The sequence below is a fragment of the Hevea brasiliensis genome, chromosome 14 (assembly GCF_030052815.1).
Source record: "Hevea brasiliensis isolate MT/VB/25A 57/8 chromosome 14, ASM3005281v1, whole genome shotgun sequence".
Classification (NCBI taxonomy): Eukaryota; Viridiplantae; Streptophyta; class Magnoliopsida; order Malpighiales; family Euphorbiaceae; genus Hevea; species Hevea brasiliensis.
The window spans coordinates 55,865,311-56,009,489 of record NC_079506.1 but is presented as its reverse complement, the minus strand read 5'-3'; positions in this window follow the sequence as shown (position 1 = coordinate 56,009,489).

The following is a 144,179-nucleotide window of genomic DNA, read 5'->3' as shown; positions in this document are numbered from 1 at the left end:
CCTATACAAATTCAGGTATCAAAACTGGCTGAACCAAAAGTGACCTAAAAATGACCTAAAGTTACCATTTTGGTGCATTCTGTTCAGCATTGGTAAATTGACCATAATTTGGTCTACACAACTCAGAATGACCTGAAATTTTGCCCTGCGTGCAATAAGACATAGACCTACAAGTTTGTAGTTTGGACCAAAACCCGAAAATCGAGGGAACTAGGTCATCCGGCTAGGTCAAATTAGTATACCGAAATCCGACAAATTGCAATAAAATGCAATATACTTGAAAATGAATTTGGTAACATGCACCAACACTAAAAGGCTATAAAATGTGACATATTGGTAACATTAAACCTAATTCGCCTAGAGTGCATCTAGGGTCAACATTTTAGGTTGACTAAGGAAAATAATAGAATTCAATAAATTAATTATTAAGCCTTATTGTTAGAGATAGTTTAAATGAGTACTGAAACACTTCAAATTGTGTGTTTCAGTTAGCAAAGAGATAGTTTAAATGAGTACTAAAACACTTCAAATTATGTGTTTCAGTTAGCAAAGACTCAGGGAAGGGGAAAGAAACACTGAGTCAGGGCCAAGAGGCATTTATCAGAGGTTTGTGCACAACAGTTATTTCTTTTGAATTTTTCAATTGAAATAAATTATGACTATTTGTATGTTATTATTTTAAATTGTGAAAAATTATTTGAATGATATTTGACGGATACTTATTGATTGAAAAACATTGTAAATGGTTTGAAACCACAGCTATCATGTATATTGATTGAATTCCTCGCTAGCTTGTCTAGTGGGACGAATTGACTTTGAATTCCCTCTCTGGCTGAAGTGTTGAGGTGTGTGCCTATTGAGGACGAATAGAATGAGTACTCATATTATTGCTAGCTAGCTATGTTATTCCTTACTAGCCATCGGCTTTTGGGACGAATTGGACTTTGGAACATGATTAAGCTGTGTGTATGATTTATTGATATTTATTGTGATATTGTGAAATGGAGTTTAAATTCTTTATGACATTCATTGTCTTTGAATTTAACTATGGTTTAAGTATCTACTATTTATACGACTTATGATTTATGATTTAAAGTTACATTTTGTTAATGTTGTGCACCACTGAGACATTGCTCAGCGATAGCTTTTCATTGTTATCGCAAGTAGACAGATTGACAGGGTAGCAGACTAGGCTGCTAGTGCTACATTGAGAGTCCATCGGGTATATTGAGTATACCATATTTTACATTTTGTATTGTAATGTATGTTCACTGTATGTATATATTGTTCTTGGTTTTGAGTAGTTATAAATTAAAATTGTACATTGAAGTTGTAAACTAAATTTGTAAGTTATTTTGGCTTGTAAATATTGTGATATCATTCTTTTATTTCAGTTTTTGAAAACACTAGAAAATTATTATGGATTTGAGTTGGCAAATATTGAGAAACTTATTGTGTTGATTGGATATTGGAGTTTGAGGATTGAACAAAATATTGGAAGTGCTTTTTACAGGTTTTTGAAGAACTGTTTTATTCAAATATAGATGGCACTTTGCCAAAATTTTTACAGAAATTATTAATTCTTCAAATGTGTTATCTGGTTTCACTTCAGTTAAAAAAATTTTTTTTTAACACCTGTCAATGGTGCTCACCACTGTAAAAAGAAGTAAGAAAAGGTTTAAAATTCCTTATAGTATATTTAATGGGTTATCAGGGCGAAGTTTGGTAATTCATTAGGTATACTACGGGATCATGTTATACCTTACAGAGGGGTAGAGTGTGACACACATCCCTACATAGGCTAGCCGAATTTTCCTTTGGTCCTTCAACCATGTTTTCTTTTCATGTTAAGTTAAAATCTAAGTTAATTAGACTAAACATAATCAGTAGACTATAAATTCCAAGTTTAGATGACTAACCTCAATCTTTGATGTCCAATTCTTCAATTCTCTTCTTTTTTCCTTTTCTTTGCTTCTTCAATCTTCTTTCCAAAGCTCAAAAACAACTTTTAACTAAGGAGTCTAGAATTTCTATGGCTGAATTTAGGGTTTCTTCAAGCTCAAAATGAGCTTTAATGGAGGTGAAGTGAGGGAGAGAGGAGTGGGGTGGCACACTTGAGTTAAGGAAGAAGAAAATGATTTTTCTTTTCTTTTTTTAGGTATTTTATGTCTTTTAAAATTGCTTTTGACTTGGTCAATTTAGGTAAAAAAAATAAAATTAGTTTTGACATCATGATGATGTCATAAAGGTGATGTAATAAACTTTTTCAATTTTCTTTTTCTTTTGTACTTATTTTTTCATTAGTTTTTTAATTTAATTATTGATCCCAAAATTTTATTTTCTCTGATTTTATTGGATAGTTAGGTCAAGAGTCAGCTTTAGGGGTGAATTGACCAAATTGCCCCTTGCCGGTTCCATCCAGTTTGAAAATAATTCAATATTTCTTTCGGATCCCTGACCTAATTATTTGACCTGCTTAACAATTCTTTTTTGTGATTTTCTCTTTTCCACTGTGTTTGCAATAGTCCTAAGGACCGCGGTGTCACATTTTACAGTTCAAAATTCAAGTTTAAATCGACCTCGCAGTCCTTCCCGAGAAGGTCACCCATCGCTGTGACACTCGGCTCATTTAACTTCTTGTGTTCTGTTTTTCTTCTTTATACTTAACTAATTGACAATTACTTATTATTTGTGTTCAGGGCTTATCTAGTTGTCTTAGATGTGGTTCTACTCCCCTTAATTATCCAGACTGACACCGGTCACCGGAACAGTAAAATATACTAGGTTATGCAAATAGGGGTGTTACAATTCTCCCCCCCATAAAATAATTTCGTCCTCGAAATTTTACCTGGTATCAGTCTCTAAACAGTTGTGGGTGCTGTCTCCTCATGTCCTATTCACGCTCCCAAGTAGCTTCCTGGCCTGAATGATGGTTCCTTAGCACTTTAACCAATACTATTTACTCATCGATTGCTCACCTCGTGTGCCAAGTTTCTTATGAGCTTCTGTCATAAGTTAAATTCAAATTCATTTCAATTTTAAAGGTAAGCAAAGCTATGTGCTAGTGGATCCACTCTTTTTAGGATCTCGTACGATCCTATGGGTGAGAACTCAATTTTACTATTTTCTTATCAAATCTCTTAATCATTTGATGCAACCTTTAGTTTAGTTTAGAATATTTTAGTCTTTTCTTGCTGTTTTTTTAGCAATTATTTTCCTTTGTAGTCTCTTTTTTTTTTTTTTTTTAAATGACCTTGTTAGTCATATATGAACTGCTTATCTCTTTCTTGGCCATAGGCCCATAACCATTATCTTACCATCTCCATTTATGGCCATGGCCCATGTGCTATTTTGCACTATCTTGTTTGCTTTTGTTTAACTTATTTCCTTCTTAATAAAATAGTCCGGGATATCATTACGCGTCTTAAGTAGGTTGTTTGCCTTGGTGGCAATTCCTCATCTAGTGTTTTTCTCATTTCTTACTGTTTTATTTATTTCTCCTTTTTTCATTTCACAACTTAACTTTAATCATTTTATTCTTCAATCTTATCCTCTTCCTTAACTTGACTATCAAGTCATGATTTAGCACCTCCTATCATTCCTAATAAATCTGCTATACTTCAATATTGCTTTGATTTGGTCCTCTGACCATTCTAGTCAACATTTTAACTAATATTCATAATTTTTTTTATTTCATTTGCACCAACTATTCTAATTTTTACTTCCATAATTTTTTTTATCTATTGATATTCTATAGCTTATTTTGCACTGATGTGTAGTCATTACTTTCTTTTGTACTGAACTATAACCTTTCAATATTCTAACTTTAGAGTTTTAAACCCCAGGTTAGGACTTTCAAACTCCTTTCCAATAAGAAAATTTTATCTTATCATAACTATACCAAAACAGATGCCATTTGCAACTATTCTTATTTTTGTGTACTATTGTGTAGTACGTAGCTCTACACAATAAATCCCAAGTCAGTACTATAATCTGCAGCTTACAGCATAACATCAAGAATATTATATAGTTACTACGGTACATCCCAATGGATCAAATTTCCTCTTATCTTATTTCTTTCAAATCCACTAATATCTTAAACTTATTTTGATTATGGTACCCACTGACATCTATCAGCAGTAATACCTTTACCCGCATCTAAGGTAGCTATATTACTATAACTTACTTTTAGGTTCTCTTGCCTTACCTAATTAGGCTTACTAATTAACTTTACAAATTTTTGTGTGCTAGCAAATACTTTTCACTGACAAACTCTTTCCAAATTAATTTTTAAAAGATTAGTCACTAACATATCAAAATTAATTTTTTTTTTTACACATATACATATCTTAGTTAAGAATCGAGAAAATACTAGCAACCATGTCAGAAGTCTCATCCTCGTCCCTCTGTCGTATAGTATATACTCTCACTAGAGCATCACCTTGTCCTGGTTGATTCACAGTACTCTGACTTCCAGGTGTACTACCCCTACCTCTGCCTCTGCCTCTGCCTCCACCAACTGCTGGTGAACTCTTCGGGGTAGAAACTTGGGCTGATCCTTCTAACGTGGTAAATGATCCATAACGACGTTGACTTACACAATCCTTAATAAAATGACCAGTCCCTCCATAATTAAAACATGCTCCTATAGCTCAATAACATACTCCACTATGTGGTTTATCACAAGTCTCACAAAGTCGATCCGACAGTGTATTTCTGTGTGTCTGCTGATCGGATCGGGGTGGTTTTTGTATAAAAAATCTACCTCTACCCGATTCGCGTGAGCTATATCCTCTAAAATGTTTTCTCTTCCCTAACTACTTTCTGTAGTTTGACCAGTAGCTTTTTCTGTTTTCTCTTTCTCTTCTATACTCTTTTTCACTGCCCTTTCTGATTCCATCCTTTCCAGTTCCAGGGCTTGTGAAATCAATTCAGAAAAATTCTGGTGTTGGAACCCCACCACTTGCATTTTCAAGCTAGGCCTTAACCCAGCCTCAAACCTCTTACACCGGTCTCTGGGGTGGGTGACCAAACTTTTGGCATAGTGGCTTAGTCGAGAGAAATCCCACTCATACTCTACTACAGTTCTGTCCCCTTGCTTCAAACTTAAAAACTCTTACAGCTTCATGTCTACATAAGTATTGGGGACCCACTTTTGCCAAAATTCTCTCAAAAAATCTGCCCACATGAGGACTGGTGGCTCTACCAGGCTGTGGGGGATGGTCTTCCACCACTCATATGCATCCCCTTGCAGAAAGTGATACTGAATATTCGAACTTCAACTATTCTACACACTGCAGCTTTCTGAAAACCCGTTCCATTCTCTCTAACCACTGTTCTGCCTCCAGTGGATCCACAGTACCCTTAAACTCAGTGGCCCCAAATTTCATTAATTTTTCATATTGCCGAGCCGAGGGCTGTGGTTGTGCTGCAGGTACTTGCATCTGCGCTTGAGGTGGCACATTTCCCGCAATTTGTTGAAAAAACATAGCCACCTGCTCTGATACCATCAAACATTTGAACAGTTATATTTACCGATAAAATATTTCAAATTCACAGTTCAAAATTTATTTTAAAACCAGGCTCTAATACCACTAAACATGTCACACCCTACCCCTTAGTAAGATGTAACATGATGCCGTAGTACATCTAATGATTTACCGTACTTCGCCTACCAGTAACCCATTAAATATACTGCAAGGGATTTTAAAACCATTTTCTTACTTTTCGGAAGTGGTGAGTGTTTGGTAGAAATTAAAAACATTTAATTAAAGTTTGAAAACTAGTTAAGATTTTTATCCATATTTATTTTTCCGTAAATTTTATAAAAATTTCGGCAGAGTGCCATCTATATTTGGAGAAAACAGTTATTCAAAGGCCTGAAAAAAACACTTCCAAATAATTTCATTTCATAGCCTCAATCTCCAATAATATCTTAACAATACATTCAACCACAATTAAAATCAAAATTCACTTTTCAAAATATTGTTAAAATAATTCCATTCATAACGTGGCATTAAAATTAATTTTACATACACAATCTTAATATACAGAAAGAAAATCCAAAATAATACTTTTACAATTTTATCTGTACATCTGCTCAAATTACATTAATACAGATGACATTAAACTATTTACATCAAAATAAATTACAAGAGTATAACTGAATACCCGTACAAAAGCCTCCTTGTAGTGCTAAAAATCAGTAGCTCATTCTATTGCTTTTTACTTGTCTCTATCTGCGACAGCAAAGAAAGCTATCACTGAGTATAAAAATACTCAGTGGTGCACAATAAAATACAAAATGCATAATATAAAACATTTATGAACAATTCATAATTCAAAAATCTCGCAATCACATTTCACAATTTTTTAAATCACAATTTAAATATTTCACAATCACATTTCACAAATTATCAAAACTCATTATAGCACAAATTTTCAAATCATAATTATAGCAAATCATAATTTTCAAAGCTTAATATAACATAAATTTGATCAAATAATTTAATAATCATAGTATTGCCAATCAATAACACAACTTAGGCCATGACACAAAATTTCTAAACATACCGTGTTGTACACCACGACAAGGCAAACTCACCCCACTAATCGAAATCAATGAGGGAGGTGGCTAGCTAGCTAATGAGTACTCATCCAAACTCACCTCCTGACTGGGAAGTCAAAGAGGGAGGATCATAGTCAAACTCACCCCATAAATGGAAGAGGAACATAATAAGGGACTGCCATGCCAAGTGTGAATCAAAACAATTTAAAACTATGATGTTCAATTATAATTGATACAACAATTAAACAAACTTCATTTCAAATCTCCATTTCTAAAGTAGGTAACACACAAATTCTCAAATAAAATTTCTAAGGCCATAACCAAATTCAAAATCATATTGTTCAAATATTTCATACAAATCAATAAATAATTTTCATTCCAAATTTCCATTGTAAAATAGGCAACACAACATTCTCGAAATTCATAATGAATAAAACACATTCACAATGTATAACAAATCAATTTTCATTGTGAAAACTATAATTTAAAAATTTTTGTGCACAAACCTAACGTGAGTCCCCTCTAGGCCTTGACTCAGTCCCTCAGACTTTCCGGGTCTTTTTCAGCTGAAACACAAAATTTATAGTGTCTTAGTAGCTTTGCTTCATAATAATTCCAATAATTAATTCCTATAGCTTAAACTTCATCCTTGAATATTTTCATGTTGAGGTTACTATTCATGATACTATTCAAGTCAAAATATTGACTTTCTTATGCTTAAAAGGTATGAGAACTCCAACTATCCTCACTTATCACATTTTGGTCACCAATTTGTTAGTTTTGGTTGTTTTCTCAAAACTTAGGTCTTTTAAGCAAAATTGCAAATTTTCAGTTTTGGCGTGCTATGTTGCACTGTTCCATTGATCATGTTGCTGTTAGAATTTGGCTAAGTTTTCTTCATAGAAATTATTCCTTATTGTCTTAACTTTATTTCCCTTTTTGAATCACTCCATTTGGAGTTTTGTAGCTCAAGTTATAGCCATTTGAATCATGGCTGCCGGATTGGACTTACCTAGATTTTCTGGGCAGCAAAACTGGTTCTGGCAGTTTTAAGTCACCAAATTTGGGTGGCTAAATGACTTGGTTAAGGGAAAAAATTGGGTTTGTGTTCTTAATGAAAGTTTTAGTTATATATCTCAGCTTTCCACTGGTAAAATTTCAAGTCATTTGGACCTGCCTAGCCTAAATTATGGCCAAATAAACAGATACTATTCATTTGGTCATTTTTGTACAGGGCAAAACACTCAATTCCGGATTTGGCCAATCTGTTCACTATGCTATGGTTACTTTTTGGGCATGATTCCTGAATGAAAAATGTGTCATTTTGTGTCTAGTTTCATTCCCAATTGGCCTCACACCAATTGGGTTGGTAAATTTTCAGTTTTGGTCCCTGAAAGGGACCTTGGTCCTGCTGCCTGCATAATGTCCCTAAGCAATCCGAATTTAAACCTAATTCTAACACTTCCAACATACCACAATTGGTCACTAATGACCATTTTTCAGCTCAAACTAGGTCAAAGACACAATTTGACCAATTCTTAAAATTTCATCTCCCAAACCCTAGGTCCAAAACCCTAACTCACTAGTTTAGTTACATTTTACTAAATCAAAACATATAAACATAATTTTTCAACTCATTCAAGCTTTCTAACATGTTTAATTCAATCAAACTCATGCAAATCACATCCTTACAAAGGCTGGCCAAATTTTCCTTTAGTCTTTCAACCATGTTTTCTTTTCATGTTAAGTTAAAATCTAAGTTAATTAGACTAAACATAATCACTAGACTATAAATTCCAAGTTTAGATGACTAACCTCAATCTTTGATGTCAATTCTTCAATTCTCTTCTTTTTTCCTTTTCTTTTCTTCTTCAATCTTCTTTCCAAAGCTCAAAAACAACTTTTAACTAAGGAGTCTACAATTTTCTATGGTTGAATTTAGGGTTTCTTCAAGCTCAAAATGAGCTTTAATGGAGGTGAAGTGATGGAGAGAGGAGTGGGGCAGCACACTTGAGTTAAGAAAGAAGAAAATGAATTTTCTTTTCTTTTTTTAGGTATTTTATGTCTTTTAAAATTGCTTTTGACTTGGTCAATTTAGGTAGGAAAAATAAAATTAGTTTTGACATCATGATGATGTCATAAAGGTGATGTAATAAACTTTTTCAATTTTCTTTTTCTTTTGTACTTATTTTTCCATTAGTTCTTTAATTTAATTATTAATCCCAAAATTTTCTTTTCTCTGATTTTATTGGACAGTTAGGTCAAGTGTAACACCCTCCCTGTAGCAACTCCGTACATTCTACTGTTCCGGTGACCGGTGTCGGTCCGGACAGCTAGAACGTCCGGAAAAATATTTAAATCAAAGTGAGGGACCATAATTAACTCAAATATTAATAAGAAAAATTTAGTAAAAATTTTAGAAATAAAATACAACTAAGTCACACGAGCCGGTGCCCAAGCGATGGGTAACCCAGAGGGAAGTTGCGGTTCTCGCAACGAGGAGCCCTAGACCCAGAGAAAAATTCATAAAATAATTTTTGGGACTCCAGAGAAGGGTCATTGAGGTTCCAATGGCATTAGAATGCCAAGAAAATATTTAGAAAAATTTTTCAATCGGTACAGACAATTTTGACCCGTTAAGCCAAACGGAGGGCATTTTGGTCATTTCGCCTTCAGAGACGATTTTTGGCCGACTTGTCCATTTGAGTAAATAATTATTATGATCTAAAATATGAATAAATATTGTTAAAAATTAAATTGAAAATGAGTAGAGAAGAGAAGAAAAGAAAATGAAAGAAAATGCTAATTATGACATCATATGATGTCATTTAAATTTCCTCCACCAATCACAATTTGTTAAACTTATTAAAAGAGATAAAAGAGACCAAAAATATGAAAAACCAATCTGCATCTTCAACCTTGGGCAGCCTAAAAAACGTTGAGAGAGAGAGAGAGAAGAGGTTCCACCATTAAAGCTCCTTTAAGCTTCATTTCTCTCTTGTTTCCACTACTAAACCCTAACCCCTTTCATTAAACCTTGACCATATCACTTGGGGAAGCTTTTGGCAGCCAAGAAGAAGAAGGAAAGTGAAGTTTTAGCTTGAAGAAATCTGCCCTACAAGAGGTTAAAGTGAGGTTAGTGCTATCCTTTCACTCTCACTCCTTTAATCCTTGTTAAAGCATCATTTTAAGTTAAGAAATTGTAAGAGTTTGAAGTAAGTTATATGTGTTAGGGCATCTTTAATTTTTGGCAGCCCTAAGGAAGGATGAGGTTGATTGTTTTAATGAATTTAGAATGGATAGAAATGATGTTTAAGGTATGAATATGCATGGATGTTGAATTAGTGTGCTAATTGAGATTTATGGATAATTTAAATTGGACATTAGGGTTTTGAGAAGTAAAACTTGGATTTAGCTTATGGAATTGTGAAAGAACATTATAAGGGTCAATTAGTGACCATTTTAGGTATGTTGACCATGAATTGGACTGAAAAATAGTATAGCCAAGTGAATGTGTAGGCTGCCTTGTTAGTGCAGCAGAGGGACTAAAAATTCAATCCACTTGCACTGCCATAACTTTGGCTGTGTAGGTCCAATTGGTGTTTGGCCAATTGGAAATGAAACTAGGCTTATAATGACACATTTTTGCTGAAGAAACTATGCCCAAAAGACCAAAGCAAGTGGACCAAAACTTGGCCCCAATCCGGATACCCTGCAATAGCCCCTGCAGAAATGACCAAATGAACAGTAACTGTTCATTTGGCCATAACTCACTGTAGATTTGGTCAATTGACCTGAAATTTTTACAGCAAAAAGTTAAGACATAGAAAAACAACTTTCATGAAGAAACCTACCCCAAATTATGACCAAAACCTAACCCAAATGGCAGTCACAGTTACTGTTTAAACCTACAACTCTGCAGATTTTCATTTGAGCAGTAATGTTTGGATGGCTATAACTCTCTCTAGAAAACTCGGATTTAGGCGATTCTTGAACCGATGAAAACCTAAGGCATAGTAGAACATTTCATATGAAGAAAGTTAGATCAAATTATGAACTTAACATGATCAAATTACTGACCAAAGTTGGACCAAAAATCTGCCAGACCCAAAATCTCAGCATGAACAGTGCACGTGAACAGTAAACTTATTTTGGCCATAACTTGAGCTACAAAACTCCAAATGGAGTGATTCAAAAAAGGAAATTCAACTAGACAAAATAAGGAACAACTTTCATGTTTACCATTTCCTCAAATTCCTACTGCAATAATGCCCAATGGAATAGTAAAGTTGAGTTAGCAAAATTGAAAATTTTGCTTCTCTTGGTTTAAGCTTAGAAATGGTATTAATGCTTAATGCCAACAAGTTTTAAATGAAAAATGTGGTATGTTTGAAGTGCCAAAGTCAATGTACATATTTTCTATACAAAAGTCAACATTTTTGTTGACCAATGAGGTGAATAGTGTCACCAAAACCAAAAATTGGCAATTTTGCCAAAATGACCTAAGCTTTGAGAAAGTGACCAAAACCAACAAGTTTTGAATACAAAATGTGGTATGTTGTGTCACGACCCAACCTATGGGCCGGACCGGCACTAGGACCTGGGTCAGCCTAAAGCCCCCGAGGCCCGTAGTAAGCCTTAACTATTCATTAACCCAACTCTAAGGCCCATTTGGGCCCAATATCAAGAAAACAAACGGACAGAGTCCAGCCATAAAATGGACTTTCCAACGGGGAGTTTTCGACTCACCCGACCTGTAAACACAATAAACAATCCATTGGGGAGCTCAGCTCACCCTCCACATACTCATCAACATAATAATAAATGGGAGCTCAGCTCCCTCATCCAATCCATCAAACAGACTTAAAATATTAAGTTTACAGGTCCAACATGAATATAATATTACAGACCAATTTCAAATAATTACTGCTAACACATGCGGAAATTCTAGGAGTAATTAAAATTACACAATATTGATAAACAACCTGCGAGGTAAAAAGGCAGGTTAACCCAGAACAAAATATCCTCCTGTGGCCTGTAAAAATTTTTGAACAGGAGTGAGCGTTCGACTCAGAGAGTAAAATATCAATCTTAACTATAATCTCTATAACTATCTCAAACTAATGCAACCTTGTAGAGTGAAATGCAACATACACAACATTTTCACATCATAACATCAAAAGGTAATTTGGAGCACTCACACACTCGTAGTATCAATCATAACATATGGGAGCCGATCCCCATACGCCTCTCTTAAATCCAACCCGTGCCAATTACTCAAGCTCGGACTTCCACTTAATAACCAAATCGAGGGTCCCAAATAATTACTCAAGCCGTGACTACCCTCGAAGGAACGGGTCCCACGAATTACTCAAGCCGTGACTACCCGTCCTATCCATAGTCCACACCACATCACACGCACGCCAACGCACGACACCGCTTCCAAATTACCACAACAACATCCATGGTACATCAACAGTTATGAATGCAACATAAATCGTGCCTAGAGTTTAACTACATAAATATATGCATATAAGTGATGCATGGGCATGCTGAACATATAATAATATCGAAATTATAATTAAAATTAATATTTTACTCACAGACTTGACGACAAATTACTGTGGCGGCTGGGCGGAGGAAGAAGGCTGTCCCGGCTCACCTGACAATCATATTACATTTATTTAATACAATCTGACTCAATACAAATAAAGAAAAAGACCAATTACGTCCTAAGTCGTGCCGAAAATCCGGCAGAGTCTCCCCTATACCTAGGACCTACCCAACCTGCAAAAGGGCTAAAAACGCACTTCTATGCTCACAATCCATACATCAACAGTTCAATCATATCACACAGCCCCTCCTGGGCCCATCAAATCAATCATCCATCACAATACGCAAAATTTCAATTTAGTCCTTATTATTGATCATTTTTGCAAAAACTGCCCAAACAAGTCCATCTTAATCAACACCTACCTCCATATATAACTAGTAGGAACCAACACATGCCCATATACCCATACACAGTACAAGTATGAAAGCAGTATCAAACTCAAACTACCTATATACAAGATAACTGTGCTATCTCAGGTCTAAAGATTATATGCACTGATATGATTTATGACAAAACATTGACAAGAGTAAACTCCATGTGCTTGTCATAAGTGTCACTGGTTCGGCCTACTTATCATTTATAAGTGCCTATCATGTTTGTTATATGGCATGAGACTCACAATTCCATCTTATTTATATCTCATATAAATAACTTGGGAACAAACATGAATACAATCTTTCTGGATAAGTCATGTCCTTATTATGAAGTATCCTCGATTGTGAACCTATTTATGATACTTTGTGCTAGAAATATTGTCACTCATATTCTTAACAACTTAAGAATAATATTTCTAACAAAATATCAATGGACCTTTTCTATTACACATAAATATATTATGTAAACGGAAAAGTGGAAATGCCTTTTCTTAATAAAAATATGTACAAGATACACACTAAATGATATGTTCTAGGGCATACTACTAACATTGAGGATGTGTGTAATCTGCCCAAAGTGACTTTAAAGTGAAGTGGTATATGGTTTTGGTAATATACGAAAACAGAATTGGTAAGGGAAGTGGACATATAGTAAGGTGAATGTGTCATTGATGTATGTTTAAGTAAGGTAATTAAGGGCAGTATGCATTTTAGCCTATAACTTTAAATATGCAACTTCAATTGGTATGAGACCAATTGAAAGTGAAACTAGGCACAAAATGTGCCAACTTTCATTAAGAAAGCATACCAAAATTCTGCTTGCAAGGTGACATGAAAAATGACCAATTCGGATTAAGTGCAAGTGAAATTTGAAAACTGACCAATTGGCCAGCAGTTAGTGTATAGGCCATAACTCACTCAAAACAGGTCCAATTGACTTGAAATGTTAACCATGAATAGTTAAGATCCATACCTACAAGTCTTATGAAGACACCAAAACCCATAAATGACCATAAGCAAGTCAAACAGCTTGCACAAGTTCGGGTCCAAAAACTGGCCGAACCAAAGTTGACCAAAATTGACCTAAAATGACCAAATTTGATGCCATTTGACCAGCAATAGTAAAATGACCATAACTTGGTCTACATAACTCAAATTGACCTAAAATTTTGCCCCGCGTTCCGTAAGGTATAGATCTACAAGTTTGTAGTTTTGACCAAAACCCAAAAACAGAGGGAACTAGGTCGTTCGGCTAGGTCAAACTAGTATACTGAAATCCAGCAAGTTGCATTAAAATGCACTAAATAAGGAAATGAGTTTGGTAAAACGTACCAACCCTAAAACCCTATCGAATGTGACATATTAATGACACTAAAACCTAAATTACCTAGAACACATCGAGGGTCGGTATATTAGGTGATTAAGCAAATAATAGCTTTCAGTGAATTATTTATCAAACATTATCGATAGAGACAGTTTAATTTAGTACTGAAACACTTCAAATTGTGTTTCTCAGTTAGTAAAGACTCAGAAAAAGGGAAGGAAACACTGAGTCCAGACCAGGAGATAGTCATCAGAGGTTTGTGCACAACTAGTTTTCAACTGATTTTACTCTGAATAGATTTCATATGATTAATTGTATGTTATTGTTTTAAATTGTGTTTGTGCACAACTAGTTTTTAACTGATTTTTTTTTGAATATTTCATATGATTAAATGACATATTTTTCTTATGTATTATGTTTAACAAGCATTGGATTTAATTCAATGATTATTGAAATTGTTATAGTATGTATGAATTTAGCTTTGTGAAATGGTATTTCCATAAGTATTAAGCATTGGTATGGATTGAATAAATTATGTTTTGGAAAATTGTGATAGAACATGTTTTGAATTGTGATGGTAATTTTTCATGGAAAAATACAAATTTATGATTTGAATTGTGTTGAGCATAAAAATTATTGGATATTGGAATTGACTTTGAATCGAATTATATTGTGATTTATGCTCACTAAAAGAATTGTGATATTGTTTCATATCTCACTATAGATGCTTGACTAGGTTATTACCTGTCTCTCTCATTTGTTGAGAAGACAATGGAGTTAGTTGTGTTTTGATTACCATGGTACATGCACAGGCTTAGATTTTCCTCTGATTTGAGGTTAGATCTAAGTTTATTTTATCGTTATGGCCCTTGTGGAAGATTCATTATTGTGATGGTACTGTGCACGATGATTCGACCTCCCCGACCATAGGGAGTTAGAATCACATCGAAGATGGCCCTATCGGATTAGTCTTGCATAGTTAGTGAGATAAAGAATGATTTGTGAGATACAGCATGGTTTTTGAGATACAACATGGTTTTTAGATAAAGATTGATTTTTGAGATAAAGAATGATTTTCGAGATACAGAATAGCTTTTGAATGGTAAAGAATTGTGATTTCAATTATAGTTTATGTATAATTGATTTTGTTGGAATTACTTAAATGGTTAGTCAAGATTTGATAAATTGAATTTTGTGATCAAAGTCATTTATACAAATGATTTACATTATTGGCAATGAATATTTTGAGTTTTGGAATTTGATGAGTATTCAGATTTCCAAATTATTTACTGTAAATTTTATCAATGTATATTGTACTATGTTTTAAATTATAGTTGTGCACCACTGAGTTCACCACTCAGCGATAGCTTTGTATGTCGTCGCAGTAAGAAGAGCATAGAGCAAAGGAGTAAGTTTCTTTGAAGACACTTTCGCAATGTACCTCGGTATATTATAGGTATACCTATGTACATAGGTCTGATGTATGCATGTAATAATATGTATGTAAATTATTTGAGCAGTTGTAAATTAAAATTGTACATTGAAGTTGTAAAGTGAATTATGAGTTATTTTGACTTGTAAAATTTGTATTATATTTCTTTTATCTCATCCTTTGAAAATACTGGAAAATTGTTATGGATTGAGTTGAGAAAAATATTGTGTTGAATTTCGTTGGAGTTGAGATTTGAAAAAAAAAATATTGAAGTGCTTTTTACAGGTTTTCTGAAGAACTGTTTTATCCAAAATACAGATGGCACTCTGCCAAAATTTTTACAGAAATTCCGAATAAGTCAAATGTGTTAGTTCTATCACTTCAGTTCACAAAAGTTTTTAACACCTGTAAATAGTGCTCACCACTGTGAAAGAAGTAAGAAAAGTTTTAAAAATCCCTTGTAGTGTATTTAATGGGTTATCAGTAGACGGAGTTGATAATTCATTAGGTATACTACGGGATCATGTCATGCCTTACAGAGGGGTAGGGTGTGACATGTTTAAGTGGTATCAAAGCAATGGTTTTAAAGTGAATTTCGAACTGTGAATTTGAAATCTTTTTGTCAGAACTACAACTGCTCAAATGTTTGATACATATAGTACATTTATATCATAAATGTGAACTAATGGAGAGGAATCTCCTTGTATTGGTTGTATAGGAATAGAAAATTCTGTGAAAAGAATGGAAGAGAAGAATGAGACAATAGAACAATCTGTGATGGCAGAAGTACAAGTTGAGGCCCCAACTCCACAAAGTGTCGAAGGCCTGACTGTACCAGTTTTACCAGTACAAATTACTGCACAAATGGCCCAGCAAATGGCCACTTTCTTTCAATAAATGGCTGATAATCTGTCAGCCCAAGCCCAATCTGCACTCCAACCCCCACAAGGGCAGTGTGAAATGGAAAAGAGGGAGAAACCTATGGGTCAGAGTTCGAACAGTAATTTGGGGAAGCGAAAAGAATTGGAGGAACCCCGAGCTCAGAAATATGATAGAGGCGAATCATCAGGGCAGAGACCACTAAGATCTAGTCGTCGAGCAACCAGAAGTTCCTATCCTGCCCGTTTTCTGCCATGTTTGTGGTAAGCTACATGGAGGTATTTGTCGTAAGGCCTATAGAGCCTGTTACAATTGTGGAAAACTTGGACACTTTGCTAAAGATTGTGCTAAACCACCTCGACCGCTCTCCGAGTTCACTGCAGTCGATCGAGTCAAGATAGAAATTGAGTTGGTACTCCTCACCACTATAACACAGTGAATCAACCCGAATATAGTAGCGCACCAGTCAGAGCGTCCACTATGTGCCAAGGAGAAAGAGCAGAAACTTCAGATGTAGCTGCTGGTAAGTTCTTAATTTTTGAAAGAAACAATTAGTTATTATTTGATCCCAACACTACTTAATTGTGTGTTAGTGTCAGAACTATATGTTCTGTTGTTATTCCTTTACATGGGAACGAATTTTGATGTATTAGTGACTAGTCCTGTAACATCCCTAAGTTCGGTAGTGCGTTCTACTGTTCCGGTGACCAGTGCTGTTCGGACAGCTAGGATGCCTAGAACTACACTTCGTTATGTGTGAGGAGACATAAAATAATGAAATACAAGAAAAGAAAATTCAATAAAAACAAAGGAAAAATAATAGCAAAGAAATGTAACCAAGTTAAGCGAGCCGAGAACCCTAGCGATGGTGATCAGACTGAAGTCACACAGGCCGTTGACTAGCTCTCGGATCATGGGAACCCCGAAAATATTTTTAGGACTTAAAGAGACATCAATTGAAGTATAAATATCATTAGAAATATCAAAGAAAAATTAAATAATTAGTACAAAGAAAAGTGAGAAATCGAAAAACAGACAAAACCTTGCAGACTAAAAATCGAATGCAACCCGAACAGGGGCATTATGGTCATTTGACATCCCGAATTGTCTTTTGACCTAAATGTCCATAACAAAATAAATAATATTACACTTAGAAAATAAAATGAAAAATTAGTTTAGTGGTATCTAATGCAAATAACCAAAAGTGGAGTGAAAGTGTGTAATTAGCACATTAAACATATTAAATGAATTAACTAATGTGAGTGGACCACTAAGGGATTTTAAAATGTATTAAGTGGGCAGATTGCTCCACTAAAATATCATCTTCAACATTAGAAACCTCCATTGCCGTGAATGAAAAGCTCCCAAAACCTCCATGGCCATTTTTCTTCAAGCTTGATCCACTCCTTCATTTCACCTCTAATCACCTAGGTAGCTTCATTAAAAATTGTCCCCACATCACAAGGAAGAGTTTGATACCAAAATCAAGAAGTTTAGTGAAGGTTTAACAAGTCCCAACCAAAGGTAAGTTTGTATTTTTGAACATTGCTTTGTTAAACTTTGTATACTTGTTATGGATGTTTGAATTGTGAAGAAAATTTTCAAGTTTGAGGAGTTCTTGATATATCAATTTTGGACAGCCATGGAATTGTATGTTTAATGAAATATTCATACATATATTTGATGAGAAATTATTTGATTAGGGTGATTTAATGTCCTAGTAAATTATTCCACATGTATATGGTGATTGTGCACTTGGAATGGAAATTGATGAATTGTAGGACACTTTGACATTGTGGAACAATTCGGCAGCCTTGAGGCTTCTTTGATAAATGTATGTGTTCATGAAGATATGGGCAGAATTGTGGCATTGAGGATTGATGAGTGTGTATGTAAATTGGTTGTGTAAAGTATGTGTAAGAATTAGAAATGTCCATCTGTATGTATTATTTTATTTGGACTTTATGAATTGGAGTTTTATTTGGTGTATTGAGGATGTTTGTAATCTGCCCAAAATGACTTTAAAATGAAGTGGCATATGGTTTTGGTAATGTACCAAAACAGAATGGGTAAGAGAGATGGACTTAGAGTAAGGTAAATGTGTAATTGATACATGTATAAACAATGTAATTAAGGACAGCCTACATTTTAGCCTATAACTTTAAATGTGTAACTTCAATTGGTATGAGACCAATTGGAGGTGAAACTAGGCACAAAATGTGCCAACTTTCATTAAGAAAACATACCAAAATTCTGCTTGCAAGGTGACATGAAAAATGACCAATTTGGATTAAGTGCAAGTGAAACCTGAAAACTGACCAATTGGGCAGCAGTTAGTGTATAGGCCATAACTCACTCAAAACAGGTCCAATTGACCTGAAATTTTAACCATGAATAGTTAAGATCCATACCTACAAGTATTATGAAGATACCAAAGCCCAGAAATGACCATAAGCAAGTCAAACAGCTTGCACAAGTTCGGGTCCAAAAACTGGCCGAACCAAAGTTGACCAAATTGACCTAAAATGACCTAATTTGATGCCATTTGACCAGCAATAGTAAAATGACCATAACTTGGTCTACATAACTCAGAATGACCAAAAAGTTTGCCCCGCGTTCCGTAAGACATAGATCTACAAGTTTGTTGTTTTGACCAAAACCCGAAAACCGAGGGAACTAGGTCGTCCGGCTAGGTCAAACTAGTATCCCGGAATCTAGCAAGTTGTATTAAAATGCACTAAACAAGGAAATGAGTTTGGTAAAACGTACCAACCCTAAAATACTATCGAATGTGACATATTAGTGACACTAAAACCTAGTTTACCTAGAACGCATCGAGGGTCGGTATATTAGGTGATTAAGCAAATAATAGCTTTCAGTGAATTACTTATCAAACATTGTCGATAGAGACAGTTTAAATGAGTACTGAAATACTTCAAATTGTGTTTCTCAGTTAGTAAAGACTCAGGAAAAGGGAAGGAAACACTGAGTCCAGACCAGGAGACAGTCATCAGAGGTTTGTGCACAACTAGTTTTCAACTGATTTTACTCTGAATAATATTTCATATTATTAATTGTATGTTATTGTTTTAAATTGTGTTTGTGCACAACTAGTTTTTAACTGATTTTGTTTTAAATATTTCATATGATTAAATGACATATTTTTTTTTTATGTATTATGTTCAGCAAGCATTGGATTTAATTCAATGATTATTGAAATTGTTATAGTATGTATGAATTTAGCTTTGTGAAATGGTATTTCCACAGGTATTAAGCATTGTTATGGATTGAATAAATTATGTTTTGAAAAATTGTGATAGAACATATTTTGAATTGTGATGGTAATTTTCATAGAAAAATGAAAATTTATGATTTGAATTGTGATGAGCATAAAAATTATTGGATATTGGAATTGACTTTGAATTGAATTATATTGTGATTTATGCTCACTAAAAGGATTGTAATATTGTTTTATATCTCACTATAGATGCTTGACTAGGTTATTACCCGTCTCTCTCATTTGTTGAGAAGACAATGGAGTTAGTTGTGTTTTAATTACCATGGTACGTGCACAGGCTTAGATTTTCCTCTGATTTGAGGTTAGATCTAAGTTTATTTTATCGTTATGGCCCTTGCGGAAGATTCATTATTGTGATGGTACTGTGCACGATGATTCAACCTCCCCGACCATAGGGAGTTAGAATCTGATTCGACCTCCCCGACCATAGGGAGTTAGAATCACCCCGAAAATGGCCCTATCGGATTAGTCTTGCATAGTTAGTGAGATAAAGAATGATTTGTGAGATACAGCATGGTTTTTGAGCTACAGCATGGTTTTTGAGATACAACATGATTTTCGAGATAAAGAATGGCTTTTGAGATAAAGAATGGCTTTTGAGATAAAGAATGATTTTCGAGATATAGAATGGCTTTTGAATGGTAAAGAATTGTGATTTCAATTATGGTTTATGTATAATTGATTTTGTTGGAATTACTTAAATGGTTAGTCACGATTTGATAAATTGAATTTTGTGATCAAAGTCATTTATACAAATGATTTACATTATTGGCAATGAATATTTTGAGTTTTGGAATTTGATGAGTATTCAGATTTCCAAATTATTTACTGTAAATTTTGTCAATGTATATTGTACTATGTTTTAAATTATAGTTGTGCACCACTCAGCGATAGCTTTGTATGCTGTCGCAGGTAAGAAGAGCATAGAGCAGTGAGTAAGTTTCTTTGAAGACACTTTCAGACCAGCTCCAGGTATATTATAGGTATACCCATGTACATAGGTCTGATGTATGCATGTAATAATATGTATGTAAATTATTTGAGCAGTTGTAAATTAAAATTGTACATTGAAGTTGTAAATTAAAATTGTACATTGAAGTTGTAAAGTGAATTATGAGTTATTTTGACTTGTAAAATTTGTATTATATTTCTTTTATCTCATCCTTTGAAAATACTAAAAAATTGTTGTGGATTGAGTTGAGAAAAATATTGTGTTGAATTTCGTTGGAGTTGAGATTTAAAAAAAAAAAATATTGAAGTGCTTTTTAGAGGTTTTCTGAAGAACTGTTTTATCCAAAATACAGATGGCACTCTACCAAAATTTTTACAGAAATTCCAAATAAGTCAAATGTGTTAGTTCTATCACTTCAGTTCACAAAAGTTTTTAACACCTGTAAATAGTGCTCACCACTGTGAAAGAAGTAAGAAAAGTTTTAAAAATCCCTTGTAGTGTATTTAATGGGTTATCAGTAGACGGAGTTGATAATTCATTAGGTATACTACGGGATCATGTCATGCCTTACAGAGGGGTAGGGTGTGACAAGTCCTTTAGGATAATAACTATAATAACAAGTATGATTGACATTACTTTTGGAAGAATTGTTAGCTAAAAGTATTTTCTAACATACCATAAATTATAAAGCTAAATGGCGAGCCTACTTAATGTAAGGCAAGAGGACGTGAAAGTGAGTTACAGTAACATAATTGCTCTAGATGAGGGCAAAGATGTTACTGTTAGTAATTGTCAAAGGAAATTGTAATCAGAATTGGTTTAGGATATTAGTGGATTCGAGAAAGATAAGAAAACCTAGTCCATGAGGTTATAACATAGTCACTATGTAATGTTCTCGATGTTTGTATCGTAAGCTGTAGATTGCAGTACCAACACGGGATTATTGTGTAGAGCTACGTGCTTCCTCATGGTATAATAAAGTAAGAATATTTGTAAGTAATCTATAAATTGATACAGTTGCACCCGAATAGAGTACTATTACTGGAAATAAATGTGAAAATTTTAGTCAGAAATGCAAAACTTCAGAACTAGCCTATCAAACGACTACACTTGTAAGGTAGCTAGAGTCAGTGACTCAGTTATATTAATGTGAATTACAGTACCCGAAGAATTGCTATAAGCTTAGAGATATCAGTACGACTTATCATCCTCAAACGGATGGACAATTGAAACAAGTAATTCAGGTAAATTCGAAAACTCATTGAGTTCCTATAAATAATGAAATGAAATGATAATAATAACATATAAAATGTGATAAGCCCTCAAGAATATATTGAGAACTTGTGTCATTGAATTCGAGAGGAGATGAGACAGATACATCCCACTAACGGAATTTGTATACATTAATAAGTGTCAAGCTAGCATACGAGTGGCACCCTATGAAACATAGTAAGGGAACAGATAACTATGGATTTTGTGATGAAACTTCCGAGGACACAGAATAGTCAAGATGCAGTATAGGTCATAATTGACAGACTAACCAAGTCTGCTCACTTTTTGCCAGTTCGAATGGACTTTAGCCTGGAAAGATTGGCCAGATTGTACATATATGAGATTGTAAAATTGCATGGAGTGCCAGTATCGATTGTGTCTGACAGAGATCCTAGGTTCACTTCTAGATTCTGGGGTAGTCTTCAGAGAGCCCTAGGAACTAGATTGAACTTCAAAGACAAAGATTCCACCGATGCATGCGATGGCCACAAAGGGTAATTCAGATATTGGAGGATATGCTACGGGCTTGTGTGATTGAATTTGAAGGTAGTTGGGATACACACTTGCCTTTGATTGAGTTTGCTTATAACAACAGCTACCAATCAAGCATTGGGATGCCTCCATATGAAGCTTTGTATGGTAGAAAGTGCAGAACTCCCTTATGTTAGGATGAAGTAGGTGAAAGGAAGATGATTGAGCCAGAAATTGTTCAGCAGACGGAGGAAAATATTAGATTGATCAGAGATAGACTCAGGGCTGCATCAGACCGTCAGAAGCCCTATGTTGATCTAAAGAGAAGAGATATTGAGTATGCAGTGGGTGATAAGGTATTCCTCAAAGTTTCTCCTTGGAAGAGGATTGTGAGATTTGGCAAAAGGGGAAACTAAGTCCTCGTTTCATTGGACCATATGAAGTTCTGGAAAGAGTGGGTCCTTTGGCATATCGGTTAGCATTACCTCTAGAGCTAGCAAGGATACACAGCGTCTTCCATGTGTCCATGTTAAGAAGGTACAGATCCGACCCATCTCATGTACTATCAGTTGAAGAGATTGAAGTAAATCCAGACCTCTCATATAAGGAAGAACCCATAAAAATTCTGACTTATGAGGTAAAGCAGCTGAGGAATAACAGATACACCAGGTTAAAGTGCTGTGGAACCATCATTCAGGCCAGGAAGCTACTTGGGAACGTGAAGAGGATATGAGGAGACAGCACCCACAGCTATTCAGAGACTAATGCCAGGTAAAATTTCGAGACGAAATTTATTTAAGGGGGGGAGAATTGTAACACCCCTATGTTTGATAGTGCGTTCTCTATTCGGTGACCGGTCTTTGTCCTGGACAGCTAGGATGCCTAGAACTACACTTCGTTATGAGTGAGGAGACATAAAATAATGAAATACAAGAAAAGAAAATACAAGAAAAACAAAGGAAAAATAATAGCAAAGAAATGTTGTAACACCCTCCCAGCAACTCCGTACATTCTACTGTTTCGGTGACCGGTGTCGGTCCGGATAGCTAGAACGTCCGGAAAAATATTTAAACTAAAGTCAGGAACCATAATTAACTCAAATATTAAAAATAAAAATTTAGTAAAAATTTTAGAAATAAAATACAACCGAGTTAAACGAGCCGGTGCCCAAGCGATGGGTAACCAGAGGAAAGTTGCGGTTCTCGCAACTAGGAGCCCTAGACCCGGGGAAAAATTCATAAAATAATTTTTGGGACTCCAGAGAAGGGTCATTGAGGTTCCTATGGCATTAGAATGCCAAGAAAATATTTAGAAAAATTTTTCAATCGGTACAGACAATTTTGACCCGTTAAGCCAAACGGAGGGCATTTTGGTCATTTCGCCTTCATAGGTGATTTTTGGCCGACTTGTCCAGTTAAGTAAATAATTATTATGACTCAAAATATGAATAAATATTGCTAAAAATTAAATTGAAATGTGGTAGAAAAGAAAAGAAAAGAAAAATAGTGGAAATTAAGGATAATGACATCACATGATGTCATTTACTTTCTCCCAACCAATCACCATTCAACAAGCTTTCTTAAATCACTTAAAAGAGACAAAGAAGACCAAAAAAATTCTGCTCTTCTTCTTCTTCTTCAGCCAAAACGTGAACCTCTCCTCCATAACCCTCCATGAAAACTTTCTTCAATTACTTCCATTTTCCCATGAATTTCCACTACTAAACCCTAGACACCTTTCATTAAAACTTGTCCATACAACTTGGAGAAGTGTTTGGCAGCCTAGAAAAGGAAAGAAAGTGAAGTTTGAGCTTGGAAAAATCTGCCCTACAAGAGGTTAGTGCCTATTATGCATACATCTTTCTCTTTCCATGATTAGAGACCTAAAATAAGCAAGAATTTGTGAATTAAATGAATGGAATTTATGTGTATGTATACAATGAATTTTGGCAGCCCTAGGGAGGAACAAGATTAAGTGTTTTTGATGGACTTAGAGTGGACTAAAGATGATGTTTAAGGTATATATATATATGTATGATGAATTGGTGTGCTAACTAAGGTAATTGGTGTAATCCTTGAAAATGAGCTAGGGTTTGGGAGTGAAACTTGGATTTAGCTTATGAAATTGTGAAAGAACATTTTAATGGTCAATTAGTGACCATTTGAGGCAAGTTCACCATAATTTGAAGAGATTTAGAGTGATGCAAACTGAATTGGTGGGCTGCCTAATGAGTGCAGCAGGGTGGCTGTGATTCCAACCCACTTGGACTGCCATATCTTTGGCTGTGTTGGTCCAATTGGTGTTTGGCCAATTGGACATGAAACTAGACTTATAATGGCACATTTTTGCTGAAGAAACCATGCCCAAAAGACCAAAGCAAGAGGACCAAAAGTTGGCCCCAATCCGGGTACCCTGCAAGCCAATTCTGCAGAATGACCAAATGAACAGTAACTGTTCATTTGGCCATAACTCACTATAGAAATGGTCAATTGACCTGAAATTTTACAGCAACAAGTTAAGACCTAGACAAACAACTTTCATGAAGAAACCTACCCCAAATTATGGCCAGAACCTAACCCAAATGGCAGTCACGATCCACTGCTCATGTTATCAGAGATTTGGTAATTCTGCAGTTTTGGCAATCCGGCCAGCTGTGGTTTTTGGACCATATCTGGAGCTACAAAACTCCAAATGGAGTGATTCAAAAGAGGAAATTCAACTAGACAAAATAAGGAACAACTTTCATGTTTACCATTTCCTCAAATTCCCACTGCAACAGGGCTTAATGGAACAGTAAAGTTAGGCTTCAAAAATTGAAAATTCTGCCCTCTTGGTTTTAAGCATAGAAATGGTAATGGTAATCAATTCCAACAAGTTTTAAATACAAAATGTGGTATGTTTGGGGTGTTAAAACCAATACACCTATTTTCTATCCAAAAGTCAACATTTTTGTTGACCAATGAGGTGAATAGTGACACCAAAACTTGAAATTCAAAATTTGAAATTAGAAATGCATCTAGGGGACTTTAAATTGCAATTGGCAATTAATACTAGCAAATGTAAAACTCAAAATGTGGGATCTTGGTGTAATTAGAATTAACATATCCCTTAAGTATGAAAAAGTCAACATTTTGGTTGACTAGTAAGGTGAATTGTAATCAAAATGAATAACAAACTAAGATGAAGACCTAGAACAAATTCTAAGCTTAAATGCTTAGAATTGTATGACAAATGTGGACTATGTATCTTAGTTAAAATTGTTAAAAGGAAATTAAGACCATAAATTTGAAATCCATGAAATATTCATGGATTACTTGAAACATGAAAAATAAGTCACCTAATTGATGTGAATAGATAGTTAGGGCTTATATGCCCATCACAAATGGAATTCATAAAATATTAATAACTCAACTTGAAATATAAAATTGTGACTACATAAGTAGATTCTTAAATGTATAAATGAGAAAGGAAAATGTTTGAATACAATGGTACATGTGAACCATTGTTTAGAATTGTGATCAATAAGAATAACATAATGAATGAATAAATGAACTATATTAATGTATGAATGAGACATTAGTTCTCATTATTATAGAAAGGAGAAGTATTTTGAGTACAATGGTATAAAAGGATAATTGATGTGAATTGTGATCATATAAATGATCAAATGAATGTATGAATTATAATTGAAATTTCTCATGAAATAATGAATTCATAAAACACAATATATTAATATTTAATGATATTATGTGCCCTTGTATTGCCTAGACACGTGTGTCAGATTGGATAGATTGGCATGCCAATAGGGTATTGTTTTAGCGATCTGCGAAAGGCTTTATGCCTGTATTCATGGCTTTATGCCCGTATTCATGGCTTTATGCCAACATTCATGGCTTTTATGCCCGATTATGTGTTATCATGGCTTTTTAGCCATACTGACTGCATACGTGGTTGACGTTCTACGTCCCATGGTATGACGGCCCGAGGCACCGCGGTGTCCAGTGCCAACGACCCGTTATCCAGTTTAGTCAGCCTGTCGTAGGTTACTTGGGCAGTATAATTTATTGAGATAAGTTAAGAATATTAGCAATTAAAAATATTAGAAATTAAATAAAATAAATGAGTAAGATGACCTAAAATAAATTAGGATAGTTATTTACTAGAAAGAATCGAAATGAACTGGACAGATATCAAAATTTACTTATTATGAAATAATCTGAGACAACCTAGCAAGTATAGAGAAAATGCTAAAAGATTAGCAAAGATAATTATAACATAAATAAATATTGCAAATGTGCTTATATAACAATATAAGCATAAATTTATTATTTTCAAATCATTTTTCTTTGTACATTATTACTGTACATTGGCAAATAAAGACTTTCAAAGAAGACTAAATTAGGATATAACACATTAAATTTTAGAAACCGCATGTGAAATATAAATAAATCTTGATTATTTGAATTATGTTTTATTTCTATATTTATTTGTATATTATTTCCTTGTTATATTATTGCACCACTAAGCAGCAATGCTTAGCGCGATGGAATTGTTTCCTTCGCAGTGCATCAAGCTAGAACCCAATGGACGTTTGATCGGGAATTTTGGGAGTTTTGATCTGCTAAGTATTGTAACACCCTAAGTTCTAGAGTGCGTTCATCGCTCCAGTGACCAGTGTTGTCCGGACAGCTAGGATGCCTAGAACCACACCTTGATATGAGAGAGGAGACATAAATAATGAAATACAAGAAAAGAAAATACAAGAAAAACAAAGGAAAAATAATAGCAAAGAAATGTCACCAAGTTAAGCGAGCCGGAAACCTAGCGATGGGTGACCGCACCGGGAAGTCACGGCGTGGACCGTTGACTAGCCCTGGACTGTGGGGAACCCTGGAAAACATTTTTAGGACATAAATAGACCCTTATTGAAGTATAAATCTCATTAGAAAGATTAAAGAAAAATTAAAAAATTAGTACAAAGAAAAGTGAGAAATCGAAAAACAGACAAAACCCGGTAATACCGAAAAATCGGGAATGCCACCCGAACAGGGGCATTATGGTCATTTGACATCCCGAAGTGTCTTTTGACCTAAATATCCATTAAAAATAAATAATATTACACTTAAAAAAATGAAATGAAAAATTAATTTGGTGGTACCTAAAGTAAATAGTAGAAATTAAAGGTTAAATGTGGAATAAGTGGGAATTTAGCTTATAATATGATTTAATTTTAGTTAGTGGACCACTATAGGATTAATTAAACATGAAATATGGCTGATGTAGGTCCACTAACCACCTGAAATCTCATCTTCCTCAAGTCCTCTCAAAATTGCCGAAATGAAGAACCTTGAAACCTCCATTGCCGTTTGGTTTTGAGCTTGATTTCCTCCCTCCATTTCAACTCCAATCCCTTAAGTAGCTTTATGAAAAATGGTCTACACATCACAAGGAAGATATTGATACCAATTTTGAGAAGTTTGGTGAAGGTTTAGCAAGTTACAATTAAAGGTAAGTTTGCATTTTTGAGAATTTCTTTGTTAAAGTTTATGTTCATGTTATGGGTGTTGGTTTGGTGAAGGAAAATTTTGAGTTTGAAGGGTTATTGTTGTTTTCATTTTGGACAGCCATGAGTCACGTTTTTGATGAGATATTTGTGCACATAATTGATGAGAAATGGTGTTGATCATGATGAATTAGTAACCTAGTGAATTATTTCATGTTTATATGGTGATTTATGCACTTGGATGGGAATTGGTAAATTGGATGGCACTTTGATGTTGAAGAATGGTTTGCAGCAGCTTGGGGACACTTGAGTAATGGTATATATTGAAGGAAGTGTGGGCAGAATATTGACCTAGAAGGTTGATGAGATGTATGTAGATTGATATTGTAAAGTGTATGTAAAATTTGTAATGGTTAGGTGTGTTTGTAATGGTAATTAGAAATTGTAATTGTGAATGATATTTGGTGTGTTGAGGGTAATGGTAATCTGCCCAAAATAATGTTAATGTAAAGTAGATAATGCTTTTGGTAATGTACCAAAACAGATTGGTAGGGTATGGAAGTAAACTTTGCAAAGTAAATATGTGTTTGAAGTGGGGTGTGAAAGGCATATTGAGGGCAGTGTACATTTTAACCTATAACCTTAAATGTGTAACCTCAATTGGTATGAGACCAATTTGAGGTGAAACTAGGCACAAAATGTGCCAACTTTCATTGAGAAACCATACCAAAATTCTGCTTGCAAGGTGACCTAAGAAAATGACCCATTCGGATTAGGTGCAATTAGGACCTGAAAAATGACCAATTGGGCAGCAGTGAGTGTTTAGGCCATAACTCACTCAAACCAGGTCCAATTGACCTGAAATTTTGACCAAGAATAGTTAAGACCCATACCTACAAGTCTTATGAAGACACAAAAGCCCATAAATGACCATAAGCAAGTCAAAAAGCTTGCACAAGTTCGGGTCCAAAAACTGGCCGAACCAGAATTGACCAATTTGACCTAAAATTGACCTAAAATGGTACCATTTGACCAGCAATAGTATAATGACCATAACTCGGTCTACTTAACTCGGATTGATCTGAAATTTTGCACCGCGGTCCATAAGACCTAGATCTACAAGTTTGTAGTTTCGACCGAGACCCGAAAACCGAGGGAACTAGGTCGTCCGGTTAGGTCAAACTAGTGTCCTGGAATCCAGCAATTTGCATTAAAATGCACTAAGCAAGGAAATGACTTTGGTAAAACATACCAAACCTAAAACCCTATCGAATGTGACATATTAACGACACTAAAACCTAATTTACCTAAAACGCAACGAGGGTCGGTATATTAGGTGATTAAGTGAAAAATTGAGTTCAGTGCATTATTTACCAAACATTTATCGTTAGAGACAATTTAATTTAGTACTGAAACACTTCAAATTGTGTTTCTCGATTACTAAAGACTCAGAAAAGAGAAGGAAACACCGAGTCCGACTGTGGAGACATTCATCAGAGGTTTGTGCACAACGAATATTTCTTTTGAATTTTTCAATTGAAATAAATATTGACTATTTGTACATTATTGTTTTAAATTGTGGAAATGTCTTTGAATGGGTATTTATTGCTTGAAAAGCATTGTAAATGATTTGAAACTGTGAGAAATTGTTTGAATGATATTGATGGATACTTATTGCTTAAAAGCATTGTAAATGGTTTGAAATTGTGGGAAAATTAGTTTAATGTGATTTGTGAAAATCGAAGTTAATTATGAATTGTGTTGCCATTTTGTGAATGAAATTAAGACTTTGGAAATTTATTGGATTCTCACGAATCATTTGAATAAAATGTTTGGAATTGATTTTGTGTTCACACTTAGCATGACACTGTATGTACATATTGTTTTTGGTTTTGAGCAGTTGTAAATTAAATTGTACATTGAAGTTGTAAATTAATTATGAGTGTTTTGGATTGTAAAAGTTGTATTATATTTCCTTATCTCAGCTTTTGAAAAATCACTATGGAATTGAGTTGATAAATTGTTGTGTTGAGAAATGTGTTGGAATTGAGATTTGAAAATATATTGAAGTGCCTTTTTACAGGTTTTCTGAAGAACTGTTTTGTCCAAAATACAGATGGCACTCTCCCAAAATTTTTACAGAAATTCAAAATAAACCAAATGAATTAGTTGTTTCACTTCAGTTCACCAAAGTTTTTAACACCTGTAAATAGTGCTCACCACGGTAAAAGAAGTAAGAAAAGTTTTTAAAATCCCTTGTAGTATATTTAATGGGTTATCAGTAGACGGAGTTGGTAATTCATTAGGTATACTACGGGATCATGTTATGCCTTACAGAGGGGTAGGGTGTGACATGTTTTAGTGGTATCAGAGCAAAGTTTTTAAATTCTGTTTTCACCTGTTATTTGAATGTTCTTTCTTCATAGTACAACTGCTCAATATCATTGTTGATACATACAGTACATTACAGTATAAATATGCACTAACGAGAGTAAATATCCTTGTGTTATTGTTCAGGAAAGCTAAGATCCTCGCATTGAATATGGAAGAGGGTGATCGTTCAGTCGATCAGTCTATAGAGGCTGAGGTGCAAGGGGATGCCCCAGGCTTACATAATGTTAGTGGTTCAGCAGCACCAGCCCCTGCAGTACCGCAGTTTCCTGCTCAGTTCGCTCAGCAGATGGCTGCAATGTTCCAACAAATGGCTGGTAATGCACCTACTCAAGTCCCAATACAGACACCAGTGGTACAACCACAGTCTCCTACGAGGCAATATGATAAATTGATGAAATATGGGGCTACAGAGTTCAAGGGGACAGCAGATCCTCTAGAGGCTGAACAGTGGTTAGAGAGGATGGATAGGGTATTCAAGAAACTTCATTGTACAGAGGAGCTCAGACTTGAATACTCCGTATCTTTGTTACAGGGGGATGCTTATGACTGGTGGAAAACCATTCCCCACAGTCTGGTAGAGCCTGCAGTGCTAACATGGAATGACTTCCTCAGGGAATTCAGGCAGAAATATGTCCCTGATGCTTATGTAGACCAGAAACTGCAAGAATTCCTAAGTTTGAAACAGGGGGGCAGATCAGTGGCTGAGTATGAAAGAGAATTCTCCCGCCTTAGCCACTATGCAGTAAGTTTGCTTGCTACCAGCAGGGAGAGATGCAAGAGGTTTGAAACTGGCTTGAACCCCAGTATCAGAGTACAAGTGCTCGGCTTTAAACACACTAACTTCTCTGAACTTGTTTCTCAAGCCCTAGAGTTGGAAAGAGTTGAGTTTGAGACTGCTCCTGAGAAAAAGAGATCAGAGAAGACAGATGAAGAGGGAAAGTCAGTAGAACAGAGTTCCAGTGGTCCTACTGGAAAGAGGAAGAACTATGAGGGACACAACAGAGGTGGCAAGAAGTCTGGTAGGGGAGGACATTCGTGATGAAACCTCCTTTATCCGGTCAAAGATAGTACCGGAGGTTCCTACCATTCCCGCCAATGTGAAAATTGTGGAAGATATCATGGTGGGATATGCTATAAGGCTATTGGAGCCTGTTATAACTGTGGAGGCATAGGACACTTTGCCAAGGACTGCACCAGTAGTCACAGAGTTGGACCACCTCCTACTACTGTAGAAGGGTTAGTTCAGAGCCCTGTCACCAGAAGTTCACAGCCACCCAGCAGAGGTAGAGGCAGGGGTAGAGGTAACCCAGCAGGCAGCCAAGGCACAGTAAAACAATCAGAGCAAGATAGTGCTCCAGTCAGAGTCTATGCCATGAGACAGAGGGAAGAGGCAGAGATATCTGATGTTGTGGCTGGTACCTTCTCAACTTTTAACCAGGATGTGTTTGTGTTAATCGATCTGGGTTCTACCCATTCTTATGTGTGTGCTAGCATCATTGATTGCATTGCTGCTCCATGTACAAAAATGGACTTTGGGGTGCTAGTAACAAGTCCGCTAGGACAGGAGGTCAGGGAAATAAATTTTGATGCATTAGTGATTAGTCCTTTAGGATAAGGATTGTGATAACAAGTGAAATTAGTTTTGGAAGAGTTTATCGGCGAAAAGTATTTGCTGACACACCATAAAATTATAAGCTAATTGGCGAGCCTACTTAATGTAAGGCAAGAGGACGTAAAAATAAGTTACAGAAATAGAATTGCTCTAGATGAAGGCAGAGATGTTACTGTTAGTAATTGTTAATGGATATTGTAATCAGAATAAGTTCGGATATCAGTGAATTCGAAAAGGATAAAAGATAGGAAAGTTTGATCTATTGAGTAAGCTGTAGATTTCAGTACTAACTTGAGATTATTGTGTAGAGCTACGTACTACCCGATAGTATATCTAGATGAGAATAGTTGCCAATGGCATCTGTTTTGGTATAGTTATGCCAGGAAAGAATTTAATTGTTAGAAATAAGTTTGAAAATCCTACTTAGGGATCTAAAACTCAAAAGTTAGAATATCGAAAGGTTATAGTTCAGTACAAAAGGAAGTAAGTTATAGAATATTGACAGATAAAAAGAGTTAAGGAAGTAGAGATTTGAACAGTTGATTCATATGTAACAAAGAAATATTACGAATGTGAGGAAGACTATGGATTAGAATGGTCAGAGGACCAATGACTGATGAATGATTCTAACATGACCTCAAGGGTCATTCAAGAAGCAACGTGAACCAAAATATTAGACAGCATAATAGTAAGAGGAGATTGGTGTTATCCAAGCAAATTAAACATTGTATTAGATTGTTAAAAGTCTTACGATCATATAGAAAGGAGAAAATAAACGTATGACTATTGTAAGATGACTACTGGGTAAAATTTCATGGACGAAATTTATTTAAGGGGGGGAGAATTGTAACACCGCTAAGTTCGGTAGAGTGCGTTCTCTTGCTCCAGTGACTGTTGTTGTCCTGGACAGCTAGGATGCCTAGAACCACACCTTGATATGAGAGAGGAGACATAAATAATGAAATACAAGAAAAGAAAATACAAGAAAAACAAAGGAAAAATAATAGCAAAGAAATGTCACCAAGTTAAGTTAGGAAACCTAGCGATGGGTGATCATGACAGGAAGTCACGGCGTGGACCGTTGACTAGCCCTCGGATCATGGAGAACCCCGGAAAACATTTTTAGGACATAAATAGACCCTTATTGAAGTATAAATCTCATTAGAAAGATTAAAGAAAAATTAAAAATTAGTACAAAGAAAAGTGAGAAATCGAAAAAGCAGAAAACCCAGTAATACTGAAAATCGGGAATGCCACCCGAACAGGGGCATTATGGTCATTTGACATCCCGAAGTGTCTTTTGACCTAAATATCCATTAAAAATAAATAATATTACACTTAAAAAAATGAAATGAAAAATTAATTTGGTGGTACCTAAAGTAAATAGTAGAAATTAAAGGTTAAATGTGGAATAAGTGGGAATTTAGCTTATAATATGATTTAATTTTAGTTAGTGGACCACTATAGGATTAATTAAACATGAAATATGGCTGATGTAGGTCCACTAACCACCTGAAATCTCATCTTCCTCAAGTCCTCTCAAAATTGCCGAAATGAAGAACCTTGAAACCTCCATTGCCGTTTGGTTTTGAGCTTGATTTCCTCCCTCCATTTCAACTCCAATCCCTTAAGTAGCTTTATGAAAAATGGTCTACACATCACAAGGAAGATATTGATACCAATTTTGAGAAGTTTGGTGAAGGTTTAGCAAGTTACAATTAAAGGTAAGTTTGCATTTTTGAGAATTTCTTTGTTAAAGTTTATGTTCATGTTATGGGTGTTGGTTTGGTGAAGGAAAATTTTGAGTTTGAAGGGTTATTGTTGTTTTCATTTTGGACAGCCATGAGTCACGTTTTTGATGAGATATTTGTGCACATAATTGATGAGAAATGGTGTTGATCATGATGAATTAGTAACCTAGTGAATTATTTCATGTTTATATGGTGATTTATGCACTTGGATGGGAATTGGTAAATTGGATGGCACTTTGATGTTGAAGAATGGTTTGCAGCAGCTTGGGGACACTTGAGTAATGGTATATATTGAAGGAAGTGTGGGCAGAATATTGACCTAGAAGGTTGATGAGATGTATGTAGATTGATATTGTAAAGTGTATGTAAAATTTGTAATGGTTAGGTGTGTTTGTAATGGTAATTAGAAATTGTAATTGTGAATGATATTTGGTGTGTTGAGGGTAATGGTAATCTGCCCAAAATAATGTTAATGTAAAGTAGATAATGCTTTTGGTAATGTACCAAAACAGATTGGTAGGGTATGGAAGTAAACTTTGCAAAGTAAATATGTGTTTGAAGTGTGGTGAAAGGCATATTGAGGGCAGTGTACATTTTAACCTATAACCTTAAATGTGTAACCTCAATTGGTATGAGACCAATTTGAGGTGAAACTAGGCACAAAATGTGCCAACTTTCATTGAGAAACCATACCAAAATTCTGCTTGCAAGGTGACCTAAGAAAATGACCCATTCGGATTAGGTGCAATTAGGACCTGAAAAATGACCAATTGGGCAGCAGTGAGTGTTTAGGCCATAACTCACTCAAACCAGGTCCAATTGACCTGAAATTTTGACCAAGAATAGTTAAGACCCATACCTACAAGTCTTATGAAGACACAAAAGCCCATAAATGACCATAAGCAAGTCAAAAAGCTTGCACAAGTTCGGGTCCAAAAACTGGCCGAACCAGAATTGACCAATTTGACCTAAAATTGACCTAAAATGGTACCATTTGACCAGCAATAGTATAATGACCATAACTCGGTCTACTTAACTCGGATTGATCTGAAATTTTGCACCGCGGTCCATAAGACCTAGATCTACAAGTTTGTAGTTTCGACCGAGACCCGAAAACCAAGGGAACTAGGTCGTCCGGTTAGGTCAAACTAGTGTCCCGGAATCCAGCAATTTGCATTAAAATGCACTAAGCAAGGAAATGACTTTGGTAAAACATACCAAACCTAAAACCCTATCGAATGTGACATATTAACGACACTAAAACCTAATTTACCTAAAACGCAACGAGGGTCGGTATATTAGGTGATTAAGTGAAAAATTGAGTTCAGTGCATTATTTACCAAACATTATCGTTAGAGACAATTTAATTTAGTACTGAAACACTTCAAATTGTGTTTCTCAGTTACTAAAGACTCAGGAAAAGAGAAGGAAACACTGAGTCCAGACCAGGGAGACAGTCATCAGAGGTTTGTGCACAACGAATATTTCTTTTGAATTTTTCAATTGAAATAAATATTGACTATTTGTACATTATTGTTTTAAATTGTGGAAATGTCTTTGAATGGGTATTTATTGCTTGAAAAGCATTGTAAATGATTTGAAACTGTGAGAAATTGTTTGAATGATATTGATGGATACTTATTGCTTAAAAGCATTGTAAATGGTTTGAAATTGTGGGAAAATTAGTTTAATGTGATTTGTGAAAATCGAAGTTAATTATGAATTGTGTTGCCATTTTGTGAATGAAATTAAGACTTTGGAAATTTATTGGATTCTCACGAATCATTTGAATAAAATGTTTGGAATTGATTTTGTGTTCACACTTAGCATGACACTGTATGTACATATTGTTTTTGGTTTTGAGCAGTTGTAAATTAAATTGTACATTGAAGTTGTAAATTAATTATGAGTGTTTTGGATTGTAAAAGTTGTATTATATTTCCTTATCTCAGCTTTTGAAAAATCACTATGGAATTGAGTTGATAAATTGTTGTGTTGAGAAATGTGTTGGAATTGAGATTTGAAAATATATTGAAGTGCCTTTTTACAGGTTTTCTGAAGAACTGTTTTGTCCAAAATACAGATGGCACTCTGCCAAAAGTTTTACAGAAATTCAAAATAAACCAAATGAATTAGTTGTTTCACTTCAGTTCACCAAAGTTTTTAACACCTGTAAATAGTGCTCACCACGGTAAAAGAAGTAAGAAAAGTTTTTAAAATCCCTTGTAGTATATTTAATGGGTTATCAGTAGACGGAGTTGGTAATTCATTAGGTATACTACGGGATCATGTTATGCCTTCCAGAGGGGTAGGGTGTGACAAGTATCTGAAGTATTCAAGGTTGTCACCTCCTCAGCAATGCATGTAGATAGGGCCCATATAGATCCTATTTTGTATTTTGTATAAAATGCTAGATATTACATTATGATGTAAATTATGAAATTTTGTAATTATTTTGTAAATTATGTAAATTAAGGAAATTTGAAAATTTTGCTTATGTAATTTGAGAATGTTTACATATGAATTGAGTATGCATGGAAATGATTATGAAATTGAAATGTATGAATGAGATTTGAAATATGAGAAAATTATGAGAATGATTGATGAGATAATTATGATTAGCATGGATAAGACTTTATTCTGAAAATATTGTTGAAACTTTCAAACAGGTAAATAGTAAAACACGTCAACTAGTAATAAAATAGGGGAAACTCCGCTGGTTTCTCCATCGAAAAATAATTAATATTAAAATATAACGAGATCAAAATATGAAAGGAATAAAGTAAGATAAGATAGGGTGCTCCGACACTGAATGTAGCACACTTTGCTCGGCTACACTGTAGTCGGGTGAGGGGTGTTACAAATGTAACCAAGTTAAGCGATGGGTGACCGCACCGGGAAGTCACGGCGTGGACCGTTGACTAGCCCTGGACTGCGGGGAACCCTGGAAAATATTTTTAAGACTTAAATAGACCCTTATTGAAGAATAAATCTCATTAGAAAGATCAAAGAAAAATTAAATAATTAATACAAAGAAAAGTGAGAAATCGAAAAACAGACAAAACCCGGTGTTACCGAAAAATCGGGAACGTAACCCGAACAGGGGCATTATGGTCATTTGACATCCCGAATTGTCTTTTGACCTAAATGTCCATTAAAAATAAATAATATTACACTTAGAAAATGAAATGAGAAATTAAATTGGTGGTACCTAAAGTAAATAGCAAGAATTAAGGGTTTAATGTGGAATAAGTGGGAATTTAACATATTATATGATTAATTGAGTGAGTGGGCCACTAAGGAAATAAAATAAAAACAAAGTGGGGCAGGTGTACTTCCATTACACCATCAGAAACTTCATCTTCTCCAAATCACCAAGACTTGCCGAATTGAAGAACCAAAAGACTTCCATTGCCGTGAATGAAAAGCTCCCAAAACCTCCATGGCCATTTTTCTTCAAGCTTGATCCACTCCCTCATTTCACCTCTAATCACCTAGGTAGCTTCATTAAAAATTGTCCCCACATCACAAGGAAGAGTTTGATACCAAAATCAAGAAGTTTAGTGAAGGTTTAACAAGTCCCAACCAAAGGTAAGTTTGTATTTTTGAACATTGCTTTGTTAAACTTTGTATACTTGTTATGGGTGTTTGAATTGTGAAGGAAATTTTTAAGTTTGAGGAGTTATTGATATGTCCATTTTGGACAGCCATGGAGTTATATGTTTAATGAAATGTTTATACATATATTTGATGAGAAATTATATTGATTAGGGTGATTTAATGTCCAAGTAAATTAATTCCACATGTATATGGTAATTGTGCACTTGGAATGGAAATTGATGAATTGTAGGACACTTTGGCATTGTGGAACAATTCGGCAGCCTTTGGACACTTTGATAAATGTATGAGTTCATGAAGGTATTGGCAGAATATTGACATTGAGGATTGATGGATATGTATATAGATTGGTTGTGTAAAGTGTATGTAAGAATGAGTAATGTTTAGGTGTATATGTGATTGTACTTAGACTTTGTAAATTTGAGTTTATTTGGTGTATTGAGGATGTGTGTAATCTGCCCAAAGTGACTTTAAAGTGAAGTGGTATATGGTTTTGGTAATATACCAAAAAAGAATTGGTAAGGGAAGTGGACATATAGTAAGGTGAATGTGTCATTGATGTATGTTTAAGTAAGGTAATTAAGGGCAGTATGCATTTTAGCCTATAACTTTAAATGTGTAACTTCAATTGGTATGAGACCAATTGGAAATGAAACTAGGGACAAAATGTGCTAACTTTCATTAAGAAAGCATACCAAAATTCTGCTTGCAAGGTGACATGAAAAATGACCAATTCGGATTAAGTGCAAGTGAAACCTGAAAACTGACCAATTGTACAGTAGTTAGTGTATAAGCCATAACTCACTCAAAACAGGTCCAATTGACCTAAAATTTTAACCATGAATAGCTAAGATCCATACCTACAAGTCTTATGAAGACACCAAAAGCCAGAAATGACCATAAGCAAGTCAAACAGCTTGCACAAGTTCGGGTCCAAAAACTGGCCGAACCAAAGTTGACCAAAATTGACCTAAAATGACCAAATTTGATGCCATTTGACCAGCAATAGTAAAATGACCATAACTTGGTCTACATAACTCGGATTGACCTAAAATTTTGCCCCGCATTCCGTAAGACATAGATCTACAAGTTTGTAGTTTTGACCAAAACCCGAAAACTGAGGGAACTAGGTCGTCTGGCTAGGTCAAACTAGTATACTGAAATCCAGCAAGTTGCATTAAAATGCACTAAATAAGGAAATGAGTTTGGTAAAACGTACCAACCCTAAAACCCTATCGAATGTGACATATTAATGACACTAAAACCTAAATTACCTAGAACACATCGAGGGTCGGTATATTAGGTGATTAAGCAAATAATAGCTTTCAGTGAATTATTTGTCAAACATTATCGATAGAGACAGTTTAATTTAGTACTGAAACACTTCAAATTGTGTTTCTCAGTTAGTAAAGACTCAGGGAAAGGGAAGGAAACACTGAGTCCAGACCAGGAGACAGTCATCAGAGGTTTGTGCACAACTAGTTTTCAACTGATTTTACTCTGAATAAGATTTCATATGATTAATTGTATGTTATTGTTTTAAATTGTGTTTGTGCACAACTAGTTTTTAACTGATTTTGTTTTGAATATTTCATATGCTTAAATGACATATTTTTCTTATGTATTATGTTTAACAAGCATTGGATTTAATTCAATGATTATTGAAATTGTTATAGTATGTATGAATTTAGCTTTGTGAAATGGTATTTCCACAAGTATTAAGCATTGTTATGGATTGAATAAATTATGTTTTGGAAAATTGTGATAGAACATGTTTTGAATTGTGATGGTAATTTTTCATGGAAAAATGCAAATTTATGATTTGAATTGTGTTGAGCATAAAAATTATTGGATATTGGAAATGACTTTGAATCGAATTATATTGTGATTTATGCTCACTAAAAGGATTGTGATATTGTTTCATATCTCACTATAGATGCTTGACTAGGTTATTACCCGTCTCTCTCATTTATTGAGAAGACAATGGAGTTAGTTGTGTTTTGATTACCATGGTACGTGAACAGGCTTAGATTTTCCTCTGATTTGAGGTTAGATCTAAGTTTATTTTATCGTTATGGCCCTTGCAGAAGATTCATTATTGTGATGGTACTGTGCACGATGATTCGACCTCCCCGACCATAGGGAGTTAGAATCTGATTCGACCTCCCCGACCATAGGGAGTTAGAATCACATCGAAGATGGCCCTATCGGATTAGTCTTGCATAGTTAGTGAGATAAAGAATGATTTGTGAGATACAGCATGGTTTTTGAGATACAACATGGTTTTGAGATAAAGATTGATTTTTGAGATAAAGAATGATTTTCGAGATACAGAATGGCTTTTGAATGGTAAAGAATTGTGATTTCAATTATGGTTTATGTATAATTGATTTTATTGGAATTACTTAAATGGTTAGTCACGATTTGATAAATTGAATTTTGTGATCAAAGTCATTTATACAAATGATTTACATTATTGGCAATGAATATTTTGAGTTTTGGAATTTGATGAGTATTCAGATTTCCAAATTATTTACTATAAATTTTGTTAATGTATATTGTACTATGTTTTAAATTATAGTTGTGCACCACTCAGCGATAGCTTTGTATGCTGTCGCAGGTAAGAAGAGCATAGAGCAGTGAGTAAGTTTCTTTGAAGACACTTTCAGACCAGCTCCAGGTATATTATAGGTATACCCATGTACATAGGTCTGATGTATGCATGTAATAATATGTATGTAAATTATTTGAGCAGTTGTAAATTAAAATTGTACATTGAAGTTGTAAAGTGAATTATGAGTTATTTTAACTTGTAAAATTTGTATTATATTTCTTTTATCTCATCCTTTGAAAATACTGAAAAATTGTTGTGGATTGAGTTGAGAAAAATATTGTGTTGAATTTCGTTGGAGTTGAGATTTGAAAAAAAAAATATTGAAGTGCTTTTTACAGGTATAACACCCTCATTGTAGCAATTACGTACATTCTACTGTTCCGGTGACCGGTGTCGGTCCGGACAGCTAGAACGTTCGGAAAAATATTTAAACTAAAGTGAGGAACCATAAATAACTCAAATATTGATAAGAAAAATTTAGTAAAAATTTTAGAAATAAAATACAACCAAGTTAAATGAGCCGGTGCCCTAGCAATGGGTAACCCAGTGGGAAGTTGCGGTTTTCGCAACTAGGAGCCCTAGACCCAGGGAAAAATTCATAAAATAATTTTTGGGACTCCAGAGAAGGGTCATTGAGGTTCTTATGGCATTAGAATGCCAAGAAAATATTTAGAAAAATTTTTCAATCGGTACAGACAATTTTGACCCGTTAAGCCAAATGGAGGGCATTTTGGTCATTTCGCCTTCAGAGGTGATTTTTGACCGACTTTTCCAGTTAAGTAAATAATTAATATGACATAAAATATGAATAAACATTACTAAAAATTGAATTGAAAATGAGTAGAGAAAAGAAGAAAAGAAAATGAAGGAAAATGCTTAATTATGACATATGATGATGTCATTTAAAAGCCCCCTCCAATCACCATTTGACAAACCAATAAAAAGAGATAAAAATGACTTAAAATGAGATAAAAAAAAAAACAAAGGAAACCAGCAGTTTCCTTCTTCATACGGGCTGGAATAAGAAAGAAAGAGAAAGAAAGAAAGAAAGGAAGAAGGAGAAGGAGATGAACAGTAGCAGAAATAGGGGTTCAGTAGGGCAGCATCTTTCTCTTCCGTCCAGGTGAGTTTGGCTCAACATCTACAGCTGATTTTTGGATATGTTTGAGGTATGTATGTGTGGAAGTTATGGTTAAAATTTGGTGATTGTTCAACGGTTGGATTTGGAGAAATATATTGTTGAACACAGGCTGTCTGTAGGTTGAATTCTGAATTTTGGCTACTGAAATTTGAGAACAGTAAATAGTTATGATGCTTATAAAATTATGAAATTTGGTACAAATGATATTTGGGATGTTGAGGCTGCTGGGTTAAAATTTGGTGAATTTTAGACTTGTGGTTTATGAGATATAAATTGTTTTGCATGAGCTGTCTAAGTAAGACTGATTTCTGCAAAAATTCAGATTTTGAAGGGTTGAATGAATGTTTTGATATCTCATGATATAGAGTTTATTTGATGCTAAAATTTTTACTGATATTGTATAGGGATGTCTTGAATATATGGTTAAAATTTGGGATTTATCTAACGGTTAGATCATTATATATAAATTTGAATGCACAAGCTGCCAGATTAGGTATTAATGGGTGGTTGTGGATTTAAGATTTATGATAGGAGTTTAGTCCAATTTAAGGGGAAATGCTGTTGAATTTTTATTGGATATTTAATTTAGGAAAGTGAAGTTATAATTGATTATGATTATTATGATTCTAGAAGAAATCTTGAAGAATAACAAGCTCAAGGTTGGTTTCAAAAAGGTTAGTGCATATTTATACCTAAATCCCTTTCATTCCATGTTAAGGACTTAAAGTGAACAAGAATTTGTAAATTAAATGAAAAGAATTCATGTGTATGTATACCATGAATTTCGGCAGCCCTAAGGAAGGAATGAGTTTGATTGTTTTAATGGACTTAGAGTGAATTAGAGATTATGTTTAAAGTGTGTATATATATATATATATATATATATATATATATATATATATATATAAGGAATGAAAGAGTTAACTAAGGAAATTTGTGAAAACCTTGACTTTGAGCTAGGGTTTGGGAGTGAAAATTTGACTTTGCTTAGGAAATTGTTAAAGAACATTCTAATGGTCAATTAGTGACCATTTGGGGTAAGTTGACCATAATTAGGAGTGAACTATTGCATGGCAAACTGAAATGGGCATGCTGCCTAGTGACAGCAGCAGGGAGGCTGTGAGTCCAGCCTGTTTGGACTACCATATCTTTGGTTGTGTAGGTCCAATTGGTGTTTGGCTAATTGGACATGAAACTAGACTTATAATGACACATTTTTGCTGAAGAAGCTATGCCCAAAAGACCAAAGCAAGTGGACCAAAAGTTGGCCCCAATCCGGGTACCCTGCAAGCCAATTCTGCAGAATGACCAAATGAACAGTAACTGTTCATTTGGCCATAACTCACTGTAGAAATGGTCAATTGACCTGAAATTTTTACAGCAACAAGTTAAGACATAGACAAACAATTTTCATGAAGAAACCTACTCCAAATTATGACCAGAACCTAACTCAAATGGAAGTCACAGTCACTGTTTATGGTACTGTAGATTTGGTAAATTCTGCAGAATTGAAATCCGGCCAGCTGTGGTTTTTGGACCATATCTGGAGCTACAAAACTCCAAATGGAGTGATTCGGAAAAAGAAATTCAACTAGACAAAATAAGGAACAACTTTTATGTTTACCAATTCCTCAAATTCCCACTGCAACAGTGCTTAATGGAACAGTAAAGTTAGGCTTCAAAAACTGAAAATTCTGCTTCCCTTGGTTTAAGTTTAGAAATGGTATTAATGCTTAATGCCAACAAGTTTTCAATGCAAAATGTGGTATGTTGGGTGTGTTAAAACCAATGTACCTATTTTCTATCCAAAAGTCAACATTTTTGTTGACCAATAAGGTGAATAGTGACACCAAAACTTGAAAATTCAAAATTTGAAATTAGAAATGCATCTAGGGGACTTTAAATTGCAATTGGCAATTAATACTAGCAAATGTAAAACTCAAAATGTGGGATCTTGGTGTAATTAGAATTAATATATCCACTAAGTATGAAAAAGTCAACATTTTGGTTGACTAGTAAGGTGAATAGTAATCAAAATGATTAGTAAATTAAGATGAAAACCTAGAACCAATTCTAAGCTTAAATGCTTAGAATTGTATGATAAATATAGACTATGCATCCTAGTCAAAATTGTTAAAAAAAGAAATTAAGGCCATAAATTTAAAATCCATGAAATATTCATGGATTACTTGAAACATGAAAAATAAGTCACCTAATTGATGTGCATAGATAGCTAGGGCTTATATGCTCATCACAAATGGAATTCATAAAATATTAGTAACTCAACTTGAAATATAAAATTTATAATTACATAAGTAGATTCTTGAATGTATAAATGATAAAGGAAAAATGTTTTGAATACAATGGTAAATGTGAACCATTGTTTAGAATTGTGATCAATATGAATAACATAATGAATGAATAAATGAACCATATTAATGTATGAATGAGACATTAGTTCTCATTATTGTAGAGAGGAGAAGTATTTTGAGTACAATGGTATAAAAGGATAATTGATGTGAATTGTGATCATATAAATGATCAAATGAATGTATGAATTATAATTGAAATTTATAATGAAATAATGAAGTCATAAAACACAATATATTAATATTTAATAATATTATGTGCCCTTATATTGCCTAGATATGTGTGTCAGATTGGATAGTTTGGCATGCCAATAGGGTATTGTTTTAGCAGTACTACGAAAGGCTTTATGCCTGTATTCATGGCTTTGTGCCCGTATTCATGTCTATACGCCCGCATTCATGGCTTTATGCCAACATTCATGGCTTTTATGCCCCACTATGTGTTATCATGGCTTTTTAGCCATACTGACTGCATACGTGGTTGACGTTCTGCGTCCCATGGTATGACGGCCCGAGGCACCGTGGTGTCCAGTGCCAACGACCCGTTATCCAGTTTAGTCAGCCTGTCATAGGTTACTTGGGCAGTGAAATTTATTGAAATAAGTTAAGAATATTAGCAATTAAAAATATTAGATATGAAATAAAAGAAATGAGTAAGATGACTTAAAATAAATTAGAATAGTTATTTATTAAAAAGAATCGAAATGAACTGGACCGATATCAAAATTTACTTATTATGAAATAATCTGAGACAACCTAGGAAGTATTGAGAAAAAGCTAAAAGATTAGCAAGAAAATTATAACACACATAAATATTGCAAATGTGACTTACATGATAATATAAGCATATATTTATTATTTTTAAATCATTTTTCTTTGTACATTATTTCTGTACATTGGCGAAATAAACACTTTCAAAGAAGACTAAATTAGGATAAAACATATCAAATTTTAGAAACCCCATGTGAAGTGTAAATAAATCTTAATTATTTAAGTTATGTTTTATTTCTATCTTTATTTGTATATTATTTCCTTGTTATATTATTGCACCACTAAGCAGCAATGCTTAGCGCAATGGATTTGTTTCCTCGCACAGGTACTTTGACTAAGATTTTTGGAGTCCAGATCTGCAGAAGTGCCTGAAGTAATCAAGGTTGTCACCTCCTCAGCAATGCATGTAGATAGGGCCCATATAGATCATATTTTGTATTTAGTATAAAATGCTAGATATTGTATTATAATGTAGATTGTGAGCAGGTAATTAATAGAAATGTAATGTAATTTAATAAATTAGCTTTTTCATATGTAATTAATTTATATATCATGTAAATTATGAAATTATGTAAATTAAAGAAATTTGAAAATTTTACTTATGTGATTTGAGCATGAATGAGATTGTATGGATTCGAAGACAGATTTGAAATATATAGATAATGCATGGAAATGAATATGAAATTGAGATATATGAATGAGATGTGAATTATGAGATGGTTATGAAAATAATTGATGAGATTTTATTTGTAAAATATTATTGAAACTTTCAAACAGGTAAATAGTAAAATACGTCAACTGGTAATAAAATAGGGGAAACTCCGTTGGTTTCTCCGTCGAAAAATTTATTAATATTAAAATATATCGAGATCAAAATATGAAAGGAATAAAGTAAGATAAGATAGGGTGCTCCGGCACCGAATGTAGCACACTTTGCTCGGCTACACTGTAGTCGGGTGAGGGGTGTTACATTTATTGGTATCAGAGCGCGGTTTAGGCATTCCTAGGCATAGACAGATAGAATAAGATTGTGTGCATGACATGCATTGCATTCATATGAGTCGAGGTGACACTAATGCAGATCTATTTTCTTGGTTATTTTAGGTTAAGGTATGGACTCAGAATCGCAGAGGGCAGTAGAAGAAGAAGTAGTAAGTCGTATCCCGACTGGGAGTGATATTGGAAATCGGGGAGATCCTGCTCCACCAGTGCAAGAGGTGCCTGTACAACCCCAACAGGCCTTGTTTGAGCAGATGACTGAATTCTTCGGACAGATGACTGGGCTTATTCCACCACCGCTTCAGCGGAAATCACCTCTAGGAAAAATTAGGAAATATGGAGCTATAGATTTCAATGGTAGAAAGGAAGACAATTATGCAGCGGCTGAGTATTGGTTAGAAAGGACTAAAAGAGTCTTGCAGCAGCTCTATTGCACACCAGAACAGAGTTTGGAGTGTGCTGTTTCATTGTTACAAGAAGCGGCATCTCCTGAACAAGTAACACAAGGAGATTTCCCTCTGTTAGTTCATATTCATGATGTAATGCACTGTATGTAACAATTATGGACATTGAGCAGTTGTACTTAACAAAGAAAGACACAAATTCTCAAGTTAAAACATACTTCAAAAAATTTTGCTCTGATACCACTAAAACATGTCAAACCTTACCCTTCTGTAAGGCATAACATGATCCCGTAAAATACCTAATGAACTACCGAACTTCACCTACCAATAACTCATTAAGCACCCTACAAGGGATTTTAAAACAATTTTCTTATTTTTGATAAGTGGTGAGCATTTTCTAATAGGTATTTAAAACATTTAATTAAAATTAAAACTAGTTAATATTTTTGGTCCACTTTATTTTTCCGCAAATTTTATAAAAATTTTGCCAGAGTTCCGTCTGTATTTTGAGAAAACAGTTCTTCAAATACCTGAAAAAAGCACTTCTAAATTTTTTTCTCAACAACTACTTCAATTCCACAATCAAACTCAATCCATTTCAACAACTCCACAATCATTTCAATCAATTTCTCAAGTTCAAAATTTAATAATCGTCAAAATACTAGCAATACATTTCATTCAAATTAAATAAAATAGTTCCACTCATATTTCATTAGAGACAAAACAATTTATATTCATCCTTACAAAATTTACATAAAAAAAAAAAATACAAACTAAACTTTATTACAAACTTCATACAAATTTTGTACAAGCTGCTCAAGACCCATTTACATGTCCATACATTTATATGCAATACATACATCAAAAGAAATATTTACAATTAGGGCATAAATTATATCCGATGACTTCAAGCTGATAGCTCCTCACACCTCAGCAGCTCAGTCTGCTGCTCCTCTAGTCTCTATATCTACGACAACAATAAAAGATATCGCTGAGTACTAGGACTCAGTGGTGCACAACATACTAAAATAATCTTTATGCAGGACTTAAATCATATTTATTCGAAAATTTGACTGAACATGAGCATTAAATACAAATCATGTATTATGAGATTTTAATCCCAAACAATTTCATTTTAAAGTATCAAGTCACATTTCATAAAACCCACAGTTAGATCATGCCATTCGAAACAAATAGAATCTCAATAGCCAGAGGCTAAAGAGAAATCACATCACAAGGCTAGCTAGCTCAAATATATGGATATCCATTCACATCCTCTTCTACTGGCACACCTCAACACTTCTCCAGAGAAGGAATCAAAATTTGAAACTAATTACCCTCACTAGTCGTGCTAGTGAGGTGTTCAAATATATGGTAATGACACTGTGGTTTCAAAACTTATCTTAACAATTTGCTAAACATTGTCATTTAAAATATACACAATAACTTTCACAATTTAAATCAAACATCATAAGAATGCCATAATTCAATATTTCACATTATTCAAAACAATATGCAGAAGATAATTATAAAAAGTATACGTTGTGCACAAACCTCAAGCGAGTCACCTTTTGGCCTTGACTCGGTTCCTTGGGTTTTTTCCCGGTGTTCTTTTCAACTAAAACACACAATTTCACAATGTTTCAGTACTAGAACTTAACATAAATCCAAAATAAATTTAGCTTCACTTTTACCTAGCTCTAACGTGCTAAACTCGACGTTCTTGAAATTTTGTGTTTCGGGGTTACTATTCACTACACTATTCAAGTCAAATTGTTGACTTTCTAAGGCTTAATAGGTATGGGAATTCCAACTTCACCCACATACCACATTTTGGTCACTAAGTTTGTTGGTTTTGGTCATTTTCTCAAAACTTAGGTCTTTTAGGCAAAATTGCCAAATTTTCAGTTTTGGTGTCCCTAGTTGTACTTTTCATTGGCCATTTTACTGTTAGAATTTGGCAAAACTTTCTTCATGGAAAATGTTCCCTATTGTCTTAAGTTTATTCTCCTTTTTGAATCACTCCAATTGGAGTTTTGTAGCTCAAGTTATGTCCAAAATACAGTTACTGTTCATGCTGCAGATTTTAGTTCTGACAGATTTATTGATCCAACTTCGTTCAGCAATTTGATCAAGTTAAGTCCATAATTTGGTCTAATTTTCTTCATATGAAATGTTCTACTATGTCTTAGGTTTCCATCGGTTCAAGAATCTCTTAAATCAGAGTTTTCTAGAGAGAGTTATAGCCATTGAAACTTTACTGTTCATATGATAAATCTGCAGTCCTGCAGATTCAGTAATTCAACTTTTCTCAGTGATTTGATTGGGTTAATGGCATAATTTGGGTTGGTGTTCTTCATGAAAGGTATAGGTCTATATCCCATCTAACCACTGGTAAAATTTCAGATCATTTTGATCTGCCTAACTCAATTTATGACCAAATGAACAAACACTATTCATTTGGTCAGTTTATACAAGGCAGCCTGCAGATTTTCAACTTTGGTCAATTTGTTCACTAGGTTTTAGTCACTTTTTGGGCATGCTTCCTAAATGAAAATTGTGTCATTTAGTGCTTATTTTCATTCCCAATTGGTCCTATGCCAATTGGACTTGTAAAATTTCATTTTTGATCCCTCAAAGGAAATTTTAGTCATGCTGTCAGCAGCATGACCACACTCCCTCCAAATTTGGCTTTAATTCCAACACTTCTAATACACTTAATTAGGTCACAAATGACCATTTTTCACTTCACATTAGGTCAAGGGCACCATTTACCACTTCCTCACATTTTTTGTCTCTAAACCCTAATGTCCAAAACCCTAAGTTGCCAATTTCTTGCATTTAGCTACTTTCAAACTCTTTAATCATAGCCACTCACTAATTCAAGGTTCATATACCCATTCAAGTAAATCAAACCATGCAAATCACCCTCCCCCTTATGCTAGCCAAAATTTCAGTTTAGTCCCTCAACAAATTTTTCTTTTCATTTTAAGTTTATTTCTATATTCTTGATGCTATACATACACTAATTAAACAAAAAATTTAAAGTTTGCATTACTAACCTTAGGTGAAGTTTTTGATCTTCACTTCCTCTAAATTTTCTTCAATTCTTTGATGAAAAATCTTCCTCTCAAGTGACTTAATCAAGTTTTTTTGAAGCAAGTATGGAAGAAGTTGAGATTTAGTGAGGGTTTCAAAGCTTGAGTGCAAGCTTTAATGGAGTTAGCAATGGTGAGGGAGAGAGAGATGGGAGGTGGCAAGGGATAAGAAGAAGAAGGCTTTTTTATTTATTTTTTTCTTTTCTTTTCTTTTGTCTTTTTATGTATTTGGAAGACCCAAAAATCCAATTAATTAAATTCACAAATTCTTATTTTTATGGCATCATGCATGATGTCATGCATGATGTCATCACCTTTTTAACATTTTTATTTTCTTTCTTTTTTTATTAATTCTTTAATTTAATTCTCGATTCTGATATTTCTTTTCTCCGATTTTATTTAACAGTTAGGTCAGGAGTCAGCTCTCGAGGTCAATTGATCAAATTGCCCCTCGCCGGTTCATCTCGGTTTGCAAATAATTCAATATTTCTTTCAGCTCCTTGACCTAATTATTTGACTGGCTTAACAGTTCTTTTTCGTGATTTTCTCTTTTCCACTATGTTTATAATAGTCCTAAGGACCGCAGCGTCACATTTTACGGTTAGAAATTTGAGTTTAAAATGACTTCGCAGTCCTTCCCGAAAAGGTCACCCATCGCTATGACTCTCGGCTCGTTTAACTTCTTATGTTCTGTTTTTCTTATTTATACTTAACTAATTGAACATTATTAATTATTTGTGTTTATGGCTTCTCTAGTTATCTTAAGTGTGGTTCTAATCCCCTTAATTGTCCGGACCGACACCAGTCACCGGAACAGTGAAATATACCAGGCTATACAAATAGGGGTGTTACATTTAAGGTTCCCATGCTGGTGAACATCACACTTTAAGGTTCCACTCTTAGTGCCATGACTTATCCCATGATGTGGCCCCCATCTTCAAAAAGATATGCCCTCGAATCCAATTCTTTGCAATGGAAAATAGCAGCACATAAATCTTCAAGATTCTCCCTTCTCAACACTTTGTTTAAATGCAAATTGATCCTAATGCACTTGTTGTGGACTTAATGGTGCCAACATAATTTTCTTACCATCTAGTTTGTTAGTAGTATGCCCTAGAGCATATATTATAATTGTATCTTATAAATATTAATTTCTCTTTAATGGCACATATCTTTTTTTTTAATTTAAATTGTTTAAATTAATTAAAAATATCCTTTAACAGCTTGTTAGATGTTCCATTCTTAAGGTGTTAAGAATATTTGTGACAGAACAATCTAGTACAAGTGTTATAAATTTTGATTTACAGTCAAGGATACCTCATTGGGTATGATTTATTCGTGTAGACCGTCATTTATGTTTGTTTCCATGGATTAGTATGAGATACTAATAAGACAGAATGGTGAGTCTCATACTATATGACAAACATTGTGAGAACTTATAAGATAAGTAGGCTGAACCAATGACATTATGACGATGTGTACATGAAATTTACTCTTGTCAATACATTATTGTAACGTCCTCACTTTAGATAGTTCGTATATTCTACTGTTCCAGTGACTAACATCAGATCGGACAGCCATAATGTCAGGAACTATATTTAAAGTAGAGTAAAGAGTCATAAATAACCCAAATAATGACAAGAAAAATTAAGAAAAAATTTAAGAAATGAAATGCAAATAAGTTAAATGAGCCGGAGTTACGGCGATGGGCAACCCTAACGGGAAGCAACTATGAAGACAGTTACTAACCCTAGATCCATGGGGAAACCTTATGAAATGATTTTTGGGACTCCAGTGAAGAGTTATTGAAGCTTAGATGACAATAGAATACCAAGAAAATGCTAAGAAAATTTTTTAAATCGGTACAAACAATTTTAGCTCATTAAGCAAAACGAAGGGCATTTTGGTCATTTCACCTTCAGAGATGATTTTTGATCAATTTTTCCATTTAAGTAAGTGAGTTATATGACATAAAATGTGAATAAATATTAATGAAAAATTTAATTAAAAATGAGTAGAAAAGAGAGAAAAAGAAAATAAAAGTAAAAGCCTAATTATGACATCATGCATATGCAAGCACGATGCAATTAAAAAGCTCCATCCAATTAAAATTTGACAAAACTAATTAAAGGAATAAAAGGAAATTAAAAAGGGATAAACATAAGTCATGTTCTTCATTCCCTTCTCTTGGCTGAAAATTATCATTGCAGCTCCTCCCCCCCCCCCCCCCCCCCCCCATTTCCTTTCACTCAATGCTTCATCTCCCACTTAATTACATCATAAAACCCCTTGCTCCTTTCAATAAAATTAATCCTTGCACCTTGAGCAAGCTTGAGGCAGAAAAAAGAAGAGGAAAGAAAGAGATTTAACAAGCTTGGAAATTAACTCAAGTAAGGTTAGTGTCAATTTCTTCCTCTCTCTCTCTAAATTCCTTGTTAAGACTATGAATTGAGTTAGGAATTGTTGAAATTTAAACAAAATATGCATGGTTGGACCTCCCTTTATTTTTGGCAGCCATGAATTCAGGATGGTCTTGATGAATTTTAATGGAATTAAAATGGTGTAGTGATGGTTTATAATGAGTATACAAGTATTAGAACTTTGATTTGTATGTGTGGAGCAAAATTGGAAACTTTGAGAATTAGGGTTTGGGCAAAATTAGGGTTTTGTTGTGTAACACCCCTATTTGCATAGCCTGGTATATGTTACTATTCCGGTGACCGGTGTCGATCCAGACAACTGAGGGGATTAGAACCATACTTAAGACAACTAGATAAGCCCTGAACACAAATAATTAGTAATTGCCAATTAGTTAAGTATAAATAAGAAAAATAGAACATAAGAGGTTAAACGAGCCGAGAGTCACAGCGATGGGTGACCTTCTCGGGAAGGACTGCGAGGTCGATTTAAACTCAAATTTTGAACCATAAAATGTGATGCCGCGGTCCATAGGACTATTGCGAACACAGTGGAAAAGAGAAAATCACGAAAAAGAATTATTAAGCTAGTCAAATAATTAGGTCAGGGAGCCGGAAGAAATATTGAATTATTTGCAAACCAGGTAAAACCGGCGATGGACAATTTGGTCAATTCACCCCTAGAGCTGAATCATGACGTAACTATCCAATAAAATCAGAGAAATGAAAATTTTGGAATATAGAATTAAATTAAAGAACTAAAAGAAAAATAAATGCAAAAGAAAAAATAAAATAAAACTTTATTTATACCATGCTTACATCATTAGGTGACATCATGAATGATGGCAAAATTAAAATTATTTTACCCAAATTTTTGACTAAATCAATTATGGCATAAATGAAGATAAAAACAAAATTAAAAAGACAATTTTTGCTTCTTCTTCTCCAAATTCCCATAGTTCTTTCTATGCCATTTCTTCCCTTACCAAAACTCCATGGAAGCTCATTTTGAGCTTGATCAAACCTTAAATCCCACCATAGAAATTTAAACTTCCATCATTAAATCTTGATTTCAAGCTTTGATAGAGAACTTGACAACAAAAAGAAGAAAAAAGAAAGAGGTTTTGAAGAGTTGAAAATTCAAAGTAAGGTTAGTAAGCAAACTTCCATTTCTCAGTTTAATTTCTATGTTTTTGGTTCAAGTAGCTTAGATTTTAACTTAAAATTAAAAGAAAATAATTGTTGGAGGACAAGAGAAAAATTTGGCTCACTAGGGTTTTGATGTGTGCGTGCATGAATTTGATTGAATTCAAAGTGTAGGTAAGTGGGTATGAAGTATGGAAGTGATGTTAGGATGCATTATAGTAGTTAAATGCAACATATTGGTGAATTAGGGTTTAGCACCTAGGGTTTAGAAGACAAAAATGTGAGAATGTGTTAAATGGTGTGTTGGACTTGGTTTGAGGTGAGAAATGGTCATTTGTGACCAATTGGAGTATGTTAGAAGTATTGGAACCAAATGCAAATTCGGATTGCTTAGGGTCATGCTGTAGGCAGTAGGACCAATTTGTATGGCTTGGTATATTTCACTATTTGTATAGCCTGGTATATTTCACTATTCCGGTGACCGGTGTTGGTCCGGATAATTTAGGGGATTAGAACCACACTTAAGACAACTAGATAAGCCCTAAACACAAATAATTAGTAATTGTCAATTAGTTAAGTATAAATAAGAAAAACAGAACACAAAAGGTTAAATGAGCCGAGAGTAAGAGCGATGGGTGACCTTCTCGGGAAGGACTACGAAATCGATTTAAACTCAAATTTCGAACAGTAAAATGTGACGCTGCGGTCCTTAGGACTATCGCGAACACAGTGGAAAAGAGAAAATCACAAAAAAGAAATGTTAAGCCGGTCAAATAGTTAGGTCAGGGATCTGAAAGAAATATTGAATTGTTTGCAAACCGGATCGAACTGGCGAGGGGCAATTTGGTCAATTGACCCCTAGAGCTGACTCCTGACCTAACTATCAAATAAAATCGGAGAAAAAAAATTTTGGAGTCGGGAATTAAATTAAAGAACTAATGGAAAAGTAAATAGAAAAAAAAAAGGAAAAAGAAAAAGTGAAAAAAGTGATGACATCATGCATGACATCATGCATGATGCAATAAATATTATAATTAAAATTGAAATTTAGGATAATTGTGGTCTTCCTAAAGGATTAAAAACATAAAAAAAAAAAAAACAAAAACAGTCATCTTCAAGCCGTGCTCCCTGAAGGAACGGAAGCGTGAAAAACACAAGTTTTTACCATTGAATTCAAAAATTTTCACCTAGGGTCACATGCATCATGCAAGATTTATTTTTATCTATTTGATTTCAATGATAAACAACATATTAAAAATCTTTTAATATGTTTTTGGATCTGTATTTTCCATTTAAGATTTTAAAATTAATTAGATTAATTTTAGAACCCTAGATTAAATCAAGAACGATTACACTAACCTCTTGATGCACTGCAGTGTGTCTGCGCCTTTGAGATTCATCTTCAGGACATCAGATGTTATCCCTCTAGCTTGTCCACACCAAGAACACCTATGGCAGCCCTTGAACAGCTTCTAAAGCTTTTTCTATTAATTAGAAATTCAAGTTCTGCCTTTTAAGAGATTAGAGATGTAAACAGGACACTAGAAACAATTTCTAGTGTTCTTAATTTAAGAGATTGATGGCTAATCTCTTTGAATTGATGAGAGATGAAGAAGAATAGATGAAGAACATCAAAATGGCGTGAAAAAGGAGAGGAGTGGCTGCTGGTTGCTTTTTTTTTTTCACAACAACACTTATATAGCGAGGTTAACACATTAAACCCTTGCCACATGTCACCCTTTGATTAGCTCTAGGTTTAAGTGACCCAATCACATTGTGCCAAGTGTCAAACCTATATTTAATCTTGATTTTAATCATCTTACATGATTGAAAAACATTTGGCAAGCTTATGTGTAATCCCATGTGTCACCATCTCATGGTGCCACGTGCCATATTGTGAAATGACCAAAATGCTCCTGTGTCTTAATTTTGAGTTCTTAACCTAAAATAATTATTTTTCTTCTTCTAATTAATTTATATCAAATATAAATTAATTAATTAATCTCTATTAATTAATTTCTCATTAATTAAATTCATATTTAAACACTTTAAATATAAATTTAATTTATACTACACATCCAATAATCTAGATTTGGTTTCAAGTCATGCTAGGGACTTTGCAATTTAATTGCAAACCAAACCTATTTAATTAATCAATTAAACTCTTTAATTAATTAATTAAATCATATTTAAATAGGTGATAACTTGTGTATGTGTGTGACTTATTAGGCTCATCACTAATTGGCAATGAGACATGATATCAATTCTTAATATCATCAGAACTCTTTCTTACCATAAATGATTTCTCTAAATCATTTTATGAACCTCATAGACCATGGTTAACACCTAGCATAGCATGCCATGGCCACCCAATTAATAATAAGGTTTACCTTAAATGAACCTATAATCATATGTTACCATGCACTAGAATCTCTCTGTTACAAAATCCCAACTCAAGCTGGAGTCATGGTTTATGTCAAACTCCATTTGCTATGAATATTATGTTCTCTTTTAATTCCAGTTCTTGATTAAAAAGATTTTCTCATCAGAAACTCTTTTCTGAATAAATCTATCTGTCCTGGCCAGGAACTTGAAACATCAAGAACAATTAAATGAACATACGATTTTATCTTTATTTACTTAGAGGAACAGATTCCATCTTAATCAACACCTACCTCCATATATAACTAGTAGGAGCCAACAGATGCCCATATACCCATACACAGTACAAGTATGAAAGCAGTATCAAACTCAAACTACCTATTTACAAGATAACTGTGCTATCTTAGGTCTAAAGATTATATGCACTGATATGATTTATGACAAAATATTGACAAGAGTAAACTCCATGCGCTTGTCATAAGTGTCACTGGTTCGGCCTACTTATCATTTATAAGTGCCTATCATGTTTGTTATATGGCATGAGACTCACCATTCCATCTTATTTATATCTCATATAAATAACTTGGGAACAAACATGAATACAATCTTTCTGGATAAGTCATGTCCTTATTATGAAGTATCCTCGATTGTGAACCTATTTATGATACTTTGTGCTAGAAATATTGTCACTCATATTCTTAACAACTTAAGAATAATATTTCTAACAAAATATCAATGGACCTTTTCTATTACACATAAATATATTATGTAAACGGAAAAGTGGAAATGCCTTTTATTAATAAAAATATGTACAAGATACATACTAAATGATATGCTCTAGGGCATACTACTAACAATCTCCCACTAGCACTAGAGCCATTCATTACAATATCTTAGACCTATCTTCTCAAGATGTTGGTCTAACTGAGTCTGTGACATAGGCTTAGTGAATGGATCAGCTGGATTTTCAGCTGATGCTATTTTCTGCATGGCTACATCGCCTCGCCCAACTATTTCTCTGATAATGTGGTAGCGCCTTTCTATGTGTTTGGATTTCTGGTGAGACCTTGGTTCCTTAGCTTTGTATGATGCTCCATTGTTGTCACGGTGTAGAGAGGCTGTTGACTCAATGGAAGGAACTCTGTAAGTTCTATCACGAACTTCTTTATCCAAAGCGACTTCCTTTGCGATATCGATGCAGCAATATACTCAGCCTCTGTAGTGGAATCTGCAGTCGTGCTCTGTTTGGAATTCTTCCAACTGACTGCACCTCCATTACAAATGAACACATATCCAGAGGTAGACTTTCTATCATCGATATCTGATTAGAAGTCAGAATCAGTATAACCATCCAATTGCAAGTCTGCACCTCCATAAATCAAGAATAAATCCTTAGTTCTTCTCAAGCACTTAAGGATATTCTTGACAGCTATCCAGTGTTCCAAACCTGGATTGGATTGATACCTGCTAGTCAAACTAACAGCATATGCGATATCCGGCCTAGTACACAACATTGCATACATTAAACTTCCAATAGCCAAAGCATATGGAATCCTGGCCATCTTGTCTCTTTCTTCAGGTGTCTTTGGAGACATCTCTTTAGAAAGGTGGATACCATGTCTCACTGGTAACAATCCTCTCTTGGCATCAAGCATGTTAAACCTCTTTAACACCTTTTCCAAGTATAGACTTTGGGATAAACCAATTATTCTTTTCTCTCTCTATCTCTATATATGCGAATCCCAATAATATAGGTTGCCTCCCCTAAGTCTTTCATGGAGAATGTATTTGACAACCATACCTTTATAGTTGTCAATATACCTGTGTCATTACCCATCAACAGTATGTCATCCACATATAAGACAAGGAAAGTGATAGCACTGTCACTAACCTTCTTATATACACATGGCTCATCCTCATTTTTTATAAAACCAAAGGATATAATGGCTTCATCAAAACGGATGTTCCAACTCCTCGAAGCTTGTTTCAACCCATAAATGGATCGCTTTAGCTTGCATTCCTTGGAACCATCTTGGGATTCAAAACCCCTAGGTTGTTCCATGAAAATGTTTTCTTCAATGTATCCATTGAGAAAAGTTGTTTTGACATCCATCTGCCAAATCTCATAATCATAGTATGCAGCTATTGCTAATAAAATCCTAATTGATTACATGGCAACAGGCGAGAAAGTCTCCTTATAGTCGATTCCTTGCCTTTGGCGAAACCCTTTCGCTACTAGCCTTACCTTATAGGTCTCTACCTTTCCATCAAAACCAATTTGCTTCTTGAAAACCCATTTGTTCCCTATAGGTACAGTACCTTCAGGTGAGTCAACAAGATCCCAAACTTGATTCTTATACATGGAATCAATCTCGGAATTCATAGCATCAATCCATTTTGAAGATTCTATATCTGATATAGCTTCTTCATAGGTAAGTGGATCATCTCCATGATCTACTTCTTCATGAGTAGACAACTCTTGTTCTTCTTCATGAAGAAAACCATATCTCACTGGTGGGCGAGATACCCTGGTTGTTCTATGAGGAACAGCTGTAGATGTTTCATCAATGGGTATAGGTTGACTAGATGGATCTATATCCATATGATCTGTTGGTTGGTCAGAATTCTCCAATTCTAACTCTATTTGCCTTCCTTTGCCTCCTTCTTGAACAAACTGTTGTTCAAGAAATGTGGCATCTCTACTTATCACAACCTTTAGTGAAGTAGGCAAATAAAAATAATATCCAAAACTATCTTTTGGATATCTAACAAATCGACCTTTTTCTGATCTGGTCTCCAATTTATCAGTGTTCAGCTTTTTGATATAAGCTGGACAACCCCAAATCTTAACATGCTTAAGACTTGGTTTTCTTCCATGCCATATCTCATAAGGTGTGGAAGAAACTGATTTTGATGGAATCCTATTCAAAATATACAAAGCTGATTCTAATGCAAATCCCCAAAAGGAGATTGGCATATCAGTATAGCTCATCATACTACGTACCATATCTAATAGGGTACGATTTCTCCTTTCAGATACACCATTCAGCTGTGGCGTTCCTAGAAGAGTCAGCTGAGAAACAATGCCATGCTCTCTCAAGTATTCATCAAATTCAGTACTCAAATATTCACCTCCATGATCTGATCGAAGAGCTTTAATACTCTTTCCTGTTTGATTTTCTACTTCAGATTTAAATTCTTTGAACTTTTCAAAGGATTCATGTTTGTATTTCATCAAATACAAATACCTAAACCTTGATTTATCATCAGTAAAGGTAATAAAATAATGAAAACCGCCTCTAGCCATTTCCTTAAATGGACCACATACATCACTATGTATTAGCTCCAAAATAATTTTAGCTCTTAGCCCTTGTCCAACAAAGGGTGATCTAGTCATTTTGCCCTGAAGGCAAGATTCACAAGTTAGAGTAGGCTCAGAGTCCAATGAGGATAATATCCCCATTTTCTCCATTTTTGCAATCCTATCTTTTGCAACATGACATAACCTTAAGTGCTAAATATATTTTGAATCTTGAGTTGATTTTCATCATGGCATTACATTCTTTTAGATTGCTATACTCTGGCCAGTGGAAACACTTTCTTACTGGCAATGGAAACACTTTCCTGTTGGCAGTGGAAACACTTTCCTTTACCTTTGTCAACTTTGATCTTTGTTTTTATGTTTGGCTATCTTCTTGGAAGGACCAGGAAACTGAGGTTTCTTTTTCTTATTGCCCTTCTTCTTGTTGGACTTTCCAGTATAAAAAGATGCAATCAAAGCTACCTCTTTTCCTTTATTGCCCGGCATATTCTTTTGGGTAATAACCAGCATGTTATGTAAACCAGCTAAGGTGCATTCCTGCTTAGTCATATGGAAATTTGTCACAAAATTCCCAAAAGACTCAGGAAGGGACTGAAGGATCAAATCCGTCTGTAGTTGGAAATCCATGTTGAAGTCAAGATGTTCCAACTGCTCAATCAGCCGAATCATCTTGTGAACATGATCCCCAACATTCTGTCTCTCAGACATCCTCATACGGAATAGCTGTCTAGATATCTCATATCTAGCATTCTTGCTGTGCTCACCATACAACTCTTGTAGGTGAAGGAGGTTCTCACTCACACTCAACATGTTCTCATGCTGCTTCTATAACTCATTACTCATGGAAGCAAGCATGTAACACTTAGCTCTCATATCATGCTCTTTCCACTTGTCCAAAGTTTCATGTTCCTCTTGAGTGGCCTCTGGAGGTAAAGGACCAGGAACATTTGAATCTAGAACATATCCTATATGTTCAAGGTTCAGGACAAGTTTCAAATTTCTTAGCTAATCAGAGAGATTAGGTCCTGTCAACCTATTGCGGTCAAGTATGCTTGCAATGATATTGGATGGTGGTGGTTGTTCTGTGCTCATTATTATCAGAAAATTAATTGCAGAAATAACCAGATTAATTAGTAAATGTATCATGTAATTAACCAAAATGATTATGGTCTTTTAATCAAATTGGTCCTCCCACTAACTTAGCGAATCCTACACTTCCAAAGTAGAAAACGGAAATCCTAGTTGGATGGATTTTTAGTGGGTGATTGAGTTCTTATAATTCTATTGATCATCCTTAGGTACATCCGTTATTGGAATTACAATAAACTATAAGTGAGCAACTCCTTGCCCATCACATCTCATGTGAGGTTCAATCCTTTACCTAGCCCCTAATGCTCAAAATCTCAGGTACATCCATTATTGACTTATCTTGCATTAGTTAAGTTGATCCCATTGAGCCAGTAATTATGCAAATAATTTTAATGTCCTCAGGTACATCCAATATTGGCCACTAAACCATTTAAATATTTACAACATCTCATACTTAATAATTATTCTTAAGAAAATCTCTTAAATTAATTGTATCTTATGCAACTATTTAAAATTTCTTAAAATAATTGCCCCAATGGAGGGCCTATGTTATAATTACTTTAATTATAGCATTTCCAACGTAATCATTTGTTTGGAAGATTTTATGGTCATTCTAATTACTATTAACGTCTCACTTTGCACATTATCCAATTAGCATGCATATATCATATGATAGCATACATTCCCATACATCTCATGCATTCATGGATAAACAATAAATACGGTATGATCATGGACTTTCTAAGGGATTCAATTCTGAGCCACCAAGAATTGAATCAGGGCATTCCTAGGTGCATTTCATTCATTAATTTTTCAAGAGTTGCTGAAGGAGTACATAATCAACACTTGATCTTGAATTCCTCCCACTGGTCCCACCAATGCTCTTGACCTCCTTGAACTTCTTGCAATCCAATATTACATAGTAATCCTTGGCATACCAAGGCGAATATACAAGAACTTAAATAAATGAAATTACAACCCAAAAATTATTATAAACTTAATAATACATGCCCAAAATAAATTAAAATAAATTAATTAATTTACAATCCCAAAGAAACATAAAAGAAATAAATCCAATCACATTGGTCTTTCATAGTCCATGATCATCCATAATGCATATCACTATTTAACAATTAAATAAAACATACATACTTAAATTAAATTGAATATCTCATATTCAACTTAAAAATCCAGATTTGAATATGATTCAAATAAATTTAAAAATTCATATTTGAATCTCATTCAAACAAATTTAAAAATTCAAATTTGAATCACATTTAAACAACTTTAAAAATTCAGATTTGAATCACATTCAAACAATTTTTAAAATTCTGATTTGAATTATAATATAATTGTGTGATAAAAAATTCTAATTAAACAATTTAATTAGACATAAAATGGATCTTAGATCATACAACAATTGCACATTCACCATCCATTTACCTTTGCACACCATTATGGTGCATCAACCATGCGCACCATGGTGTTCATCATTTGTGCCGCCACCTTGGCTTTGTAACCAGCAATGAACTTTTGATCTCATGATCAAACACACAATTAAATCATATAAACATCAATCTAAATGGAAAATATAGTGGCTCTGATACCAATTGAAGGAATGGAAGCGTGAAAAATACAAGTTTATACCATTGAATTCAAAAATTTTCACCTAGGGTCACATGCATCATGCAAGATTTATTTTTATCTATTTGATTTCAATGATAAACAACATATTAAAACTCTTTTAATATGTTTTTGGATCTGTATTTGCCATTTAAGATTTTAAAATTAATCAGATTAATTTTAGAACCCTAGATTAAATCAAGAACGATTACACTAACCTCTTGATGCACTGCAGCGTGTCTGCGCCTTTTAGATTCGTCTTCAGGACACCATATGTTGTCCCTCTAGCTTGTCCACACCAAGAACACCTATGGTAGCCCTTGAACAGCGTCTAAAGCTTTTTCTATTAATTAGAAATTCAAGTTCTTCCTTTTAAGAGATTAGAGATGTAAACAGGACACTAGAAACAATTTCTAGTGTTCTTAATTCAAGAGATTGATAGCTAATCTCTTTGAATTTATGAGAGATGAAGAAGAATAGATGAAGAACCTCAAAATGGCGTGACAAAGGAGAGGAGTGGCTGCTGGTTGCTTTTCTTTTTCATAACAACACTTATATAGCTAGGTTAACACATTAAACCCTTGCCACATGTCACCCTTTGATTAGCTCTAGGTTTAAGTGACCCAATCACATTGTGCCAAGTGTCAAACCTATATTTAATCTTGATTTTAATCATCTTACATGATTAAAAACATTTGGCAAGCTTATGTGTAATCCCATGTGTCACCATCTCATGGTGCCACGTGCCACACTGTGAAATGACCAAAATGCCCCTGTATCTTAATTTTGAGTTCTTAACCCAAAATAATTATTTTTCTTCTTCTAATTAATTTATATCAAATATAAATTAATTAATTAATCTCTATTAATTAATTTCTCATTAATTAAATTCATATTTAAACACTTTAAATATAAATTTAATTTATACTACACATCCAATAATCTAGATTTGGTTTCAAGTCATGCTAGGGACTTTCAATTTAATTGCAAACCAAACCTATTTAATTAATCAATTAAACTCTTTAATTAACTAATTAAATCATATTTAAATAGGTGATAACTTGTGTATGTGTGTGACTTACTAGGCTCATCACTAATTGGCAATGAGACATGATATCAATTCTTAATATCATCAGAACTCTTTCTTACCATAAATGATTTCTCTAAATCATTTTATGAACCTCATAGACCATGGTTAACACCTAGCATAGCATGCCATGGCCACCCAATTAGTAATAAGGTTTACCTTAAATGAACCTATAATCATATGTTACCATGCACTAGAGTCTCTCTGTTACAAAATCCCAACTCCAGCTGGAGTCATGGTTTATGTCAAACTCCATTTGCTATGAATATTATGTTCTCTTTTAATTCCAGTTCTTGATTAAAAAGATTTTCTCATCAGAAACTCTTTTCTGAATAAATCTATCTGTCCTGGCCAGGAACTTGAAACATCAAGAACAATTAAATGAACATACGATTTTATCTCTATTTACTTAGAGGAACAGATTCCATCTTGATCAACACCTACCTCTATATATAACTAGTAGGAGCCAACAGATGCCCATATACCCATACACAGTACAAGTATGAAAGCAGTATCAAACTCAAACTACCTATATACAAGATAACTGTGCTATCTCAGGTCTAAAGATTATATGCACTGATATGATTTATGACAAAACATTAACAAGAGTAAACTTCATGTGCTTGTCATAAGTGTCACTGGTTCGGCCTACTTATTATTTATAAGTGCCTATCATGTTTGTTATATGGCATGAGACTCACCATTCCATCTTATTTATATCTCATATAAATAACTTGGGAACAAACATGAATACAATCTTTCTGGATAAGTCATGTCCTTATTATGAAGTATCCTCGATTGTGAACCTATTTATGATACTTTGTGCTAGAAATATTGTCACTCATATTCTTAACAACTTAAGAATAATATTTCTAACAAAATATCAATGGACCTTTTCTATTACACATAAATATATTATGTAAATGGAAAAGTGGAAATGCCTTTTATTAATAAAAATATGTATAAGATACATACTAAATGATATGCTCTAGGGCATACTACGAACACTCCCTCTCTCACCTCTCCCTCACCAAAATCTTCTATTGTAGCTCATTTTTGAGCTTGAAGATTACAAAATCCCACCAAAGAAAATTGTCCTACCATAACTAAATTTTGTTTGGGCAACTAGAAAAGAAGGTTCAAGGAGAAAGAAAGAAGGAAAAATTGAAGGAAGGAAGATTGAAAATTCTACACCAAGGTTAGTAAGTTAACTTGAAACTTTTAGTTTAATTCTTGTATTTTTAACTTAAGGAACTTAGAAATTTACATTAAATCAAAAGAAAACAAGTTTTGGAGGACTAGGGTGATTTTGGCCAGCTAGGGTTTGATATGAGTATGCATATGTTTTGATTGAATTAAAAGTGTATCTAAGCTTGATTGAGTTGAGGAAGTATGTTTATATGTGGTGAATTAGTTAAATGTAACAAATATGTGAATTAGGGTTTGGACCTAGGGTTTTGGAGGATAAAAATTGGAGAATTGGTCAAATGGTGTATTTGACCTTGTTTGAGCTGAAAAATGGTCATTTGTGACCAAGTGTGGTGTGTTGGAAGTGTTGGAATTGAATGGAAATTCGGATTGGAAGTGGTCAGTTTTCTAGTAGCATGACCAAAGTCCCTTTTAGGGACCAAAACTGAAAATTTACCAACCCAATTGGTGTGAGGCCAATTGAGAATAAAACTAGATATAAAATGGCATATTTTTCATTTAGGAATCATGCCCCAAAAAGTGACCAAAACCTAGTGAACAAATTGACCAAATCTGGACTTAGGTATTCTGCCCTGTGCAAAAATGACCAAACATTTGGCCATAACTTGGGCTAGGCAGGTCTAAATGACCTGAAATTTTACCAGTAGAAAGTTGAGATATAGACCTAAAATTTTCATGAAGAATACAAACCAAAATTATCCCTTAACTAAGTCATTTAGCCACCCAAAATTGGTGACCTAAAACTGCCAGAACCAGTTTTGGTGCTCAGAAAATCTGGGTTAGGCCAATTTGGCAACCATGTTCAAATGGCTATAACTTGAGCTACAAAACTCCAATTGGAGTGATTTAAAAAGGAGAATAAATTTAGGACAATAAGGAACAATTTCTATGAAGAAAACTTAGCCAAATTCTAACAATAACATGACCAATGGAATAGTGCAACATAGGACATTAAAACTGAAAATTTAAAATTTTGCCTAAAAGACTTAAGTTTTGAGAAAACAACCAAAATGTGGTATGTGGGTGAAATTAGAATTCCCATACCTATTAAGCCTTAGAAAGTCAATAAATTGACTTGAATAGTATCGTGAATAGTAACTTCGAAACACAAATTTTAAAAAACGTCAAGTTTAGCATATTAAAGCTAGGTATAAGTAAATTCGAATTTATTTTTTGAATTATGATAAGTTGTGATACTGAAACACTGTGAAACTGTGTGTTTAAGTGGAAAAGAATATTGGGAAAGAACCTGAGGGATCGAGTCAAGGCCAAGAGGCGACTCGTATAAGGTTTGTGCACAACATAGAATTTCTGTAAATTTTCTTCTACACATCATTTTGAATGAATTGAAATATTGAATTGTGATATCATTATCTTAAAATGTTTATTATGCTTTTAATTTAAATTTTTGAAAGTTTAATTGTATATATTTGAAATGATATCAAATGTTCAGTAAATTGTTAAGATAGTTTTGAAACCACAGTGTCATGACCATATATTTGAATACCTCACTAGCATGACTAGTGGGCGGAAATCGGTTTCGAATTTTAATTCCTTCTCTGGCTAAAGTGTTGAGGTGTGTGCCAGTAGAAGAAGAAAAAGAATGAGTTCCCATATATTTGAGCTAGCTAGCCTTGTGTTGTGACTTCTCATAAGCCTCCGACTATTGAGATTAATATGTTTCGAATGGCATGATATAACTGTGTATTTTTATGAAATTTGTTTTGAGGCTTTCGAAATGAAATTGTTTGGATTAAAATCTTATAAATCATGTTTTGAATTTATATCTCATGTTCAGTTAATTTTTGAATAAATATGTTTTAAATTCCGAATAAAGATTATTTTAGTATGTTGTGCACCACTGAGTCTTAGTACTCAACAACGACTGTTATTGCTGTCGCAGATATAGAGACTAGAGAAGCAGCAGAGTGAGCTGCTGAGGATTGAGGAGCTACCTACTCTGAAGTTTATCGGGTATATTTTATACCCTGATTGTACAAATCATTTTGATGTATGTAATGTATGTAAATATAGAAAATGGTCATGAGCAGTTGTATAGAGTTGTATAAAGCTTGTAATAAATTTTAGTTTGGATTTTTCCTAATGTAAATTTTTAGAATGATGTATCTAAATTGTTTTATCTTTATTAAAATATGAATGGAAATATTTTTTTTTTTAATTTGAATGAAATTGAATTATAGTATTTTGATGATGTTGAATTTTTGAAATTTGAGAAATGATGTTGAAATTAGTTGTGATGGAGGTTGATTTGATGAAGTTGATGAGATAAATCATTGGAAGTGTTTTTCACAGGTATTTGAAGAACTATTTTATCAAAATACAGACGGCACTCTACCGAAATTTTTCTAAAGTTTGCGAAAAAATAAAAAGGGACAAAAATTTTAACTAGTTTACAAACCTTAATTAAATTTTTTAATACCTATTAGAAAATGCTTACCACTTTTAAAAAGTAAGAAAATGATTTTAAAATCCCTTGTAGGGTACTTAATGAGTTATCGGTAGGTGAAGTTCGATAGTTCATTAGGTATTCTATGGGATCATGTTATGCCTTATAGAGGGGTAAGGTGTGACATGTTTTAGTGGTATTAGAGCATATTTTTAAAGTAAGTTTTAACTTGTGAATTCGTGTCTTTTCTTTGCTAAGTACAACTACTCAATGTCCTTATTTGTTACTTACAGTGCATTACATCATAAATATGAACTAACGGAGGGAAATCTCCTTGTGTTATTTATTCAGGAGATATCCTACTCCAGACTATTATGGAAGAAGGGGATCGCTTAGTTGAGCAATCTGTTGAAGTTGAGGCACAAGGGGAAGCCTCAGCTCTACAAAATGTCAGTGGGTCAGTGGCACCAGCCCCACAAATGCCACAGTTTCCTGCACAGTTCACACAATAGATGGCGACAATGTTTCAACAAATTGCTGGGGGTATGCCTGCTCAAGCTCTGCCCCAGACTACTGTGGTGCAACCTCAAGCTCCATTCAGATAATATTATAAGTTATTGAAGTATGGGGCGACAAAATTCAAGGGTACAGTAGACCCTTTAGAGGCAGAACAGTGGCTAGAGAGGATGGATCGAGTGTTCAAGAAGCTGCACTGCCCTGATGAGCTGAAATTTGAATACTCAGTATCGCTACTGCAAGGAGATGCGTATGATTGGTGGAAGTCCATCCCCCACAGCTTGGCTGAACCACCAGTACTGACCTGGGATGACTTCATCAGAGAATTTAGGCAGAAATACGTCCCAGATGCATATGTTGATCAGAAACTATAAGAATTTCTGAGTTTGAAGCAAGGCAACAGAACAGTGGCAGAATATGAGAGGGAGTTCTCCCGCTTAAGCCACTATGCTGGGAGTCTCCTTTCTACCAGCAAGGAAAGGTGCAAGAGATTTAAGACTGATTTGAAGCCCAGCCTACGGATGCAAGTAGTGGGATTCAGACACAGTAATTTCTCAAAGCTCATTTCTCAGGCACTTGATTTGGAAAGAATTGAATCAGAAGTGACCCCAGCAAAAGAAAAATCAGAGAAGGCTGAAAAAATCAGAGAAATATAAAGGGGAAAAATCACTAGAACAAAGTCCTAGTGGTACCTCTGGAAAGAAGAAGAAATTTGGGGGACCTAGCAGAGGTCGAGGTGGAATGGAAGGTTTGGAAGGGGTAGATTCTCTGGACAGAGACCCCCTAGGTCTAGTCAGTAGTCGAGCAGAGGTTCACAGCCTCCCCACCCCTGTGAGACTTGTGGCAAGATTCATGGGGGAGAATACTATTGGGCAACAGGAGCCTATTTTAACTATGAAGGCAAGGGTCATATTGCAAAAGATTGCACTAGTGCTCCTAGATTCGGTCCAGCTCCTACTATTGCAGAAGAATCTATTCAGAGTCCTGCTCCTAGAGGTTTACAACCAGTTGGTAGAGGAAGAGGCAGAGGTAGAGGCAATGCTTCGGTCAGTCAAGGTACTATTGGTCAGTCAGCCCAAGGAAGTGCTTTAGCCAGGGTTTATACGATGAGACAGTAAGAAGAGGCTGAGACTTCTGACATTATGGCTAGCACATTCTCTATCTCTGATCAAGAAGTTTTTATGTTGTTTGATCCAGGTTCAACCCACTCATACGTTAGTGCTAGCATAGTCAGTTCACTTGCTATTCCGTGTGTCAAGATGGGTTTTAAAGTGCTAGCAACTAGTCCGTTAGGACAAGAGGTTCGGGTCAACAGAATCTATAGAGACTGTCCTTTGGTGATCCAATGACATGTTTTTCTGTCAGATTTGATTGAAATGCCCTTCAGAGATTATGATATTATCTTGGGCATGGATTGGTTAGCCAGACATCACTCCATGATTGACTGTAGACTGAAGACAGTCACTTTTGGTCTCCCTCTGTACGGTGATGTGGTAATACATGGGAGAGGCATTTACTACCATCAAACATCATTTCGGCTGCACTGGCCAGAAGGATGATCAGAAAGGGGTGTGAAGCATACTTGGCACATGTGATAGACACTCAGGTGGGGAGTCCAGCACTCAGGGACATCCCTACGATATGTGACTTTTCGGATGTGTTTCCTGATGAATTGCCAGGATTACCTCCAAAAAGAGAGGTGCAGTTTGAGATTGATGTTATGCCTGGTGTGGACCCAATCTCTATAACACCATATAGAATGGCACCTGCAGAATTGAAAGAGTTGAAAGTGCAGTTGCAAGAGCTGCTTGACAAGGGCTTTATCCGCCCTAGTGTGTCACCTTGGGGAGCGCCAGTGTTGTTTGTTAAGAAGAAAGATGGCACTCTTCGCTTATGTATTGATTATTGACAGTTGAATAAGGTGACAATAAAGAATAGATATCCATTGACCCACATTGATGACTTGTTTGATCAGTTGAGGGGTGCAGCTGTGTTCTCCAAAATTGACTTGAGATCAGGTTATTATCAGCTGAAAGTACAAGAGCAGAGTATTCCTAAAACTGCTTTTAGAACCCGCTATTGCCATTATGAGTTCTTAGTCATGCCATTCGGGTTAACTAATGGTCCGGCTGCTTTTATGGATCTGATGAACACTATCTTCAGACCATACCTCGATCAGTTTGTTGTGGTATTCATAGATGATATATTGGTCTATTCGAGGAGTACAGAAGAGCATGATAGACATCTGCGGATTGTACTACAGACTTTGAGGGAGAAACAGCTATATGACAAATTATCGAAATGTGAATTTTGGCTAAAAGAAATATCTTTCTTGGGGCACGTAGTATCAGTAGAGGGCATCAAGGTAGATCCAAGTAAGATAGAAGCTGTCCTTCATTGGAGGCCACCTACAAATATCACGGAGATTTACAGTTTTCTGGTTTTAGCTAGATACTACCGTTGATTTGTGAAGGGATTCTCCATGTTGGCATCTCCATTGACCAAGTTACTTCGAAAAGATGTAAAGTTTCAGTGGACGGACAAATGCCAGTAGAGTTTCGATGAATTAAAGAGATGTTTGACTAAGGCTCCAGTCCTGACTTTACCTACTCTGGGTAAAGAATATACAGCTTATAGTGATGCTTCTCACAATGGGTTAGGCTGTGTACTGATGCAAGATCGAAATGTCATTGCCTAACATCATGCCAGCTAAAACCGCATGAGAGGAATTATCCGACACATGATTTGGAGCTTGCAGCTATAGTGTTTGCTCTTAAGATCTAGAGACACTATTTGTATGGGGAGAAGTGCTACATCTATATAGATCATAAGAGTTTGAAGTATTTAGGCACTCAGAAGGAGTTGAATTTGAGATAGAGGAGATGGTTAGAGTTGATAAAAGACTATGATTGTTTGATAGACTATCAGCCAGGGAAAGCTAATGTTGTGGCTGACGCCTTAAGTCGCAAGACTATGGCAAGTCTACGGGTTACTCCTTTGTCTATGGTACATGAAATGAGATCATTACATGCCAGCTTAGAGATTAATGATGAGGGGCAGACAGCAGTTGCATGGCATGTACAGTTAGTGTTGATTGATCAGATCAGAATGGCTGCTCAGAATGATCAGAAGTATCAGAAGCTGTTAGAAAAAGTCCAGCAGGGCAAGAAACCAAAATTTTCTATTAGAGATGATGGTCTACTGCTACACCAAGGCAGAATGTGTGTTCCTAATGATGTTGATTTGTGGCAGATCATTTTGAAGGAAGCACATGAGTCTCCTTTTCCCATACACCCTAGTGGCACAAAAATGTATAGAGGGCTAAAGGAGCATTACTGGTGGATGGGTATGAAAAGAGATGTGGCAGAATTTGTTTCCAAATGCCTAACTTGTCAGCAAGTGAAGGCAGAGCATCAAGTACCAGCTAGTTTGTTACATCCACTACCAGTACCAGAATAGAAATGGGAGAGAATAACGATGGATTTTATGATGGGACTTCCGAGAACATAGAAGAGTCATGATGCAGTATGGGTCATTGTTCACAGACTAACCAAGTCTGCTCATTTTCTGCCTGTCCAGATGGACTACAGTTTATAAAGATTGGCCAAGTTGTACATTGATGAGATAGTAAGACTGCATGGAGTGCCAGTATCCATCATATCAGACAGAGATCCTAGGTTCACTTCTAGATTCTGGGGTAGTCTTCAGAGAGCCCTCAGAACTAGATTGAACTTCAGTATGGCATTCCACCACGCATGCATGATGCGAGAGGGTAATTTAGATCTTGGAGGACATGCTACGGGCTTGTGTGATTGAGTTTGAGGGCAGTTGGGACACACACTTGCCTTTGATTGAGTTTGCTTACAACAACAGCTACCAATCTTGGGATGCCTCCATATGAAGCTTTGTATGGTAGAAAATGTAGAACCCTGCTGTGTTGGGATGAAGTTGGTGAAAGGAAGATGATTGGGCCCGAAATTGTTCAGTAGACTGAGGAGAAGATTAGGTTGATCAGAGATCGACTTAAGACTGCATCAGACCATCGGAAGTCCTATATTGATTTAAAGAGAAGAGATATTGAATATGCAGTGGGCGAGAAAGTATTCCTCAAGGTTTCCCCTTGGAAGAGAATTATGAGATTCGGCAAAAAGGGAAAACTGAGTCCTCGTTTTATCGGGCCATATGAGGTTCTGGAGAGAGTGGGTCCTTTGGCATATCGTTTGGCACTGCCTCCAGAGTTAGAAAAGATACATAATGTCTTCCATGTGTCTATGTTGAGGAGATATAGATCAGACCTATCTCATGTACTACCAGTAGAAGAAATTGAAGTGAATCCAGACCTCACATATGAAGAAGAACCCATAGAGATTCTAGCTTATGAGGTGAAGTAGCTACGAAACAAGCAGATACCGTTAGTGAAAGTGCTGTGGAACCATCATTTGGGCCAAAAAGCTACTTGGGAACGAGAGGAGAACATGAGGAAACAGCACCCACAGCTGTTTAGAGAATGAAACCAGGTACAATTTTGAAACGAAATTTATTTTAAGGGGGGGAAGAATTATAACACCCCTATTTGTATAACCTGGCATATTTCACTATTCCGGTGATCAATGTCGGTCCGGATAATTTAGGGGATTAGAACCATACTTAAGACAACTAGATAAGCCCTAAACACAAATAATTAGTAATTGTCAATTAGTTAAGTATAAATAAGAAAAACAGAACACAAAAAGTTAAATGAGCTGAGAGTAAGAGCGATGGATGACCTTTTTAGGAAGGACTGCGAAGTCGATTTAAACTCAAATTTTGAACCTTAAAATGTGACGCTGTTGTCCTTAGGACTGTTACAAACACAATGGAAAAGAGAAAATCACAAAAAAGAAATGTTAAGCCAGTCAAATAATTAGGTCAAGGATCCGGAAGAAATATTGAATTGTTTGCAAACCGGATTGAATTGGCGAGGGGCAATTTGGTCAATTGACCCTTAGAGTTGACTCCTGACCTAACTGTCAAATAAAATCAGAGAAAGAAAAATTTCAGAGTCGGGAATCAATTAAAAAACTAATGGAAAAGTAAATAAAAAAAAAGGAAAAAGAAAAAGTGAAAAAAAGTGATGACATCATGCATGATGCAATAAACATTATAATTAAAAATTGAAATTTAGGATAATTGTGGTCTTCCTAAAGGATTAAGAACATAAAAAAAAAAAGAGTCATCTTCAAGCCGTGCTCCCTCTCTCACCTCTCCCTCACCAAAATCCTCCATTGAAGCTCATTTTTGAGCTTGAAGATTACAAAATTCCACCATAGAAAATTGTCCTACCATAACTAAATTTTGTTTGGGCAACTAGAAAAGAAGGTTCAAGGAGAAAGAAAGAAGGAAAAATTGAAGGAAGGAAGATTGAAAATTCTGCACCAAGGTTAGTAAGTTAACTTGAAACTTTCAGTTTAATTCTTGTATTTTTAGCTTAAGGAACTTAGAAATTTACATTAAATCAAAAGAAAATAAGTGTTAAAGGACTAGGGTGATTATGGCCAGCTAGGGTTTGATATGAGTATGCATGTGTTTTGATTGAATTAAAAGTGTATCTAAGCTTGATTGAGTTGAGGAAGTATGTTTTTATGTGTTAAATTAGTTAAATGTAACAAATATGTGAATTAGGGTTTGGACCTAGGGTTTTGGAGGACAAAAATTAGAGAATTGGTCAAATAGTGTGTTTGACCTCGTTTAAGCTGAAAAATGGTCATTTGTGACCAAGTGTGGTGTGTTAGAAGTGTTGGAATTGAATGGAAATTAGGATTGGATGTGGTCAGTTTTCTGGCAGCATGACCAAGGTCCCTTTCAGGGACCAAAACTAAAAATTTACCAATCCAATTGGTGTGAGGCTAATTGGGAATGAAACTAGACATAAAATGGAACATTTTTTATTTAGGAATCATGCCCAAAAAGTGACCAAAACATAGTGAACCAATTGACCAAATCCAGACTTAGGTATTATGCCCTATACAAAAATGACCAAATAAACAGTGTTTGTTCATTTGGCCATAACATGGGCTAGACAAGTCTAAATGACCTGAAAGTTTACTAGTAGAAAGCTGAGATATAGACCTAAAATTTTTATGAAGAACAGAAATCCAAATTATGCCCTTAACCAAGTCATTTAGCCACCCAAATTTGGTGACCTAAAACTGCCAGAACCAGTTTTGGTGCCCAGAAAATCTGGGTTAGGCCAATTCGGCAGCCATGTTCAAATGGCTATAACTTGAGCTACAAAACTTTGATCGGAGTGATTAAAAAAGGAGAATAAATTTAAGACAATAAGGAACAATTTCTATGAAGAAAACTTAGCCAAATTCTAACAGCAACATGACCAATGGAATAGTGCAACATAGGACACCAAAACTGAAAATTTCAAATTTTGCCTAAAAGACTTAAGTTTTGAGAAAACAACAAAAACCAACAAATTAGGTAACCAAAATGTGGTATGTGGGTAAAATTAGAATTCCTATACCTATTAAGCCTTAGAAATTCAATAAATTAACTTGAATAGTATTGTGAATAGTAACCCCAAAACACAAATTTTGAAGAACGTCAAGTTTAGCATATTAAAGCTAGGTATAAGTAAATTGGAATTTATTTTTGTAGTTATGATAAATTGTGATACTGAAACACTGTGAAACTGTGTGTTTCAGTGGAAAAGAATACCGAGAAAGAACCCAAGAGATCGAGTCAAGGCCAAGAGGCGACTCGTATAAGGTTTGTGCACAACATAGAATATCTGTAAATTTTCTTCTGCACATCGTTTTGAATGAATTGAAATATTGAATTATGATATCATTGTCTTGAAATGTTTATTATGCTTTTAATTTAAATTGTTGAAAGTTTAATTGTATATATTTGAAATGACATCAAATATTTAGTAAATTGTTAAGATAGTTTTGAAACTACAATGTCATGACCATATATTTGAATACCTCACTAGCATGACTAGTGGGGGAATCCAGTTTCGAATTTTAATTCCTTCTCTGGCTGAAGTGTTGAGGTGTGTGCCAGTAGAAGAAGAAAAAGAATGGGTTCCCATATATTTGAGCTAGCTAGCCTTGTGATGTGACTTCTCATAAGCCTCCTGCTATTGAGATTAATATGTTTCGAATGGCATGATATAACTGTGTGTTTTTATGAAATTTGTTTTGAGGCTTTCGAAATGAAATTGTTTGGATTAAAATTTTATAAATCATGCTTTCAATTTATATCTCGTGTTCAGTTAATTTTTGAATAAATATGTTTTAAATTTCGAATAAAAATTATTTTAGTATGTTGTGCACCACTGAGTCCTAGTACTCAGCGATAGCTGTTATTGCTGTCACAGATATAGAGACTAGAGGAGTAGCAGAGTGAGCTACTGAGGATTGAGGAGCTACCTACTTTGAAGTTTATCGGGTATATTTTAATACCTGATTGTAAAAATCATTTTGATATATGTAATGTATGTAAATGTAGAAAATGGTCATGAGCAGTTGTATAGAGTTGTATAAAGCTTGTAATAAATTTTAGTTTGGATTTTTCCTAATGTAAATTTTTAGAATGATGTATCTTTATTGTTTTATGGAAATATTTTGTTTTAATTTGAATGAAATTGAATTATAGTATTTTGATGATGTTGAATTTTTGAAATTTGAGAAATGATGTTGAAATTGGTTGTGATGGAGGTTGATTTGATGAAGTTGATGAGATAAATCATTGGAAGTGTTTTTCATAGGTATTTGAAGAACTGTTTTATCAAAATACAGACGGCACTCTGCTGAAATTTTTTTAAAGTTTACGGAAAAATAAAAAGGGACAAAAATTTTAACTAGTTTACAAACCTTAATTAAATGTTTTAATACCTATCAGAAAATGCTCACCACTTCTAAAAAGTAAGAAAATGATTTTAAAATCCCTTGAAGGGTACTTAATGAGTCATCGGTAGGTGAAGTTCGGTAGTTCATTAGGTATTCTACGGAATAATGTTATGCCTTACAGAGGGGTAAGGTGTGACATTACCAATAATTATCAAATTTCAATCTGCATGAAATAAAAACATAATTTCTGCATATTTATTTATTTAGTTTATTTTTATTTTATATTAGCACCACTAAGCTATATTGCTTAGCGCGTTGCTTTTGCCACGTGTATGTTAGTAGTATGCCCTAGAGCATATCATTTTTTATGTATCTTGTACATATTTTATTAATAAAAGGCAATTTCACTTTTCCGTTTACATAATATATTTATGTGTAATAGAAATGGTCCATTGATATTTTGTTTGAAATTCTATTCTTAAGTTGTTAAGAATATGAGTGATAGTATTTTTACCACAAAGTATCATAAATTAGTTCACAATTGAGGATACTTCATAAAGGACATGACTTATCCAGAAAGATTGTAATCATGTTTGTTCCCAAGGTATTTATATGAGATATAAATAAGATAGAGTGGTGAGTCTCATGCCACATAACAAACATGATAGGCACTTATAAATGATAAGTAGGCCAAACGAATGACGCTTATGACAAGCACATGAAGTTTACTCTTGTCAATGCATTGTCATATATCATATCAGTGCATATAATCTTTGGACCTGAGATAACACAGTTATCTTGTATATAGGTGGTTTGAGTTTGATACGGCTTTCATACTTGTACTGTGCATGGGTATATGGGCATGTGTTGGCTCCTACTAGTTTTATAAGGAGATAGGTGTTGATCAAGATGAAATCCGTTACCCTAAGTAAAAAGGGATAAAATCCTATGTTCATTTAATTGTTCTTAATGTTTCAAGTTCCTGGCCAGGACAAACAGATTTAGTCAGAAAAGAGTTTCTGATAAGCAAATCTAATTAATCAAGAACTGGAATTAAAAGAGAACATAATATTCATAGCAAATAGGGTTTGACATTAACCATGACTCCAGCTCGAATTGGGATTTTGTAACGGAGAGATTCTAGTGCATGGTAACATATGATTAAAGGTTCATTTAAGGTATTCCTTATTACTGATTGGGTGGCCATGGCATACTATGCTAGGTGTCAACCATGGTCTATGAGATGCCTGAAATGATTTAGAGAAATCGTTTACGGTAAGAAAGAGTTCTAATGATATTAAGAGTTAATATCATTTCTCATTGCCAATAAGTAATGAGCCTAGTAAGTCACACATCTACACAAGCTAATCACTATTTAAAATGTGATTTAATTGATTAATTAAAGAGTTTAATTAATTAATTAAAGAGATTTGGTTTGCAATAAGATTGCAAAGTCCCTAGCATGACTTGAAACTAAATCTAGGTTATTGGATGTATAGTATAAATTAAATTTATATTTAATTTGATTAAATATGAATTTAATTATGAGAAATTAATTAATGGAGATTAATTAATTAATTAATTTATATTTGATATAAATTGATTTAAAGAGGAGAAATTATGATTTTGGGTTGAGAACTCAAATTAAAGAGTAAGGACAAATTGGTCTTTTCACATGGTGACATGTGGCACCATGAGATGGTGACACATGACACCATATGATCTTGCCACTTGTCTTCCTATGATGGAAGATCACATGTCATGATTTAAATGGAGCTTGACACTTGGCTTCATATGATTAAATCAAATAATAACAAGATGGGATCTTGTGATGACATGCGGCAAAGGAGTTAGGGTTTGACCTAAGTATATAAAGAAAAGTTATAAAGAAAAATCAGCCACCTCTCTCTTTTCTCTCATGTTAGACGACAATATGCTCTCTTCCTCTCCTTTTTAATTTCTCAATTGATTCAACTTGAATTAAAATTATTAGAAAGTGTTTCTAACACCTAATACATTCATACAACCTTCACAAAGCATAAACCTCATCTCAAAATTAGTTGACAAGGCTTGAGAAGCCAATCTAGGGGCTGCCATTGCTACTTTGGTGTGTGCTTGTGGTGGACAAACTAAAGGGACAACATTTAGGGTCCTAAGAACATCCTAAGATTGCATCAATTGTGCATCAAGAGGTTAGTAATTAAAAACCCCTCTTTTAGTTAGGGTTTAATTGAATTAAATGTTAATTCATAATCTTTAATGGCAAATGAAATTTTAATGCATGCTAAAATATGTTTTGATATGCAATTGGGCATTGAAAATTGATTAGGATCATAAGACACTTGGTATGGTGCATGTAACCTTAGAAATAATTTTTGAAATTTAAGGTTCTAATGCCCAATAATCATGCTTCCACTCCTTCAATTGGTATCAGAGCCACTATATTTGCCATTAAGATTGTTTATGAGGTTTAATTGTGTCATTGGATCAAATTTGGATTGATCTAAAGCTGGTTGGGTGCCCAAAAAAGGCGGCATGAATGTGAAAAACGCCTCAAGGGTGTGTTTGAATTTTGGGCCCATTATGTAATTATTGTGTATTTTAAGGCCCATATGGGTCATTGTGGATAGATTAACCAAGTTTGCACACTTTCTACCAGTGAGAATGGATTATAATCTAGAAAGATTGGCTAAATTGTACATTGATGAATCGGTAAGATTGCATAGGGTGCCAGTGTCTATTGTATCTGACAGAGATCCAAGGTTAACTTTTAGATTTTGGGGTAGTCTCCAAAAAGCCCTAGGAACTAGATTGAACTTCAGCACAGCATTCAATCCACAGACAGATGGCCAATCTGAAAGGATTATTCAGATTTTTGAGGATATGCTTTGGGCTTGTGTGATTGAGTTTGAAGACAGTTGGGACACACACTTGCCTTTGATTGAATTTGCTTACAACAACAGTTATCAGTCAAGCATTGAGATGCCTCCATATGAAGCACTTTATGGCAGAAAATGTAGAACTCCCTTGTGTTGGGATAAAGTGGGTGAGAGAAAGTTGATTGGTCCAAAGATTGTATAGTAGATTGAGGAGAAAATTAAGATCATTCGAGATAGACTCAAGGTTGCATCAGATCGTCAGAAGTCCTACATAGATCTAAAGAGAAGGGATATTGAGTATTCTATGGGTGATAAAGTATTCCTTAAAGTTTTCGCCCGGAAGAAAATTATGAGGTTTGGTAGAAAGGGGAAGCTGAGTCCTCGCTTCATCGGGCCATATGAGGTTTTGGAAAGAGTGGGTCCTCTTGCATACAGACTTGTATTGCCTCTAGAGTTGGAAAAGATTCACAATGTCTTCCATGTCTCCATGTTAAGGAGGTACAGATCAAACCCATCTCACATCTTACTAGTAGAGGAGATTGAAGTGAATCCAGACCTTACTTATAATGAAGAACCCATAAGGATCTTGGCACATGAGGTGAAGCAGCTGAGAAATAAGCAAATACCACTGGTTAAAGTGTTGTGGAATCATCATTCAGGTCAGGAGGCTACATGGGAGCGCGAGGAGAACATGAGGAGATAGCACTCACAGCTATTCAGAGATTGATACCGAGTAAAATTTCGGGACTCATACTAAGTAGTCCTGTACATTCTACTATTCCGGTGACTAATGTCGGTCTAAACAGTTAGAATGTCTAGAGCTATACTTAAATCACATAGAGAAGCCACAAATAAAATTGATAAAGATCAAACGAGATTGGATTAAAATAAGGAAAATGAAGCACAAATAGGTTAAATGAGCCTAAGTCCCGGCGATTGGTGACCGACCCGGAAAGTGGCTGCGAGTTGCTACCCTAAATTCGTGTGGGACCCCATGACATTCTTAATTAAGGAATAATTGCCAAACTACTAGGAATTAGAAAATCCAAAAAATAAAAAGGGAACAATCACAAATAAATGAATCAGAACTTAAGGATTCATCGGGTATTATTAAAAGATGGACTATAATATGATGAGGGGCATTTTGGTCAATTCACTCATAGAGGTAACTTTTGATCTAAATGTCCATTAAATTGTAAGAGACTAAAATATTGAAAAAGAATAAAAAATATAAGAGTGATGAATGAAAAAGAAAGAAAATGAAAGAAATAAAAAATTCAAAATTAAATTACTTTTATGACCTAAGCATGACATAACTATGATGCAATTAAAAATTAGTAACCAATAAGCATTAGACACAATTAAAATTAAATTTAAAATTTTATTTTTATAGATAAATATCCATTATAAGAAGATAAATTGAATTAAAAGAAAATAAAAATCACTTATCTTCCTCTCTGTCACACCTTATCCCTCTGTAAGGCATAACATGATCCCATAGTATATCTAATGAATTATCAAACTTCGCCTACCGATAACCCATTAAATACAATAAAAGGGATTTTAAAAAAATTCAATTCATTTTAAGATGTAAAGTGATGTTAAATCATTATTAAAAAGCCATTAATTGGAGTTCAGGTTATGAGTTAAATTTTTAATTAATTCATTATTTTCGTAAATTTTACAAAAATTCGACAGAGTGCAGGCTGTAATTTGAGAAAATAGTTCTTCAAAAACCTGTTAAAAATACTTCCAGTAAAGTTTTCAACCACAACTCCAATTAATCTCAATAATCCAACTCATTTCAATCAACATACTGTAACACATTTTCAATAAATCTCATCATCATTAATTTTAACTCAATTTACATATAAAAGTCTCAATCTACAAAAAGAAAACCAAAAATAATATCATTACAAACTTTACTGTACAACTGCTCGACTAGTTCAATAGATACATATGAACAAAATTTACATCAAAAGAAATTACAAAGGTATAAAATATTATACCCATAAAAAGTCCTCAAAAGGTGCTTCTTTGCCACAATAGCAGCTCACTCTGCTGCTTTATCCTTTTCCTTATCTGCGACAGCAATAAAAAGCCATCGCTGAGTAATTTTACTCAGTGGTGCACAATAAAAATTTTAAAGTTGCTGAAGATAAAAGCATTCATTGATAAACAGAAATTTAAAACCTTTCACAATCACATTTCACAAATTTGAAGTTAACATTTATTCCATTTTATCAAAATAATTAATAAATCATAGTGTTGCCAATCAATAACACAACTTAGGTCATGACATAAAATTTTCCAAATAATGCCGTGTTGTACACCATGACAAAGCAATCTCAACCCTACTAATTGAAATCAATGAGGGAGGTGGCTAGCTAGTTATATGAGTACTCATCCAATCTCAACCTCAAACTGGCAAGCTAGAGAGGGAGGAACATAGTCAATCTCAACCCCATAAATGGAGGAGGAACATAGTTATATTGCCATGCCAAGTGTGAATCCAAAACCAAATTCAAAATCATATCATTTAAACATTTCATGCAAAACACTAAGCAATTTTAATTCCAAATTTATATCATCTAGAAAAGCCATGAATAGAAATTAATAGCAATTATATGAAGGTGAAATGAAAATAAAGAAAATAGGGCATAATGGGTTAAATGAACTGAGGTCACAGCGATGGGTGATCATACCGGGAAGTGACTGCGAGCTCAGTTGCTACCCTAATTTCGTGTAGGACTCTATGACACCCCAGGCCTAGGAATAATTGCGAAGTTAGTGGTAATGTGAAAACCACATAAAAGAATAGTGAACAAGCTCAAATAATTGAATCAGAGTTTAGGAAGCAATCTAGTGCTATTGGAAAAACGGATCAAACCGATAAGGGGCAATTTGGTCAATTCACCCTTAGAAGTGACTCTTGACCTAAATGTCCCTTAAAATGTAGGAAATTAAAATATTAAAAACTATATTAGAAATGAAGAGGTGTGGAGAAAGAAAATGAAAGAAATAGAAAAAATCAAAATTTAATTACTTTAATGACATCATCATTATGCAAGCATGACACAATAATAAATTATAATATTAAATTATAAAATTATGGGATAATTAACAAATAAAAGGGATAAATCAAAAGAAAAAAAAATTAATTTTGGGTCTTCTTCTTTGGGGTGTTGAATTCCTTCTCTCTCTTCTCTCTCTTCTCTCTCATCTTTCATTTCCTCCATTGAAGCCAACTTTGAAGCTTTTCTAACCCTATATTCAGCCATAAATTTTATAGTTTCCTTAATCAAAACTTATTTTTGAGTCTTGGTAAGAAGATTGGAAGTAAAGGAGGAGAAAAGATTGAAGAAATTGAAGATACAAGAATTGCCATTTAAGGTAAGTTGTCTCCCTAACCTAAATGAATATGTATGCATGAAATTGCATTTGGATATGAGAAAATAACTTAGGAAATTGAAGAATTGGGCATGAATCTTGAAGTTGAAATTTCAGCCAGCTTGAGGTTGAGTAGGGTTTGATAGAATTTGATTGAATTAAAGGTATAGGCAATCTTAGGTGAGATATCTAAATAACTTTGTGTAGAGATATCCAAATAACTTGTTTTTGAACCATTGGAAAGTTTAGACATAGTAGAACAACTTTTATGAAGAACACAAACCCAAATTCTGACCATAACCTGTTCAAATTGCCAATCAAAGTTAAGTCATCAAAACTTCTAGAACTAAAAAGTTGCCCAGAATTCTGGAATTTGACCAATCCGGCCATTTATGATAAAAATGCCATGACTTGAGCTACAAAACTCTAAATGGAGTGATTTAAAAGAGGAATTAAAACTAAGACATTAAGGAACAACTTTGATGAAGAAAGTTTAGCCAAATTTTCACTGTAGATTGGTCTAATGGAGCATTAAACCGTAGAGACAAAAACTAAAAATTTGCAAATTCTCTTTGGAAACTTTAAATTAAATTTGGCAATCAATGCCAACAAATGTAAATCCCAAGATGTGGTATGACCATGAGTTTAGAATTGGTATACCTATTAAATATGGAAAGTCAACATTTTACATAACTAGTCAAATGAATAGTAACCACCATAACAAAAATACAAAAAACTCAACTTATGGGACTGTATAAGTAAAATGAAAATGCAAAGTTCAATCATTGAAATTATTATTAGAAATAATTTGGATAGGTATTGAAATACTTTAATTTTGTGTTTCAGTGGAAAAAGAGCCTACCAACGAAGGAAGTAGAGGGGGTTGAATTAAAGCAAGCGAAAAAGGTTTGTATACAACTAAGCTTCTCAATTGATTTTAATTTTGTAAATGAGTTAAATAAATTGTGATTATAAACTATTGGATGCAATTGTGATTTTTCTTTGAATTTTATAAATTATGTATTGCCAACCCTATAAGGGAAATTTCATTGAATGAAATGTGTTATGTGAATTGAAATGCAATTATTTGAATAGAAATTTTATGAAATTATTTTTAAACCACAGTTAGCATGACAGTCCCGTTTGGAACTCCCCAGTAGTAACGACTATTTGGGGTTTGATAATTAAAAATTTCTTATGTCTTCCATTAATAACGGTTAGTGGGGTAAGACTATATGAGTACTCATTAGCTAGCTAGCCCTTCTTTCATTAATAAGGGTTAGTGAGGTGATTTGCCTTGTCGTGGTGTACAACATGGCATCGATAATAAAATTTTGTGTCATGATCTAGACTGTGTGTTCTTGGCAACACCCTTACTTTGTGATTTGTGAAATATGGTTTGAAATAGATGAATCTTATTGACTTGAAATTTTAAAGATTTTGCTTTGTTATGTTTTGATATATATATATATATATATATATATATATATATATATATATATATATATATATATGATGTGCTTTATAAATGAGTTTTTAAAGTTTAGTTATGTACCGCTGGGTGTAATACTTAGCGATAGCTTTCTTATGCTGTCGTAGGGAAAGAGGTTGACATGCTTTTGACTGCAGTGAAGATATATTTTTGGATCTCATATGGGTATAAAATTTTATACCCTTGTAAATTTATTTTGATGTAAAATTTTTGTTCATATGTATCTGTAGAACTTGCTGAGCAGTTGTACAGTAAAATTTGTATTAATATTATTTCTGTTTTCTTTTCTATAAATTGAGACTTTTGTATGTGAATGAGGTTGAATTAAATAATATTGAGGTTTATTGAAAGTTTATTGCAATTGTGTTGATTGATTTTGGATTGTTGATTTAAATGGAGTAGTGGATATTGAAAAATATTGTGTGTTTTTAACAGGTTTTGAAGAACTGTTTTCTTAAATTACAGCCGACACTCTGACGAAATTTTTGTAAAATTTTTGCAATACTGAATTAATTAAAATTTTGACTCATGATACAAATTTGAATTAAAGGCTTTTAATAATCATGTAATACTACCTTACACTTTAAAATGAATGGAAATTTGTTTAAAATCCCTTGTAGTATACTTAATGGGTTATCGGTAGGTGAAGTTCAGTGATTCATTAGGTATACTACGAGATCATGTTATGCCTTATAGAGGGGTAAGGTGTGACGTGTTTTTGTGGTATCAGAGCAATGTTTTAAATGAGTTTTAAACTATGCATTTGAATTATTTTCTTGATTAGTACAACTGCTCAAGTGTTCTTAATTGATGCATATGATGTGTTTACATCATAAATATGAACTAATGGGGATCATCCTCCTTGTGTTGGTTGTTAGGGAGTAGAATTTCTGTGAATTGGAATGGAAGAAGGGGATCACTCAGTTGATCAATCTGTTGAGGCTAAGGTAGAGGCACAGGAGGAAGCCCCAGCTCTCCAGAATGTTAGTAGGTCAGCTACACCAGCTCCACCCATGCCGCAGTTTTCTGCTCAGTTCGCTCAGCAAGATGGCTGCTTTATTCCAACAAATGGCTAGAAATATGCCAACACAAGCCCCAATTCAAACACCGACAGTGCAACCACAGCCTCCAGCCAGGCCATATGATAAGCTAATGAAATATGGGGCCACTAAATTTAAGGGTACTGTGGATCCACTAGAGGCGGAACAGTGGATTGAAAGAATGGAAAGAGTATTTAAAAAGTTGCATTGCACGAAAGAATTAAAGTTTGAATACTCAGTTTCTCTGCTGCAAGGGATGCTTATGAGTGGTGGAAGACTATCCCACATAGTCTAGTGGAGCCCCTTATTCTGACTTGGTCAAACTTTCTAAGGGAATTCAGACAGAAATGGGTCCCTGAGATATATATTGATATGAAACTACAAAAATTTCTGAATTTGAAGCAAGGGGACAGAACTGTAGCAGAGTATGAGAGGGACTTCTCCAGACTGAGTCACTATGCAGAAAGTTTACTTACCACTATTTGAGACAGATGTAAATGCTTTGAGGCCAAGTTAAGGCCTAGTTTGAGGATGCAAGTTGTGGAGTTTAGACATCAAAATTTTTCAGAATTGATTTCACAAGCCCTGGAGTTGGAAAGAATTGAAGTGGAAGGGACAGTTAAGAAGGGATTAGAAGAGAAAGAGAAAGGTGGAAAGACTATTGGTCAAGCCCCTGATAGTGGATCAAGAAAGAGTAAAACATTTTGGGAGATCCAGTTCTCGCAAGTCAGGTAGAGGTAGATCCTTGGGACAGAGGCCACCCTGACCTAGCCAGAGAAACAAACCCAGTCTGTACTTGTGAAACATGTGGAAAAATACACAGAGGGGTCTGTTACAAGGCTACTGGAGCCTATTATAATTGGGATGGAACTGGCCATTTTGCCAGAGACTGTGTGAGTGCTCGCAGAGCTATACCACCTACTACATTTAAAGGCTCAGTTCAGAGTTCTGCTTCCAAAGGTTCACAGACAGTTAGTAGAGGCCGAGGAAGAGGCAGGGGTAGTACTTCTGGCAGTTGGGCCACAGTCAACCAGCCTGAACAAAGTGGTGCACCGGCTAGGGTATATACCATGCGACAGGGAAAAGAGGCTGAAACTTCTAACATAGTTGCTGGTACTTTCTCTATCTTTAAATAAGATGTGTATGTGCTATTTGATCTGAGTTCTACACACTCTTATGTTAGTGCTAGCATCACTTGTTGTATTACTATTCCTTATGTGAAAATAGATTTTGAGGTACTAGTAACTGGTCCGTTAGGACAAGAGATTAGAGTCAACAGAATGTATAAGGATTTTCCTTTGGTGATACAGGGACATACTTTTCTATCTGACTTGATTGAAATGCCCTTCAGAGATTATGACATCATCTTAGGCATGGATTAGTTAGCCAGGCATCAAGCTATGATTGACTGTAGATTGAAGACAGTCACTTTTTGTCTCCCACAATATGGTGATGTAGTAATACATGGGGAGAGGTAGTTATTGCCATCAAATCTCATTTAAGTTGCACTTGCTAGAAAAATGATCTGAAAAGGGTGTGAAGCATGTTTGGCCCACGTGATAGACACCCAAGTAAGGAGTCCAGTAGTGAGGGATATTCCTGTTGTATGTGACTTTCTGGATGTGTTTCCTGAAGAATTACCAGGGCTACCTCCGAAAAGTGAAGTGCAGTTTGAAATATAGGTTATGCCTGGTGTGGACCCAATCTCCATTACTCCGTATAGAATGGCACTTGCTAAATAGAGCTGAAGGTATAGTTACATGGGTTGCTTGATAAGGGCTTCATTCGACCTAGTGTGTCACCTTGGGGAGCACCAGTGTTGTTCGTGAAGAAGAAAGATGATACTTTCCGTCTGTGTATTGATTACAGGCAGTTGAATAAGGTGATAATAAAGAACATATATCTGTTGCCCCGCATAGATGATTTGTTTGATCAGTTAAAGGGTATAGCTGTGTTCTCCAAAATTGATTTAAGATCGGGGTATTATCAGTTGAAGGTGCAAGAGCAAAGCATTCCAAAAACTGCTTTTAAAACTCGATATGGCCACTATGAGTTTCTGGTTATGTCATTCGAGTTAACTAATGCTCCAGCTAATTTTATGGACCTGATGAATACTATTTTCAAACCATATTTAGATCATTTTGTTGTGTTATTTATTAATGACATCTTGGTGTATTCAAAGAATGCAGAGGACATGACAGGCACCAGCGGATTGTGCTACAAACCTTAAGGGAGAAATAGCTGTATGCCAAGCTATCGAAGTTGTCACACCCTACCCCTCTGTAAGGCATAACATGATCCCGTAGTATACCTAATGAATTACCAAACTTCGCCTACTGATAACCCATTAAATACACTACAAGGGATTTTAAACCTTTTCTTATTTCTTTTTACAGTGGTGAGCACTTTTGACAGGTGTTAAATTTTTTTTTTTTTTACTGAAGTGAAACCAAATAACAAATCTGAGTATCAATAATTTCTATAAAAATTTTGGCAGAGTGCCATTTGTATTTTGAAAAAAACAATTATTCAAAAACCTGTAAAAAGCACTTCCAATATATATTTCTTCAATCCCAAACTCCAATAAATTTCTCAACATTTGTCAACTCAATTTAACATCAATTTTCCAGTGTTTCCAAAAGCTGAGATAGGAGAAATATGTCACAATATTTTTACAGGCCAAAATAATTTACAATTTTAGTTTACAACTGCTTAAGACCAAGTACAATATATATATATACAGTGCACATACATTACAATAAAAACTACAAAATATGGTACACTCAGTATACCCGGCGAAATCTCAAAATGTAGCACAAGCAGCCTACTCTACTGCTCTATTTGTCTGTCTACCTGCGACAGCAATAAAAAAGCTATCACTGAGCCAATGTCTCAGTGGTGCACAATATTAAGAAAGTACAATTCAAAACTATAAACCGTAAATCATATGAACTGTGGATACTTAAAATCATAGTTAAATTCAAAAGACAATGAATGTCATAAAGAATTAAACTCCATTTCACAATATCACAATAAATATCAATAAATCACACACACAGCTAAATCATGATTCCATAGTCCAATTCGTCCCAAAAGCCGATGGCTAGTGAGGAATAACATAGCTAGCTAGCAATAATATGAGTACTCATCCTATTCGTCCTCAACTAACACACACCTCAACACTTCAGTCAGAGAGGGAATTCAAAGCCAATTCATCCCACTAGACAAGCTAGCGAGGAATTCAATCAAATATACATGATAGCTGTGGTTTCAAACCATTTGCAATAATTTTCAAGCAATAAGTATGAATCAAATTTCCATTCAAACAAATTTTCACAATTTAAAACAAGAACATACAAATAGTCATAATTTATTTCAATTGAAAAATTCAAAAGAAATAACTGTTGTGCACAAACCTCTGAAGTGTAACCTCTTAGCCTAGACTCAGTGTTTCCTTCCCCTTCCCTGAGTCTTTGCTAATTGAAACACACAATTTAAAGTGTTTCAGCACTAATTTAAACTGTCTCTGATAATAAGGTTCAATAATTAATTTATTTAATTCTATTGCTTTCCTTAGTCAGCCTATAATGTTGATCCTTAATGTACTTTAGGGGAATAAATTTTAATATTACCAATATGTCACATTTTGTAGTCCTTTAATGTTGGTATAAGTTACCAATTCCATTTTTAAGTGTATTGCATTTTATTGCAATCTATCAGATTTCGGTATGCTATTTTGACCTAGCCGAACGACCTAGTTTCCTTAGTTTTCGATTTCTGGTCCAACTTACAAACTTGTAGGTCTATGTCTTAGTGAACTTTTGCCACAAATTTTAGGTCATTTAGAGTTCACTAGACCAAGTTATGGTCATTTTACTATTGCTGGTCAGATTGCACTAAAATGGCAAACTTAGGTCATTTTTAGGTCATTTCTGGTTCTAGCAGTTCTTATACCCGAACTTGTACAAGCATTTTGACTTGCTTATGGTCATTTCTGGGTTTTTGTGTCTTCATAAGAGTTGTAGCTCTATGTATAATCTATCCATGGTAAAAATTTCAGGTCAATTGGACCTATGTTGAGTGAGTTATGGCCAAAACACTAACTACTGTCCAAATGGTCAATTTTCAGGTTTTCAAGTCACTAATCCGGATTTGATCATTTCTCACATCACCTTCTGGACAGAATTTAGGTAGGCTTTCTTCATGAAAGTTAGCACATTTTGTGCCTAGTTTCACCTCCAATTGGCCTCATACCAATTGGAGTCACACACTTAGGGTTATAGGCTCATTTGCACACTGCCCTCTACATGCTTCTTAAACACTAAACCAAACACATAATTACCAACTACATCTTCACTTTCCCACACCATTCTACATTTGGCACTAACCATAACCATTCATTTCCTTACATTATAGGTCAACTTGGACAGAATATAACAACTTCACAATGCACCTAATGCAGCCATAATACACAAAGTCCAAACCCAACAATATATACACATAAACACTCCTAATTATTACACATTACTTCCATCGTCAAATTACACATTTATTCTCTACTCAATTATACACATAAGCTGCCACTTTTAGTACCATAATTCAACAACCTTTTCATGAATTTAAACACTTCAATCTTCATCATGAGGCTGCCAAAATAATACACATACATATCAAACTTCCATTTTCATTTTTCAACTTACAATCACACTTTATACATGAAAATCAACTTCAATATATTTAAACAATTAAATCAATACCCCAAACCACCAAATACATGAAGAAAAAAAGTTAACATATTAGACTTCCATGGCTGCTGAAATGGAGCATCAACCTAACTCATCAAAACTTCAACCTCTCTTCCATAAATCAACTCACCACAACATCAACTCAAAGTTTAACAAGGAAAGGATGAAGAAATGGCCACTTACCTCTTATGGACTTCCTCAAAACTCCACCAAATTCTTCTTTCTTGTTCCCTAAGTGCTACCCAAGGTGTGGTGGTCAAGTTTAATGAAGGAACTTGAGGTTTTGTTGGTTTAATCATGGTTGATTCAAACTTGGAGGGTGGACGGCAATGGAGGATTTTCATGGAGCATGGAATTCGGCCAAGTGAAGGTGATGAGGAAGAAGAAGATAAATGGTTCTACACCTGTCCCACTTTAGTCTTTAGGTGTCCCAAATACAATTTTAGTGGAGCACTAATTAACTTATAATAGTTGTTTATTTAAAGTTTCCAAATTTTGCAATTCGGCCACCACACTTTCACAAATTAAATTAGGTACCACTCTTTTAATTTTCATGACATTTTCAAAGTTTAATATCATTTATTTTTAATGGAAATTTAGGTCAAAAGACAACTCGGGTTGTCAATTTACCAAAATACCCCTATTCGGGTTGTATTCCCGATTTTTTGGTAACATCGATTTTTATCGGTTTCTCGATTTTTCGTTTTTCTTTGTACTAATTAATTAATTTTTTTTGACATTTCTAATGTCACTTATACTTCATTAAGTCTTTAATTATGTCTCAAAACTAAATTCCGAGGGTTCCCTGCAGTCCTGGAGTCGGCTATTGCCTACGCTGTAACTTCCCCGTGCGGTCATCCATCGCTGCAGTGCTGGCTCGTTTAACTTGGTTACATTTCATTGCTATTATTTTTTCTTTCTTGTATTTCATTATTTTATGTCTCCTCATTAACATTTAAATGTAGTTTTAGACATCTTAGCTGTCCGGACAGACACTGGTCACCGAAATAGTAGAACGCACTACCGAACATAGGGTGTTAAAGAAGTGTGAATATTGGCTGAAGGAAATTTTTTTTTTGGCACATTGTATTAGTTGAAGGCATTAAGGTAGATCCCAGCAAGGTTAAAGCTATCCTTAATTGGAAGCCACCCAGAAATATCACAAAAGTTCGTGATTTTCTGGGTTTAGCTGGTTACTACTGCCGTTTTGTGAAGGGATTTTCCATGTTAGCATCTCCACTGGCCAAGCTAATTCGGAAAGATGTAAAATTTCAGTGGATTGATAAATGCCAGTAGAGTTTTTGTAACATCCCCACTGTACATATTTTGTACGTTCTATTGCTTCAGTAGTCAAATAACAATCTAGGCAAGTCAGTATGTCTGGAACTACACTTCGGTGATAGTAAACATACATATAATGATGAAATAAGTAAAAAGAAAATAAAAGAAAAATCAAACAAAAATGAAAGAGAGAAAATGATGCTAAGTTAAACGAGCCGGCACCACAGCGATGGGTGACCGCACCGGGAAGGTCGTTGCCGACTCCAGGACCGTGGGGAACCCTCTGAATTTAATTTTGAGACATAAATAAAGGTTTATGGAAATGTAATTGACACTAGAAATATCAAAGAAAAATTAATAGATTAGTACAAAGAAAAATGAAAAATTGAGAAACAGACAAAAATCGGTGTTACAAAAAAATCGGGAATATAACCCGAAGTGGGGTATTTTGGTCATTTGACACATAGTGTTGCCTTTTGACCTCAATCTCCATTAAAAATAAATGATATTACACTTAGAAAATTTCAAAGAAAAATTAGAAAGTTAGTATAAACGAAAAATAAAAATTAAAGAAATCGGCGGTACAAGGAGTAAATCGGTGTTATCGAAAAAGTCCAAACTTGACCCGAAGAGGGGCATTTTGGTCAATTGACACCTAGAGTTGACTTTTGACTTAAATGTCCATGAAAAATAAGTGGTATTATATTTTAAAAATTCCATGAAAAATGAAATTATAAATAAAATGCAATTAAAGGAAATATGGGGCTATAATTAGAATTATGAAAGTTTAATTATTTTAACTATTATTTAAATGTTTAGTGGGGTATAAAACCATAAGTGGACAGCATTTTCCACTAAACCATTTCATCTTCTTCACTCCTTCATCACCATTGCCGAATTTGATTTTCTCTCCCAAGCTCATCCATGGATGTCCATGAAGCAAGCTTCATCAACCCATGATCAAGCCATTTTTTCCTATAAGTTTCTTTATTAAAATTGTTCTACACATCATGGGCAACACATAGAGAGGAAAAAGGGTAGCTTTTGATGAAGTTTGATCAAGCTCCATAAAAGGTTAGTGCTAGTTTTCCTTACCTCACTTAATTAAAATTTGTACTAAGGTTGAGATGAGTTGAATTATTGAAAAATTAGAAGGATTGGATGAATATTTAATGGTGATTGAATTTGGCAGCCATGGAACCTAAAGACGTTTGAATTATCTTTACATGTATTTGATGGGAAATGATATTGATTAAGGTAATTAGAGGTCCTAACTAATTAACTTTATGTATATGTTGAGATTGAGTGATTGAATTAGGAGTTTGAAAGAATTGTTGAAGACCTTGGATAATTGTTGAATTGGGGCAGCCTTGAGAAGCATGAAAATGGTTAATTTATGCATATTATTGTTGATTAATGATGCTCAATTTATGTGATTATAAGTGTTAGAATTTAATTATAAGAGTACATGTGAGGTTGACAATGTGAAAGTGAGTTTTGAAAAAAATTTTGAAGACTTGGACATTTGAGCTTGAAATTGGCAGCCTATTAAATCATGAATTTGTGTGTGTGAATATGTAGTTTATTAATGAAATGTAATGGTGTTAAATTGTGGGCAGTATGTATAGTTAAAATGGAAGTGTTTATGTGTAACATAAGTGTTGATGCACATTGAATTTGGGTGGATGTAAATGTTGAAGTTTAATGGTGTATTGTGTGCCTTGTGCACTTGAGTATTCTGCCCAGAATTGTTGCTGGAATTGTTAGTAGTATGCCCTAGAGCATATCATTTAGTATGTATCTTGTACATATTTTTAATAATAAAAGGCATTTACACTTTTCCGTTTACATAATATATTTATGTGTAATAGAAAAGGTCCATTGATATTTTGTTAGAAATATTATTCTTAAGTTGTTAAGAATATGAGTGACAATATTTCTAGCATAAAGTATCATAAATAGGTTCACAATCGAGGATACTTCATAATAAGGACATGACTTATCCAGAAAGATTGTATTCATGTTTACTCCCAAGTTATTTATATGAGATATAAATAAGATGGAATGGTGAGTCTCATGCCATATAACAAACATGATAGGCACTTATAAATGATAAGTAGGCCGAACCAGTGACACTTATGACAAGCACATGGAGTTTACTCTTGTCAATGTTTTGTCATAAATCATATCAGTGCATATAATCTTTAGACCTGAGATAACACAGTTATCTTGTATATAGGTAGTTTGAGTTTGATACTGCTTTCATACTTGTACTATGTATGGGTATATGGGTATGTGTTGGCTCCTGCTAGTTATATATGGAGGTAGGTGTTGATCAAGATGGAATCTGTTCCTCTAAGTAAAAAGAGATAAAATCCTATGTTCATTTAATTGTTCTTGATGTTTCAAGTTCTGGCAGACAGATAGATTTATTCAAAAAAGAGTTTCTGATGAGAAAAATCTTTTAATCAAGAACTGGAATTAAAAGAGAACATAATATTCATAGCAAATGGAGTTTGACATAAACCATTACTCCAGCTTGAGTTGGGATTTTGTAACAGAGAGATTCTAATATGATTATAGGTTCATTTAAGGTAAACCTTATTACTAATTGGGTGGCCATGGCATGCTATGCTAGGTGTTAACCATGGTCTATGAGGTTCATAAAATGATTTAGAGAAATCATTTATGGTAAGAAAGAGATCTGATGATATTAAGAGTTGATATCATGTCTCATTGCCAATTAGTGATGAGCCTAGTAAGTCACACACATACACAAGTTATCACCTATTTAAATATGATTTAATTAATTAATTAAAGAGTTTAATTGATTAATTAAATAGGTTTGGTTTGCAATTAAATTGCAAAGTCCCTAGCATGACTTGAAACCAAATCTAGATTATTGGATGTGTAGTATAAATTAAATTTATATTTAAAGTGTTTAAATATGAATTTAATTGATGAGAAATTAATTAATAGAGATTAATTAATTAATTTATATTTGATATAAATTAATTAGAAGAAGAAAATAATTATTTTGGGTTGAGAACTCAAAATTAAGACACAGGGGCATTTTGGTCATTTCACAGTGTGACACGTGGCACCATGAGATGGTGACACATGGCATAACACATAAGCTTGCCAAATGTTTTTTTAATCAGGTAAGATGATTAAAATCAAGATTAAATATAGGTTTGACACTTGGCACAATGTGATTGGGTCACTTAAACCTAGAGCTAATCAAAAGGTGACATGTGGCTAGGGTTTAATGTGTTAACCTAGCTATTTAAGTGTGGTTATGAAAAGAAAACATAAGCAGCAGCCTCTCCTCTCAATTGTCATGCCACTTTGAGCCTCTCCAGCTATTTCTCTTCATCTCTCATCAATTCAAAGAGATTAGCCATCAATCTCTTGAATTAAGAACACTAGAAATTGTTTCTAGTGTCCTGTTTACATCTCTAATCTCTTAAAAGGCAGAACTTGATTTTCTAATTAATAGAAAAAGCTTTAGAAGCTATTCAAGGGCTGCCATAGGTGTTCTTGGTGTGGACAAGCTAGAGGGATAACATCTGGTGTCCTGAAGACGAATCTCAAAGGCGCAGACACGCTGCAGCACATCAAGAGGTTAGTGTAATCGTTCTTGATTTAATCTAGGGTTCTAAAATTAATCTGATTAATTTTAAAATCTTAAATGGCAAATACAGATCCAAAAACATATTAAAAGAGTTTTAATATGTTGTTTATCATTGAAATCAAATAAATAAAAATAAATCTTGCATGGTGCATGTGACCCTAGGTGAAAATTTTTTAATTCAATGGTATAATCTTGTGTTTTTCACGCTTCTGTTCCTACAGGAATTGTGTACAAAATATGTATGGAAGTGTTTTTGATTGAATATTGTAGTAATGAGGAGGAGAAGGAACATTAAATTGGGAGTGTATGAGCTTTGTGCAGGTGGTGTATTGAAGGCAGCACCTAAATTAGGCCATAAGTACCAAACTGTGAACCCAATTGGTATGAGGCCAATTGCGGGTGAAACTAGACACCAAATAGGCCAATTTTCATGTAGAAATGTTGCCAAAATTCTGCCTAGAAACTGACCTTAAAAAGTGACCAAATCCGGATTAGTGCATTTAAGGCCTGAAAACTGACCATTTGGGCAGCAGTTAGTGTTTAGGCCATAACTCACTCAAAATAGGTCCAATTGACCTGAAATTTTGACCATGAATAGTTAAGACCTATATCTACAAGTCTTATGAAGAGACCCAAGCCCAAAAATGACTATAAGCAAGTCAAAAAGCTTGCACAAGTTCGGGTCCAAAAACTGGCCGAACCTAAAATGACCTAAAATGACCTAAAGTGACCAATTTTGATACATTTTGACCAGCAATAGTAAAATGACCATAACTTGGTCTACATAACTCAGAATGACCTGAAATTTTGCCCCGCGTTCCATAAGACATAGACCTACAAGTTTGTAGTTTGGATCGAAACCCGAAAACTGAGAGAACTAGGTCGTCCGGCTAGGTCAAAATAGTACACTGAAATCCGATAAATTGCAATAAAATGCAATACACTTGGAAATGAAATTGGTAGCATATACCAACACTAAAGGGCTATAAGATGTGACATATTGGTAACATTAGAATTGACTCACGCAGAGTGCATCAAGGGTCAGCATTATAGGTTGACTAATGAAATGAACTGAAGGGAATAGTACCAAGAGAAATAGGACTTTAAGCTAGACAAATCTAGCACACAAAAATTGAGAAATTAATCCAATTTTGCACCAAAGTTGCAATCTGTCCAGCTTTAGTAAATTGACCATATCTTGGTCTATACAACTCGGAATGACCTGAAATTTTGCCCGCGTGCAATAAGACATAGAGCTACAATTCTGCTTCTTTGACCAGAAGCTAAAAACCAAGGGAAATAGGACTTTAAGCTAGACCAATCTAGCACACTAAAATTGAAAATTGGTAATTACATAAAATGATGCTTGAAGTGATTTGGCAATGAATGCCAACTTGTGAAAAGGGTAAATTGCATTATATTGACAACATATTCAATTGTAAATTGTGACATGTTGATGCTAGAATCAACCTATCCATGATGCATAAAAAGGTCAATAATTTTATTGACCAGTGAAAGGCATAAAGATGTATAAACCCTATGAATAAAGAATTAAATATGTAATATTGTAATATGCCCTAATTTGCCTAGTTGACTAGTTTGGATAGGTTGGCATGCCAATAGGATTACGGTATTACGTAAATGACTTTACGTCATCTTGTGTTTTATGGCTTATTATGCCATCTTGTGATTTTAATAGCCTATGGCTATACGGTTTGTGTTATTATACTCGGCTTAATGCACGATTGATTATATGGCTTTTTAGCCACACTTTGTTTACCTGGGAGATACTTTGTGACCGATGGTGTGACGGCGAGGTACTAGGTAACCGATTCTAGTATATCCGTTTATCCACTCAGTCGATGTATAGGCTATATGGGCAGTCATTTAAAACATTATTCAATTCAGGAAGCTGAGTTAAGTTAAGTATAATGAAATTTCAGTACAATTAAATTAAGTATTGAATGAAAGAGTAAAAGAAATTAGCAAAAGCAACATAACAAAAATATAAATTGCAGAATCGTAGAGACTTGAAATACAATACAGTTAGAATAATTTGTATACTGGGTAGTATTACTGAAAAGTTATAAACTAAGCACTTCCAAAGAGGAACAAACTAGTATATAAGATTGTTGATACTTGAAATACCATACTAGATTAATTGATTCTTGAGTATCCGATTTATGATTTATTTCTTTCTTTAATTGTATATATTATTTCTTGTTATACTATTGCACCACTAAGCAGAAATGCTTAGCGCGATGGAATTGCTTCCTCATGTAGTCTTGAAGGTAAAACCAGATGGTATCATTGAGATTTATGGAGTCCAGATCTGCAGAAGTGTCAGAAGAGTACAAAGTTGTCACCTCCTCAACAATGCATGTAGATAGGGCTCATTTTATACATGTTATGTATATTTTTCATTCCTAGCACATTGTAAATTATTTGTATATCTTGTACAAAATAAACTCATGTAATTAACCTATGAATTATGGAAGCTACTCAAAGTAAGTATTTTAATATGTGAATTGAATTTGAGTTATAATGAGATTGTACTTGTGAATATTGAGATGTTGAAAATCTGATGAGATATTTGAGAAATCTGGACACTGTATTGAGATACATTATGTTCGAAAATTTTTGAGACTATCAAGTTTGAGAAATTGAGTATATATATTGAAATTATTTTTGGCAGGTTCAGAAGAACTGTTAGTCCAAATTACAGTCGGCACATTGCCGGATTATCGTTAAAATTTTTGAAATTTCCAAATTAGTTAGATTTTGATAAGAGTAAAAATAGCCTAAACCTTAAATAAAGTTTTTGAACAAGTAAATTAAGAACTGTAATGAAATCAGATAAGATCAAGTGCTCCAGCACGCCGTGTAACACACCTTGCTCGACTACACTGTAGTCGGGTGAGGGGTGTTACATTCAGTGGTATCAGAGCACGGTTTAGGTGTTCCTAGGCAAAGATAAGTAGAAAGAACTATTGTGCATACATGCATTGCATTCATAAGAGTCGAGGTGACACTATGCAGATCTGTTTACTTTTGATTATTCAAGGTTAAGATATTGACTCTGAGTCGCAGAGGGCATTAGAAAAAGAAGTAGAAAACCTAGTTCATGAGGTTATAATGTAGTGCCTATGTAATATTCTCGATGTTTGTATTGTAAGCTGCAGATTACAGTACCGATATGGGATTATTGTGTAGAGCTACGTGCTTCCTCATGATACAATAAACTAAGAATATTTGTAAGTAATCTATATTTTGATATAGTTACGCCCGAATAGAGTACCATTACGGGAAATAAATGTAAAAATTTTAGTCAGAAATTTAAAACTTTAGAACTAGCCTATCGAAAGACTACACTTCTAAGGTAGCTAGAGTCAGTGACTCGGTTACACTAATGTGGACTACCATTACCGCAAAAATTGCTATGAGCTTAGAGAATCTAGTATGGCTATAAATTAGAAAGAACACCTTGAGGATGAAGATATCTGGACATTGATATGGAGTCTTATCAGTATTTTAATATTTTTGACAGGAAGGAATGATGTAGGTATTTGAGAATACATTTAGAAATTGTATTAATGCTCTCTCCGAAAGCAAGAATAGATACCTTCCATTGATGTAGTTATTTTGGCTGAGTTGCAAGTGAAGCCGAATCTGTTACAACAGATACAGGATGGGCAGAAGACAGATGGGAAATTAATGGCTATTATGGGCAAAATCACTGAGGGGAAGGAAACTGAATATGAAGTGAAAGAAAATGGGTGCCTGTACTATAAAGAAAGAGTATGTGTACCAGATGATAAAGAGTTGAAAACCAGTATTCTAAAAGAAGCACATAACAGTGTGTATGCTATGCACCCAGGAAGCACAAAAATGTACCATGACCTGAAACTCCGATACTGGTGGCCAGGTATGAAGAAGGACATAGTTGACTATGTAACTAGATGCTTGACATGTCAGCAAGTCAAAGCAGAACATCAAGTTCCATCAGGTTTGCTACAGCCCATAAACATACCTGAATGGAAATGGGACCGAGTCACTATGGACTTTGTCAATGGTCTACCTCTCACTCAGAAGAAGCGTGATGAAGTATGGGTGATTGTGGATAGGTTAACCAAATCAGCACATTTTCTGCCAGTTAGAACTGACTACGCACTGGAAAAGCTAGCAAAATTGTACATCAGTGAGATAGTTAGACTACATGGAATTCCACTTTCCATTATATCTGATAGAGACCCGAGGTGTACATCTAGATTTTCGAAGAAATTACAAGAATCCTTGGGCACACAACTCCATTTTAGTACGGCTTTTCATCCTCAGACGAATGGACAGTCGGAAAGAATAATCCAGGTAAATTTTGAATCTCATTGAGTTATTGTAAACAATAATTGAACTGATAATGATAATAATAACCGAATATATGTGATAGGTCCTCGAGGATATGCTGAGAAGTTGTGTTATTGAGTTTGAAGGAAGTTGGGACAGATACCTTCCACTGGCAGAATTTGCATATAATAATAGCTATCAAGCTAGCATACAAATGGCACCCTATGAAGCACTGTATGGGAGAAAATGCAGAACACCTGTATGTTGGACTAAATTGGGTGAAGATAAGCTAGTGGGGCCAGACCTGATAAAACAGACAGAGGAAAAGGTGAAACTGATAAAAGCCAATTTGAAAGTTGCCTCAGACCGACAGAAATCTTATGCTGACTTGAAAAGAAAGGACATTGAGTATGAAGTTGGCGAGAAAGTATTTCTCAGAGTATCACCATGGAAAAAAGTGTTGAGATTCAGGAAAAAGGGAAAATTAAGCCCTAGGTTTATTAGCCCATATGAAGTTATTGAACGTGTGGGACCAGTAGCCTACAGATTAGCCTTACCACCTGAGCTAGACAAGATACATAATGTTTTCCATGTCTCGATGCTCAGAAGATACAGATCAGATCCTTCACATGTCATCTCAGCAGAAGAAATTATGGTACAACCTAACCTGACATATGAAGAAGAACCAATTAAAATCTTGGCACGAGAGGTAAAAAGAGCTCAGAAATAAGACAATTCCACTAGTGAAAATCCTATGGAGACACCACAACACGGAAGAGGCAACATGGGAGAGCGAGGAGACAATGAGACAACAGTTCCCTCAGCTCTTCACATCAGGTAAATTTCGAGGACGAAATTTTTATTTAGAGGGGAAGAGTTGTAACATCCCCACTGTACATATTTTGTACGTTCTATTGCTCCAGTAGTCAAATAACAGTCTAGGCAAGTCAGTATGTCTGGAACTACACTTCGGTGATAGTAAACAGACATATAATGATGAAATAAATAAAAAGAAAATACAAGAAAAATCAAACAAAAATAAAAGAGAGAAAATGATGCTAAGTTAAATGAGCCGGCACCACAACGATGGGTGACCGCACCGGGAAGGTCGTTGCCGACCCCAGGACCGCGGGGAACCCTCTGAATTTAATTTTGAGACATAAATAAAGGTTTATTGAAATGTAATTGACACTAGAAATATCAAAGAAAAATTAATAGATTAGTACAAAGAAAAATGAAAAATCGAGAAACAGACAAAAATCGGTGTTACCAAAAAATCGGGAATATAACCCGAAGTGGGGTATTTTGGTCATTTGACACATAGTGTTGCCTTTTGACCTCAATCTCCATTAAAAATAAATGATATTACACTTAGAAAATTTCAAAGAAAAATTAGAAAGTTAGTATAAATGAAAAATAAAAATTAAAGAAATCGGCGGTACAAGGAGTAAATCGGTTATTCTAGAAAAGTCCAAACTTGACCCGAAGAGGGGCATTTTGGTCAATTGACACCTAGAGTTGACTTTTGACTTAAATGTCCATGAAAAATAAGTGGTATTATATTTTAAAAATTCCATGAAAAATGAAATTATAAATGAAATGCAATTAAAGGAAATATGGGGCTATAATTAGAATTATGAAAGTTTAATTATTTTAACTATTATTTAAATGTTTAGTGGGGTATAAAACCATAAGTGGACAGCATTTTCCACTAAACCATTTCATCTTCTTCACTCCTTCATCACCATTGCCGAATTTGATTTTCTCTCCCAAGCTCATCCATGGATGTCCATGAAGCAAGCTTCATCAACCCATGATCAAGCCATTTTTTCCTATAAGTTTCTTTATTAAAATTGTTCTACACATCATGGGCAACACATAGAGAGGAAAAAGGGCAGCTTTTGATGAAGTTTGATCAAGCTCCATAAAAGGTTAGTGCTAGTTTTCCTTACCTCACTTAATTAAAATTTGTACTAAGGTTGAGATGAGTTGAATTATTGAAAAATTAGAAGGATTGGATGAATATTTAATGGTGATTGAATTTGGCAGCTATGGAACCTAAAGAGGTTTGAATTATCTTTACATGTATTTGATGGGAAATGATATTGATTAAGGTAATTAGAGGTCCTAACTAATTAACTTTATGTATATGTTGAGATTGAGTGATTGAATTAGGAGTTTGAAAGAATTGTTGAAGACCTTGGATAATTGTTGAATTGGGGCAGCCTTGAGAAGCATGAAAATGGTTAATTTATGCATATTATTGTTGATTAATGATGCTCAATTTGTGTGATTATAAGTGTTAGAATTTAATTATAAGAGTACATGTGAGGTTGACAATGTGAAAGTGGGTTTTGAAAAAAATTTTGAAGACTTGGACATTTGAGCTTGAAATTGGCAGCCTAGTAAATCATGAATTTATGTGTGTGAATATGTAGTTTATTAATGAAATGTAATGGTGTTAAATTGTGGGCAGTATGTATAGTTAAAATGGAAGTGTTTGTGTGTAACATAAGTGTTGATGCACATTGAATTTGGGTGGATGTAAATGTTGAAGTTTAATGGTGTATTGTGTGCCTTGTGCACTTGAGTATTCTGCCCAGAATTGTTGCTGGAATTGTGTACAAAATATGTATGGAAGTGTTATTGATTGAATATTGTAGTAATGAGGAGGAGAAGGAACATTAAATTGGGAGTGTATGAGCTTTGTGCAGGTGGTGTATTGAAGGCAGCACCTAAATTAGGCCATAAGTACCAAACTGTGAACCCAATTGGTATGAGGCCAATTGCGGGTGAAACTAGACACCAAATAGGCCAATTTTCATGTAGAAATGTTGCCAAAATTCTGCCTAGAAACTGACCTTAAAAAGTGACCAAATCCGGATTAGTGCATTTAAGGCCTGAAAACTGACCATTTGGGCAGCAGTTAGTGTTTAGGCCATAACTCACTCAAAACAGGTCCAATTGACCTAAAATTTTGACCATGAATAGTTAAGACCTATATCTACAAGTCTTATGAAGAGACCCAAGCCCAAAAATGACCATAAGCAAGTCAAAAAGCTTGCAAAAGTTCGGGTCCAAAACCTGGCCGAACCTAAAATGACCTAAAATGACCTAAAGTGACCAATTTTGATACATTTTGACCAGCAATAGTAAAATGACCATAACTTGGTCTACATAACTCAGAATGACCTGAAATTTTGCCCCGCGTTCCATAAGACATAGACCTACAAGTTTGTAGTTTGGATCGAAACCCGAAAACTGAGGGAACTAGGTCGTCCAGCTAGGTCAAAATAGTACACTGAAATCCGGTAAATTGCAATAAAATGCAATACACTTGGAAATGAAATTGGTAGCATATACCAACACTAAAGGGCTATAAGATGAGACATATTGGTAACATTAGAATTGACTCACGTAGAGTGCATCAAGGGTCAACATTATAGGTTGACTAATGAAATGAACTGAAGGGAATAGTACCAAGAGAAATAGGACTTTAAGCTAGACAAATCTAGCGCACAAAAATTGAGAAATTAATCCAATTTTGCACCAAAGTTGCAATCTGTCCAGCTTTAGTAAATTGACCATATCTTGGTCTATACAACTTGGAATGACCTGAAATTTTACCCCGCGTGCAATAAGACATAGAGCTACAATTCTGCTTCTTTGACCAGAAGCTAAAAACCAAGGGAAATAGGACTTTATGTGACACCCCTTACCTGTGTACAGTATACCCGAGTAAGCAATGTCACACGGTGTATCGGCACACTCTAATATGCCTTATTTAATTTTTATCATGCTTTTGAATATAATTTGAGAAATATAATTTATTTAAGCCATTTATCGAAATTGTCATTTATTTGAGGTTCCGAAAATTTTAAAGAAAATCCGGTAGAGTACCGGCTAAAAATGGAGAAAACAGTTCTTCAGAACCTGTTAAAAACACTTCCAATATTTGTATTCAATCATCTCAACAATTTTCAATTTCGGTTCTCAACAACCTTTTCATTTCTCAAACATCCATTTCTCATAATACTCATATACATCAATAGATAAATGCTCAAATTTTGCATTCATAACCATAACTTTCATTATTTACATGAACATCAAAATACATTACATAAGTTCAAATACATATGAGGAAATAAAAATTAGCTACAAAATATCAAAATGACACCTAGTGTCCTACCAATGCACTGCAGAAGTTGAGGTGACACAGACACTGTGCAGAACTGCAGGATGGACTCACCCAGTCTGTGGTCTACTGGGCTCACGATATGTATCTCTAGTACTTACGCGTGGCAAAAGCAACGCGCTAAGCAATAATGCTTAGTGGTACAATAATATAATAAAAGAAAAATAGCAGAAAATAAATATGTATAGAATGTGTATGATTTGTTTGTTTGGTATTGGTATATCCATCATTTATTAACTTTCTTCACTTTCATTCATTTGGTTGCCCAAGTAACCTACACTAGATGACTGGACTGGATAAACGGGTAAACTGGCACTGGGTACCTAGTACCTCAGGCCGTCACACCATCGGTCACATATGCATCTCCCGGTGTGCAACAGAACAGCTAACACGCTATAAATACATTAGGCACAAGGCCAAATCTCAATGCAAGGTCAGAATGGCTAAAAGCCATAAAATCACAGAATGGCATATTGCCATGTGCAGTACTGCTAACTGAATCCTATTGGCATGCCAAACTATCCAAACCAATCTTGTTAGGTATACTAGGGCATTTGAAACTTTTAAATTCTTCAATTTGTGAATTTCATGTTTTGGTGTTACTATTCACCTCATTGGTCAACAAAAATGTTTACTTTTGGATAGAAAATATGTACATTGACTTTGGCACTCCCAACATACCAAATTTTGTATTTAAAACTTGTTGGCATTAAGCGTTAATACCATTTCTAAGCATTAAACCAAAGGAGCAGATTTTTCAGATTTTGTACCATAATTTTACTGTTTCATTAGGAACTATTACAGTGGAAATTTGAGGAATTGGTAAACATAAAAGTTGTTCCTTATTTTGTCTAGTTGAATTTCCTTTTTTAAATCACTCCACTTGGAGTTTTGTAGCTCCAGATATGGTCCAAAAACCACAGCTGGCCGGATTTCCATTCTGCAGAAATTACCATATCTACAGTAACATGAACAGTGAATATGACTGCATATTTGAATAGGTTCTGGCCATAATTTAGGGTAGGTTTCTTCATGAAAGTTGTTTTTCTATGTCTTAACTTGTTTCTGTAAAAATTTCAGGTCAATTGACCAAATCTACAGTGAGTTATGGCCAAATGAACAGTTACTGTTCATTTGGTCATTTCTGCAGGTGCTGTTGCAGGGGATCCGGATTGGGGCCAACTTTTGGTCCTCTTGCTTTGGTCTTTTGGGCATGGTTTCTTCAGAAAAAATGTGCCATTACAAGCTTAGTTTCATGTCCAATTGGCCAAACACCAATTGGATCAACACAGCCAAAGATATGGCAGTCTAAGTGGACTGAAATTTCAGTCACTCTGCTGCTGTCCTTAGGCAGCCTACACACTCACTTTGCCATGCTATATTTCAGTCCAAATTGTGGTCAACTTACCTAAAATGGTCACTAATTGACCATTAAAAGGTTCTCTAACAATTTCCTAAGCCAAGTCAAATTTACACTTCTCAAAACCCTAATTCCCATCTCCATTTCACATTAGTTACCCTAGTTAACTAGTTAAGTCATTAACCACATAATTATGTACTTAAAACATGATCTCTAGTCCACTTTAAGTCCATCAAAACACTCCATTATTGTTCCTTCAATATGGCTGCCGAAATTCATGTACCATACACATGAGTTTTTGTTCAATTAAATCACAATTTCTTAGTAAATTCAAGTTCCTAATCATGAACTTAATGAGTTTTAGGGATATAGATGCACTAACCTTTAAGTGGCAGATTTTTCCAAGCCCCAAACTTCACTTTCTTTCTTCTTCTTGGCTGCCAAAAGGTTTTGCAAGGTGCAAGGACAAATTTTAGTGAAAGGTCTCTAGGGTTTTAGTAGTGTAAACAAGAGGGAAATGAAGCTTTTGTTGCAAATTAATGGAGGGAGATGGGGAGAGGGTTTCGGCTGGCTGTTTGTGAAGAAGATGGCTGCTGCATTTTTTTCTCCTTTGGTCCATTTTTGGTCTCTTTTATTGGTTAATTAAAGGGTTGTTAAATTTTGATTGGTGGAAACTTTTAAATGACCTCACATTATGTCATAATTTGCTTTTTATTTCATTTTTCTTTTCTTTTCATCACTACTCATTTTCAATTTAATTTTTAGTAATGTTTCTTCATATTTTATATCATAATAATTATTTACTCAACTGGACAAGTCGGCCAAAAATCACCTCCGAAGGCGAAATGACCAAAATGCCCTCCGTTTGGCTTAACGGGTCAAAATTGTCTGTACCGATTGAAAAATTTTTCTAAATATTTTCTTGGCATTCTAATGATATGGGAACCTCAATGACCCTTCTCTGGAGTCCCAAAAATTATTTTATGATTTTTTCCCAGGGTCTAGGGCTCCTCGTTGCGAGAACCGCAACTTCCCTCTGGTTACCCATCGCTAGAGCACCGGCTCGTTTAACTTGGTTGTATTTTATTTCTAAAATTTTTACTAAATTTTTCTTATCAACATTTGAGTTAATTATGGTTCCTCACTTTAGTTTAAATATTTTTCTGGACATTCTAGTTGTCCGGACCGACACCGGTCACCGGAACAGTAGGATGTACGGAGTAGTTACCGGGAGGGTGTTACACTTTAAGCTAGACCAATCTAGCACACTAAAATTGAAAATTGGTAATTACATAAAATGATGCTTGAAGTGATTTGGCAATGAATGCCAACTTGTGAAAAGGGTAAATTACATTATATTGACAACATATTCAATTGTAAATTGTGACATGTTGATGCTAGAATCAACCTATCCATGATGCATAAAAAGGTCAATAATTTTATTGACCAGTGAAAGGCATAAAGATGTATAAACCCTATGAATAAAGAATTAAATATATAATATTGTAATATGCCCTAATTTGCCTAGTTGACTAGTTTGGATAGGTTGGCATGCCAATAGGATTCTGACAGCTGTTCTGTAAATGACTTTACGTCATACTGTGTTTTATGGCTTATTATGCCATACTATGATTTTAATAGCCTATGGCTCTACAGTTTGTGTTATTATACTCGGCTTAATGCCTGATTGATTATATGGCTTTTTAGCCACACTGTTTGCACACCGGGAGATACTTTGTGACCGATGGTGTGACGGCCCGAGGTACTAGGTACCCAGTGCTAGTATATCCGTTTATCCACTCTGGTCAGTGTATAGGCTATATGGGCAGTCATTTAAAACATTATTCAATTCAGGAAGCTGAGTTAAGTTAAGTATAATGAAATTTCAGTACAATTAAATTAAGTATTGAATGAAAGAGTAAAAGAAATTAACAAAAGCAACATAACAAAAATATAAATTGCAGAATCGTAGAGACTTGAAATACAATACAGTTAGAATAATTTGTATACTGGATAGTATTACTGAAAAGTTATAAACTAAGCACTTCCAAAGAGGAACAAACTAGTATATAAGATTGTTGATACTAGAAATACCATACTAGAATAATTGATTCTTGAGTATCCGATTTATGATTTATTTCTTTCTTTAATTGTATATATTATTTCTTGTTATACTATTGCACCACTAAGCAGAAATGCTTAGCGCGATGGAATTGCTTCCTCGCGCAGGTACTGAAGGTAAAACCAGTAGACTGTCGACTGAGATTTATGGAGTCCAGATCTGCAGAAGTGTTAGAAGAGCACAAAGTTGTCACCTCCTCAGCAATGCATGTAGATAGGGCTCATTTTATACATGTTATGTATATTGTTCATTCCTAGCACATTGTAAATTATTTGTATATCTTGTACAAAATAAATTCATGTAATTAACCTATGAATTATGGAAGCTACTCAAAGTAAGTATTTTAATATGTGAATTGAATTTGAGTTATAATGAGATTGTACTTGTGAATATTGAGATGTTGAAAATCTGATGAGATATTTGAGAAATCTAGACACTGTATTGAGATACATTATGTTCGAAAATTTTTGAGACTATTAAGTTTGAGAAATTGAGTATATATATTGAAATTATTTTTGGCAGGTTCAGAAGAACTGTTAGTTCAAATTACAGTCGGCACGTTGCCGGATTATCGTTAAAATTCTTGAAATTTCCAAATTAGTTAGATTTTGATAAAAGTAAAAATAGCCTAAACCTTAAATAAAGTTTTTGAACAAGTAAATTAAGAACTGTAATGAAATCAGATAAGATCAAGTGCTCTAGCACGCCGTGTAACACGCCTTGCTCGGCTACACTGTAGTCGGGTGAGGGGTGTTACAGTTTTGATGAGTTGAAGAGATGTTTGATTGAAACTTCAGTCCTAACTTTACCTACTCCGAGTACGGAATACACTGTTTGTACTGATGCTTCTCACAATGGGTTAGGCTGTGTACTGATGCAATACCGAAATGTCATTGCCTATGCATCACGTCAGCTGAAGCCACATGAGAGAAACTACCCTACACATGATTTGGAGCTTGCTACCTGTAACACCCCTATATTTATTAGTTCTGTACATTTTACTATTTCAGTGACTTGTGTCTGTCTGGATAGTTGGGATGTGTAAAACCATATTTAAGTCATTTAGATAAGCCATGAACAAAAATTAATAGCAATTATATGAAGGTAAAATGGAAAAAAAAGAAAACAAGGCATAATGGGTTAAATGAGCTAAGGCCACAGCGATGGGTGATCAAATCAGGAAGTGACTGCGAGGTCAGTCACTGCCCTATTTTTGAATGGGACCCTATGGCACCCCAGGTCTAGGGATAATTGCAAAGTTAGTGAAAATATAAAAACCATAGAAAAGAATTGAGAACAAGTGTAAATAATTAGATCATGATTCAGGAAGCAATATAGCGTTATTGGTAAAACAGATCAGACCGACAAAGGGCAATTTGGTCAATGCACCCTTTGAGATGACTCTTGGCCTAAATGTCCAATAAAATATAGGAAATTTAAATTGTGAAAAATAAATTAAAAGTGGAGAGGTTAATGATAGAAAAGGAAAAAGAAATGAAAAATTTAAATTGAAAAAGCTTTATGACATCATTGATGAGGAAAGCTTGAGGTAATAAAATTTTATTTATTTAATTATATTATTGAAGATAAGTTAAAAAGAGATAAAAACAAATTAAAATTATAAAAATTTAGTCTTCTTCTTCACTAACCAAGCCGTCCCTCTTCTCTCTCTCTTCTTTCTCTCTTTTCCTCCATAGCCAAGCATTTCCAAGCTTCCAAAGCTTGAATCCACCCCATAAACCCTAGTAAAAACCTATAGAAAACTCTTAATTAGGCCTTGATAAGAAATTACAGAGAGAAAATTTAAGAAACTTGAAGAGTGTGAGAAGATAGAAAAGCTTCATATGAGGTAAGCTGATATAATCTTTTCTTTAAGTATAAATGATTGAATTAGAGTTGAATTGGATGAAATTATATGAAGAAACTTGGAAAAATTGCATTATTAGGAAGAAAGAGAATTTCAACAGCCATGGGGTGTTAGGGGAAATGATTTGTTTTGGTTTAATAAATCATGTATACCAGTTCAATTGAATGAGTAGATTTTGTTGGTATGCTTAAATTGGCATGAAATAAGCAATTGCATAATTAGGGTTCTTAATAATTGGAAATTTGGGGAAAATTTGGGAATTTAGTGAATTGATGCCAATTGACATAATTGAGGCTTAAATTGGTCAATTAGTGTGTTTAGGAGTGTGATTGAATGCATAGAATGGACTTGAGTTGTGAATGTGGTAATGTCCAATTCTAGACAGCTTGACCTTGGTCCACTCAAATGGCTATAACTGAAATTCTATTGCACCAATTGGTGTAAGAGCAATTGGAGGTGAAACTTAGGACCCAAAGAAACAATTTTCATGGAGAAACCTTGCCCTGAAACTGACCACAAGTTGGTATAAAATTTGGTTAAATCTGGATTAGGTACCCTGCCACTGGACAAAACTGACCATATAAATAGTATATGTTCAAATGGTCATAACATGGTGTAGAAAGGTCCAAATGACCTGATTTTTATACCATTGGAAAGCTTATACATATTAGAACAACTGTCATGAAGAACATAAACCCAAATTCTGACCATAACTTAGTCAAATTGCTAACCAAACTTAGGTCACCAAATTTGCCAGAACCTAAATTGCCCAGAATTCTAGAAAATGACCAATCCGGTCAGTTGTGGTAAAAAGGCCATAACTTGAGCTAAAAAACTCCAAATGGAGTGATTCAAGAAGGGAATTAAAGCTAAGACATTAAGGAGCAACTTTTATAAAGAAAAGTTGGCCAAATTTCCACTGTAGATAGGTCCAATAGAACAGTAAACCCAAGTGACCAAAACTAAAATTTTAGAATTTCTCTTAGGGAGATTTGAATTTCAATTGGCAATCAATGCCAATACAGTTGTAATCCAAAATGTGGTATATGGGTGTAATTAGAACTAGTACACCCCTTAAGTATGAAAAAGTCAACATTTTGAAATGAATAGTAAGGTGAATAGTAACCACAAATGCACCAAATGCAAGGATTCAAATTTTATAAATCTATTAGGGTAGATTAAGTCTACAAAATTTAATGGTTGAATTATTTATTAGAAATTAGTTGAATGAGTATTGAAACACTTTAAATTGTGTGTTTCAGTAGAAAAAGACACTGGAAAGAATAAAGAAAATGTGTGTCAAGGCGGAGAGACGACTCAATAGAGGTTTGTGCACAACAACTACCCCTTTTTGTTTTTCAAATTGAATTTTGAATGAAATTAGTTGTGAAATTAATTTATGGCTTTATTTACATTGAATACTTGATTGATAAAACTTTGTGTTGCTAGCCCCAAATATTTGGGAAATTATTTTAAATAAAATATGAAAGTGAATTAAATGATATTTTGATGCTTGGAAAATTGTTGAAATAATTTGAAACCACAGATTCATGACTATATATTTGAATTCCTCACTAGCTTGCCTAGTGGGGATGAATTGGTTTTGTATTGCCTCTCTGGTTGAATTATTGAGGTGTGTGGCAGTTGAGGACGAATTGAATGAGTACTCATCTATTGTGCTAGCTAGCCTTGGTATTCCTCAATAGCCTTTGGCTATTGGGATGAATTGGATATTGTTGTCATGATTAAGCTGTGTGACATTTCAAAAGAATTTGTGTTGTGATTTATGGAATGAAATCTAGCTTTAGAAATACAACATGATTTGTATGTGTTTAATCTTTCAATTGATTTAATTTAGTAAAATTTTGACTTAATTGTTGTGTAAATTATTATTATTTTTCCTTAAGTTGTGCACCACTGAGTCTTTTGCTCAGCGATAGCTTCTTATTGCTGTCGCAGGTAAGGAGACAGATAAAGCAGCAGAGTAGACTGCTAGTGACGTGCAGTGATTATTATTTTGGGATCATCACTGGGTATATAGATCATACCCTTGTAAATTCTTTTATGTATATGTAACTGTGTGTATGTGCATATTAGACTTGAGTAGTTATATAATAAATTTTAGAATTTATTTTTTATCTGTGTAAATGGTTGTAATGTAAACCTATTATTTTTCTTTGATGAAATGTTTAAGTTTCTTTTTATATTTTTCAAATAATGAATTGCCTAAAATTGTGATTGTTAAAATTGAGTTATGTTAAGAATATCGGAGTTGTGGCTATTAAATGTACCGGGAGTATTTTTAACAGGTTTTTAAAGAACTGTTTTCTCAAAATATAGACGGTACTGTGTCGAATTTTCTTTAAAATTTTCTGAGATTTTAAATTAATTTAAAATTTGATTTATAACCTAAACTTTGATTAAAGGTTTTATATAATTAATCAACATTGCCCACCACTTTAAAATGATTAGAAATTGGTTTAAAATCCCTAGTAGTATATTTAATGGGTTATCAGTAGGTGAAGTTCGGTAATTCATTAGGTATACTACAGGATTATGTTATGCCTTACAGAGGGGTAAGGTATGATATGTTTTAGTGGTATCAGAGCTAGTTTTCAAAGCATATCTTGAACTGTGAATTTGAGTATTTTCTTGTTAAGTACAACTGCTCAATGTCATTGTTTAATACATACGGTGCATTATATTATGAATATGAACTGATGGAGGGAAATCTCCTTGTGTTGTTTGTTCAGGAGATAGAATATCCTTTAATTGAATATGGAAGAAAGAGATAGCTCAATTGAGCAATCACTCGAAGCTGAGGCACAGGGGGAAGCCCCAGCTCTCCAGAATGCTAGTAGGTTAGCTATACCAGCTTCACTTATGTCGCAGTTTCCTGCTTAGTTCGCTCAGCAGATGACTGCTTTATTCCAACAAATGGCTAGAACATGCCTACTCAAGCCCCAATTCAAGCACTAGTAGTGCAACCACAACCTCTAGCCAGGCAGTAAAATAAGTTGATTAAGTATGGAGCTACTGAGTTTAAGGGTATAGTAGATCATTTGGAAGCAGAGCAGTGGTTGGAGAGAATGGAAAGAGTGCTTAAGAAGCTGCATGATGGTTGCCGAATCCACCAAAAATTAAATTAACTAAAATTACTAATAATAAAATATTTTCTACAGTAAGTGGTAATCCAGGTTGAATCCTAGAGACTGATTACTAAATTTTGTGCACTTGTGTAACAGAAAAAGAACAAAGGTTTGGGGGGGGGGGGGGGGAGAGGTTGTAACACTAAATCAAATTCAGAAATTAAAGAACTACATTTAAATATGAAACTCTTAATTTAGACAAACTTCAGTCCAAGGTAATTTGCATTCCAATGCATGACTCGATCATAGACAAAAGAAATACAATTATCTCTTATTGAATACTTAACGTAGATTTACCAAACAACGAGGTAAAACCCCTAACTTCCCTATACTCATCAATTCGAGCTCAGTAATCTTGTGGACTCTAATTATTAACTGAATTGGTATTAAGCAATTCTCATCAAATTAATAACTGCTTTAAGAATAGGAAGTAGTTAAGATGAACAACGATTTATAAAGTATAAACCATTTAATTCATCCTATTATTTCCTTAGGTTATTATTGAAAACTTGGATCATAATCAATAAAACCTAAGTGCTACTCACATTCAATCTTACACAATAATTACAGATTATGAAGATGAACTAGTGATTGAATCAAACAATTAACTAATAGGCTTTTTTAGCAAATCATTCAATAGATAAAAAACAATTAAATCAGGAAACAATAGATATTCAAAAAGGCATAAATTAAATTAAGAACCTGATCTCACAAATTATGCATAAGAACTAGAATCCCTTGAACTAAATTTAAAACTTAGCCACTCATGTTCATGGCTTACAGAAAATTGAAAAAAATAAAGAAGAAATCTAAAAAGAGAATGGAGAATGAAGGTCTTCTATGGTGTTCGAAGGTCTAAATGGTGTATTTCGACTGCTACCCAAAGATGGTCTTTATACTCTAAAACCTAATCCAAAAATAAGAGCCAAACTTGAAAAAGTTTTGAAATTCAAAAGACAGATTTTTTGCTTTGCAATCACGACCGTTTTTCAACCACTTCCCTTTTGAATCTGTCTCTACCTTCTTCAGGAAAGTTGTAGCTCTATTTCTTAACTTTCCAATGGATACTCATTTGCCCAAATCCAAGGTCTACAGACCAAGTTATGGGCCAAAAATCTAGACTGGTTTTGACAGAGTATCCAGCCCATAATGACTACTTCATTGCCATTTTTAACTATTAAAACGGCCTTATCTTGCTTCCAGCCCCTCATAGAAATTGTAGAGGTGGCTCTTAAGGTTCAATTGGGCCTAGGTTTGCTTCATTTAGACCTCCGGAGCTCCATATATCAAATAATTCCCAAAACTAGTTATGACAAACCAAGTGTGGGCTTTTGCAATAGATCGAGACTGATTTGGGCTTTGGTCTATAACACCCCTATATACCTAGCCTGGTATATTTTACTATTACGGTGACTGATGTTAGTCCGAACAATTAAGGGAATTAGAACCATATTTAAGACATATAGATAAGCCCTGAACTCAAATAATTAGTGATTGACAGATAGGTAAGTATAAATAAGAAAAACAAAGCATAAGAAGTTAAATGAGTCGGGAGTCACAGCAATGGGTGACCTTCCCGGGGAGTGACTGCAAGGTCAGTCTTAATCCAAATTTTGAACTGAAAAATGTGACGTTGCGGTCCTTAGGACTATTGCGAACGCAGTGTAAAAGAGAAAGTCACGAAAAAGAATTGTTAAGCAGGTCAAATAATTAGGTCAGGGATCCGAAAGAAATATCGAATAATTTGCAAACCGGATTGAATCAGTGAGGGGCAATTTGGTCAATTCACCACTAGAGCTGACTCCTGACCTATGTAACACCCCTCACCCGACTACAGTTTAGCCGAGCAAGGCGTGCTACAATCAGTGCCGAAGCACCCTAACTTATCTTACTTTATTTTTTTAATAATTTTGAAATCGTTTAATTTAATATTAATTACTTTTCGACGAAGAAACCAGTGGAGTTTCCCATATTTTATTATCGTTTGGCGTATTTCAATATTCACCTGTTTGAAATTCAATAATATTTTAAAATAAAAAAAAAAATCATCCATGCTAATTATAAGTATCTCATCAATCATTCTCATAATTTTCTCATATTTCAAATCTCATTCATACATTTTAATTTCATAATCATTTCCATACTCATATCATCATTTGAAAAATCATTATGTAATTCAAATCTATACTCATTTGTACAAATTCATTCATGCTCCATTCTTATAGCAAAATTCTCAAATTTGCATTAATTTATATCATTTGCAATAATTAAATAAATTCTTAATTTACATGATATACAAATTAATTACAATTTGCTAATTTATATTACAATATAAGAAATAAATAACATACACAAAATACATGATATGCTTAATGTGAGCCCTATCTACATGCATTGCTGAAGAGGTGACAACCTTGAACGCTCTGCAGATCAGAACTCTAAAATCTCTGTTTAGTATTCGCTAGGCTTTCACTTCAGTACCTGCGCGAGGAAACAATTCCATCGCGCTAAGCATTGCTGCTTAGTGGTGCAATAATATAACAAGGAAAAAATATACAAATAAAGATAGAAATAAAACATAATTTAAATAATTAAGATTTATTTATACTTCACATGCGATTCTAAAATTTAACATGTTTTATCGTAATTTAGTCTTCTTTAGAAGTGTTTATTTTGCCAATGTACAGTAGTAATGTACAAAGAAAAATGATCTAAAAATAATAAATATATGCTTATATTATCATGTAAGTCACATTTGCAACATTTATGTGTGTTATAATTTTCTTTGCTAATCTTTTAGCATTTTCTCAATACTTTCTAGGTTGTCTCAGATTATTTCATAATAAGTAAATTTTGATATCGGTCCAGTTCATTTCGATTCTTTCTAATAAATAACTATTCTAATTTATTTTAGGTCATCTTACTCATTTATTTAATTTATAGTATTTTTTTATTACTAATATTCTTAACTTATTTTGATAAGTTTCACTGCCCAAGTAACCTATGACAGGCTGACTAAACTGGATAACGGGTCGTTGGCACTGGACACCACGGTGCCTCGGGCTGTCATACCATGGGACGCAGAACGTCAACCATGTATGCAGTCAGTATGGCTAAAAAGCCATGATATCACATAATCGGGCATAAAAGCCATGAATACGGGCATAAAAGCCATGAATACGGGCATAAAGCCATGAATACAGGCATAAAGCCTTTCGCAGTACTGCTAAAACAATACCCTATTGGCATGCCAAACTATCCAATTTGACACACATGTCTAGGCAATACGAGGGCACATAATATCATTAAATATTAATATATTGTGTTTTATGACTTTATTATTTCATGATAAATTTCATAATTTATACATTCATCATAATATTCATACATTCCTTACATCATTTATATTGATCACAATTCACAACAATGGTGTTCATATACCATTGTACTCAAAACATTTTTCCTTTCTCTTATAAAGAAAACTAATGTTCCATTCATATTTTCATGTGATTCATTTATTCATTACAATATTTATATGAATTCATAACTCATACAAGGTGTTATTATCTTATTTGTAATGGAAACATAAATCCTAATGTGAACCTCATCCCATTTATACTCAACAATCCATCTAGGTTAATGTCATTTCATATTCAAGTGGTATTACTTATGTTTTATTAGACCTACTAGTAATGGGAATAAATCTTAACTATATACTCACATAACTTAAATGTTCATTAAGTCATTTAGGTGAATTACTATTTCTATTTCAAGTAAGCTTAATTTCCTCTACCAATTTAGTTATTATACTTTGTGTCTATGTATTACTATTCACATTACTATTCACTCAAATTGTTAACTTTTTAATACATAATAAATTTATTGAACCTAAGTTCTCAAAGATACCACATTTTGCATTCAAAATTTGTTGGTATTAGTTGCCAATACCATTTCTAAGTTTAATGTTAATTGGGCAGAATTTTCAGTTTTTATGCCTTGTGTTTACTGTTCCATTGGTCAATTTTGCAGTGGGAATTTGGCAAATTGATCAACATGAAAGTTGTTTCTTATTTTGTCTAGTTGAATTTCTTTTTTTGAATCACTCAATTTGGAGTTTTTTAGCTCAAGTTATGGTCATTTTACCATAACTGGCCGGATTGAAATTTTTCTGGACTGACCATATCTACAGTGCAGTGAACAGTGACTTCAACTCACTTGTTGGATAGGTTCTGGTCATAATTTGGGTTATGTTTCTTCATAAAAATTGTTGGTCTATATCTCATCTTGTTGTGGGTAAAATTTGAGGTCAATTGGACCATTCTACACTGAGTTATGGCCAAATGACCAAATACTGTTCATTTGGTCATTCTGCAGAAACAGACTGCAGGTCACCCGGATTAGGGCAAGCTTTTGGTCCACTTGGTTTGGTCTTATGGGCATGGTTTCTTCACAAAAGTTGTGCCATTATGTGTCTAATTTTATGTCCAATTGGAAAAATACCAATTGAACCTACACAGCCCAAGTTATGGCTATCCAAACAGGCTGGACTTACATCCAAACCTGCTACTCTCACTAGGCAGCATACCCAATCAGTTTTCTAATGCTATAATTCACTCCAAGTTATGGTCAATTTCCCTCAAATGGTCAATAATTGACCATTAGAATGTTCATTCAACATTACATAAACAAAGTCCAAATTTCTCTCCAAAACCCTAATTCCCCATTCCAATTCACACAACATGCCTTAGTTAAACACACTAATTCATTTTCAATATATATATACACTTCAAACACCATCTCTAATCCACTCTAAGCCCATCAAAACAATCAAATCACCACCCCCAATAGGCTGCCGAAATTTACATCTACCCTAGCATGCATAATTCTCTTCAATTCCCACAATTTCTTAGCCTAACTTAGTGTCTTAACATGGTTATCCAAAGAAAGAAAAAGAAAGATGGCACTAACCTTAGTAGGGCAGAATTTCCTCTTATTAATTCTTCACTTTCTTTTGTTTTCTTGGCTGCCAAACACTCTAGCAAGGTTGGGTGACAAATTTTAGTGAAGGGACCTAAGGGTTTTGGGGTAAGAATAGAGAGAAATTCAAGCTAGAAGGAAAAAGAAATGGAGGACTTCCATGGCTATGGTGGTGTGGCTGGTTTTGATGGGAGAAGATGGCTGATAAGTTTTTAGTTATTTTCTTCATTTTATCCTCTTTTAAGTGGTGTTTAATAACTTGTTGAAATTTGATTGGTTAGGAACATTTTAATTGCATCATGCTTACTCAAGCATGATGTAATTATTATGTTTTCTTTCATATTTCTTTTTCTTTTCTTTCAACTCATTTTTAATTCAAATTTTTGCAATATTTATTCACATTTTAGATCATGATAATTATTTACTTAACTGGACAAGTCGGTCAAAAATCGTCTCTGAAGGCGAAATGACCAAAATGCCCTCCGTTTGGCTTAACAGGTCAAAATTGTCTGTACCGATTGAAAAATTTTTCTAAATATTTTCTTGGCATTCTAATGCTATAGAAACCTCAATGACTCTTCTCTGGAGTCCCAAAAATTATTTTATGAATTTTCCCCCAGGTCTAGGGCTCCTAGTTGCAAGAACCGCAACTTCCTACTAGGCTACCCATCGCTTGGGCAACGGCTCATTTAACTTAGTTGTATTTTATTTCTAAAATTTTTCCTAAATTTTTCTTATTAATATTTGAGTTAATTATGGTTCCTCACTTTAGTTTAAATATTTTTCTGGACGTTCTAGCTGTCTGGACCGACACTGGTCACCGAAACAGTAGAATGTACGGAACTGCTACAGGGAGAGTGTTACAACCTAACTGTCCAATAAAATAAGAGAAACAAAAATTTCAGAGCCGAGAAATTAATTAAAGAACTAAGGAAAAATAAATGGAAAAGAAAAAGAAAAGAAAAGCCTTTAATGACATCATGCCTACCTCATATTATGACATCATAAGTCCAATTTAATTTTTCCTACACATTTTGACCAAGTCAAGATCTATTATTAAAGATAAAATATGAAAATGAAAAAAGAAATAATTAAAGTCAAATTTATCTTCTTCCTATTTTGGTTGCCGTCTCTCTCTCCCAAATTCTCTCTCAAACCTCCATTGTCACCCCAAACTCCAAGCTTGAAATTGTTTCCTCTCTCCATAAATCTTTCCCTAAACTAGTAGAAAACCTTAATTTAAGTCATTATTTGGAGAGTGGATGGAAGAAAGACAAGAAAGAGAAGAAAGGAAGAAAGAATTTCAAGCCTTGAAAAGCATCACATAAGGTTAGTGAGGTTCTTCCCATACCTCTCTTTACATGCATGCTTAAGCACTTCAAATAAGTTAGAAATTGTGTAAAATAAGATAAACATGGCATGTTAGGGAACTAGGTTAAATTCGGCAGCCATGGGATTTGAGTGGGGATGAAATATTTAGTTTAATAGATGATGTATATAAGTGCAATGGAGATAGTAAATGTGATTGGAATACCTTAATTTTATTAATTGTGTTCATGGTGAAATTAGGGTTCTTAACCTCTTGAAAAATTGGAAAAATTTTGGGAAATTATCAATTGATGCAATTGACCTTAATTGAGGTGATAAATGGTCAATTGGGACCATTTGTGATGTGTTTGAATTGGTAGAATGAGATTACAATTCGGGTTGGTTAGGGTCACTATTCTGGCAGCTTGACCTAGGTCCCTTTCAGAGATCAAAACTAAAAATTTACCAACCTAATTGGTGTGAGGCCAATTGGGAATGAAAACAGACACATAATGGCACATTTTTCATTTAGGAATCATGCCCAAAAAATGACCATAACATAGTGAACAATTAGGTCAAACCCGGGTGTAGTGCACTGCCACTGTACCAAAATGACCAAATGAACAGTGTTTGTTCATTTGGCCAAATGACCTGATTTTTGTGGCATTGGAAAGGCATGACATAGCACTACAACTTTCATGAAGAACACCAACCCAAATTTTGCCCATAACTAAGTCATTTTGCCACCTAAATTTAGTGGTCCAAAACTGCCAGAACCAAATTAGGTGCCTAGAAATCTGGGTTAAACTAATCCGGCCAGCCATGTTCAAATGGCCATAACTTGGGCTATAAAACTCCAAATAGAGTGATTCAAAATGGAAATTAAAGCTAAGACAATAAGGAACAAGGTTTATGAAGATCACTTTGCCAAATTTGTAACACCCCTCACCCGTCTACAGAATAGCCAAGCAAGGCGTGCTACACGGCGTGCCGGAACACCTAGTATGTGATTATTTCATTTCCTGAGCTCAATTTGATTTTAAGAAGTCTTTTATGTAATATTCATATCATGTTGATACTATTTTCATACTTTGATAAAATCAGTGTTTCAAGATTGGTAATAAAAATTTGGCAAGGTGCAGTCTGTATTTCGGACAAACTGTCCTTCCAAACCTATTGAAAACAGTTTAATATGATAATATAAAAATCTCAAATATTTCACAGTCTCTATTTCTCAATAAAGTCAATAGACTTTTACAGTCATTAAACAGTTCCATAATATAGTCCATAATAATTTAAATATATCCAGAAAATCTCCATGTTATTTAATATGTACAAAATATTACAAACTTTAAAGCTTTCATAATATTACAAAATACAAGGCCGAATTTCAAAGATACAATAAAAGTACAAAATACAAGATATCCTAAGTCCTACCATGTATGCAATGCAGTGCAGATGACTTTGGACTCCTGTGTAGATCTGATGTCTCACCTGGTCGTAGGTCTGCTGGGCTCCCCAGCTGTGTCTCCAATACCTACGCGTTACAAAAGCAACACGCTAAGCAATTTTGCTTAGTGGTGCCAAATATAAAGAAATATACACTAAAATAAAGTAAATGAATTTATGACACCAATATTCTTTACAGTTGTTGATTCTACTTTTATTTGCTAACATTTCAATTTGTGCTAATTTTGGTGGTGCTGTATGTCAGGAGATTGGATTTAGTTATTTGAATTTAATAGTACTTGAATTAACTGCTCGTGTAGCCTATATACTGACTAGACTGGATAAATAGATATACTAGCACTGGGTACCTAGTACCTTAGGCTGTCACACCATCGGTCACAAAGTGTCTCCCGGTGTGCAAATAGCGTGGCTAAAAAGCCATATAGCCAATCTGGCGATAAGCCAAAAATAAATACAAAATATGTATAGCCGTAGGCTATTAAAGTCACAGTGCAGCATAATAAGTCGTAAAAACACAGTATGGCATGAAGCCATTTACATAACAACTATTAGAATCCTATTGGCATGCCAACCTATCCATACTAGTCAACTAGGCAAACTAGGGCACATTATAAATTAATTGTTTAATTCTTCAATTTTTGGAGTTTACTAACTATTATATAATTCACAAGTCAATGCATATGTTGACCTTTTTAGGTAATATGGATAAGTTGTTTCTAGCATCAATATGTCACAATTTATATCTCAATATGCTACCAATATAGTGCAATTTACCATTTTTACAAGTTGGCATTCATTGCCAAAATGCTTCAAGCATCATTGTATGTAAAATGTCAAATTCTCAATTTTTGTGTGCTAGATTGGTCTAGCTTAAAGTCCTATTTCTCTGGTTTTTAACTTCTGGTCAAAGAAGCAAAATTGTAGCTCTATGTCTTATTGCACGCGGGGCAAAATTTCAGATCATTCTGAGTTGTATAGTCCAAGTTATGGTCAGTTTACTAAAGTTGGACAGATTGCACCTTTAGTGCAAAATTTGGTCAATTTTAGGTCACTTTTGGTTCGGCAGATTTTGTACCAGAAATTGTGCAAGCCATTTGACTTGGTTATGGCCATTTCTGGGCTTTGGTGTCTTCATAATAATTGTAGATCTATATCTAAAATAATCATGGTAAAAATTTCAGGTCAATTGGACCTGTTTTGAGTGAGTTATGGTCATCCCAAGGACTACTGTTCATATGGTCAAAAATCTGGGTTGCAAGGTTGCTATTCCGGATTTGGTCATTTTTAAGATTAGTTTCTAGGCATAATTTTGGTGACATTTCTACATGAAAGTTGGCCTATTTGGTGTCTAGTTTCACCATCATTGGCCTCATACCAATTGGGTTCACAGTTTGGCACTTATGGCCTAATTTAGGTACTGTTTTCAATACACAGCCTGCACAAAGCATATACACTTCCAATTTGATATTCCTTCTCCTCCTCATTACTTCAATATTCAATCAATTACACTTCCACATATATATTGCACACAATTCTAGCAACAATTTTGGGCAGAATATTCAAGTGCTCAATGCACACAATTCACCATTAAGTTCAACATTCACTTCCACCAAAATTCAACATATCTCAATGTCAATATTATACATACACTTCAACATAATCATACTTCAATATTACTTACACTTGCTGCCCACAATTTAACATTAGCATATTTCATTAATAACTACATGTTCACACACAAATTCATGGTTTAATAGGCTACCAAACATGGCAGTTTTCCCAAAGCATTAAGGTTCCATTACACACCCTTAATTCAAGCACTACATGCACATACTTAGATTTAAGTTACTACTTCCTCCATTTAAGTTATTCAACCTTAGTTTCCATCCATTAGAGGTAAGAAAAATTCAACTACAACATATATTCATGGCTTCCAAAAATGGACCATTTCATTTCTCAAGATTTTCTTCATTTCTCTTCACCAAAATACTCACCTCAACCTAAACACAAGGTTTACTAAAGCAAGGGAGAGGTTTTGGACACTTACCACTTGTGAGCTTCCTTCAAACTTCACCAAATCTTGTTTTTCTTATTGCCAATATCTTCCCCAAGGTGAGTAGGCAAGCTTTAATGAAGGAACTAAGTAGAAATGGTGGCTTGATCATGCACCCATGGAGGTTGCATGTGGAGTGGCCATGGTTATTTCCATGGTGGACTTCTTTTCTCTTGGCTGGTTATTTCTCAAGGTGGAAGATGATGGTTCTGCTAACCCAAAGGAATATTTAAGTGTCCCGAATTAAGAGTTAGTGGAGCACTAACTTGGATTTTAATGTTAATTATTCAAAGTTTCATAAATTGGATTTTATCCCCCATTTCTTTCACTATTCTTATAATGTATCACAATTTAATTTTTCATGACATTCTCTAAGTGTAATATCATTTATTTTTAATGGACATTGAGGTCAAAAGGCAACTCTAGGTGTCAAATGACCAAAATGCCCCACTTCGGGTTATATTCTCGATTTTTTGATAACACTGATTTTTGTCTGTTTCTCGATTTTTCATTTTTTCATTGTACTAATTTATTAATTTTTTTTTTGATATTTCTAGTGTTAATTACATTTCAATAAACCTTTACTTACGTCCTAAAATTTAATTCCGATGGTTCCCCGTGGTTCTGGGGTCGACAACGGCCTTCCCAGTGCGATTACCCATCGCTGCGGTGCCGGCTTGTTTAACTTAGCTTCATTTTCTCTCTTTCATTTTTCTTTGATTTTTCTTGTATTTTCTTTTCATTTATTTTATCATTATATGTTTGTTAACTATCACTGAAGTGTAGTTCCAGACATCCTGACTTGCTTGGACTGTTATTTGACCACTGGAGCAACAGAACGTACAGAACACGTACAGGGAGGATGTTACAAAATTCCCATAGCAACATGACCAATGGAACAGTACAAAACAGGACATCAAATTTGAAATTTTGAAATTGTACCTAAGAGACCTAAAGTTTGAAGAAACAATCAAAACCAACAAATTTGGCACCCAAAATGTGGTATGTGGGTATAAGTGGATTTCCCATCCCTATTAAGCATAAGAAAGTCAACATATTGACATGAATAGTAACCCCGAAATGAAAATTTCCAAGAACGTTAGTTTAAGTATATTGGGGCTAGAATTGAGTATATATGAATTAATTATTGGATTAATTGTGAGATAAGGTACTGAAACACTATCAATTGTGTGTTTCAGCTGAAAAAGACACGGAAGGGACAAAGAAGTGAGTCAAGGCCTAGAGGCGACTCATATCAGGTCTGTGCACAGTAATTTTTGTTTAAATATATGATTCTTGAAATTTTGATTTTTTTGAGTTAATTATGAATTGTGTTGCCATATATGACTATGAATATGACTTTGAAAATTGATAAGATTTCTCACAAATTATTTGAATAAATTGTTTTGAATTGATTTTGTGTTCACACTTAGGATGACAGTATCACCTTATTCCTCCTCCATTTATGGGGTTAAGATCGTTTATTTTCCTCCCTCTCTAGCTTACTAGCTGAGGTCGAGATCGGATGAGTACTCATTAGCTAGCTAGCCACCTCCCTCATTGATTTCAATTAGTCAGGTTGTAGGTTGCTTTGTCGTGGTGTACAATACGGCATTGATAAAAAATTTAGTGCCATGGCTTAAGTTGTGTATGGATTGGAAACACTGCATTTATTAAATTGTTTGACCAAAATTGTGCTATAATGAGCTTCGAAAAATTGTGAAATGTGATTGTGAGATTTTTGAATTATGAATTATTCATAAATGTTTTATATTATGCATTTTATATTTTATTGTGCACCACTGAGTATTTTTATACTCAGCGATAGCTTCTTTTGCTGCCGCAGATAGAGACAAGGAAAAAGCAGTAGAGTGAGCTGCTGATTTGTTGGGGACTACGCTGTGACTTTTGTACGAGTATTTAGTTATACCCTTGTAATTTCTTGCTTTAAATAATTTTGTAGTCATATGTACTTTTGTAACTGAGCAGTTGTACAGTAAATATTTAATACTATTGTCTTTTGGATTTTTATGTCTGTAAATCTAACTACAAATGTAAATTTCTTATTTTGAATGCATTGTGCATGGCTTAATTTGAACTATTTGAGATAAAATTTTATTTTTAATTGTGGAGAAGGATGAGATTTGTGTTGAATTGAGTTTTGGTGGTTGATTTGGTGAAGTGTAATATTATTGGAAGTATTTTTCCTACAGGTAAAATTTTTTGTTTTTCTCAATTACTGCCGGCACTCAGCCTAAATTTTTCCAGAATTTGCGAAAAAATAAAGTGGACAACAATTTTAACTAGCTTTTAATCTTCAATTAAATGTTTTTAGTTCCTACAAAAAATGCTCACCACTTTCAAAAAGTAAGAAAATTATTTCAAAATCCCTTATAGTGTACTTAATGAGTTATCGGTAGGTGAAGTATGGTAGTTCATTAGGTATTCTACGGGATCATGTTATGCCTTACAAAGGGGTAAGGTGTGACATGTTTTAGTAGTATCAGAGCATGGTTTTAAAATTAATTTTGATTGTGCATGTGGATATTTCCTTTAATAAGTACAACTACTCAAGTGTCCTAAATTGATACATATGACATATTTACATCATGAATATGCACTAATGGAGGTCAACCTTCTTGTATTTGATCTCAGGAAGTAGAAATTTCTGAAAACAGAATGGAAGAGGGAGATCTTTCCGTAGAGCAATCTGTTGAGGTTGAGGCCCAAGGGGAAGCCCCAACACTCCAGAATGTGAGTGGGTCAGCCACTCCAGCTCCTCCTCAAGCACTGCAATTCCCTGCTCAGTTCGCATAGCAAATGGCTACGTTTTTTCAACAAATGATGAGAAACGTGCTGCCACAAGCTCAGATGCAAGCGCCAGTAACACAACCACAGCCCCCAGCTCGGCAATATGAAAAATTAATGAAATTTAGGGCTACCGAGTTCAAGGGCACTGTGGATCCACTAGAAGTAGAACAGTGGCTAGAACGGATGGAAAGGGTATTTAGAAAGCTGCAATGTGCCGAGGAATTAAAATTTGAATACTCAGTATCTCTTTTGCAAGGGGATGCGTATGAATGGTGGAAGACCATCCCCCACAACCTAGTTGAGCCACCTGTTCTTACATGGGTAGATTTCTTGAAGGAGTTCAGACAAAAATGAGTCCCCGATACCTTCGTCGACATGAAAGTGCAAGAATTTTTGAATCTGAAGCAAGGGGACAAGACCATAGTAGAATATGAGCGGGACTTCTCAAGGCTAAGCCATTATGTTGGAAGCTTGGTCTCCACTCCTAGAAACAAATGCAAGAGATTTTAGGCCAGGTTAAGGCCTACATTGAGAATGTAAGTAATAGGGTTCCGACACCAGATTTTTTCTGAGTTAACTTATCACAAGCCTTGGAATGTGAGAGGATAGAAATAGAAGGGTCAGTGAAGAATACTTAAGAGAAAGAGAAAATCGAGAAAGCTACTGGCCAACCTACTGAGAGCAGTTCTGGGAAGCAAAAACAATCTGGGGGATCTAGCTCCTGCCGATTTGGTAGAGGCAGATTCTCTGGCCAAAGACCACCCCGGTCTGGTCAGCAGACCCAGCAGGCATCTCGAGGAGCTTTATCAGTCCGGCAGTGTGAGACTTGTGGTAGAACACATGGTGGGGCGTGTTTCAAGGCCATCGGTGCATGCTTTAACTGTGGAGGGACCGGACATTTTGCCAAGGATTGTGGTAGTCACGCCAATCTGGACCTCCTACCACATCTGAGGGATCAGCCCAAGTCTCTACACTGAGAGGGTCACAGCCATCTAGTAGAGGTAGAGGTAGAGGTAGGGGTAGCACCCTAGGAAGTCAAAGCACTGTTAACCAGCCAGAACCCAGTGGCGCACCAGCCAGAGTGTATACAATGTGTCAGAGGGAGGAGGCTAAAACATCAGATATAGTAGCTGGTATTTTCTCAATCCTTGACCAAGATGTATATGTGCTATTTGATCCTGGCTCCACACATTCATATATCAATGCTAGAGTGATTTGTTCTACTGCTATTCCATGTGTAAGAATGGACTATGATGTGCTAGTAACTAGTCCATTAGGCCAAGAGGTTAGGTTAAATAGAATATATAGGGATTGTCCTTTGATGATCCAAGAACACACTTTTCTATCCGACCTGATTGAAATGCCCTTCAAAGATTTTGATATCATCTTGGGCATGGATTGGTTAGCCAAGCATCACGCTATGATTGATTGTAAATTAAAGACAATCACTTTTGGTCTCCCTCAGTATGGTGATGTAGTAATACATGGGGAGAGGCAGTTATTGCCATCAAACATCATTTCAGCTGCACTGGCCAGAAAGATGATCAGAAAAGGGTGTGAAGCATACTTAGCACATGTGATGGACACTCGAGTGGGGAGTCTAGCGTTAAGGGACATCCCTACTGTATGTGATTATCCGGACATGTTTCCTGATGAGTTGCTAGGATTACCTCTGAAGAGAGAGGTGCAGTTTGAAATTGATGTCATCCCTAGTGTAGACCCAATCTCCATAACACCATACAGAATGGCACCAGCAGAATTGAAAGAATTGAAAGTACAGTTGCAAGAGTTGCTGGACAAGGGCTTTATCCGCCCTTGTGTGTCACCTTGGGGAGCACCAGTGTTGTTTGTTAAGAAGAAAGATGGCACTCTCCACTTATGTATTGACTACCGGCAGTTGAATAAGGTGACAATAAAGAACAGATATCCATTGCCCTGTATTGATGACCTATTTGATCAGTTGAGGGGTGCAACTGTGTTCTCCAAGATTGACCTGAGATCAGGTTATTATCAGTTGAAGGTGCAAGAGTAGAGTATCCCTAAAATTGCCTTTAGAACCCGCTATGGCCATTATGAGTTCTTGGTCATGCCATTTCGGTTAAATGCTCCAGCTGCTTTTATGGATCTGATGAACACTTCTTCAGACCATACCTCGACCAGCTTGTAGTGGCATTTATTGATGACATCTTGGTTTATTTGAGGAGTGCAGAGGAGCATGATAGACATTTACACATTGTACTGCAGACTTTGAGGGAGAAACAGCTATATGCAAAATTGTCAAAGTGTGAATTTTGGCTGAATGAAATATCTTTCTTAGGGCATATAGTATCAACTGAGGGCATCAAGGTAGATCCAAGTAAGATAGAAGCTATCCTTAATTGGAAGCCACCTAGAAATGTTACAGAGATTCGCAGTTTTCTGGGTCTAGCTGGATACTACCGTCGTTTTGTGAAAGGGTTCTCTATGTTGGCATCTCCATTGATTAAGCTGCTTCGGAAAGATGTGAAATTTCAGTGGATGGATAAATGCCAATAGAGTTTTGATGCATTGAATAAATGTTTGAGTGAAGCTCCAGTCCTGACTTTACCTACCCCGGGTAAAGAATACACAGTATATAGTAATGCTTCTCATAATGGGTTAGGCTGTGTACTGATGCAAGATCGGAATGTCATTGCATATGCATCACGCCAGCTAAAACCGCATGAGAGGAACTATCCGACACATGACTTGGAGCTAGCAGCTATTGTTTTTGCTTATAAGATTTGGAGACACTATTTGTATGGAGAGAATTGCTACATCTACACGGATCATAAGAGTTTGAAGTATTTGGGCACTTAGAAAGAGTTGAATTTGAGACAGAGGAGATGGTTAGAATTGATTAAGGACTATGATTGTGTGATAAACTATCAGCCAGGGAAGGCAAATGTTATGGTTGATGCCTTAAGTCGTAAGACTATGGCAAGTCAACGGGTTTCTCCTTTGTCTATAGTACATGAGTTAAGAGCATTGCATGCCAGTTTAGAGATTAATGATGAGGGGTAGACAGCAGTTGCATGGCATGTACAACCAATGTTGATTGATCATATCAGAATGGCTGCTCAGAATGATCAGAAATGTCAAAAGCTATTAGAAGAAGTCAGACAGGGCAAGAAACCAGAATTCTTAGTGAGAGATGACGGCCTATTGCTACACCAGGGCAGGATGTGCATTCCTAATGATGTTGATTTGAGGAAGATCATTATGAAGGAAGCACATGAGTCTCCTTTTGCTATGCACCCTAGAGGTACTAAAATGTACAGAGGACTGAAAGAGCATTACTGGTGGATGGGTATGAAAAGAGATGTAGCAGAATTTGTTTCCAAATGCCTAACTTGTTAGCAAGTGAAGGCAGAGCATCAAGTTCCAGCTGGTTTGTTACATCCACTACCAGTACCAAAATGGAAATGGGAGAGAATAACTATGGATTTTGTGATGGGACTTCCGAAGACACAGAAGAGTCATGATGTAGTATGGGTCATTGTTGTTAGACTGACCAAGTCCGCTCATTTTCTGCCAGTCTGGATGGACTATAGTCTGGAGAAATTGGCCAAGTTGTACATTGATGAGATAGTAAGGCTGCATGGAGTGCCAGTATTCATTGTATCTAACAGAGATCCTAGGTTCACTTCTAGATTCTGGGGTAGTCTTCAGAGAGCCCTAGGAACTAAATTGAACTTCAGCACTACATTCCACCCACAGACAGATGGCCAGTCTGAGAGGGTAATTTAGATTTTGGAGGACATGCTACGGGCTTGTCTGATTGAGTTTGAGGGCAGTTGGGACACACACTTGCCTCTGATTGAGTTTGCTTATAACAACAGCTCCCAATCAAGCATTGGGATGCCTCCATATGAATCTCTATATGGCAGAAAATGTAGAACCTTATTGTGTTGGGATGACGTGGGTGAAAAAAAGATGATTGGGCCCGAAATTGATCAGCAGACTGAAGAGAAAATCAAATTGATGAGAGATCGACTCAAGGCTACATCAGATCATCAGAAGTCTTATATTGATCTGAAGAAGCGAGACATTGAGTATGCAATTGTAACACCCCTATATGCATAGACTGGTGCATTTTACTGTTACGGTGACCGATGTCGATCCGGACAATTAAGGGAATTAGAATCATATTTAAGACATATAGATAAGCCCTGAACTCAAATAATTAGTGATTGACAGATAGGTAAGTATAAATAAGAAAAACAAAGCATAAGAAGTTAAATGAGCCAGGAGTCACAGTGATGGGTGACCTTCCCAGGGAGTGATTGCGAGGTCAGTCTTAAACCGAATTTTGAACCGAAAAATGTGACGCTGTAGTCCTTAGGACTATTGCAAACACAGTGGAAAAGAGAAAATCAAGAAAAAGAATTGTTAAGCATGTCAAATAATTAGGTCAGGGATCTGGAAGAAATATCGAATAATTTGCAAACCGGATTGAATCAGCGAGGGGCAATTCGGTCAATTCACCCCTAGAGTTGACTCCTGACCTAACTTTCCAATAAAATCAGAGAAATGAAAATTTTGGAGCCGAGAAATTAATTAAAGAACTAAGGAAAAATAAATGGAAAAGAAAAAGAAAAGAAAAGCCTTTAATGACATCATGCCTACCTCATATTATGACATCATAAGTCCAATTTAATTTTTCCTACACATTTTGACCAAGTCAAGATCTATTATTAAAGATAAAATATGAAAATGAAAAAAAAAAATTAAAGTCAAATTTATCTTCTTCCCATTTTGGTTGTTTTCTCTCTCTCCCAAATTCTCTCTCAAACATCCATTGTCACCCCAAACTCTAAGCTTGAAATTGTTTCCTCTCTCCATAAATCTTTCCCTAAACTAGTAGAAAACCTTAATTCAAGTCATTATTTGGAGAGTGGATGGAAGAAAGACAAGAAAGAGAAGAAAGGAAGAAAGAATTTCAAGCCTTGAAAAGCATCAAATAAGGTTAGTGAGGTTCTTCCCATACCTCTCTTTACATGCATGCTTAAGCACTTCAAATAAGTTAGAAATTGTGTAAAATAAGATAAACATGGCATGTTAGGGAACTAGGGTAAATTCGGAAGCTATGAGATTTGAGTGGGGATGATATATTTAGTTTAATAGATGATGTATATAAGTGCAATGGAGATAGTAAGTGTGATTGGAATACCTTAATTTTAGTAATTGTGTTCATGGTGAAATTAGGGTTCTTAACCTCTTGAAAAATTGGAAAAATTTGGGAAAATGATCAATTGATGCAATTGACATTAATTGAGCTGAGAAATGGTCAATTGGGACCATTTGTGATGTGTTTGAATTGGTAGAATGAGATTACAATTCGGATTAGTTAGGGTCACTATTCTGGCAGCTTGACCTAGGTCTCTTTCAGGGATCAAAACTAAAAATTTACCAACCCAATTGGTGTGAGGCCAATTGAGAATGAAAACAGACACATAATGGCACATTTTTCATTCAGGAATCATGCCCAGAAAATGAACATAACATAGTGAACAAATAGGTCAAACCTGGGTGTAGTGCACTGCCACTGTACCAAAATGACCAAATGAACAATATTTGAGCATAACTTGGGCTATACAGGTCCAAATGACCTGATTTTTGTGGCATTGGAAAGGTAGGACATAGCACTAAAACTTTCATGAAGAAACCAACCCAAATTCTACTCATAACTAAGTCATTTTGCCACCCAAAGTTAGTGGTCCAAAACTACTAGAACCAAATTAGGTGCCCAGAAATCTGGGTTAAACTAATCCGGCCAGCCATGTTCAAATGGCCATAACTTGGGCTACAAAAAACCAAATGAAGTGATTCAAAAAGGGAATTAAAGCTAAGATAATAATGAACAAGTTTTATGAAGAAAACTTTATCAAATTCCTACAGCAACATGACCAATGGAACAGTACAAAACAGGATATCAAATCTGGAAATTTTGAAATTGTACCTAAGAGACCTAAAATTTGAAGAAACAATCAAAACTAACAAATTTGGTACCCAAAATGTGGTATGTGGGTATAAGTGGATGTCCCATACCTATTAAGCATAAGAAAGTCAACTTATTGACATGAATAGTAACTCCGAAATGAAAATTTCCAAGAACGTTAGTTTAAGCATATTGGGGCTAGAATTGAGTATATATGAATTAATTATTGGATTTATTGTGAGATAAGGTACTGAAACACTGTCAATTGTGTATTTCAGCTGAAAAAGACCTGAAAGGGACAAAGGACTGAGTCAAGGCCTAGAGGCGACTCATATAAGGTCTATGCACAGTAATTTTTGTTTAAATATATGATTCTTGAAAATTTGATTTTTTTGAGTTAATTATGAATTGTGTTGCCATTTATGACTGTGAATATGACTTTGGAAATTGACCAGATTTCTCATAAATTATTTGAATAAATTATTTTGAATTGATTTTGTGTTCACACTTAGTATGACAGTATCACATTATTCCTCATCCATTTATGGGGTTGAGATCATTTATTTTCCTCCCTCTCTGGCTTACCAGCTGAGGTCGAGATCGGATGAGTACTCATTAGCTAGCTAGCCACCTCCCTCATTGATTTCGATTTGTGAGGTTGTAGATTGCTTTATCGTGGTGTATAACACGGCATTGATCGAAAATTTTGTGTCATGGCTTAAGTTGTGTATGCATTAGCAACACTGCATTTATTAAATTGTTTGACCAAAATTGTGCTCTAATGAGCTTTGAAAAATTATGAAATGTGATTGTGAGATTTTTGAATTATGAATTGCTCATAAATGTTTTATATTATGCATTTTATATTTTATTGTGCACCACTGAGTATTTTTATACTCAGCGATAGCTTCTTTTACTATCGCAGATAGAGGAAAGGAAAAAGCAGTAGAGTGAGCTGCTGATTCGTTGAGGACTACGCCGTGACTTTTGTACGGGTTATTAGTTATATCCTTGTAATTTCTTGATGTAAATAATTTTGTAGTCATATGTACTTTTGTAACTGAGTAGTTGTACAGTTAATATGTAATACTATTATCTTTTGGATTTTTATGTCTGTAAATCTAACTGTAAATGTAAATTTCTTATTTTGAATGCATTGTGCATAGCTTAATTTGAACTATTTGAGATAAAATTTTATTTTGAATTGTGGAGAAGGATGAGATTTATATTGAATTGAGTTTTGGTGGTTGATTTGGTGGAGTGTAATATTATTGGAACTGTTTTTCCTATTGGTAAAATTTTTTATTTTTCTCAATTACTGCCGGCACTCTGCCAAAATTTTTCCAGAATTTGCAGAAAAATAAAATGGGCAACAATTTTAACTAGCTTTTAATCTTCAATTAAATATTTTTAGTTCCTACCAAAAATGCTTGCCACTTTCAAAAAGTAAGAAAATGGTTTCAAAATCCCTTGTAGTGTGCTTAATGATTTATCGGTAGGTGAAGTATGGTAGTTCATTAGGTATTCTGCGGGATCATGTTATGCCTTACAGAGGGGTAAGGTGTGACATAGTCCCTCTTTGTCATTTGTAGTGCTCTATCTTAGCTTATCACTGAATTAAACAGCATTGAATTTGGAGACCCACAACTTTAGAAACACCAAAAAAATACAGCAAAGGTCAAATTAATGCAAATGCTAAAAATTTCTCCATTTAACACAATTATTCCAACAACTATCTAAAAATATGCCTAAATGATAATTATACTTTAATCAACTGAATTAGGCATAAAAATACACTAGAAACACTAAATGTGATGGGAGTAAAATTAATAAATTATGCACTTATCACTGCACTGCACGGAGGAGTTGAAGTGTAACACCCCTATGTTCGGTAGTGCGTTCTACTATTCCTGTGACCAGTGTTGTCCGGACAGCTAGGATGCCTAGAACTACACTTAGATATGGATAAGGAGACATAAAATAATGAAATACAAGAAAAGAAAATACAAGAAAAACAAAGGAAAAATAATAGCAATGAAATGTAACCAAGTTAAACGAGTCAAGAACCCTAGTGATGAGTGACCGCACCGGGAAGTTGCGACGTGGACCGTTGACTAGCCCTGGACCCCGGGGAACCCTAGAAATTATTTTTAAGACATAATTAAAGACCTATTGAAGCATAAATATCATTAGAAATATCAAAGGAAAATTAATTAATTAGTACAAGGAAAAACGGAAAATCGAGAAAACGACAAAACTCGGTGTTACCGAAAAATCAGGAATGCAACCCGAACAGGGGCATTGTGGTCATTTGACACTCCGAGTTGTCTTTTGACCTAAATGTCCATTAAAAATGACTGATAGCACACTTTGAAAATATCATAAAAATTGAAATTGTGGTATATTATAATAATAGTGCAAGAAATGGGGTATAAATTGAATAACTAAAACTTTAACATATAATATTGTTTAATTAAACTATAGTAGAGCACTAAGGGATGTTTAAACTTATTAAGGGACATGTGTATGTCCACTAAATGATTCATTTTCTGGTTCATCTTCTTCATGCTGAATTGAGGTCCCAAAGAATCCTCCATGGCCGTCCCACCTTCAAGCTTCATTTTCCCATGATCCAAGCCATTTTTTCACTTGATTCCTTCACTAAAGTTGTTCTACACAACTTGGGCAGTAGATAGGCAGCAAGAAGATCAAGTTTTGGTGAGGTTTTGAAGAGTTTCAAAAGTGGTAAGTATGTGTTTTTTTATTATTGTTTCATTACACTTTGAAGGGATGTTATGGGTAGTTGAATTGTGAAAGGATTTTTAAAGTTTGATGAGTTAAGGGAGAGGTATATTTTTAGCAGCCATGGAACTTCAATAAGAGCAGTTTATCTTTTCATGTAAATGGTAGATTAAAGTATTGATGTAAGCATTTATGTGTGTAGGAATAAATTGGATAATGTATACTAGATGTATGTGATAGTACACTTGGTTTTAGAAGCTTGGAAACTAATGGAACGAAATGTACAATTCGGCAAGCTTGAAGTATAGACCAAAATATGTTATTTTATGGTTTGGTTTATGGAATTATATTGTTAAATTATGGTGCTTGTTATGGCAGCATGTATATGTGTATAGAGGTTTGAGTTTGGACATGTAAATGAGCTTGTCATGTGGTTAAATTGTTTGTAATTTGGACTTGGAAAATTATGGACTATAATGTGCATATTAAGTGTGGTTATAAGCTGCCAAAATGACCAAAAATGAGTTGCTAAATGTGTTTATGTTATGGTCCAAAACAGAAATGGCATGAAGGAAGTGACTTGGTAAGTGTTGAATGTGTCCTTTGGTATGTGATGAAGAGTATGTTGCAGGGCAGTATATGTTTTGGCTTAGAACCTTAAGATTGTGGCTCCAATTGGTTTGAGACCAATTGGAGGTGAAACTAGGCACAAAATGTGCCAACATTCATGAAGGAAGCTTACCAAAATTCTGCTTAGAAGGTGACTTGAAAAATGACCAAATCCGGATTAGTGCATTGAAAGCCTGAAAATTGACTATTTGGGCAGCAGTTAGTGCTTTGGACATAACTCACTCAAAACAGGTCCAATTGACCTGAAATTTTTACCATGAATATTTGAGACATATATCCACAACTCTTATGAAGACACCAACACCTAGAAATGACCATAAGAAAGCCAAATAGCTTGCACAAGTTCAGGTCCAAAAACTGGCCGAACCAAAAGTGACCTAAAAATGACCTAAAGTGACCATTTTGATGAATTCTGACCAGCATTGGTAGATTGACCATAACTTGGTCTACATAACTCAGAATGACTTGAAATTTTGCCTCGCGTGCAACAAGACATAGATCTACAAGTTTGTAGTTTTGACCGAAACCCGAAAACTGAGGGAACTAGGTCATCCGGCTAAGTCAAATTAGTATACCGAAATTTAGTAAATTGCAATAAAATGCAACATATATGAGAATGAATTGGGTAACATGTACCAACATTAAAAGGCTATCAAATGTGACATGTCAGTAACATTAAGACCTAATTTACCTAGACTGCATCGAGGGTCAACATCTTAGGTTGACTAAGGAAATAATAGTATTCAATAAATTAATTATTAAGCATTATTGTTAGAAACAATTTAAATAAGTACTGAAACACTTCAAATTGTGTGTTTCAGTTAGCAAAGATTCGGGGAAGGGGAAGGAAACACTGAGTCAGAGCCAAAAGACAGTTATCAGAGGTTTGTGCACAACTAGTTTTTAACTGATTTTCTTATGAATATTTCATATGATAAAATGACATATTTTTCTTATATTTTATGTTTAACAAGCATTGGATTTAATTCAATGATTATTGAAATTGTTATAGTATGTATGAATTTAGCTTTGTGAAATGGTATTTCCACAAGTATTAAGCATTATTGTGAATTGAATAAATTATATTTTGGAAAATTGCGATAGAACATGTTTTGAATTGTGATGGGCAATTTGCATGGAAAAATGCAAATTTATGATTTTAATTGTGATGAGGATAAAAATTATTGGATATTGGAATTGACTTTGAATCGAATTGTATTGTGATTTATGCTCACTAAAAGGATTGTGATATTGTTTTATATCTCACTATAGATGCTTGACTAGGTTATTACCCGTCTCTCTCATTTGTTGAGCAGACAATGGAGTTAGTTGTGTTTTGATTACCATGGTACGTGCACAGGCTTAGATTCTCCTCTTATTAGAGGTTAGATCTAAGTTCTTTTTTGTTATGGCCCTTTCGGAAGATTCATTATTGTGATGTGCACTGTGCATGATAATTCGACCTCCCCGACCATAGGGAGTTAGAATCCAATTTGACCTCCCCGACCATAGGGAGTTAGAATCACCTCGAAAATGGCCCTTGCGGATTAGTCTTGCATAGTTAGTGAGATACAGAATGGTTTTTGAGATACTAAATGGTTTTTGAGATACAGAATGATTTTTGAGATATAGAATGGTTTTTGAATAGTAAAGAATTGTGATTTCAATTATGATTTATGTATAATTGATTTTGTTGGAATTACCTTAAATGTTATGATTTGGTAAATTGAATTTCATGATCAAAGTCATTTTATACAAATGATTTATATTATTGGCAATGAATACTTTGAGTTTTGGAATTTGATGATTATTCAGATTTCCAAATTATTTGCTATAAATTTTGTCAATGTCTATTATACTATATTTTAAATTATAGTTGTGCACCACTGAGTTCACCACTCAGCGATAGCTTTGTATGCTGTCGCAGGTGAAAAGAGCATAGAGCAATTGAGTAAGCTTCCTTGAAGTATACCTATGTACACAGGTTTTGATATATGCATGAAATAATATGTATGTAAATTATTTGAGTAGTTGTATAAAAACTCTTGTAAAATATTTTGGTATGTAATTAAATGTAAATTATTATAAATGTAAATTTGAGATTTCACTTACCTGAATAGTTTTGTAATATTAATTTTGAAGTCTTGTAATCAATGAAATGTTTCTTTTATGATGAGGTTGGTTTGAAAATGAAATGATTGATTAATGAGATTGTATTGTGAGATGAAATGAAGTTTATTGGAGTTGTATTTGAGAAAATATATTGGGAGTATTTTCTTTTACAGGATTGAAGAACTGTTTTCTCAAAATACAGCCGGCACTTTGCCGAAATCTTGAAAAAATTTTATAACACCAAATTTTAATCGATGATTTAAATTTCATGAAAATTATTTTAAAATCCCTTGTAGTATATCTAATGGGTTATCGGTAGGCGAAGTATAGTAATTTATTAGGTGTACTACAGGATCATGTTACATCTTACGGGGGAGTAAGGTGTGACATGAAGTTTGAATATTTAATCTCATTATTACAGGGGGATGCATAAGATTAGTGGAAGACCATCCGCTATAGCTTGGTGGAACCCCCGGTATTGACATGGGATTACTTTCTCAGAGAGTTCAGACATAAAATACGTCCCAAATGCCTATGTGGATATGAAACTGCAGGAATTCTTAAGTCTGAAATAAGAGAACAGAACAGTGACAGAGTATGAAAGGGAATTTTTTCGCCTGAGCCACTATTCTGGGAGCTTACTCACCAGCAACAGAGACCGGTGTAAAAGGTTTGAGGTCGGGTTGAAACCCAGTTTGAGAATGCAAGTGGTTGGGTTTTGATATGAAAATTTTTCTGAGCTGATATCTCAAGCCTTAGAGCTAGAAAGGATAGAATCAGAAGGGGCACCGGTGAAAGAAAAAATAAAAAAAGAGAATAGTGGAAAGCCAGTGGATCAGAGTTCTAGTGGTACTATTGGAAAGAGGAAAAATTTCAGGGGATAGAGTAGTAAAAAGTCTGGTAGGGAAAGATTTTTGGGACAGAAATCACCTAGATCTGGTCAGCAGATGACTAGAAGTTCCTTTCCTCCTCGTCCCTATGAGACTTATGGTAGGAACCATGGTGGGGTATGCTACAAGGCTATCGGTGCCTGTTATAACTGAGGTGGAATGGGACATTTTGCAAAGGATTGCACCAGTGCCCACAGATCTGGGCCACCTACTACCACAACAAAAGGATCACTAGCCACTAGAGGTTCACAGCTAGCTAGTAGAGGCAGAGGCAGAGGTAGGGGTAGTATCTCAGGTAGTTAGGGCACCGTTAATCAGTTAGAGCAGGGTGGTGCTCCAGCCAGAGTATACACTATATAGCAGAGAGAAGAGGCATAAACATCTGATATTGTGGCTAGTACATTTTCTATCTTTAACCAAGATGTGTTTATACTATTTGACCTGAGGTCTACACATTCTTATGTTAGTGCTAGCATCACTAGTTATATTGTTGTTCCTTGTATGAAAATGGATTTTGAGGTGTTAGGACAAGAGATTAGGGTCAACAGAATGTATAAGGATTGTCCTTTGGTGATCCAAGGACACACCTTCTTATCCGATTTGATTAAAATGCCTTTCAGAGATTATGATATCATCTTGGGCATGGATTGGCTAGCCAGGCATCATGCAATTATTGATTGTAGACTGAAGATAGTAACTTTTGGTCTCCCTCTGTCACACTCTACTCCTCCGTAAGATGTAACATAATCCTGTAGTACACCTAATGAATTACCGTACTTCACCTACCAGTAACCCATTAAAAATACTACAAGGGATTTTAAATCAATTTTCGTGAAATTTAAATCATCGATTAAAAACTGGTGTTATAAAAATTTTTCAAAATTTCGGCAGGGTGCCGGCTGTATTTTGAGAAAACAGTTCTTCAAACCTGAAAAGGAAAACACTCACAATAAACTTCATTTCATCTCACAATTCAATCTCAATAATCAAATTATTTCATTTTCAAACCAACCTCATCATAAAAGAAACATTTCATTGATTACAAGACTCAAAAATTAATATTACAAAACTATACAGGTAAATGAAATCTCAAATTTACATTTACAATAATTTACATTTAATTACATACCAAAATATTTTACAAGAGTTTTTATACAATAGCTCAAATAATTTACATACATATATTTACATGCATACATCAAAACCTATGTACATGGGTATACCTATGATATATGTGGAGCTGATCTGAATGTGTCTTCAAAGAAACTTACTCAACTGCTTTATGCTCTTTTCACCTGCAACAGCATACAAAGATATCCCTGAGTGGTGAACTCAGTGGTGCACAACTATAATTTAAAACATAGTACAATATACATTAACAAAATTATAACAATTAATTTGAAAGTCTCAAAATTCAATAAAATTCCAAAAGTCAAAATCTTCGTTGCCAATAATATAAATCATTAGTTAAAATGACATTTGAGTAAGAATTCAATTTATCAAATCACAACTGGATATTTAAACTAATTCCAGCAATCATGGAAATAAAAATTAATTCCAACAAAATCAATTATGCATAAATCCCATTTGAAATCGAAATTCTTTACTATTCAAAAAATATTCTTTATCTCACTAACTGTGCAAGACTAATCAGAAAGGGCCATTTTCAGGGTGATTCTAACTCCCTATGGTCGGGGAGGTCGATCGTGCACAGTACACACCACAATAATGAAACTTCCGAAAGGGCCATAACAAATAAAAACTTAGATCTAACCTCTAATAAGAGGAGAATCTAAGCCTGTACACGTACCATGGTAATCAAAACAAAGCTAACTCCATTGCCTCCTCAACAAATGAGAGAGACGGGTAATAACCTAGTCAAGCATCTATAGTGAGATACAAAACAATATCATCAATCTCTTTGTCCTTTTTGTGAGCATAAATCATAACACAATTCGATTCAATGTCAATTCCAATATCCAATAATTTTTATGCTCCTCACAATTCAAAACATAAATTTGTATTTTTTCCATGTAAATAGCCCATCACAATTCAAAACATATTCTATCACAATTTTCCAAAACATAATTTATTCAATCCACAACAATGCTTAATACTTGTTGAAATACCATTTCACAAAGCTAAATTCATACATACTATAATAATTTCAATAATCATTGAATTAAATCCAATACTTGATAGACATAATACATAAGGAAAATAACTTCATTTAATCATATGAAATATTTAGAATAAAATCAATTAAAAACTAGTTGTGCATAAACCTCTGATTAGTCGCCTCTTGCCCTTGACTCAGTGGGTCTTTTCCCTTTTCAGTGTCTTTTCTAATTGAAACACACAATTTAAAGTGTTTCAGTACTCATTTAAATTGTTTCTAATAATAAGGTTCAATAATTAAATTTTATTAATACTATTCCTTTTATTTGTCAACCTATAATGTTGACCTTTAATGCATACTAGGTGAATTAGTTTTAATGTCACTAATATGTTCCATTTTTCATTCCTCACATGTTGACATATGTTGCCAATTTCATTTCAAAGCTTATTGCATTTTATTGTAATTATTCAGATTTCATGGCCAATGTTTATTGTCTATTAGACCAAGCTACAGTGTAAATTTAATAGATTTCTCTTCATTAAATTGTTTCTCATTGTGTCTTCTTTAATTTCCTTTTTGAATTATGTCATTTGGATTTATATAACTCAAGTTATGGTCAATTAACTATAACTAGGTCAATTCTGAATTTTGGTTCCCTTACTAGGCAGTTTTAGTATTACACTTTGCCAATTTTATTTGAGTAGGTTGCTGCCATATTTAGGTCTATTACTCTTATAGGATATGTTACCCTATGTCTTATGGTCACTAAAAATTTTTTATTGTAATTTTTCAAGTCTTGTAGAGTTACTTATGCTCAAGTTATTGCACTGGACTCAATGGTCTTGTAGTGACAGGATGTTCAACTAGGGCAGTAGCTTTGACCCAACATTTGAGCTTCTTACATTCATAAGGTGAGGGAGAGGTCTAAAACAAAGTTGAAGGTCTATTTCTTAGCTTTCTAGAATGGTATGGCTCATTTTGTTTGAAGACTTCTAGTGGGAGTTATACTTAAAACACTTTGCTGGAGTTAATGGTCATTTGAACCATTTCTAGATTTGGTATGCCAACTTAATCAAGTTAATTGACCTAGTTCCGCAAGTTTGTGGTTTTGGTCAAGATATCATTACTGTAGACCTATGTCTTAGTGAAAATTTGGCACTGGTTTCAGGGCATTTGGAGTTATATGGACCAAGTTATGGTCATTTTACTATTGCTGGTCAAGTTGCACTTATATTGTAAAGTTTAGGTCATTTTTAGGTCAAGGTCAATTCGGCCAGTTTTTGTAACCCAACTTCTGCAAGCATTTTGACTTGGTTCTGGTCATTTCTAGGCTTTGGTGTCTGCATAAGAGTTGTAGCTCTATGTCTAAGCTTTCCATGGTACAAATTTCAGGTCATTTGGACCTGTTGTGAGTGAGTTATAGCCAAAATACTGACTACTATTCATATGGTCAAAATTATAGGTTTTCATGTCATGCAATTCTGGATTTGGTCATTCTTTTAGGTCACTTCTAGGCAAAATTTGGATAAGCTCTCTACATGAAAGTTGGCCTATTTTATCTCTAGTTTCACCTCCAATTGGCCTCATACCAATTGGAGTCACAACTTTACACTTATAACCTAATTTATACACTGCCAACAATCACAACCTGCATAAGAGAATTAACACTCCCAATTTGGCAATCCTCCTCCTCCCAATACTTCAATATTCATTCTTGGCACTTCTATATTTATTTAACACAATTCCAGCAAAGTAAATTGGGCAGAATACTCAAATAATATAGGCTCCCATGGCTGCTTAAAATTGGGCAGTCTAATAACTCAACAATTCCATCAATTTTCATCACCAATCAACTCATCTCAAGCTAAACATAAACTTTACTTAAGAAAAGAAGTGAATTGGACCCTTACCTCTTTTTGGAGCTTGGTCAAACCTTAACAAAACTCCTTCTTTTTGCTCCCAATATGCTGCCCAAGGTATGAGGATAAAGTTTAATGAAAGAACCTTGAAGATTTCACGGCTTGATCTTGGTGGATGAGAGCTTGAAGCTTTGGCCATCCATGGAGTTTTTGGGAGGATTAGATTCTGCTTGAAGATGAAATGAAGAAGAAGAAGAAGTGGCTAAAGTGGGATATGTTGTCCACTTAATTAATATACAAATCCATAGTGCTCCACTAAGATGGATTAAATGCTTAATAATCCAAATTTTCCATTAATTGTAGTTATGCCTCAAACTTCCATCATTTATTTTATGTACCATATTTTTAATTTTCATGACATTTTCAAAGTGTGCTATCACTCATTTTTAATGGATATTGAGGTCAAAAGGCAACTCTAGGTGTCAATTGACCAAAATGCCCCTATTCGATTTGTATTCCTAATTTTTCGGTAACACCGATTTTTATTTGTTTCTTGATTTTTCAATTTTCTTTATACTAATTTATTAATTTTTCTTTAACATTTCTAATATCATTTATACCTCAATAGATGTTTAATTAGCTCCCAAAAATATTTTCTAGGGTTTCCCGCAGTCCAGGGCTAGTCAACGGTCCTCGCCGTAACTTTCCGGTGCAGTCAACCATCGCTACGATTTTTGGCTCGTTTAACTTAATCACATTTCATTACTCTTATTTTTCCTTTGTTTTTCTTGTATTTTCCTCTATTGTATTTCATTATTTTATGTCTCCTCACTAACATTTAAGTATAATTCTAAGCATCCTAGCTGTCCGGACAGACACTGGTCACCGGAACAGTAGAATGCACTACCGAATATAGGGGTGTTACAATTCTTCCCCCCCCTTAAAATAAATTTCATCTCGAAATTTTACCTGATTTTAGTCTCTGAACAACTGTGGGTGCTGCCTCCTCATATCCTACTCTCGTTCCTAAGTAACTTCCTGGCCTGAATGATGGTCCATAACACCTTAACCAAATGTATACATTTATGTCTCAGCTGCTTCACCTCATGTACTAAGATCTTTATGAGTTTCCCCATCATACGTTGAATTTAATTTCATTTCACCTTTTTAGAGGTAAGCAATTTTGTGTGCTAACAAATCCACTCTTTCTAGGACCTTGTGTGGTTCTATGGAATGAGAACTTAGTTTTTCTCTTTTCTATACAATCATATCATCTTCTTTCCTTTAAGTTTGTGTAAGACTTTTAACAATCTAATACAACATTTAATTTGTTCGTATAACACTAATGTTCTCTTACTATCGTTCTGTCTAATATTTCAATTCATATTTCCTTATCAAATGACCATTGTGGTCATGTTAGAATTATTTATCTAATCATTGGTCCTCAGACCATTCTAGTCAACAATCTTACTCATATTCGTAACATTTCTTATTTCATGTAACTCAACTATTCAAATTTTCACTTCCATAACTCGTTTATCTACCAATATTTTATAAATTACTTCCTTTTATACTGAACTATAGCTTTTTGATATTCTAACTTTTGAGTTTTAAATCCCTAAGTAGGATTTCCAAACTCATTTCCAATAATAAAAATCAGTCCTGGCATAACTATACCAAAACAGATGCCGTTGGCAACTATTCTCATCTTGGAGTACTATCGAGTAGTACATAGCTTTACACAATAACCTCAAGTCAATACTGTAATCTGCAGCTTATAGTGCAAACATCAAGAATATTGCATAGTTACTACGATACATTCCAATAGATCAAATTTTCCTATATCTTATCCTTCTTGAGTCCACTTATATCCTAAACTTATTCTGATTACAATATCCATTAATAATTACTAATTGTAACATCTTTGCCCTCGTATAGAGCAAGTCTATTACTGCAACTTACTTTTAGGTCCTCTTGCCTTACATTAAGTAGGCTTGCCAATTAGCTTTATAATTTATAGTGTATTAGAAAATACTTTTAACTGAAAATTCTTTCAAAATTAATGTCAATCATACTTGTTATTATAGTTTTTATCCTAAAGGACTAGTAACTAATACATCAAAATTTGTTCCCATGTAAAGGAATAGAAACAAAACATATAATTCTAACACTAACATACAAATAAGTAGTGCTGGGATCAAATAATAACTCATTGTTTTCTTCAAAATTAAGAACTTACCAGCAGCTACATCCAAAGTTTCTGCTCTTTCTCCTTGGCGCATAGTGGACGCTCTGATTGGTGCGCTACTATATTTGGCTTGATTCACTGTGTTATGGTTGTGAGGAGTACCAACTCTATTTCTATCTCAATTCTGACCGACTGTCTGTGAACTCTGGAGAGCAGATCGAGGTGCTCTAGTACAATCTCTAGCGAAATGTCCATGTTCACCATAATTGTAGCAGGCTCTAGTGGCTTTACGACAAATACCCCCATGTAGTTAGCCACAAGAGTTACAGATGCAAGGACGATATGAACTTCTAGTTGTTTGACGACTGGACCTTGGTGGCCTCTGCCCTGAAGATCCACCTCTATCAGATCCATAATCACTAAACTCTCTAGTGTTCTTCCTTTTTCCCAATTTACTATTTGAACTTTGATCACCAAGTCTTTCATTCTTCTCTATTTCATATTGCCCTTGTGGGTGTTGGGTTTGTACTTGGGCTTGGGTTGACAGATTATGAGCCATTTGCTAGGCCATTTGTGCAGTAATTTATACAGGTGGGGCTGGTAAAGTCAGGCTTCTCACTCTCTGAGGGGCTAGGGCTTCACCTTGTACTTTCGCCATTACAAACTGTTCTATTGTCTCATTCTTCTCTTCCATATCTTTTCACAGGATTTTCTATTTCCTGTACAACCAACACAAGGAGATTTCTCTCCATTAGTTCATATTTATGATGTAAATGTACTATATGTATCAAACATTTGAGCAGTTGTATTTACTGACAAAATTAATTCAATTTCATGATTCAAAATTTACTTTAAAACCATTGCTCTGATACCACTAAACATGTCACACCTACTCCTCCGTAAGATATAACATGATCCTATAATACACCTAATGAATTACCGTACTTCACCTACCGGTAACCCATTAAATATACTACAAGGGATTTTAAATCAATTTTCATGAAATTTAAATCATCGATTAAAATCTGGTGTTATAAAAGTTTTTCAAAATTTCGGCAGGGTGCCAACTGTATTTTGAGAAAACAGTTCTTTAAATCTAAAAAGGAAAACACTCCCAATAAACTTCATTTCATCTCACAATTCAATTCCAATAATCAAATCATTTCATTTTCAAACCAACCTCATCATAAAAGAAGCATTTCATTGATTACAAGACTCAAAAATCAATATTAAAAAACTATATAGGTAAATGAAATCTCAAATTTACATTTACAATAATTTACATTTAATTACATACTAAAATATTTTACAAGAGTTTTTATACAACTGCTCAAATAATTTACATACATATATTTACATGCATACATTAAAACCTATGTACATGGGTATACCTATGATATACCTGGAGCTGATCTGAATGTGTCTTCAAAGAAGCTTAATCAACTGCACTATGCTCTTTTCACCTGCGACAGCATGCAAAGCTATCGCTGAGTGGTGAACTCAGTGATGCACAACTATAATTTAAAACATAGTATAATATATATTGATAAAATTATAACAATTAATTTGAAAGTCTCAAAATTCAACAAAATTCCAAAAGTCAAAATCTTCGTTGCCAATAATATAAATCATTAGTTAAAATGACTAGGAGCAAGAATTCAATTTATGAAATCACAACTGGATATTTAAAGTAATTCCAGCAATCATGGAAATAAAGATTAATTCTAACAAAATCAATTATGCATAAATCTCACTTGAAATCGAAATTCTTTACTATTCAAAAATCATTCTTTATCTCACTAACTGTGCAAGACTAATCCGAAAGGGCCATCTTCAGGGTGATTCTAACTCCCTATGGCTGGGGAGGTCGAATCATCATGCACAGTACACACAACAATAATGAAACTTCCGAAAGGGCCATAACAAATAAAAACTTAGATCTAACCTCTAATAAGAGGAGAATCTAAGCATGTGCACGTACCATGGTAATCAAAATAAAGCTAACTCCATTGTCTCCTCAACAAATGAGAGAGGCGGGTGATAACCTAGTCAAGCATCTATAGTGAGATACAAAACAATATCATCAATCTCTTTATCCTTTTTGTGAGCATAAATTACAACACAATTCGATTCAAAGTCAATTCCAATATCCAATAATTTTTATGCTCATCACAATTTAAAACATAAATTTGTATTTTTCCATGCAAATAGCCCATCACAATTCAAAACGTATTCTATCACAATTTTCCAAAACATAATTTATTCAATCCACAACAACACTTAATACTTATTGAAATACCATTTCACAAAGATAAATTCATACATACTATAATAATTTCAATAATCATTAAATTAAATCCAATACTTGATAAACATAATACATAAAGAAAATAACTTCATTTAATCATATGAAATATTTAGAATAAAATCAATTAAAAACTAGTTGTGCACAAACCTCTGATGAATTGCTTCTTGGCCTTGACTCAGTGGGCCTTTTCTGTTTCCAATGTCTTTTCTAACTGAAACACACAATTTAAAGTGTTTCAGTACTCATTTAAATTTTTTCTAATAATAAGGTTCAATAATTAAATTTTATTAATACTATTCTTTTCATTAGTCAACCTATAATGTTGACCTTAATGCGCACTAGGTGAATTAGTTTTAATGTCACTAATATGTTCCATTTTTCATTCCTCACATGCTGACGTATGTTGCCAATTTCATTTCAAAACTTATTGCATTTTATTATAATTATTCAGATTTCATGGCCAATGTTTATTATCTACTGGACCAAGCTATAGTATAAATTTAACAGATTTCTCTTCATTAAATTGTTTCTCATTGTGTCTTCTTTAATTTCCTTTTTGAATCATGTCATTTGGATTTGTATAACTCAATTTATGGTCAATTGACCATAACTAGGTCAATTCTGAATTTTGGTTCCCTTACTAGGCAGTTTTAGTATTACACTTTGCCAATTTTATTTGAGTAGGTTGCTGCCATATTTAGGTCTATTACTCTTCATAGGATATGTTACCCTATATCTTATGGTCACTAAGAAATTTTTTATTGTAATTTTTGAAGTCTTGTAGAGTTACTTATGGTCAAGTTATTGGACTAGACTCAATGGTCTTGTAGTGACAGGATGTTCAACTAGGGCAGTAGATTTGACTCAATATTTGAGCTTCTTACATTCATAAGGTGAGGGAGAGGTCTGAAACAAAGTTGAAGGTCTATTTCTTAGCTTTCCATAATGGTATGGCTCATTTTGTTTGAAGACTTCTAGTGGGAGTTATACTTAAAACACTTTGCTGGAAATAATGGTCATTTAAACCATTTCTAGATTTGGTATGCCAATTTAATCAAGTTAATTGACCTAGTTCCCTAAGTTTTTGGGTTTTGTTCAAAATACCATTATTGTAGGCCTATGTCTTAGTGAAAATTTGGCACTGGTTTCAGGGCATTTGGAGTTATATGGACCAAGTTATGGTCATTTTACTATTGCTGGTCAAGTTGCACTTATATTGCAAAGTTTAGGTCGTTTTTAGGTCAAAGTCAATTCGGCTAGTTTTTGTAACCCAAATTTTGCAAGCATTTTGACTTGGTTCTGGTCATTTTTGGGCTTTGGTGTCTTCATAAGATTTGTAGCTCTATGTCTAAGCTTTCCATGGTATAAATTTTAGATCATTTGGACCTGTTTTGGCTGAGTTATGGCCAAAATACTGACTACTATTTATATGGTCAAAATTCTGGGTTTTCATATCATGCAATTCCGGATTTGGTCATTCTTTTAGGTCACTTCTAGGCAGAATTTGGATAAGCTCTCTACATGAAAGTTGGCCTATTTTATGTCTAGTTTCACCTCCAATTGGCCTTATACCAATTAGAGTCACAACTTTACACTTATAACCTAATTTATGCACTGCCAACAATCACAACCTGCAAAAGAGAATTTACACTCTCAATTTGACGATCCTTCTCCTCCCAATACTTCAATATTCATTCTTGGCACTTCTATATTTATTCAACACAATTCCAACAAAGTAAATTGGGTAGAATACTCAAATAA